Source organism: Dermacentor silvarum, chromosome 10 (genome assembly GCF_013339745.2).
Source record: "Dermacentor silvarum isolate Dsil-2018 chromosome 10, BIME_Dsil_1.4, whole genome shotgun sequence".
NCBI lineage: Eukaryota > Metazoa > Arthropoda > Arachnida > Ixodida > Ixodidae > Dermacentor > Dermacentor silvarum.
Window position 1 is genome coordinate 25,271,181 of NC_051163.1, and position 144,179 is coordinate 25,415,359.

The 144,179-nt window shown below is 46.2% G+C and overlaps 2 protein-coding genes and 1 long non-coding RNA gene across 3 annotated transcripts; 1 reads left to right on the plus strand and 2 right to left on the minus strand.

Annotated features, from left to right (window-relative positions):
* Nucleotides 1-5,444: 5,444 nt before the first annotated feature.
* On the plus strand, nt 5,445-69,175 carry LOC119431144 (uncharacterized). Its single transcript, XM_037698616.2, is given in 5 exon segments — nt 5,445-5,505; nt 53,426-53,534; nt 55,173-55,489; nt 60,131-60,206; nt 60,208-69,175. Coding segments are annotated over 4 exon segments (1,374 nt in total). The 5' UTR covers nt 5,445-5,505; nt 53,426-53,468; the 3' UTR covers nt 61,123-69,175.
* Nucleotides 69,176-71,391: 2,216 nt separating this feature from the next.
* On the minus strand, nt 71,392-92,662 carry LOC119431429 (uncharacterized). Its single transcript, XM_037698918.2, has 10 exons — nt 92,568-92,662; nt 92,429-92,473; nt 88,297-88,391; nt 84,371-84,538; nt 81,627-81,746; nt 80,260-80,462; nt 78,208-78,335; nt 75,806-75,890; nt 74,077-74,220; nt 71,392-71,532 (listed from the first exon to the last, which is right to left on the minus strand). Exons 3-10 carry the CDS (start codon nt 88,358-88,360, stop codon nt 71,392-71,394), a joined length of 1,053 nt encoding a protein of 350 aa, XP_037554846.2. The 5' UTR covers nt 88,361-88,391; nt 92,429-92,473; nt 92,568-92,662.
* Nucleotides 92,663-107,135: 14,473 nt separating this feature from the next.
* On the minus strand, nt 107,136-113,855 carry LOC125940776 (uncharacterized). The gene is made up of 3 exons (XR_007463986.1): nt 113,778-113,855; nt 107,391-107,534; nt 107,136-107,221 (listed from the first exon to the last, which is right to left on the minus strand). It is a non-coding gene; the product is annotated as an uncharacterized LOC125940776 (long non-coding RNA).
* Nucleotides 113,856-144,179: the final 30,324 nt, after the last annotated feature.

Below are 144,179 nucleotides of genomic sequence, written 5' to 3' on the forward strand. Positions count from 1 at the left end.
GTGGCCGCGGCTCGTTTGGAGTTCACACTTTTTTCACTTGACGCACCTTGATGAACGCTGACAAATTCTCTGTCGAGAGGAATGGCGTAGCCATTGCATGTGGTAGATGTATGCCAGCCCCCCTAAGCGGTCGTACTGCTTCGTAGAGAGTGCCAACGGGAATGGACGCTAGAATTTTTGAGCGCGTACTTGCAAAGGTCAGTGCAATAAGGCAACAGATGCAGACTCCGGTTACTAAAGGCTGACGCTGATGTCACAAAACGTTGTCGATGATTGTTTTCTTTCCTCTTCACCTGGATATACAGCTTTGAACAATACTGAAGGTCACGCTGGCTTGTAAGGTGCCATGGGTGATCTTACAGTGGTGGTCACCTGTGCGTGGCTTTTTGCTGCGAAATAACCACCACCTTGTGGCAGAGACGTACGAATCTCTGACCTTCACGGTGTTCTTTTGTAACAAGCAGCTGCAAGCTGATGCCACTTACAGTGCTTAGATGGTGTAAAGAGGCCACACCCTCCGGTTCAGCTTGGAAGCCAAAAGGCATATCTACAGGTGTTTGTAGTTTCATTTTGAACTGCTCACATGTCTGAGCTATGATGAAAAAATATGAATATTTTGTTACTGATGCAAGTGTTCTCTGTGACAACTTTCATCATTCCTTGATGTGTGTCCGTTGCCTTTTTTTTTTCGTAATTGGAAGTGGAAGGCTGGGGTGTGCTCGCAGAAAAGTTGAAGGGATCTTTGAACGTTTCTAATCATTTGTAAACCAACGTTTCCCGGCATCAGCGTGGTCGGAACCAGTGCTTTTGACGCGTCTTCCACTTGGAATGTTAACTCTGACGTGCACCATTGTAACCACTTCTACACTGGACCACACGTTGAGGGACGTCGGCGACGTAGACTGCTTGGACGATCGACGTCTTGGCCCAAGCGAGCAGCGCTGTGTTGTGTACAGTCGGAGTTCGGGAGCCCTGCAGTTGTCAAACCGTGAACTCGGAGTCTTCACATAGGGCTGTTGCTATTTGCCTGTTTCAACAGTATTGGTGGTATTGCTGTACGCGCTTTTACCGGTTTGTGCGAACTTACTAATATAGTGCCACACGTTTTTTGCATGTTCTGCTTTTGTGCTATGACATTACGTGCAGTGCGTGGTTTCGGAGTCTCAGAACTTGCTCGTGCTATGAGTATCGCTCTTTTATAATTATAGAATGCATGAAACAATGTTTCAGTGGCTCCAGGTCGCTACGTGTTAAACGCAGCCATTAGATATGTTCGTGTGGTAAGGCCTTCGCTTGCCTGTGTGGAAATAATGCAGTTTGTTCCTTAATCGGCGTGCTGTTTGTTTTATACGGCACTGAGGTGTACTTTTTACTGTAAACGACATATTATCTGGTGACAAAAAGTCGATCAAGTGTTGCCGAAATAAATGTTAAACTAAATGAACGGCATTGCGATTCTTTCTAAATGAACGGAACGAGCTGCTTTTTTGTTTCAGATACCAGCAATGATAACAGAAGTGAACAGTCTATATATTTTGCAAAAAAAATCGAGGCAGCATTGTAAACTTAAAAATGGTACATCGTATTTGTAGAAAACTTCTGGCGGAGACAATTATGTTTTTGTACTCGATTATATAACAACATTCCTTCAGCGACATTTTACTTATGCCACATGTGTGAAGTGATCCAAAAATTTTAAAAAAGACGTTAGCCTAAACAGGCGATATTCAGTTTGGTCAAAGATATAATGCACCCAGGAACGTTTCGCGTTCCTATATCTATGCGTCTTGCATTAGCCCTGGAACGAAAAGGCATAATACGAGGCAGGGAACGGCACGTGATTGATCACGAGTGATTTCTAGTTTCCGAAGCAGGCGCTGCACTTGACTTGAAATAAACCATGTTGTGTTACGCGTAACATCACACTGTTGTAAAAAAGTCACGTTATACAACACAAGGCGGCGTAAAACGTGTGTTTGTTGTCAGTTCGTTTCGTTGTATCGTTGTGTAAGCATGACAATGCTCGTCGCAGTTGGCGCATGCGGTAATATTACGTAAATCCAGGGTGTTTCTTTGTGTTTTGTGGAGATGTTACGTGTTGATGTTGACTCAGTGTTGATAGGAAAGAACATCTGTGTTCAAATGTTTGTTGAGCACTGTCTCGATGCAGCCGCATATGGCAGTTTAACTTACCCAAAAGAATATTGAAAGTGCAGTATTAAGTTCAAATTGGGGGCGTTAGAGATCAGACCTGGTTACAGCTTTTGTTTAAGTAAGTGTCTAAACAGCAATTAATTCAAATGTTAACTTGATTCTCATGCACCAATGGCGGTCATGAAGGTCGATGACAGCGTTGCGAGTGAAATGAAATAAAAGCGGATTCCGTTGTAAAAAGTGTTTAAAGGCAAAATTCACTCTGTAGTATCGGAAGTCAGAAACGGTGCAACTAGACATTAAGCTGATTACTACGTCTTTTCTTCACTTAATAACAAATAATAAGAATTTCGAGCTCTAAAAAGCAGCGATGAATACAGAAGATTTGTCACATTGTGTGAAACGATTATTGGAAGTTCACTTGTAGCTCTTATTAAACTAAGTCCTGAAGTAAATAAATGTCCTACATTATGTTAACTTTAATTTATAAGAACTTCAAGTATAGGCAGACACTTTCCTGGTGGCTATCTCAGTACCGGGGATGATATGAAATGAATGACAGTTTCTTCGTACAAGAAAACTACGCTTGTTGTACAAAATGACAACGTGAAAAAAATTGCCTTTGCTTGATTTCTTCTTCCAGCGATACAAGAGCCAAAATCTCAAAGCCCCCATTTCGCGCGCACGTTACGGTAGCCTTGTGTTTCTCAAAGTGCCGAACACCTGCGGGGTACACGTTCTGCGCGTTCTACTGTAGTCACTGGTGTTGACGGCGTGTGTAATACACAACGAAAAAAAAAACGGTTACTGGAACGCCGTAACGTATTACTAATAAATAAATATTGAAGGTGATGTCGTGGAATCTCGTGTTTCATTGATTGTGTCTGCTCTACTGGAAACCACCGGGAACATCCTGGAGTCTTTCTTGTTGCTGCAGTGTCCGCAATGGTATACCGTACGTGTTTCGTTAAGCCTATTTGACACTATCAAATACTGTGCATGGAAGCTGTAGTGTTTACATATTTAATGATATGTACGCTTTTTTTTTTGCGAGGGGCACTATTCAGGAATGGCATGAACCCGCTGAAATGACCGAGTAATGAAGAGATGATACAACCCGAAATGTCATGATTGGCTCTTATTTTCATTAATGACTCAATCTCTATCTTTGAGGCTGCAAATGATTGTTCGCTGGATTCGAGTTAGAGAACGTGGCACAAACCCGTCGGAAGCCGGCGCTCATAAGTTTTTTTTTTTCAAATGTTTTTACTGTGCTGTAAGGCAACCCTTATCTAAAAAAAAAAAAAAAAATCTGCACTCATCATACGGTGGCACTCTTGGAAAAAGCGTTGTCACTTATTCATATCTGCAACGCCATCGTCACATTTAAGACATCAGCCAATCACACTTTTATTTATATAAATCGCTGTTTTTACTTTCGAATTGCAACCCCTCCTTCTGTCTCTGTCAGTGGTTATTGTACAAATGACATCACCTTAAAGCTCATCAGAAAAATTAGCAGCATAAGTCCCAAACAATTGCCACTTTGGCGCTTGCATATTAGTATTTCTAGCAGACTGTTTTTGCTCCAACTTGACACTACCGCAGCCCTGGCCGTCTCCTTCAGAGGAAGCTTAAGTTGGGAGGTTCCTATCTTAATAGATGGGAATGGAGAAATCGTTTTTCTCGGCAACCACTGCACAAACTTTGCTAACATTCGTTGCATTTAAAAGAAAAAGTTTATATATAGGGACCATTAGAAGCGTACTTGCGGATAGGCCATCGTTTTTTTTTATTTGTTAAAAAAAAAACTCAAGTATTCAATTTAAAACTCAGTAACTCAGCAGTTAAAACAACATCGCTGTTCTGTAGTTTCACCTAATGATACAATTAAAGCGGACAAAATTCATGTATTTTACATTGCTCTTAAGTATAGAATTAGTTTGTGAACAAGATTTTTGCAAAATACTGGCAAACATTGTACATTCATATACAATATTTGTCCGCCTGAGATGCTCTAAGAGTTGGAGTTTACAGAACTACGTTATCTGTTTTTGGTGCATAGTTACGAGCTTGCAAACTTCGTGCACCATTTTTTTAAAGCTTACTAATTTTCACAATTTTTCTAAAAAAGTACGAAGCCCTAAATCAAAATTTTGCTTGCTAGAGACTCTAGAAGTTAACTATCTTCCTCAAATGCAACACATTTCTTTCGAATCAATCCGGCGGTCGTCTCATAAAAGCATTTGTGCGTTTTACGTGTAATTTAATGCGGAAAGCGGAGTTGGAGGAAGCTCTAGAACTAAGGGCTCTTATCTAAATACATATGAAAGAGAAATCGCTTTTCTCAGCAACCACAGCACCAAATTTGATGAGGTTTGTTGCATTTCAAAGAAAAAGTTAAAATCTAGTGGCTCTTGGTAGCGAACAGTTGATTTAGACAGTCAACGTTTTATAAAAATTGTTGAAAATCTCAAATTTTCAGAAATAAGAACTATCGAGTGTACAGCTCTGTAACACAGCAATGAAAAAAGGGTATGATGATTCTGTAAATTGCATCTAATAGTAGAGCTAAAGCGGACAAAATTTTTTTATTACACATGGTTCTTATATATACGACTAATATGTGAGTAGGACTTTTGCAACACCCTTGTAAACAATGTAACGAATTCATGCAAAATTTAAATTGCTATATCAAATTTGTCCACTTTTGATGTTGTAAGAGATGCAATTTACAAAACTGCGATATCTGTTCGCGGTGCAGAGCTACAGACTTGCGAAATTCGTGCTGTTAATTTTTTTCAAACTTACGAAGGTTTCAAAATTACTTGAAAAAAAGTGTGGCCCTAAATTAAAATTCCGCTACCAACAGTCAATAAAATTTAACGGTCTCTCTCAAACGCAACACATTTTATTGAAATCGGCCCAGTGGTTATCTCAGAAAAGCGTTTCTGCGTTTTACATGTATTTGAACAGGCGGCATCGGAGTCGGGTCTGAGCTCAAGCTTCCGCTTGAGGCACTTGACACTTTTATGCTGCCTGCGGAAATGCAATATTATTCTGCAGCGCAAATAAGTACACATACAATTTCACAACAGAGAGACAGCGCGCGCAACTGCGCAGTTTTAGGGTCTTGGAGGACGTTCCTTGTTTTTTTCTTTTGCCGAAGCGGCAGCAGGTAAGTAAACGAGTGCTTTGTCAGACCAATGAAGATGCATGGACAGCTGTCGTGCCCGAACAGCTGCACAGGTCACGTGACGTCTGTTGAACGGGCATTGTCTCCGTCCCGTCTGGTGTCTTCGCAAGCACAGCACGTCGATGGCATGCAGCTGGGCCGAAAGAAAAACACAGGTACGGTAATATTTCGTCATCGTTGCGTTGACAAACGCGCAGAACCGGTATCACGTCATGGTTGTTTTCTACAAGCTGGCCGCCGTGAGTGCTACTACGCAGTTTTAAACACGCGCCATCAACCGTTCAACAGTCGGCGAACAATTATAGTTAGAACGTAGTAGTTGTAGCAGTAGGAAATGATTGTTTTATTCGATAAGAATGGAATACTAAAAGGAGTGAACTCGCCGCACTCAAACTTCATATAGCAATTGAAAAGAGCAGGTGCTTGGTCAAGTTGGTTTATATGCTTGGTTAGGTGATATGACGAACACGGTGCTGAACTAGCAAATGAAAGATTATTGTGGAATATATATATATATATATATATATATATATATATATATATTTTTTTTTTTCAGAGAAATGGTACGACGTACGTTGTGTTTGCACAATACATATATGCCAGGTGCTTCACGGGACTTGTACAAAAGTTTGAAAATGGAATGGCACACCTGAATTAATTGCGTTCTGAGGTTTGGCACGCTAAAACCACAGTCTGTTTATTAGGCACGTTGTAGTAGGGAAACACAATACTGTCGTCGGCGGAGGTTGTCACCTTCACGACACCGCTACCTGGCGGTGGTATGCCAAGCACATGACGATCTCGGCATTGCTCGCTAAAATGGCTCAAGGCTAAGCATAAACAATACAGGTGATAGAGGGCACCCCTGGTGTAGACCACATGTGACGTGAAATGGGTGAGCTTTCATGTCCACCCATAAACAACGTGCGTCGGATATCTGTGTAGGCACTCCTAATAAGGTAAATAAAAGGTGAAAAGCTGTCAGTACGTCAAATATGTAAGCATGCTCAAGGTGATCAAATGCTTTTTCTTGGCCTAAAAAAAAGCAAACCAATAGACCTCGTGCCGATCTCGCCAGTGTATGCGTCGTAATCTCACGCGTAATGAACGAGAGACTATATTAATCTGCAAGGGCTCCCCAGCAGGCTCCTCAAGCGTTATACGTGACAATATTGTGAGGCTTATAGCGCGCGAAACGACAAGGACGAAGAAAGACGTGACACACACAGACGCCTGTGTGTGTCACGTCTTCCTTCGTCCTTGTCTTTTCACGCGATATAAGCGTCACGATGTCATAACAGCAAGCCCAAATCACTGCATTATGTGACAATAGCTGTAAAGCTTTTGTAGTCTACGTTGGGAAGCGTGATTGGCCTCCATTCTTCAGCACGGACTAATGATGGATCATGCTTGGGTAGTAGCACAATGCGACTATCGCGAAAGCTCGCCATGAACACAAAATCCCCAAAGCAGCGACAAATTAGAGCTGAATGCAGCAAAAATGTCATCACAGAAGGTTAACTAAAACTCAATGGTCAACCCGTCTGGCTCTGGAGCCGAACCTCGCTTCATGGGAAATAACACTGCCTTCAACTCATCGGCTGATGGACATGCACAAAAAAGGTTGGCCACTTCAGTAGGAACCTGAGGTATCCCACTAAGCATAGAATGTGATCCAGAAGCACCATGATATATTGTTGTAGTTGTACGGCACCATGGTCTCAAAATGCCCAAGAGAGACTGATTGATACCGCACCGGTGGCAACGTGACAGCAAGCGTGCTTGTGATTGCAGAACCACTCGCACTCGTCTTTCAAAGAAGAGAGTTTCTTGCGAACCGTAGTACTTCAGAGTGCGCTCACGGATTACGTCTACACCTTCAAACCGCGGCCGATAAAGACGACGTGGGCTTGAGGCGCTGGAAACGTTTTTGGAGCTCCCGCGGCCATGTCCGCATCAATGGTGCAATTACAATTCGAAGAGCAACACGGAGCTTCGCGGGAGTGTTCGCTACCTCCTCTGACATTAAGACACGTCCTTCAATGCAACAGTGTAGAGTCTGGACCAGATCGACTCAGAGAGCCGCGTACGGCTCTTTTTAAGCAGGAACGTGAGCGCATATCATGCAGAACGCGAATGTCTAGACGCCAAGGTTTAAGTGACGAGAAAGGAGGGGAAGAAACTTGAAGCATAACTGGCCGACGAATAGAAGTATAAACAGGGTTTAAGGTGGAAGCTTAAACGTCAGATCTTGATACACGAGGAGCTAAAGTACTCGGTACATAGACACGATGCAACCGGCTAGAAGACAAGCTACGTCGTCGCGCCCAATCAAACTGAGATGGATGTGATATTCTATAGGTATACAGCCAGGAAAAGAGCTGGATGAGACGACGTAACTCACGTGCATTCGAGGGAGGTCGACCCAAGCCTGGACTGTGTACATCGGCTCGCGTATCTAAGATGTACTTAAAATTCCCGGTAAGTACTACGTGGCGACCGTCAAGGAAATGCACGTCCAGGTCACGAAAAAGCTAATTCGGCATAGCAGCTTGCGTTGGCTCCTAAATGAACACAATACCTAACCCAAGGAAGATGGAGCCCAGTCAAAAGCCAATACTCTCCCTAATTACCTATTATGAGACAAATGACGGTCTCGAAGTTCTATTAAAAATAATAATAGCGACACCACTTAAATGAGATGTTGTGTGAGAAAAGGAATAGTCAATGTTAAAGGCGCGTTTGAAAGCAAGGATATGGGCAATAGTTTAAAAAATACGTTTCAAAAATACACAGAATATCGTATTTTACAGCGCGGGCCATACTGACAATTTCAGCTTGTTTTATTGGGCTTCGGACACCCTGTGTGCTTAAAGAAGTAATATTCAGCGTGAGAAGCAGTCAAGGATCTTTGGATGCTATCGCGTTCCACTCTTAAAGGTGAAGATTGAGCGTCCCCTAAATTTTTACAGCTGCTGGTAGAGGTGAAGGCAAGACATTCTGCTCTGTGCCCATGTCTCTCGCGAAGCCTCTACTGCAGCGGACGCCGACGGCAGAGGGGGAAAGGCCCTAGCAGCAGCATCCGGGCAGCAACACCGTACGCGCGGGGCACACAACGGTATTGTGGCCATCTCCGTAGCGCCGGTAGGCACGGTCACATCCGTCGCTTTTGAGGCCGTGAAGATCACAGTGGCCGCAGAACGGTGCTGTGCGCTGTGCACCATAGTGGCTGCTGGAGCCGCAGCGCCGGCACACACATGTTGGAAGCCGCAATAGTCAAACGTTAGCTCGTCACCTGATATTCTCAAGCAGTTCGGGGACAGGGTTATTCGTGATCATCACCATACGAACGAAGAGGGTGCCTTTCAGAACTCCTCGTCATCCGCTCATGAGACCAGCGTTGACAGATAGCACTGCCTTGCCGTAAGCAGACAAGGCCTGGACTTCGTTGGGGACGAAGCAAGGCAAGAAAGTGAAGACGACGTTCGTCACATGCAGCCCGACGGGGACGACAGGAACACGCTCGCCGTCGATGACAATGCAAGCAGCATCGATATTTAGAGTCACGGAAGTCATGCTCTTAAGATAACTTGAAAGTTTAGACCTCCCTTGTGCTGAGCGTAGTAGACCTCAGTGAGGCCAACTATTGAGGCCGTCGCGTCAACGATGGTCTCGGGACCATTCCCCGCAGGAACAGCGACATCCAAGACCAGCGCACGCGAAGGACGTCCGCTGGTGGTATCATGCACGTGGAGGTGTTATCCATATCCTTGCAATGGATGCCCAGCGGATATCCTCTGGATGCCGTTGCGGTCACCGTGTTCTGAACGTTTTTATTGGGTCTATTATTCGCTGTTAAATACAAAAGTTTGAAAGTAATTATGGTATACCCAGCGCATAAGGTTTTCACAATGCATGAAATTTCCTGCGGAACCCACAGACACATAATCTGCCTAAACGAATTTCTACTGCAAGGAATATCGCAGTAAAGAACGATATCACTGTTCTCTAGATGAATTTCGATGTGGTAATTTAAGCGTGAAACTAATGAGATATAGAGTGCTACTGCGCTTGCAGCGTGGATGTATATACTCTGAAAACATTTAGCTTATAGAAAAAACGGATGACCCGCTTCCAGCTGCTGCTGCGAAAAGTGTGCTGAGCTGTTTTGAGTTGAACTGCGCTGCCGCCAGCCGAGACGGTCGCTAAGGCAAGACGGTGCAGGACCCAAATGTACAAAGCATTCCTACGAAGGCGCATTAAAAGCTCGTCGCAGCGAAAGCGGAGAGAACCCGGTGATAGTTTCGTCATAACCATTATTTCGTCTACTAGTTCAAGGTTTCAAAGTACAACGGCCTTCACGGCGTCATATGGTACTTGTCCATTACACTGATTACAGTTTTCCTTAAAAGCGTTCTGCGCAACGTCAGCCTCTGGCACAGCGTTGGGATTGCGTGAACCATTGCCAACTCCCATCGGATCAGCCCGCGAAATTACAAAGGATGCGTCATCTACGCTTACCGTGGCGCCATCTCGCCGTGCAACCTCGAGGTACGAAAGTCGGGTTTCGGCATCCGAGACTCGCAACCGGCTCCAGCTGTTTCTCGGACACCAAGATGGCGGGTAGTGAGTGGAGGGAATACCTCAGGCTCCGCACAAAACGCAGGAGGTTGTTTTCCCATAAAACGGGGTCAATGCATCTTTCTTTCTTCTTGAGCATTACTTTATTTTTTCATTTGCAGATGCTGTAGGTCGTCTTGGCCGTAACAGGCTGGATGCACCAAATTTGCACATACCACTGAAAGTAAATGTAAACAGAACACGCAGAAAGGAAATATAAAAGATTGTTTCGGATAACATACATATTTGTCACACAGTGAAAAGGATAATGTCTGTAACATGACATAAAAAACACTGCTGGATACATTCTAGAATCATGGGAACGTCTTCATGATAGTTACAAAATGCATATTTTATAAAAGGATTTGAACACGTTATTCGAAAACTTCAACACTACTGGAACGTCGAACAGACTGTGGTGAACAGTTCCGTTGTCTCACCGTTCACGTAAAAGAAATGAATACGCGTACATATCAAGAAATGTGCTCGGAATTGCAAACTCTCAATGATTGCTTGATCTGACCTTCCTAGTTTACCTCGAGACTAGGTTGGGTGCGGTTTTAATACTGCAGTAACGTTTTCACAACAAGAAAATAAAATTTAGGTCATCTCAGTTTCTGGTGTTTGGCTAATGTAGGCAACTCAAGCAATCGTAAAATTTTGGAAACAGAGACAGTTCGAGGATACGGTGATAGAATTAGCATTGTGGCTTTACTTCGTATTTTCTCAATTTGGTTAATTATTCCTGATTGCAACGGATCCCATATGAAATTGGCATATTACATGTAACATTGGTCTAATGTAAGTTAAATGCGCGAGCAGCTTCGCGGTTTGGGCTGCTCGCTTTTGTTTGGGGCGAAGCAACCACAACTTTTTTTTTTTGCCTCAGCTATACAAATTCTGTTGACATTGGGTTTACAGCTTCAGTCTATTGAAATGGTTAATCCTGAGTATTTCAACGTGTAATGTTTTAGTTAGAACTGTTGAATTAATCTCGTAATTAAAGTCTAGTAACACGCTTTGTTCTGTTCGTAACTCTCAGCTTGACAGATTTCGCTTCGTTAATTTTCAATTTTCATTTGGCGACGCATTCTTCTACAGGTTTAAGGACTTGGCTAAGGGATGCTTTATCATTTTGATTATTGTTTTCAGGGCATATTAAGCAGTCGTCTGTGAATAACCGCACGGTTATGCCGTTATTTATGAGAGGAGCAATATCATTATGCAAACTAAAAATAAAACTGGTCCCAAAACAGATCCCTGTGGCTACTTGAGGTCACTTTTAGAAAATTATATTTATTACCCTTTATTCCAAAGTATTCTGTTCTACCTGTAATTCACATTACGACTTCATAATATTTGTTAAAATCCATAAGTTTACTAATTAATTCATTATGTAACACTCGATCGAAAGCTTTCGAGAAGTCTAAAAATAGAGTCTTCGACGTGTTTTTTATTGTTTAAGGAAGTTGAAAAATCGTTACTCGTTTCTACCAGCTGTGTGACAGTTGAAAGGTACTATTGGAATCCATGCTGGTTGGGAAAACGAAGCTTTCGTGTCTTCTTCGAGATAGGTGTAGATTGATCTCGAAATGATGTGTTCAAGCAGGTTGAAGGTCACGCCCGTCAGTGAAATGGGTCAATAGTTTCCAATATCTTTGTTTTGCCATATTTGTTGAGAGATTACATTTGCTACCAACCAGTCATCTGGCACCCGTTTCTGTCTTAGAGAGGCATTGAAAATTGTCTCAGTTAGTGGGCCACCCGTTCCGCATATCTCCCTAGAAAGGCATTTGGTATGCCGTTCGGAGCAATATATGTTTTTATCCCCAATGTTTGGCAAAAGAGCTACAATTCCTTCACGGCACACCTGCAAACCAGGCATTGGTAATGCGTACGGATACATTAGTGCGAAGGGTGGGCCGTCATCTGCAGAATCATCAGCAAAAACAGATTGAAAAATATTCTTAACAGGTTGCCATGCGCGAGCAGTACGTCCGATAAACGTTCATAATTCAAAACTATATGTCACTAGGACCTTCGTTATTGAGCGACAGGTGGCGCGACGCATCAAACTGTAGCAGCACCTTTTCCCCACATTATTTCTGCATAGCCTTTCAAGCGATCTGCATTTCCAACAGCAAAAGCCTCTGGTAGCATCTCTCTCTGTCTCTCACTTTTCCGAGCTTCCAAGAACGATTTTAAAGTATGATCTCTGCACGGTCTTTTAAGTTTCGGATGAAGAGGGTTTTGCGAATGCGTTACTTAAAACGTTGGTGCCTTAAATATTAGCAGAATATTAGTAGAAGTGGTAGTTTGATCTATTTTACGGGAAGGGAAAAAGGTATAGCCCCGAAGGGCTGGGGCTGGGTAGCTGACACAATTATCACTGGAAACATTGACTCCTGAACTGTGCTGTGGCCATAGAGAACATCGAAAGTAACAGTAGCTGTATGGTAAAGACAATAAGAGGAGATACTTTCTCTGAATGTTCAGCAAGAAGAAAAATGAGTTGACGCCCGGCACTGTAGCTGTAGATATGAATACGAAGCCGCTCAGTGCTTGATACGTTCTCGATTTATCAGCATGTTATTAGGCCACAAATTAAAACCCCCAAGTTTCAGAGCAGCCGACGGTGAAATCGTAACGACGATAACGACGACAACGACTACAATGACGCGACGAAGATGGGAAGCAACGCCTAAGACAACACCTCGGTTCACATGTCGTGGAAAGGGTTGGAATCCTGGGTCCGCAAAAGTAGTGCTGTCTGGTGACTACTTCTTGTGCCAAGGAATCATGATGATGGCGACGACAATCAAGATGATAACTGCAATTGGCCTCACGAAAATTGGCTAAGCTACGCTCAACAGATATCGATTCTTTAAAAAAAGGGGCTCTTTGCTCGGCATCGAAGACGCAAGCATTGAGGCTGTGTTTTCGATTTCCAGCGTATGGCACGCTGCGAGATGCTTTGACCTTTATTCCGAGCAATTCACAGCGCCCTTTGGCGTCGGACATACAGAATGGGCGTGGGCAAGTCAACACCTGCGCTCCGCCGCGCACGTGCTGAAGCAACAACTTGCAGTGCCTCCTCAGAATAGAAACTCTAAACCGTGCACGATACAAGGCCTTCTTGCCGGAGGCAATCACACGATGTTCGCTGTCCCCATGGGGCAATATACTCTCAACCGGTAATACGGTGCAGCATTGCAGAAAGTAGAGCCTGGTGCGAGGTAGTTAGCCGCTGCATACCCAAATACGTTGGCCTGGGTGAAAGACTCGTGACTGGTTGGACGAACGTATTGAAGAGCTCAGGATCACAATAATAGTAATAATAAAACATATCACATTTTGTTCTCTTTCGTTTAACAAAACTTACAACAGCGTACAATAAAATAACGATACCTCCTCCAACTGCTAACTCATGCAGGGCGACAACAAGAAGCTCTCAAAGCAGATACCACCATTTTTCAAAATCTTTATTGGGATGCACACAATGCGACAGTGCCTGAAATACGTGCACAGACACCACCCTTCTCTGAGTCTGCGTAACGCACAAAACCCCGCACAAACTCTCAAGCGGTAATATTTCGCAGTCGCTTGTTTTCACTACAGTTTGTCCAGGATAAGCCCGTCACCGTGATAGCAACCAGTTAGGTCGAAAGTCACATTCAACGTAAGTATGTTTTGATGGATCGTCATTCAAGTAGAACTAATTCTTAAGAAGTGGTCGGTTTTGCGTTGCGATCATGCATACGTGTTCCCCACAAGAAAATATATCAAACGGTACATCATCACGAGAGGTTGGCAACAAGTATCGCACATTGATGCAGAAGTCTTTTTTCTTTAAATTTTGCTCAAGGACATCCAAATACAGGATGGCATTTTTTGCAGCTGATAAAGCAATGTTCAATTGTCTTCGGTATGTCCCATAGGCAGTAATTACCAGAAGAAACGAAAATACATTTTCTTTGCAACTGCCTTTACTTTTAAAGAACTGCTTGGAAATGTGAACAGCGTGTTTCATGGAGGACCTTGAGTGTGTGCTATAGTGCCTGAAACAGTACTGTCACTAATTTGCATAGGGCGTGATTGTCGCATTGCGTCAAAGCATCCCTCATTGTGAGTGTCAATAGTTCGTTAATACGGTGATGCTGCTTGTTCACGTCACTTTGCGCACTGTAATAAATGCTATGCAAGAAAACAATTCGTGGTAACTCAGCAGTTGAGATGGCCGAATCCCAACGGCGTATTGCAGCAGAGACGTGAGTTGGTCCCCCATTGGCTGTGGTGAGCAAAGATGCTTTTTTTTTTCTTTCCGTATGAGGATTGAGGGTGAAGCTGAGAATAAGAAAGTGTCCTCACGATGAGTACATGACGGCGGCACAACTGCAAGAACGAATGGATGGGCATAGAAATGCCCATCTTTGAGCTCACAACTGCCGTGACAGTAAAATCGCAGCGCTGTCCACTTTTCAAGCGAGCACTCCAATGTGTGGCTCTAACTTGGCTACTTCATATGCAAGTCTAGTGGCCCGCAACCACTTTTTTTAATGAAAATACCATTGCATACGTAGATGAATTTGCATCTCTCGGTGTAATATTCACGCCTCCAATGTGCTGGGATGTCCACATAAGAAAACTTTTTTTGAATCTGTCTAGATTTGTGGGCATTTGGTTGCCGCAGTAGATATATACATTTAGCCTGTTAACGCAAAATTGAATGCGTATTACGCTTTCTTTCAATCGTGTATGAACTATTGCAGCCTAGTTTGGGCAACCGCAACAAATAGTAACGTTCAAAAATTTCAGTTATCCAAAAGAAAAATGCTTAGAGCCATCGCAAACGTTCCATACAATGCCCCAACCCGTCCCATACGCCTACAGTATAATATTGTGCCTGTGCATAATATCTTTGCATATAGGTTTGCCTGTCTGTATAAAGACACCACCGATCGAAATTACCTATTCTTGCATCGTATTCTGAAAGTTTTGCCCCGTTATACATCATACAAAATGCGCACACAAAACATTGTTACCATACCTTGATGTATGACAAACTACGGATTCCGAATGTTAATATATATATATCCGGACTGCTTGAACAAAGAGTTTTATCAACGCATACATTCTGTGGCATTTCATAGTATTAAAAAGTTTTATGTAGATTAAAGTCTGTTTCCTTGTTTGTTATTATTTTTTGTTCTTGTTGTTGTTTTGGATTGTAATGTCACTTTTCCAAAACGTATTCATATTGTTACGGGGAGAATATATATACAATGGATATATTTACAGGGTAAGGCGCACAACGCTGCAGCAATCGTTCAGGGGAGCGCGTGCACACCAGAAAAACCACCCGTCGTCGTCGTCATCGTCCAAGCACCGACCACAGGATCGCCGCTCGTGACATTACCCGCCGGCGGCAGAAGCACCGTCCCGGTGCAATTAGGGCCCGGGCCGAGAGTGGTACGGTTTAAGACGCGAGACATGGACTATGTCACTCGCGATTGTTGCAGAGGCCGACGTAGGATTTAGCGGAGCGATTTCATAGGTCATATTAGTGACTTTGCGTACGACGCGGTAAGGGCCAGCATAACGGGAGAGGAGTTTTTCGCATAGGCCAACGCGACGTGACGGGAACCACAGCAAGACGAGCGATCCTGGAGGGAAGTTCACCTCCGGTGTCGGCGGTCATAGAGACATTTTTGTTTGACCTGTGAAGCCGACAAGCGATCGCGGGCAACCTGACGGGCGATGTCAGCACGGGCAAGGGCATCACGAGCATAGGCAGAGGATGTGTCTGCGTGAGCATGAAGTATGGTGTCCATGGGTAATGGTGGGTCGTAGCCAAACAGTAGATAAAAAGGTGAATAGCCAGCGGTGTCGTGACGAGAAGAGTTGTAGGCGAAGGTCACAAAAGGCAAGTTAATGTCCCAGTCTCGGTGGTCCTCAGACACGTACATAGCAAGCATATCTGTGAGAGTACGGTTGAGGCGTTCAGTAAGGCCGTTTGTCGGTGGATGGTACGCAGTGGTGAACTTGTGATTGGTCTTGCAAGAACGAAGAATGTCGTCGACCACTTTAGACAGGAAGCAGTGGCCGCGGTCCGTGATTAACTGACGAGGAGCACCGTGGCGCAGGATGACGTCGTGAAGAAGGAAATCGGCTACATCAGTAGCACAGCTGGTGGGAAGTTCTCATGTAACAGCGTACCGCGTTGCGTAGTCAGTAGCGACTGCAACCCATCTATTGCCAGTGGTTGACATGGGAAAAGGCCCTAGAAGATCAAGTCCCACCCGGAAAAATGGTTCATCAGGGATGTCGAGGGGCTGAAGGCTGCCAGCAGGCAGTAGGGCAGGAGTCTTGCATCGCTGGCAGTGGTCACAAGCCGCAACGTACTGTCGCACAGAACGGTAGAGACCAGGCCAAAAGAAGCGCCTACGGATGCGATCATACGTGCGTGACACGCCTAGGTGTCCGGCCGTCGGTGCATCGTGAAGCTGGCGCAAAACAGTAGAGCGAAGATGCGCGGGGACAACAAGCAAGAGCTCAGCGCCGTCAGGCCGGGCGTTGTAGCGGTGTAAGGTGTGGTTGTGGAGCACAAACATTCGTAGAGAAGGGTCAGGGTGTGGTGAGTTGAGACCGTCTATAACAGGCCGCAAAGATGAGTCGCGGCGCTGTTCGTCAGCTATGTGGACGAAGTCTGTAATGGCCAGAACAAAGGTGTCAGATTCATCTTTCAGTGTATCAGGGGGATCGACCGGGTATCGTGACAAGCAGTCAGCGTCTTGGTGAAGCCGTCCAGATTTGTAGAAAACAGAAAATGAGTACTCTTGCAAGCGGAGTGCCCAACGGCCAAGGCGACCAGTGGGATCCTTGAGCGAAGAGAGCCAGCAAAGCGCATGGTGGTCTGTAATAACTGAAAAGTGCCTGCCATACAGGTACGGACGGAATTTTGAGATGGCCCAGACGAGTGCTAAGCACTCGCGTTCTGTGATAGAGTAATTTTGCTCCGATGGCGACAGAAGGCGGCTTGCATAGGCGACCACGCGGTGGAGGCCGTGCTGCTGTTGTGCAAGGACGGCGCCTATACCGTGGCCACTGGCGTCGGTACGAACGTCCGTGCTGGCTGACGGGTCGAAATGTGCTAGAACAGGTGGGTTCGTTAGGATGGCAACGAGCGATGAAAAGGCGTCCGCTTGGTCACGACCCCAAGTGAAAACGACGTCCTTCTTGAGTAGGCCAGTTAGAGGGCGGGCCACTTCCGCGAAGTTCTGGACAAAACGACGGAAGTATGAACACAGGCCAAGAAAACTGCGGGCATCCTTGGCCGATCGTGGAGTAGGGAACTGACTAACCGCGCGGACTTTGTCAGGGTCTGGCTGCACGCCTGCAGTGTCAACAAGGTGGCCGAGTACGCAGATTTGGCGGTGCCCAAAGCGACATTTCGACGAGTTAAGCTGAAGACGAGCGCGGCGAAAAACATCAAGGACGGTGGACAGGCGAGTGAGATGGTTTTCAAACGTAGTCGAAAAAACGATAACATCGTCCAGGTAGCAAAGGCATATGGACCACTTGATGCCTCGAAGAAGAGAGTCCATCATGCGCTCGAAAGTAGCAGGGGCGTTACATAGGCCAAAAGGCATCACTTTAAATTTATAGAGGCCATCAGGATAGGCACGAAGGCGGTATTCTCGCGGTCTTGGTCATCCACAGCGATTTTCCAGTATCCTGAGCGCAAGTCGATGGAAGAGAAATATCTGGCGCCGTGCAAGCAGTCCAGTGCGTCATCAATACGCGGGAGAGGATACACATCCTTCTTGGTAATCTGGTTAAGGTGGCGGTAGTCTACACAGAATCTCCAGCTATTGTCCTTCTTTTTCACGAGTACGACGGGAGAGGCCCAAGGACTGCATGAGGGTTCAATTATGCCTTTGCCCAGCATTTTCTCCACTTCCTGTTGGATGACAGCACGCTCCGGAGCTGACACACGGTAAGGCCGTCGGTGAATAGGACTCGCATCGCCGGTATGAATGCGATGGGTGACGACGGAAGTCTGGCCCAAAGGACGGTCGCCAAAGTCAAAGATATCCTGGTAGGAAACCAGCACGTGGCGAAGGGCAGCGGACTGTGCCGGAGCGAGGTCTCCTGATATCATGCGGGCGAAGTAGTCGCAGGACGAACCTGACTGCGATGACGGCGGTGAAAAATCCGGTGGAGGTTCTGTGGTCAGGGCAGAAACCGTGTGGCCGGCCAATGGGGTCAGATGAGCGAGTGATATGCCGCGAGGAAGAACTTGCGTCGAGTAGCCAAAACTGAGGATGGGAAAGGCGGTGCCGTTGTTTCTAACTGTCACCACCGTATAGGGTAGCGCGACGTTGCGTGTCATGGCGACCTCGGGAATAGGGCAGGCAACGTAGTCGCCGTCGGGTAGGGGCGGAAAGGCTGACAGCTGGACGTATATTGCGGCTTGCGGAGGCAGTCGAAGAAACTCGACGGAGCGTAGGTGGGGTGGGCCGGCATCAACGTTGTCGGGGCACGAAGGAAGTTCTAGCCGGAGAAGGCCCGCGGAGCAGTCGATAAGGGCAGCGTGTGTGGACAGAAAGTCGATTCCCAAGATGAGGTCATGGGGGCACTGTTCTAGAACAGCAAAAAGAACAGATGTGTGGCGACCAGAACTAGTGATGCGTGCAGTGCACATTCCAAGTACGGCAGGTGTACTCCCGTCGGCTACTCGGACGGTAGGTGAAGTCGCGGGCGTCAGGACTTTCTGGAGGCGGCGCCGGAGGCTCGAGCTCATTACAGAAATTTGTGCGCCGGTATCAACAAGAGCGGTAACTGCCACACCATCAACCAGAACTTCAAGAAGGTTGCATCGGGTATAAGGGACAATCAGAGGATTTTCAGGCCGGGTCGTAAATGCAGCGTCACCTCCGGGGGCTGCACTGGCTAGTTTTCCGAGAAGCGGCCAAAGGGAGACCGAGAGCGGCGAGGTTGGGGCGAGCGGGACTGACGGCGCTGGGGCGATGGTGAGCGGCTGATCCGGTTTTCCCTAGGAGGACGTTCAGCACTTGAGGCCTCAGGACTTAACGACGGGGCATATGGTGCATGGTTCGGGCGATTGTAAGTGTTTGGGCGATAGGACGTGGGCCAGCGGCTGCGGCAATGGCGGGCGATGTGTCCAATCCTAGAGCACGTGAAGCAGATGGGCCGGTCATCAGGTGTGCGCCAATCGGCTGGATTTCGATAACGTGGCCTGAAGGTCGTGTTCGGTCTTGCAGCAGCGACGACAGGGGCGACCGAGTTGGTAGCAGCATGACCATTGTCAAAGGTGGGTAAAATGCCCATATTCGCGACCTCTTGGCGAACCACGGCCTGAATTATCGAAATCGGAGCCAGGTTGTTGCTTTGCATACCGTCATGAGGTGTAACGGGTGTCATGGCCTCGAGTTCTCGACGGACGATCCTGGTGACGTTGTCTGGAGCTTGCGCTTGCCGAAGCGTGGCTAAACCTTCGCAGGAGGACGTGGCAGCCGTATTAGGAAGTCGGTCGAAGCGGTGAGTGATACGTTGACTTTTGGCCAGCTCAAAACGACGACATTCAGTGATGACCGATTCCACCGTTGAGCAGTTCTTACACAGTAGCAGATTGAATGCGTCATCGGCTATGCCTTTCAGTACGTGGCCCACTTTGTCCGCTTCAGGCATGTCCTTGTCGACCTTGTTGCACAGAGACAACACGTCCTGAATATACGAGATGTACGGCTCCGTGGACGTCTGAGCACGAATTGCGAGCTCCTGCTTGGCCACTAGTTGTCGTGCGATAGGTCTCCCAAATAGATCGCGTAATTTCTGCTTACAGACGTCCCAACTCGTCAGATCTGCCTCATGCGTCTCGAACAGAGTAGCGCAGTGCCCCGCAAATAGAAGATGAGATTCGCCAGCATTATGGTCGGGTCCCACTTGTTAGTGCGGCTGACGCGCTCATACATTGCCAGCCATGCATCGACGTCCACGCCGCTGGTGCCGTTGAATGTCCCGGGATCACGAGGGTGCAAGAGAATGACCGGTGGTGGGTCTTGCTCACACTGGGTCGCTTGGTCGGTCATTGTGGTGGCAGCAACGCGCCGTCCGCTGCGAAGATCCAGTTCCCGGTGTTGTAGCGAGCGTACCCCGCACGTCCACCAAAGATGTTAAGGGGAGAATATATATACAATGGATATATTTACAGGGTAAGGCGCACAACGCTGCAGCAATCGTTCAGGGGAGCGCGTCTTGTCTTGTCTTGTTTCCCAAACTCTGGCGCATACCCACTACGGGGGATTGGCCAAGAAGCAGGCGGTTTCAATTATGTTTATTTCTCGAATTTTACAAAAACTTAATCTTAATTTGAGGGGAGCGCGTGCACACCAGAAAAACCACCCGTCGTCGTCGTCATCGTCCAAGCACCGACCACAGGATCGCCGCTCGTGACAATATATTACACTACTTGCTTCTGTTTTTGTTGTAGTTATTGATCACCTTATATTATTGTCACCACTGCCAAGTTACTAGGTTGGCGAGGCCTGTCAAGCGGTCTTGAAGACTGCTTTTTTTTTTTTTTTTTTTCGTCAACCCCAGTTGTTGTACATGCCATGTACAAGAAGCTGAAATAAAGCATTAATTCATTTAAGTGCCCGTAGCAGTTATGTATTGCGCAGGTGTGTAGAAAGGTTGCAGCGCTACCAACCAGAAATAATCTGCTGCGAAGACGGGAGATTCCACAGTTTCAAAAAAAAAAAAAAACAACAACTCGCGAGTGCTGTATGCACTAACATGTTTGCGTTAACAGTGCACCGCAGCGTGCATCTAGATGAAAAGTCGAGAGACCACGGCATCAGCCCCCCAAAAAAATCAAAAAATGTCACAGTTTCGCCCTAAGGGCGAAGCAATGAATGCGATAGCAACACAGCAATGTCATACGAAGTAAGGTGAGCGGCTTTGGTAGCAACAACACGCAGAACTGTTGTCGACGCCATCGGCGTTTTGCCCGCGTTAGCTCAAAATGCGTGCGGCGTTGGTGACTGTTGCTGGAGCCTCTGATATAAATAGGCACTTGGTGCCGCAGCTAAACGTCGCCTCCCTTCCCTCCCCCTCCCCCACGGCCTCTCGCGCGTCCGAAGAAGGCGCGTTTGCTCTACATATATGGTGATTGTAAAGGAGAAAAGAGACGCCTACTTCTGCAGCCCTTAAGCGAGCACGGCGCAGAACGCGCGTTTGTTCTCCGCCGTGCGTTCACTCCCCGTGAAAGACGCGCCCCTCGCGCCCTTTCACTCGCACATACAGCGTTCGGCGCGCGGCGACGATTTCATCTCCAAATGACGTCATACGGAACCTCACGGCGACGGCGACGGCGACGCCGACGGCAGAAATCTGCTTTTGAGTGTCCATATAATTGCTATCGCAATAAAACAAAAACACCGCATATCCACGGGGTGAATGATGATGAGTGGGCGAAGCTCCGGAGAGAATCGTCGGTAAACCGTGAATCTTCCGTGTAATTCGCCCAGTCTCGCCACACTAAATCGAACGATTGACTTCCACCAATGACACGCGCCATATGTGACGTCATTCCTATTTTATAACAGCGCCCTTCATTATAATTGCACCATCTCCCGCTTAAGGGGACGCTAGTTAGGGTCTCGTGGTAAATGTGGTCCCCAGACTTGCGTTCGACTGTACATCATATAGGAGGACGCCGTACAGCACAATCGCTCATGGCAGAACTTTCTATGGGTGTCTGCGTGGATGCCAATACAGAGACACGGCAGTACTATACTAGCGGACAACTTTGAGTGGCAATGAAGGTAAAGCTACGGAGGCAGAGCCCGCAGAAGTGACAGCACTCCTGAAAATAGTTCCCAAGTCTCATTCGCGTTAGGTTAAGTGCAGGAACAGAAAACCTAAAATGTTCCTTGCTACAGCGCTTTATATTAAAGGTAAGACACAAAGCGCACCACTCAAGGCTCAATTTGACGTTTTTTTTCTTTTTTTTTTCTTGTCGCTTTTCACTACCGCTTTTGGTAAATACGAAACCGTCGCACGTGGAGCTACGCCGATTCAGCATCAGCCCCTCGAAACTGAAAGCTCCGTCAAACTCTAGCCGACTACTTTGTGCTGGAACACACTTGCAGAAGGTATACGCCCATGTATTTTTCTCTTCACTGCTACGGAAAACAGGCAAACAAAGCAGCCGCTAAAAGCTTCCGCGTATCTCTCGGAAGCCTCTTAGGAGAAACCTCTCCAGACCTCGGCTTGCTGCAATGCTGCTCGTTCGCTTGTGCTACCTTCGTAAACGAAGTCTTTTGTCGAGACTTCGCGCGGCCGGCGTTTTGTGAGATAGGATCTCAGCAAGCTTGTTTTGTTCACGTGTATTCACCGCGGGCCAACGGCGGCAGAGATGGGTTTTCGTCTTGTGAAAGGAACTGCTATCGGGTGTTCGTGTTGCTTATGGCTTGCCGAGACCCGGGGCCATGCGTGAACCTGCATCGGAGTCGCTGTGCTCATGCGCTGGTGCACACAAAAACGCGCCTCTTTATAAGAGGAAACTTTACCTTAGGGGGTTCTATTTAAGTACACAGGGACTCAGAAATGACTTTTTCGGTATTCCGTGCACACAATTCAGTGGGGTTAGTTGCATTCAAAAGAAAAAGTGAACGCATAGCGACTAATGTGGTAAATTTTATATTAAGACTGCCAATTTTAAAGCGAAGCTTTCTTTGTTAACCCTCCCAGAATTCCGTGAACTAATACACAACCCCTGAACTAAACGAGGCATTTTTCATTAGGAAGCACGAAGACGCATGCGTCAGCCAGGCATCACTAACCTTACGGGACACGGTATGTTACATTGGTAATTCCTTTTAGGCTGCTCATGTCGATCGAGAGTGAATCACGCCTGATGATTTTGTATCTTCTTAGGCTGCTGCGCAGTAATGTGGGTCTGCCTTTTTTTTTTTTTTTTCCTTTTTATTCCGGTCCCTTTCATCTCTTTTCTTTACTTCATTTTCCATGTGTAAATATTCAGTGTAGATCCCAATAAAAATTCAGTTGTGAGACAGCACTCGTGTCATACATGTCCTTCTTTTTCTCTTGTGCTTGCGCTGAATTTGCGGAACCACGACTCGATAGGTATATACGGGGTACTATGGGGGTATATATGAGAGTACCTTATGACTACGTATGAATACTGAGATTGGTGACTATATAGCTCAAAAGTATGTCAGTATCAACATATATATACCAGCAATTAATTGATCATTTCTTTAATTCAGTTAATCAATACAAGTAATTTCCACTATGTTGTTCTTGGCGTATATGTTTGCTGGCTTCCTATGATATATGCATACATATATATATATATATATATATATATATATATATATATATATATATATATCTGAGAAGTCCCACTAGGGAGCTTCTGCAGTAAATATTACAAAAACAAATTAACCAATATTCCAAATTTTACGAACAACATTTATTCACCATCAAATTTGAAACATTAGCGATGTCGTAACCTGGGTAGCCAATCGGATAGCTCACCCAACTGACGTCACGTGCGCCAGCTACGTAGATTGTAACGGGATGGCTGAACTCTCAGGGGAGCGGCGCCTCCGCTGCGACCAGTAGCAATACACATTTTTAAAACTTTAGAATAATTACAAGCTTTAAGCGGAGGACTGAAATGTGCCACCTAATGACCAGAAGGACCTACCTTAACGACTCAGCACGTTTTTTTTTTTTAATACAAAATCGTCAAAATCGTTTTTAGGGTCCTTTTGAAGGATACCTTCGCTCTGGACTTTTCTTCCTCCGCCACCCTCCCACCGGGAAGGCGCCGCGCGCGAACTTCGCGGCGGCGCCACTAGATGGCAAAGCGTGTCAACATGGAAGAGGGAAGTGCGAGAGAGAAGCCCGGTTGCATTGCACACCTCCTACATTACGATTTTCGGCACCCGCCGAGGTGGCTCAGTCAGCTAAGGCGTTGCGCTGCTGAGCACGAAGTCGCGGGATCGAATCCCGGCCGCGGCGGCCGCATTTCGATGGAGGCGAAATGCAAAAAACGCCCGTGTGCTTGCGTTGTAGTGCACGTTAAAGAACCCCAGGTGGTCAAAATTAATCCGGAGCCCTCCCCTACGGCGTGCCTCATAATCAGAACTGGTTTTGGCACGTAAAACCCCAGAAAGAAGAAGAAGAACGATTTTCGGCAGTGGCAATACTGTGTGTGACTACACTGCATGATTGCTAATCACATTAACGTCGACATTTATCGGGATATCGGTACTGCGGTAGTTTTATGACAGGGTCCTTTTACTCCTAACTGTTCTTCATCCACAAGAAAGGAATGGGAAGGGGGGGGGAGGTGCCAGGATGGGTATTGTGGGTGGAAGCAGACTGATGCAGGAGTTAGGATTCTCTGCTGTTGCCCTGATAGCGATGGGGCTATGTTCTCCGCTCGAAATCCCATCACAACACCCCCACGTGAATCGGGATTGTGGATACAACTTGGAATGGGCATGGTATGTCACCATGGGCTTTTGGGGATTCCCCGCCGGCGTAGTCATGCGTAGAAGCTTTTAAAAAGAGCGTTCAGTGCAAGCTAAGAAAGTAGAGGTTGTGGTGGGGTTCACGCAAACGCGATGCTTTGTGGCATGCCGGTTTTGAACGATACAGCAGCGAGGCCGTGACAGTAAAAACAAGTGCACGATGCAGAATGTACAAGCCTGTTTTTTTTTTTCTTTCTTTTCGCGCCATGCATGTCAAGCGCAGACGCCGAAATCACAACTGCCGAGCTATCCATTTGATCGATTAAAAGCAGTCATTCATTAGAATTGAAGTTATATATGACCTTCTCAGTGCTGCACTGACTGACCAATAGATAATAATATGCAGATGTACTGTTGTTCTTGTATCAATTGTTCCGCTCGCCGTTTATTTCGCATCCATTGTAAACAGCGCGATGACGTCTAAAGAAGACTGTTATCATCTTGTGCTCTTCTTTAGCTGCCCTATACTCCCCCTGTATGCTTAACGGGCAACACTTCGGAACCTACGTAAGTAGTGCGGTCGCAGAAGCTTCACTACGTGCCTTTATCATCGCAGTTGTATTTTATCCGCTGACACACTTTCCACGTAATAACTCCTTCACATATTGAAAATACACGTGGACGCAAGGCTGCGTCAAAACACCTATTATCTGTGTACCTTTATGCTTCTAGTATGCGACGCACTATGCATTGGCCGCCAGTGCCAGTGATGGGTTGTGGCTGCTGGTAGCAAAGTCGTGTCACCCCCCCTCATTTGGTGATCAAAAATTCCAATCTTCGGCGCTTGTCACGTAATAATTGAGCCATATTTGCGGCATAAAAAGTACGACATCTAAATTTGACGTCGAATCACGTGACGCGCATACGTATCTCTTTCTCTAATATTTAACGCACTACGTGTTACGGTCACGAATGAGAAGTGTCTATACTCCATCACCAGTCGTTTGCAGCAGTGTGCAAGTTGTAAGATTTCTTAGCCAAAAAGAAGGCCCCTCAAGATGTGTTCACCGTCTTCTAATCATCAGTTGGCGAATTAGCGGTATACTACGTGCATGCTAAAATGCCCTAGCATATCACGTATCGCTGTAACGCATCATGTGCCAAGCAAGAAAAAAATATCGAATCTCGTCATTAATTAGCCAGTTACACCTGGAACTGCATTCACCTACGCAGTGATATTGCATGTGTATTTCTCGTACCTTCGGCAGTGCTGTAAAGCAGGTGTGAAATGGAGTTTATACTTCGTAGCGTAGCCTGCTATCTACGATATTGCTATCTACGATAGTGTAGTCTGTTTTCTTCTTTATTTCTGTGGTTTTACGTGTAAAAACCAGTTCTGATTATGAGGCACGCCGTAGTGCAGGGTTCCGGATTAATTTTTGACCACCTGGGATTCTTTAAAGTGCACTACAACGCAAGCACACGGGCGTTTTCGCATTTCGCCTCCATTGAAAATGCGGCTATCGTGGCCGGGATTCGATCCCGCGACCTCGTACTCAGCAGTGCAATGGATATTGTAGTCTGTCTGGGCGCTGCCCACAATAGGTCACTACCAGCTCGGCCTTCCTTCTATAGTGTCACGTAGTAGTGACGATGAAGCAAACAGTCGTAAAACTGGGAATGACGAAACTGATTCTTTATTGGGCGAACCTGTGCCCACAAAAGCAAGTTACACTTGAAGCACAACGATAGCGGCGAACACAGTCGGCGATCGTCGAAATCTGATCAGCGGCGAAACGCGTCGGCTTTTATACCTGAGTCATCGAAGGTTCCAGATTAATCCCTCATGCCCGCGTGTCTTCCAGAAAGTTCTAGACAATTCGCGTCGCTCATACAATCAGATTACATGGGCGTCGGTGACCACAGACGACGGATAGAAGCATTGATAACGTCCGAGAAGCTTCCAATGCAGGCGCGTCCTGCGCCGAGCGATAACGTTTAACATTTGTCAGCCAATGTTGAAAGCGGCCACCGGTGAAAGATAAACATGTGTACGTGTCAATAGTGTATCTGGCCTTGGCGTGAGGTGAAATCCTGCGCACCGTCGCTCCGGGTTCCCAAAGCGCACACTCGTTGTAATTCCTTGTTTTGATGTTCCAGTACCACAGTGACTGTATATCTGCGTCACGTTCTTCGTAACAGGAAATGTGTGTGTACGACGGTCGCTGGCTTCCCTGATTGCTGTCCGTAATGAGAATCCATTGTACGCGTTTGCCGGAACACCGGGCTTTCTGTTGCTGTAACTTCGCGACAGAATAGCTAATTTCGTTAGGGCCCCGTAGGGAGGAGTCAGTACACACACCTACACTCTGCGTCACTAAAACCGAGCAGTGTCATGGAAGCTGAAGATGTGCTCAGCCAATCAGGAACCGAATCGGGGGCAACCTAATGTAAGGACTTACGTACTTTGAGCGCGCCTTTTTTTTTTCTGCTGCGTCATTCTCCGCAGGGGCGCATACCGCCAGAAGGAAAGATTGACACACATCACAAGGCTCTTCGAGCGGTTCGCGTGGAAGACGCGATGTCAAATCCTGATAAAAGGGCATATGAGTAGCGAAGTCGATCAGCCAATGAAAAGCGGTTCTTGAGATGGAAAAACGTTTTGAATTAAGTTCCTGCCGCCTGCGGCGCCCTGACAAAAGAAAACAAGACGGACAGATAATTTGTTCAAGGACGGGTTGTACCCTCCGTGGTTGCTCAGTGGCTATGGTGTTGGGCTGCTGCGCACGAGGTCGCGGGATCGAATCCCGGCCACGGCGGCCGCATTTTGATGGGGGCGAAATGCGAAAGCACCCGTGTGCTTAGATTTAGGAGCACGTTAAAGAACCCCCGGTGGTCCAAATTTCCGGAGTCCCCCACTACGGCGTGCCTCATAATCAGATCGTGGTTTTGGCGCGTAAAAACCCATAATTAATTAATTAGGATGGAATGTGGAGCTTGAAATCTTGAGTGAAACTGCAGAGGCAGTACAACGAACTGCACACAATGACTTTTAATTTGAGACCGCATGCCTGTAAGTTGGGCAAAACGTTCTAAGCAATTTCGTCATCTCTGAACTCATTCCCTTCAAATAGTAACAGGCTATGACTGCCCACGCCGCCATTTTATTGATGTTGGTTCCTTTTGTCGGGACACACATCCACAAGGGGGATTGGCCACACATGTGAGAGGTAAAACAAGTAGCTATAGATAACAAAATTTTCAGAAAGGCAAAGAAGACATATTTGATTTCGATATAATTATACCAATATTTAAATATATATGTAGTAATTAAAGACATGACAAAATTCGCAGCGAGACTTCCTTCACGTCTCGATTCCGCGATTCCTCGTTTTCATGCTCATCACGCATCCTTTCGCCTGTGTAATACTTGCATACTATGCTAAACTCGCTGTAATAAATACCGTGTATCAATAACAAAAGTTAAAGCTGTGGTTATTGCTTAGCGCTACCAACAGCCCGTTTCCGTAGGGTCGTGGGTTCGAATCCGAGTGGTACTAGTGGCCAACGTTTTCTTTTTCTCTCTACCGCATGACGAGAATGAAGCTGAACGTTAGAAGGCGGCCTGGCAACACGATAGCTACGACGACTTGGTGATCACGTCATCGAAATGACGGAGACCGCAAGCCCAGTATTCCTGATTTGAACTGCTATTAGCAGTAATGTAGAAGCCAAATGCACAAGTCATATCGCACGGTTAATGCTCCCCATCCACCGCTGTCGCATTGAGTGATGCTGATTAACACGCCCATGGCTATAGGTTTAACACGTTGTCGGGATCGGCTACGGCACGTCACCATGTCATGGGCTAGCTGCACGCTCCGACGACTCCCACCTCTCGATTGTGACGAAGCTATGATTGCGGCTGACCCTTCACTGGAGAGCCGGAACATCGTCACGCACGCGCAGGGAAGTACTCGTATTACAGCGGCGGCATCATTAAGCGGTAAGAATGCTGGTCTCTTCTATTGGGATGCGCCTTCTGCACTACTTCAGGGAGTGTAGCACTTTTGTATTCAATTTTATGGTGCAGCGCGGGCCGCCTGCAACGCGCTCTTCGATTGTGCAAGGAAAGTTCTGCACATCCTCGTGCTCTCACTACTTTTGAAGTGCAAGCTATCGGCAACAGATGACATGACGCAGTGCTTGTTGAGTAACGGCGCGCGGACGTAAACTTCTCCCGCTTTGGTTACAACAGTTACAACAGATGGCATAAGAACGTGAGGTACAATTTCGATGCCTGAACCGTTGTGAGGGCAGGTTAGCAAATTGATGTGACGCGTTAAATGACCTTTGGCCACATGTGTTTCTCTTGGAACACGTTCTCCGGCAACATGTTAAAAAAAAGAAAAGCGTTATTCACCCTCACATTTCTGTTCTCACGCCTTCAGCACTAGGACCATAGAGACTACTGCGATCCCGAAAAAGAGACTATCCCGCCTTTTGATCTGCGCACATTTGTCTAAAACGTTCAGGACAGGCCTGCACCAAGTTGATCGGTGGTACTGCCAGGTTGCAGAAGCACATGCCCACACAGGAGCCAGACGTAGTGCACATCATACTTGAAAGCAAAGCATTTCTAGTACCACGAGCAGCACCAACTCAGAAGAGCACCCGTACAACGATGTGGCGACAACAGCATGCACCGTGACACGTCCCGCAGGACGCCGTGGCGCGGCACATGAGTTCACGGCGCGTTTCGACGCGCACCATCTGTGCTGCCCCGTCTGTCGCGGGCTCGTGCGCGTCGGCAAGCGTATACGTGTGGTATGGCCTTTATAGGTCGATAATATCTTATGTCACTCGCGAAACTACCTCCACCTCGCAAAATTCCACTGGAATGAGCCGGTATAATGTAAGGACTCCTTTAGCTTTATTGCATTCTTTTCTTATCATCTTACATTCAAGGACTGCCGATTTCGGTGATAACGTGGTCGAAAACACCGCTCGGACCACCGACGTCGCACGAAAACGAATGGTATTTGAATATAGCCGTTGTTACCTTGGGCTCTCTTATTTGATGAGCCAAGTTGGGATGCACAAGAAACCTGCATGTCGCTGTCGTCGCAACAAACCCAGGTTTGTGCACTCAACTCTCGATACGCTGTTGTAAGGTCTATAAAGCATCCATGCCGCTGCACGGAACTTGTGATACGAAGTCTATGCTGTTTGGTACAGCCCGTCCCTTTCTATAGACCCGTAAATGTCGTTCACCGTATGTCTCCAGCGTGTACTGACGTGCCTTCACCACTTTTATTGGCAGCTTAGCTGACGGGGTGGGCGAGCGCGCCGCCGGCTTCGTTTCAGCAGAACATGGCTGAAGCATCGGGAAAGAAGCAAGTAAACATCGGGAAATAAGCGAGCGAGCGAGTAACCGAGTGTACAAACAAGCTAAAAAAAAAAGAAACGTCGTCGTTAACTCCCTTGGCCATGAGACGCCTGTGCAGAGAAGTTCTGGGTTATTCGTTGTTTTGCTTTGCTTTTTCACCACCCACGCGATGAATTTCTATTCATCGACTTCAGGGAGAAGTGCCGTCGTCTCTACTTACGATAAAGCGAAGAAATGCAGTTCCCATGGCTCACACTTAGCTATTCCTTTCCTTTTTTGTTTTTTTGTTTGCATTACGGATAAACTTCTCCTTCGGAATATTGGAGCGGATGGCAACGCGAACTCCCGCAGCGGATGACACTATATATTGTATTAGATATTGGTGTAGGCTAGTACAGCATATGTAAATAACAAAATACATAACTGTGCTGCGATTGCGCAGTGTAGTAGCGATCATGATACACTCTTTACTGCTAAGAAGCAAAAAAGCTCCCCATGTGCAGGGAATGTAGAAAAAGAAATGTTGCTATCAGAAGATAGCTTGGTCGCAATCAGCTTTTATTTTTGAGTAAGTCAACATGAACACGAATCACACGAATACGAAAGCAAACAAATAAACAGTACTTCAGGGTTTTTCTTTTGTTTGTTTGCTAGAAGGTCAGAGAGTCCAAAAAGCAAGGCTGCATTATTACAGACTGCGCATATCCTTTATTACTGGGGTGGCTTGGCAAGCAGAGAAAGTGACTATATAGCGGAATATACCGAGAAGGTCCCTTACGCAACTTCGTGGTGTCATCGGACTCATAAAACGAAGGATTTTCCTCACCCCTTCACCTGATACTTCAACCCACCCTCCCCTCTCTGCTTGAACTGTACCTTCATAGTTCGGCAGGAGCTGCTTTCCCGCAGAGCTCGGTATATAGGCGTTCTGTAGACGGGGTGATACGCACAGCCTAAAATATGTCTGGCTTATATCCGGGATGAGTGTTTTACGTAATCGGGTCCGAGTTAACGTTGAAAAGGACTAAAAGCAGCGGGCAATGTAATGTAAAGGGGATTCGAGGAAGAAATAGTATAGAATATGCGTCTGCTACAGTGTCGCAACAGCTTGACAAGCGCAGAAGGTGGCTATATAGAGGAAAATACCGAGAAGACCGCTTGCACAACATTTCGCTGCCGCAGAGCTAATAACACGAAGCCCTTTCTCACTGGCTTCACCCTACCAGTAGTACTCATTTCCCCCACCTTTCTTCTTTCCTGTTAGCATGGCAACGCTGTATAGCTGGGTAGGCACCGCTTTCCCGGCCGAGCTCGGTATATTGATGTTCTGTGGGAGGTGTCGTACACACAGTCCCGAATGCATATGACTTTATCCGGGATTAATAGTTTGTGTAACCATGGTCCCAAGTTAATTTTGAGAAGGGTTGAAGGTTATGAGAGACAGGAAGTTTCAAGAGAGAGAGAGAGAGAGAAAGCAAGAAGGGGAAAGGCAAGGAGGTCAACCAGGCGAGCGTCCGGTTTGCTACCCGATACACTGGAGGGGGGAGGGGGGGGGGGTAAGGGAAAGGGGAGAAAGTGCAACGACTCGACAAGCAGTGAAGGTGGCTAGACAGTGTTCCAAAACGGACAAGCAAAAAAAAAAAAAGAAAAGAAAGAGCGGAAAGACGAGAATACCGCTTACACAACTTCGCACTGCCACCGAGCTCATAAAACGAAGCTCTTTCGCACTGGCTTCCACCTACCGTCCCACCTCAAACCCTCTTTCCTGTCGTATACCTTGGCAGGCACTCTGTGTTTACTCGCAAAGCTGGGTGTATTGACGTGCTGCAGATGGCAAGGGGAGGGGGGGGGGGGGGGGGGCGCAGAACGAAACAAGCACACTCGCGCGTTCCGCCGGCGTCGAGTACACGCCACGGCCAGTTCAATTTGTGTCGCCATGGCGGTTGTTGATAGCCGTGGCACTCGGCGACGACCCTGTATCCTCCGTTCGCACTAGCGCACCCCGCCGCCCTCGCCAGGCAGTTGGGAGCAGCGAGGCAGACGCGATTTACGGGCTCACGCCCGCGGGCAAAGCACGGATAGCTCGGTCGCATGTTCGCCTTCGCCGTTTCGCAGCCGGGAAATTGGCGGTCTCAATAAGTGCGTTGTTTTTAGAAAATAGATCGATAGGCTCTAGGGGCCAGCTTTATCTCGAACTTTACTGTGATACCTGGCTTATATTCGCGCTGATGACCGATATTCGAGTTGCTTTAATGCGCAAGCATTATATGCCCCGTGAAGCGGAACGTCCGGCGTCCGTCCGGCGTTAACATCCGATGGTATACCAAAACCCCGTGACCAAGTGATGACGTCACGTTCCCGGCGCCCGCTGCTGCGGCTCGCACAGCGAAATCCAACGGTGAACCGCCATGGTGTCGGCCGGACACCGTGGCCTGCATCCACAAAAAAAAAAAAAAAAAGAAAGACATCGACCTGGTCAACTCCCAAAATTGGGTTAAGGTGAATAAAAGTGGATAAAGGTGGATTAAATCGCGATGAATTTGTCATGCGGCTTGGTTTAGCACAGTAGTAGCGATTAGACGAACGATCGAGGTGCGTTCATGCCTTCGGCACCGCCGCCGCCGTGAAATGTCGCGCCATCAAGGCCACATGCGCGGACACGCGCCGAGGGTAACAGGGTCTTCAGAGACGCGGAGTGCGTTTTCCCTTCAAGCACGACGACGCGAAGTGGACGCACCGCCACCGCCATTGCTCCGCTCAATCGTCTCGGTAGTGTAGCGATGAGAGCGCGCATTATGCCTTTCGCAGCTAACATGAATGCCCTGACTCCCGCGCACTATACGCAAGGCAACATCCGCATGCAGTCAACAACATCTTCCTCCTCCTGCTGCGGCCATGTCTTCAAACTACAGGCAGAGTAATGTACCTGCTGAGCCGCTGTGTGCATGTACTGATGTGAGCGTTAAATAATTGAAGCCAACGTCTTCGTAAGCGACTTTACCAACACTTTTCTGTATCGGGTATGTTTCAAACCTCTTTCCTGGGCTGATCCCAGAGGTCGTGCACAGCCGCGCCTATAAAATTACATAACTTTCATGTTTGAGCTCCGTTATAGCTGCGCATTTTTATTATTTAAGTCTCAGAAGATATAAGATGAAAGGCATGCACCATCAGTGTTTTGTTCCATGAGATTCGCTTGTGGGCTGTCATTATCAAAATTATAAGGAATTGTTTTGTCATCAGTGTAAGACCCGGTACGAGCAACTTCAGTGATAAAATGGTGTGGCAATGTAACCCCATATACCGCATGTCATAGAGCAAGGCGTGGCATATAGCATACATGTACCTAAATATATACGAAACCTCATGGCAACGACGACGGCAAAAATTCGCTTGGAGTGTCCTTATAATTGCTGTCGCAATAAAAAGTAGAGAGTAAACGTCAAGCTGACGTTATTCGATATTTCACTGGGCGCTGGCTAACGCGGACTGTTTCCCGTTGATATCATCTTGTCCACCATCGAGGCAGAGCTCCTAATCACGCCATCGTTGTTAGAAGCCTGGTAACTGCCAAGGCGCTTTCTTACCTCCCGTTTCTTTGCTCTGTTTCTGCTCAAGTCACGAAAAAACCAGCCCAAACCAGCCTGACGTTCACAGGTGAAGGTCATCCGCTATAAATGTGAATATTATTCTTTGCTGTATCAGATCAGATTTCTTGCTAGCAATCTAGTTGTCTAGCTAGTCCACCAAAAACGTGCGCTGATTACGAAGATAGTGAAGTCTAAAAGGTTGGGCCGATTCTCGAGGGCGTTGGGAAGCGGGGTGGCAGGCGGACCTCGAGCCCACGAGGTCCTCTGGAACGAGAGGGCTCAGCCAAACAGCCCCCCCCCCCCCCCCCCCTCCACTTTCCCAACTTTCGGCTAACGTTATCATTAAGCAGGACCGATGTAGGTAAGCATCATCAGGGCACGAAAAATTTGGCACCGCATTTCAAACCTGTCTCCAACAGGTATACAAATCCTATTATGTCCGTCGCTAAAGGCTGATTCACGCTAGGCCGACACGGCGTCCAATTTTTGTTTGCCGACTGTTGGCGACAGCGTTTCCCTTCCTTTAAACCATTGGCCATAGCGTTTTCCGTTCTGTAAACTGCTCGCGTCATCCGTCGGCGGACCAAGTCGTTTTTGTGTCAGCGAAGTGTGAATCAGCCTTAAGCAAACATAACCTAGCAGTCCCCGAGATGCACATGTGCAAAAATAGTAACGAAAAACGACCGCGTACATCAGCCTGTACTACATAGAAAGCTCGAGCAAATACGATACTCAACGCGTAATCGGCGGGTAACAACCCCAATGAAAGAGCAGCAGGCACTTTTCAACGTTCGCCTCGCATGCTGCAATGAACAGCCGATGTAATTTCTTAAAGTACATGAATTTTTCTCGGTGCTGGAGTCGCAGAGATGTCTGGGAAGCTCGTGCGCAGTACTCAACGAGCGGGGACTGCGGTGGTGTGGTTGAGTGCTGCTTCAGGAAACCGGCGCATGCGCAGATCGGTCGATGGGATCGGTCTATTTGCGCATATCCGTTTATTCATCACGTAAATCAGCGTCAGCACGTGCAGTAGCATGGGGAATGATTAATGCGCCGAACCTAGGGCTTTCCAGAGAAGTGAGTGAACCAGGCTGGCACGACATTTATTGGGTCGTTATGCCAGCTTTCATTTATTATTGTTATATTGTTTTGTAAGGCCGAATGGTGTACAATAGTTTAGTGGTCACGTAAATAGCACCGTAAGGGATGTAGGTCCTGAACCAGGCCATTTCCAGACAAGTCAGTAAATCAGTCTGCCCGACGTTTAATTGGACAATAGGCTTACCATTTTCCGGTTTAGCCGATTTGCACATAAACGCTTATTCGTCTAATCAATCACCGTCAGCAGCTGCCAAAACATGGGGAGTGATGTCTGTCCCGAACCAATGCTTTCAATAGAAAGGAGTGGACCCGGCTGGGCCGAAGTTGTACTGGGCTCTAGCCTTACCGTTCTTTTTTTTTTTTTTTGGGGGGGGGGGGGAGGGGGGGAGCCAATTTTCCCGTAACTGCTTTTTTTTTTCATTGTGTAAATCGGCCTCACGTGCACTGGCACGGTGAGTGATGCATGCCCTGAACCAATGGTTTCCATAGAACTGAGTGGACCAGGCTGGGCCGAAATTATACTGGGCTATATCCTTACCTTGTTTTCCGGGAAATGTAATTTACACATAACTGTTATTGTTTCATTGTGTAAATCGGCCTCACGTGCATTGGCATCGGAGTGATGCATGCCCCGAACCAGGGCGTTCCAGAGAAGTGAGTGGACTAGCCTGGGCGCAAATTATACTCGGCTACAGGCTTACCCTTTTCTTTCCCAGAAAGGCAACTTTCACATGAGTGTTTTTTTTTATTGCGTAAATCGGCGACAGAACGCACATTAGCATACGTAGTGATCTTCGCCCCGAACCAGGGCTTTCTAGATAAGTGAGTGAACTTGTCTGGGCAGTATATTGTACTGTAAAATTACCTTTTCTTTTCGGGAAAGCCAAATTTCACATAACTGTTACTGTTCCTTTGTATTCGTAAACCGGCGTGAGCACATACATTAGCATAAAAAGCGGTGTGTGCCGCGAACTATGGCTTTCCAGAGGAATGAATTGGCATGGTTTGGCCGAAATTATACTGGGCTTTAGTCTTACCGATTTTTTTTTTTACGGGAAGGCAATTTTCAGATGTGTTTTTTTTTTATTGCGTAAATCGGCATCAGTACATACATTAGCATAGAGAGGTATGTGTTCCCCGAACTATAGGGCTTTCCAGATAAGTAAGTGGACCATGCTTGGCGGAAATTATGCTGGGACGTTTTTCTGGGAAATTATGCTTACCGCTTCTTCTGGGAAAGCAAATTTTAACTTTAATGCTTTTCTATTACATAAATCGGCGTCTGCGCATACATTAGCATAAGGAGTTATGTGTGCCGCGAACCAGGGCTTTCCAGATACGTGAGTGGACTAGCATGGGCGGCAATTATGCTGGGTTGTAGCATTACTGCTCTTTTTTTGGGAAAGCCAATTTCCACATAACTGCTTTTTTATTTCGTAAATCGGCATCAGCACGTACATTAGCATGGGGAGTGTTGTGCGCCCCGCACTAGAGCTTCCCTGAGAAGTGAGTGTACCAGGCTGGGCCGAAATTATACTGGGCTATAGCCTCACCTTTTTGTTTTGGTAAAGCAAATTTGCGCATGTGTTTTTTTTAATTTCCTAAATCGGCGTCATCAGGTCCGTTACCATAGGGAGTGATGTGCTACCCCGAACTAGGGCTTCCTCGTTGAGTGAGTGGACCAGGCAGGGCCGAAATTATACTGGGCTACCGTTTTTTTCGGGAAAGCCGATTTGCGCATACGTTTCTTTTTCTTCTTTTTCCTTTTCGTAAATCGGCGTCACATGCATTAGCATGGGAGTGATGTGTGCCGCGAATCAGGGCTTTCCGGAGAAGTCAGTGGACCAGGCTGGGCCGAAATTATAATGGGTAATCGTTTTTTTTTTTTCGAGAAAGTCAGTTTTCACAGAACGTTTTTTTTTTATTTGTTGGGTAAACTGGGGTCGCGCACATTAGCATTGGGAGTGATGCCTACCCCGAACCAGGGTATTCGAGAGAATTCAGTGCACCAGGCCAGGCGGACATTGTACCCTTTTTTTTTTTTTTATTCAGGTAACACTGATTTGCGCATAACTGTTTCTTCGTAGCGTAAATCAACGCCAGCACATGCATTAGCATGAACCAACCAACGCTTTTGAAAGATATGAATGGACCTGGCGGCGAGGACATTCTAATCGCATATAGACTTAAATTTCTTGCTGCAAAAGTCAAATTGCGCATATCAGTTTATTCTTGACGTGAATCGGCGTCAGCACGTGCATTAGTATGGGCAGCGATACACGCGCCGACCCGGCGCTTTATAGACAAATGATTGGACCTGACTGCGCCCACATTGTAACGGGCAGTCAGCTTATAATTGTTTTCCCGTGACAACCGATCTGCGCATATTGGTTTATTCATCGTGTGATTCGGCGTAAGCACGTTTATAGTATGTTGAATGATGTATGCTCCGTACCAGCGCTTATATTTCCAAAGAAGTGACTGGACCAGGATGGGCTATAGGCTTACGTTTCCTCCTGCAAAAGTCAATCTGCGCATATCGGTGTATTGATCATGTGATTAGGCTTTGGCACCAGCATTAGCATTGGAAGTGGTGTTTATTGCCGAATCAACGCTTTATAGTGAAATGAGTGGAACTGGCTGCGCGGCAACTTTCATGTGCTGTGGACTTACCGTGTTTTTTTTTTTATTGTTTTTTTTACGCAAAACTCAATCTGTGCGTGTCGGTTTATTCACCGTGTGATTCGGTGTCAGAATGTGCATTAGTATGGGGCGGGGGGGGGGGGGGTTATGTATGCACCCAACAGATGCCTTATAGAGAAGTGAGTGGACCTGGCTGTGCCGACATTGTATGGGGATAAAGGCTGAGCCTTCTTCTCGCGAGAATCAATCTGCGCATATTTGTTTATTCATCGCATGGATGGGCGTCAGCAAGTGCATTAGTAAATGGATTGACGTACTCGCTAAACCAGTGCTTTCGAGGGAAGTCATATGACCTGGCTTGGCCTGTATGTTAATGGGCTATAGGCGTACTTGTTTTTTCCGGGAAGCAAACCTCGGTATATTCGTTTATTCAATACGCAAATCTTCGTCATGACGTGTAGTCTCAAGATGTATGAGTTATGTACGCTCAGCACCAGCGCTTCAGGGCTTTGGCAAGTGGTGTGGCAGGAGGGGCTTGAGCCCACCTAGTCCTCAGGAACGGGAGCAAGAAATAAAGCAACGGAATGCGGCACAGCATTAACATTATTCTCAATTTTTTGTCGTCTTATGACGCGTCGAGCAGATTGGCCAATCCCAATGATGACTTCGCCGATGCCGCGGTCAAGCCACGTCCGAGCCACTGATGGGACGACAAGAAGACATGAGGGAGCGCTGACTGTCAACTTATCTTTATTGTCGCATTCGGCGGAATATATATATTTTTTTCAGGCACGTCTCACCTGCGCTGTAAGGTCCGACGCGGATAAGAAAAATGTATCCCTTTACGTGACCTGCTTGCCTTCTTTGACAACTGCTTAGGGACGATTTTATATTCGATTCATCGGCACCGCCATATTGGGCTGTTACACAAACAATTTCAAAGATTTATGAGAAGTTAAGTCGCGTATCATGGTCATGAAATGCTGAACGCATTTATACAACTGTTTTGATGCTTTCGGATCGACTTGTAGTAACATGCACTTAGTTGTTAATGACAGAAAACAGCAGCGTTAACAGCCCAAGATGGCGCCACCTAAACGCTTCCGTAAAATAGCCTATATCTTCTGCAGAATCCAATGTTAAACACGCGTTAATAGTCGGTGCTGTGTCTCGTCTGGCTTTGCTTATCTTTTTATCTCGTTCTTGCACTGGAAACTAGCACTACGCCGAACCAAATAATCCAGCAGTAGTACATTAGTGGAAAATAAGACCGCCATAGTTAGAAAATACGGCTTCTGTCGTGATATAATATTGCGAAGGGGGATACAGAAAAAGCACGAATTGACGAGACAGAATGAGTTAGTGTGAATAAGTGGGTGACGTTGAGAGCCGAAATCGATACCATGCAAAAGGAGGACGTCGCCTATACCACGGTGACAATGGCACGCAAATAAGCGGGTCAAGGGCAGCATCACCTGTGGTGCCTTAAAAAAAATTACGACATTGAAACCCCCTCTCGCGATCTCATGATATCCCCTGACGATGCTGCTTGTAACAGTCATTACGAAGGACGACGGCGTGTTTTCTGAGTACTAGGTGGCGTGCTGCAAAGCATATCACGAGATTGCCGACACGAAAAATGGCGTGTCCCGACTACTTGTTTCTCAATGGTGACGGTGAAGCAGATGCTCAAATGTGCCCTGCGAATTTGCTCTACAATGGTTGGCGTGGTCATATGATGGACATGAACCGCTGCAAAAGTGATAACTTGGCGAGTTGATTGACTTTTATTGTGACAAAAATCAACACTAATCGCTATGCAACTCCTTTGTGCAATTTAAAGCGATGATTTCTTTTCCTGTTTTTCTGGCTGAGCATGGCAGCCTGGCTGCTGGGCGCCATTGAATCAGTCGCTATCTCAGCGGATAATATACATATATATATACCGGATTTAAAAAGAGTTTTGCAGCTGCACCAAATTTTTAAAAGTTGCCCGTAGCGGACAGCACAATACTAAGCTTTAGACTAGGTGAGTCGGTGAGGTGGCTACTTCTACAAGAAATCAATATGGTTAATTGAATAAATAACACAATTACACTAATTATCATTTTGTTTACTTACATTGCAGCACATATTTCAATTGACTAATTCCGGTTAGTAATCAAGTGTATCCACCTGGAAGGAAATGGGACTACGCCAGTCACGAGATCTTAATTTTCATGGTGTCCGACGAAATCCACTGGCGTTCTAGTTAATTTTGTGCTTCAATGCATGAAACAGCGTTTTTTTACAGAAGTAGGTGGAACAACAGTGCATTTTGCCGCCAGTTTCATGGCGCATATCTCGAAACCGGTGCCATCCCCAGAATTTGTTCCATGTCGATATGCCTTGCATACTCACTAGCTACAATTCATAGATCGTTAAAACCACAATCAATTTATCCTTTGCTTTCCTTGGCTTCATTGTCTCTTGGCTTCACATGGCCGTTAAATGCACTCATCGGATTAATAATATCAACGCAGCACCAACAATAAATAAACAAATCGAGAATTTCAGAGCAAGTTGAATGCACATATTACCTATATTATAAGGCCTGCCTGCAACCTGTCACACAGAAATAAACGAAAAGAAAAAAAAGGAACCACTATGAAGACTTGCTCCTCCTGGAATTCTTGATCCGCCGTCGCATTTGCTCGTATTTCCTGCAACACAAAGGGTCTCCCAGAAAAGTAACGCCACGACCATTCCTCTCCTCTCCGGTATTTCCTCTTTCATATCCCGTCCCTGACCGTTCCCCGGCCTCGGAACTGCGAAATCCTCCTTTTCGCTGAACATCATCCGCTCCCTGTTGGCATTTCCCCGTTCTCAGGAGCTCACGCAAGAGCTTCGACGCAGGCCTGGTCACGCCAGGACAAGCTAAAAACGTCGTTCCCGTTCTCCATTCGAAAAAGGTCTGTTCAGTTTCCTTCACAAAGCCGGGGCTTTCTCCCGAGCTTTGGTTTTGCTGCTGATGGAGGGTCGCCGCCTCCAGGTCGCGTATCTTTGAAGCCTATTTCTTCGATTTTCTTTATTTTTCTTTTTTTACCATGTATTGCTTTTTGTACGGGTATTGCCGATGTACGAGAAAAGAGGAAAGAGCAGTAGTTGCCTTTTCATATCCGTTCTTTACACGGCCTAGCCGCTCTTCTCGAAGAGGTGTTTCATCGACCAGACCGGCTGCTTTCCCTCATCAAGCGTCTGTGCGCAGTGAAGCACGCTTTACAGTGCGCAAGAGAATTAGTATTATTAATACATATAAAAGGCTCTTTTTTTTTCATTTTAATTTTCTTTGTGCTTGTGATGGCAAGTTATACTTAGCGCGTCGGCAATGGTCCGCGAATCGTTTTGTCTGAATCCTCTTGTGTGCCATATGTGCCTCCGAGATCAGTTACTACGGAAAGCAGCGGGATTGTGATGTTGAACTTCACGCTCGCGCTCGTTTGAAAGATTCTTAAAAAAAATATTGCCGCTGCCTTACTTGCTTTAAGTATTAACGACGTTGTCCACGTGACCGGTGAGCGAGCTCGCAGCAACTACGGCTTACACTTTGCTACATAGCTGAGAAAGTAAGCGATAGCTCTTGTTTCGTCGCGCTGTGGCTGCTACTTTGATTACTGAAGCCGACCTAATTTGGTCAGACGTTCAACGTCAGGAGGCACGAAGCCTCGGCGCACCCATTCAGCATTATAGGTCTCGTAGGAGCTACTGGGAGAATAAGCTGACTGCCCACTTCCGCTCAGAATACAGCCAAAATTGCTTACTTTCAGTGGCAGACGCCTACGCGTCGGGCGAAAACGCCTGGAGCGAGCAGTTCTGAGTGCGTGCAATCACAGACTGCAGGGTGGGGCTCACGGCCCACTGGCGGGGTCGTCGCTGTAACGTAAGCAACGCCCTTCTGCTACAACCAAGCAAATAGCAAGAAGAGAGGTTCTAGAGGGTGGGAGGGTATCAAGGAATCGCAAAAATACCAGAAGCCTTCAGCGATTCCTCTTTTATTTTTGATATCATTTACTGCGTCAACAGAAGGTTCTCACCGGGGGAAAGCGCAATAACGTACTGCCTGCTGCAGCCACCAACATGCTTGCGTAGGCGCGACCACTCTGGAAACCTGACCGGCGTACGAAATTCCCGCTGAAATCGCCAGAGTGCGAATGTTACACCGTAGTTCAGTGGATTGTACATCCGGGTTCAAACTGCAAATCGGAGCAGTAGCCAGGAGCTCAATACCCACTGGAGGTGAGAGGCAAGGTTTTATTACTATAATCACTATAATTACTATAAAGAAACGTATGCTACATATGCCCTGTATCTATTTTTTGTGAGCATGTATAATGATATTTGACCATGTATGAAACGTGTATGTTCCTATGTAAAACCGTATGACCATATAGTATTAGTGGACGGGTCTTATGAGTCTACTTCAACAGAAATGGAAAGGGTAAAACTAAGGATGAGGGAGCGGCCTGGCTATGACGTCGTAGACGAAAAAACAGAGGCGGACAGACACACCGTACCCTGTTTCGAGCTTTTAATCGCTGTCACAGTTTTAAAAAGAAATTATTCCTAAAAACGTTTAGCAAATGTGGTTGATTAGGAAACATAGTACGTAAAAATTGTGACCTTAAGAAATTGTATTTACAAATCTTCTACATATAGAGGGCTAACCTGTGAAGGCGGGGCGCTTTCGCGCACGCGTTTGTGAGAAATTAGAATTGGACAGAACAGAACAGACGTTATTTAGACAATGCCATAGCAGTAAAGAGGTCACATGTCAAGGAGGTTGCTGCAAAGGCGGGGGCCTGAATAAGCGTAAAGCAATTCGTCTTTACTCAAACTGACACTATACTAAGACAGTAACAAGAAAAAAAAAGCAACGGAAGAAGAAATGAATACATGAAGAAATGGATTTATCTAGAAATACATTTCATGCACTGATGTGGAACGATATTAAACAGCGTTGGAGCGTGGTACATTTAACATTAAAATATGTACATTACATGCATTCATGTATTACTTGCTGCATACGTATGTATTAGATAATATTATAAGACATTAGTATAAGGTACTGCGCACATGTACATCACATGTATCTGTACGCAAAGCGTTAAAATAATACGCAATAAATGCAATACATTTTAGACGTTTCATGAATACAGGCTCCGATAAAGTTTAGCCGATCTTCCATCACGCAGTACCTCAGGAAATTCAGTGCGACTAAATCAAAGGACCATTAAAAAGCAACGGTAAATTTGCTTATAGCGCTAAACATTATTTTAAAGCCACACACTTTCATCCGTTTCTAGAGAAAATGTTTATTATTAGCGGAGAAAATAAAGGTGAAGCTTTTGTTTTCCAAGCCTTGTGCCAAAACTTCAACGGCGTTACGTCCTTGTGACGTCACAAATTTTGAGGTTCTTTAGCTTGCTTTTTTTTCTTGTATTTGGGCTGTTTTCGCACAGAACAACTAGTCATACCTTCCTAGGTTGAGTCTTTTGTTCGTTTAAAATGATTCTACGCCTTCTTTACCAAAATTAAATTTTAATCGATACGAGCAAAGTCAAAATCAATGGCATCATGAAGAACTGTTGCGGGACTATCAGGACGGCGTCGCTCACGGTTGTTATGTTTTTGTGTATTTCCAGGCTTACCAGATTTTCTCTCACTTCAAAAGCGGCCGCTTTGCTATTTCAGAAACGTCAATTACCAATAAATCAACTTAACCTTCATATTCTTCTTTCACTGCTCTGGTTGCAGACCTAAAGTGACTATCTTCTAGGCCACTTCAACGAATAGATTTAGCTACACGTAAATAACTGCATGCGATATGGACAACGTGTGGGCGTACGCTTTGAAATTCTGGCATGGCTCATATTTGCGCCAGGTTTTCGTTTTCTTTTTTTCTTTTTTGACAAGCCAAATCGCGTCAACAATTGATTGCGGCACGACTCATATATTGGCTACCAAGCGAGCATCCCAAGTTCTCAGAATGGAAAGAAAGGAAATAATGGCATAATTACTGAAAAACGGGCTAACAAGATTGCGCTCCGAATCGACTAAATTGACCGCAGGTGAAAGCGATATCGGTACAGCGAGCGGCAAGATCACGTTAAAGCACGCCGCGAGGAAGAAATAGATTTCCGTTTAGTGCGGCCCCAAAACGCAAAAGGATGAATAAATTGGATTTTGCGGTGTTTAGTGAAAGGCTGCGGCCTGTGCAATCTCATTTTCTCCTATAGCTCCTAAACATTCCCTGCGGGTGAATCAATCGTGGCTTTCAGATACGAAGATATTTCTTTCCTTTCGTTTCCTTTTTATTTCATTTTATTTTTTTTTGAGCGCGCGTCTCGGAGTCATTTCTTTGCTGAACTGTGATGATGGAACCGCGCTACAGGTGCTCAGTGGGACGAATTTTTAACTAGACAGAAAGGGACCCATAGTATGGTATAAAGTAGTCTAATCTTCGCATACTTTGAGAATCATCACCAATGGTTCCACCAACTTTTTTTTTTTTTGCCAGACATATCGAACATATGTCGTCACATTGCCATACATCACATACGCAACCGCAAACGCGTTACTCTACACTTGACTCCCATTCTGTGATCGTTTTTTAAACACGGTGCGTCGGCGACATTTGATCGATATCCGGGTGCTCGTTTCCGAGTGTGAGAGTCATCAGTTGCTCATCAAACGCGACCGCCAACACCACCGATGCGTCGCAACCCGTTGCCTACACGGGGAAGCGGCGGTGGCGGCGTCGAGAACCAGACCTCAACCCCTCTGAAGGCAACGACCCTGGCCTCCTCACCTCCTATGGAAAGAAACAGGGCCGCGTGCCTGAGCTCCAGCCTTGAGCCCGCCGATATGCCGCGAGAACTCTCCACGTCTCGCAACAGCCAGACGCTGCGCCTTCGCGCAGCCGCGCTAGCAAATCGATCTGTCCGCGCATGCGCTCTTCCCTTCACATGCTTTCCACTTCCCCCGCCTCTCTTTCCCTAGAGCGCGGGCTATAACTCCGTCTTAACTAAAACTGCGCAGTGCTACTAAAGGTGCTACTAAAGGTACGATGCGCCCGGGGACGGGCTGGCGTTGCGCGTAGTAAAACTAGCGCCCTGGCTTTCTAGAGTCGCAACATGACCAAACGAGCGAGAAAGACATGTAGCGACCTATTTACTTCTGTATGCTCAGCTCAACCTAAGCCTCGTTCTCACAGTGCGAGTCTGGTGGTGTGACGCATAATTATGGCGGATGCAGACGGAGGGAGCGCCGTCCAATCGGAACGACTGCCAAACTTTGGCAGCGCTGCATCGTTTTTACGAAGCACAGGCGAAGCGCTGTCGAGAGGATTTCGCTCTTGACCCTTTCCCCCCTTTCTCCTCGTCGTGCACCTCCTCACCATCGGAAACAAACAGATGCACGCACAGCCCCTGTCCTTGCGCAATGGCCGGCGCAGGTGGAGGGGAAGCTATAACCGACGTGTGGCGCTGCCGCCCCAGCGCCGTCACGTAGCTCCTCGCCTCTCCTCAAAAACGGCTCAAACAGGTCGCGGTCGCAGCGACGGGCTGGTCAGCCGGTCTCTCTCTCTCTCTCCTCAAACACATACACTCTCTCGATTCATCCGCACCAGTCAGGGAGTCACGATGTTCCTTAGAACGAGCCAAAAAACACCCATCGTCGTAGGAGTCTCATTTAGTTGAAGATTGTATACCCCAAGTGTTCGTGCGCGTGCGCTCTGAACACCGTGCGCGTTTTGTGACCGCGAATGCCTGCGAGGCGGTGGGGAGGAGGGAAGACGAGGGAAACGTGACCACATGATGGAGAAGAGCAGAAGCGAAGAAGAAAGGGTATGCGCTCGCAGTAGCACGCCCGCGCGCCAACCAAGGTCCGGGAGCGACGCCAGGCACGGAGCCGAGCTCGAGACAGCGCCATGGCCGACGACGACGACGACAACAGGGCTCGGCGGCGTACAGCGGCGCCGCGACTCTCGGGGAGGTCGCCGCATCGGTGAATTTCAAGGTGGGCGAGCGGCGACGGAAATGACCTATTCGGTTAATTACTCGTAATGCGTCGGCGTAAACGGGCAGTCGCTGAAGACGGCGAACTGTTTGCAGAACGATCGTCCACCGTCAGTCACAGACAGACCTCGTAAAAGAGGGATCATTCTGCGGGGCATTCTTTTTTTTTTCGTTATCGTTATTTGCGTCGTCTGGTCCTGTTCGTTTGTTTCGTCTGCTATGCTAGCATAACATCAGAAAATAGGAGTCTGAAGATCATCGCGGAGAAAAAAAAATCACAGTATAGAATGCTGTTGGACGGTGGACATGTTTATTCGTTATTTTAAATGATTCCTCACTTTGTCCGAGTGTCTTAAGGCAAACAACAGCCTGCAAGAGGAACATCAACTGCGTCTTGTTTTAGCTTGATTTTTTTTTTTTTTTGAGGTCGAAAGCTTCGTTGACAGGTACACTAGAAACCGCTGAGCCTCGAATCCTAATGCACCTGTCGCGTGAAATGAGAACAGAATTGCGGAAACGAGACAGAAAGAGAAGGGGGGGGGGGGGGGGTGCTTTCCACCTGGGTCAAGGTGTTCGATCACGTGATTTCGTCATGAATTCCGTGTCCCTTCTCTCTCTATCGGCATTCAGGTGGCCGAGGTGGGAGGTACGCATTGATTCTTTTTCGTACCTGTTGAACGCGACAAGCGCGTCAGTTTGTGGTGACGGCTGGATGATGTCTTCACGCGAAAGGTGTTCCCGAATAAGAGCGCGGATCGTTCAGCGTCGGTTACGGCTCCGTCGGTTTATCGAGTCCAGAGGTATCGTCGTTCAGGAGCGAAACCTTAGTTACGTATAAATAAGTATATCTCATCGCCCTCAATTTCTGCCATTCTCCCAAGTTATTACTTTCCTGTGCTTTCTTCATTTCCGCAGTGAGTCGCCTATCAAGTTGAAAACGTTGTGTGTGGTATGCCAGTAGAGTGGCTGTGCGCGAATTTGAATAGGTTTCTATAGGTTATGATTATCCGTTTCCAACTAGCATAAACCCACAGAACCCAAACGCTATTCCGCACCAACGAAAACTAAAACAAGTTCGTTCATCCTTATTTCTGGCCTTAGAGTGTACATCGATCCAAAATGATGAAATATTATTTGAATAAAGCGTAACTAGTATAGTAATACTTCAGTAATTGGTTTGCTGAGCTATTCGCATAACAAACATTTATTCATCGTGTCCAAATAGCAACAATGATATTTGGCTTCCGTTGAAATTCATGTGATTAGGCAGCATTATGGGGTATCAATCTTAGCGTATCAAGAATGATGCGTTGGGGTTTGTGGAGGTAATAATTATTCCAAGAAAATTCGACGCAATGAAAGAATGAATCAACCAAATGGTAGCACCTGTCGTACGTACCTGTTGAGAGCCAGTTCCCCAACACGTGTTCCTTCAATACTTAAAAAAAACACAACAATAAAACTAGAACACGGTGGTGCTTATGGAAAGGCTCATCTACCGCGCGCACGGAATAGTAAACAGGGATCAGGGGCGTTTCTTGCTTGGATTGGATTTCTTTGTGACTATTTGGAAGGGGAAATCACAACATTACAAGCTCTGCAGAATGTTGTTATTCGATTTCGCAAGTTTAGGAGTATTGCATGGCACTTTAGGCGACATTGCTACTCTACTTTCACCGGGTTTTTGTTAAAGACAAACGTTTTCTTTGTGTGTGTGTGCTTATTTCGCACACCAGTGTAAGCTGATAGTGTCTGAAATACAAAGGTACTCCAGTTCGCTAGACACGCAAATTTATTTGCTGGTCAAATCGCATCTGTTTGCCGTTACGTCATCCTTCAGTTTCTGTTACCATGAATGCCGCTGCTAATGACGGCATATAAGTCAGTCTGCTTACGACATAGCACAGGAAGAGGAAACACTGCGCCGACAGTTGCTAATTTTTACTTCGTGCTCTCCCGGAATCGTATCGAGCGCACCTCGTGATCTCGAAAGCGGCGACGACGTACTCTTTATGCCGCAATACCGATGTCCCCGTGGACCGATGGAGCAATGACAGCATGAGTGACAGCTCGCGCTAGGAGGATGCGTTGACGCCATAATCTGTCAGCGACGCTACGCAGCAGTTGCGTTGGAGGTACTGGCTCTCATGTTGAGTGAGCGGCCGCCAATACGAGCTGCGATTGCTTGAAAGAAAGAAAGGAAAAACAAAGAAGGAAAGAAAGGAAAGAAGGAAAGGAAAGGAAGAATGAAAAAACAAAGAAGGAAAGAAAGGAAAGGAAGAAAGGAAAAACAAAGAAGGAAAAAAAGAAAGAAAGGAAGGAAAGAAAGAAGAAATGGAAGGCAGGAAATGAAAGAAAGAAAGCAAAGAAGGAAAGAAAGGAAGGAAAGAAAGAAAGGAAAGAAGGAATGGAAGGAAGAAAATGAAAGAAAGAAAGCAAAGAAGGAAAGAAAGAAAGAAAGAAAGAAAGGAAGGAAGGAAGGAAGGAAGGAAAGAAAGGAAAGAAGGAATGGAAGGAAGGAAATGAAAGAAAGAAAGCAAAGAAGGAATGGAAGGAAGGAAATGAAAGAAAGAAGGAATGGAAGGAAGGAAATGAAAGAAAGAAGGAATGGAAGGAAGGAAATGAAAGAAAGGAAGAAAGCAAAGAAAGGAAAGAAACAAAGGAAATAAAGATAGATAGATAGATAGATAGATAGATAGATAGATAGATAGATAGATAGATAGATAGATAGATAGATAGATAGATAGATAGATAGATAGATAGATAGATAGATAGATAGATAGATAGATAGATAGATAGATAGATAGATAGATAGATAGATAGATAGAAAATCATCGCATTTTTCGTCTTTACGCGCAAGTTGGACGAGCCAAAATTTCTCGGACACAGCCCAGTGAACATAGCAACGTTTGTTTTGTAGGAACATTCACAACATCTCTGCTTGGTGCAAAATGGGGTAAGGGAGGCTGAATGATCACAAATGCAGAGTAATGCGAATAATCCGGCAGGCTAATCACTTCCCACAACGTTACTACTTCCTAAGTGGATCACAATTGATCTCGGTTAACTCATATACACAACTCTGAGGAGTGAACATTACTAATAATCATCCCTGGAACATGCATGTTGATCATTTAACTAAACAGAGCCAACCACACACTCGGCTTCCTTCGTCGTCACTTCTTTCTTGCCCCCAGGCCGACAAACACTGTTAACTCTAGTACGTAGTTAATGATGATAACTGGGCTAGTTGGCACATTGTCGAACGCTAAGACGAACTAAAGCGCAATAAAATATATCGTGCCATAATAAACTAATAGGACTCGAGTACGTTCCAAGCTGGAATATGAGTCTTCTGTTTGGGATCCTCTTACTAACGCCCTAATTGGCCGCCATTCAGGCACTTGCCAGTCATGATAACGAACAGCATGACAACGATCGGCATGATAACGTGAGCATCGCCGGGCTGGTGGTCAATTACGGACGGCACAAAGAAGCACGGAGGAGGGAAAACAACGGTGGAACAATGCACAACACTACTGAAGCCAAACGTATCGGCCAAACACGTGATCACCACGGCAGGACACGCGGTATGTTTGAAGGCTCAATCACACCGACGACTTGAGGTGGTCGCGCGACCGTTTTGCGATTGGCCACCAAAAAGCGACTGAAGGTGACCGATGCTCACACCGGCAAACTCGGCAAAGCGCCACCTGCGAGTCGCAATCCAGGAGATAACCGTTCTTAGAACTCTAGGAATCTACACAGTTCGCTCGCGCTTCGCTGGTACTATGTTCGCTGGTTCCGCGTTCCGGCAACAGCCATGAATTTTGATTCGAGCGAAGAGGAAGGCGTCGTCCCTGTGCTGATGTGTTCTGCCGTGGTGTGAGCTGTGGCAGCGCGGAAGCCTCCGAAGAAAACGCGACGCTGGTGGATGCGCCCGTGCCTCTGCTCGCAAGAAATGGCCGGCCATGCAAGCAGCCTCCTGCCCGAACTTCGCGCGCATGACGAGCAGTACTATCGAGAGTAAGTTGTAATTTCTAGATCGCGTTGTGGTGGGAATCGGTGCATAATATTAAAACGAAGCTGTTTACCCGCTGCTCGGGTTTGGCTGGCGTGCTCATCCAAAGATCGGCAGCTGGAAAAAGAGGTTTGTCTTTATTGCGCTTTCTTTCCCCGCTGTTTAGTTTCCAGCGAATACAACCGCGTATAATCGACGCGTTGCTGGAACTCCTGCGTCCCAGTATCACAAGGGAAGCCACCAATTACAGGTCTGTAGTCTGCCGTGGCGGCCGGCGTGGCCGGCGCGCGCTCGGTGTAGTCGGCCCATTTAGGCGTTGCCAGCTTGAAAATGTATAGTTGCATTCGGGAATACTATCCCTTTTGCGAGATTTCGCGGAAATCGTCCACGGAGCAATCTGCATAGCAAACCGCAGCTTTGAGTTCTTGTTCGCTGCTGTCAGTAATGGCTTCCATGCTGCCATGCAGCTGCGAAGCCCTGCATCCTTCAGTCGATGGCGAACTGTAGAACCTGAATCATCGAGGTCTAAGGCTTCACGAATTGCTCTAGCGGGAAGGAAAGCATCCTGGACCACGGCTGCGATGATTAACGCATTTTCATCGTCCGTCGGAGATCTTGGTGGTGGTGCCCGGGGGGTATCTCGGATGCGTCCTTGATGCGTGAATTATTTGCCTCCTTGATGCTTGAATTTGTTCCTTGAATTCCTGAATTATTCTGTTTACGGTCTTCAATGGCCTGTCAACCAATAATCCGACTTTACGTTGGATGTACACCTTACCACAAGAAAAGTAGAAAGTTACCTATCAAGAAAGGGGTCAGGCATGCTCAGAAGTATTCAAGCTGTTAGACTGGGAAGGCTTAGGAGTGATGATCAACGGTGAATATCTCAGAAACCTTCGGTTTGCAGATGACATTGTCCAATTCAGCAGCAATGGATACAAATTACAGCAAATGATTCAGGACCTCAACCTAGAAAGTGTAAGAGTGGGGTTAAAGATTAATATGCAGAAGACAAAGATAATGTTCAATAGCCTGGCAAGGGAACAAGAATTCAGGATCCCCAGTCAGCCCCTGGAGTCTGTAAAGGAGTACGTTTATCTATGTCAATTACTCACAGGGGACCCTGATCATGAGAAGAAAATTTACAGAAGAATAAAATTGCGTTGGAGTCTATACGGCAGCCATTGCCAAATCCTGACTGGGAGCTCACCACTGTCGTTGAAAACAAAAGTGTAAAATCATTGCAGTCTAGCGGTGCTAACATATAGGGCAGAAACTTAGAGGTTAACAAAGAAGCTCGAGAACAAGCAAAGGACCACACAAAGAGCGATGGAACGAAAAATGTTACGCCTAACATTGAGAGACAGAGAGTGGTGTGGGTCAGAAAGTAAACGGGTATATCAGATCTGCTAATTGACATTAAGACAAAAAAATTATTCCGTCTCCCGCTAAAGGGAACCATGTGTAGATGCGAAGCAGCGGGGAGATGGTTAGCTTGAGCGGGAGATGGTTTCGCGGCAGCGGCCCGAGCGTTCATCGCGGCGCTGCACAGGAGAGAATGAGGCTCGCGCGCTCCGTCATTTTCATACCGCGGAACTACCGTGGCGCCCCCAGCGGAGTATGCAGCTGTCGCACCACTTGTCGTGCGCGCCGCTCCGGATTCATAGAGGAGAGAAAGGGGGGAGCGTAGGAGAGGGGAGAGCGGGGGAGGGGACGCGCATGCGCTGTGGGGGTGTGGCACGCGGGCGCCGCTCCGTACAGTAAAGGATTCCTAGAGGAGAGAAAGGGGGAGCGTATGAGAGGAGAGAGAGGGGGAGGGGACGCGCATTGCGCCGTGGGGGTGTGGGACGCCGCGGGACGCAGGACGGACAAAGCCCCCGCCATGAGCTGCTGCGCATCTAAAATGGAGCTGGGCAGGCCATGCAATGCGTAGTATGACTAACCGGTGGATCATTAGAGTTACAGAATGGATACCAAGAGAAGGGAAGCGCAGTCGAGGACGGCAGAAAACTACGTGGGGGGATGAAGTTGGGAAATTTGCAGGCGCAAGTTGAAATCAGCTAGCGCAATACAGGGGTAATTGGAGATCGCAGGGAGAGGCCTTCGTCCGGTAGTGGACATAAGTATAGGCTGATGATGATGACGATGATGATTATGATTATGATACTCCTTATATGCAAGATGCACAATTTCAAGCCTTTGCTCCTCGGGAACTCTAGCCATGGCAGTATGCCGTCACATGTGGGACGAGCGGAAACAGCGTCTCTATTTATATATTTGCTCATAGTATGCTGGATGGTGGCGTGATCTTTATCATAAAACATGCGGAATGTAGCAGACGACGAAGGCGCTCTCTGATGACGCGATGCGCGCGATTTTAAAATAATCAACCCGCGAACGCAATGCGCGTGTGCAGTGCTTCGCGATGGTATAGGTAAGTGTCGCCGATAGCATCGTGAGACACGTGCTCCCGTATTTACGCTAAGCGTGCTCACGACTGTATGTGTGGCCATTACTGAACCCCTCAGTGCATTCTCTTAACAACGACCTATAGTTAGAACACATCGGTTTCGAGCTGCCACCCAAGCATACGACGGAGAGACGTAGCGAACACGCGCCAGTTGCGACGCCTTCGCTAACTGCAGAAAAAGGAGATATCGCCGCATATACATGAGAGATGTGAAAATGGATGCCACCAGAAAAATATGAGCAGAAAAGGCACCGCAGTGTGTGGGAATGACCGTCGACAACTTCGCGGAATACGATGTAGATAGCATGCACGCATGATCGAGAGCACGGCCGGGCAGAAGCCTTCATGGGACACACATACACACACACACAAAAAAATATTCAAATGGTTCGCCGCCACTCGTATGGCACCGCCTCTCAAGGCGGAACGGTTCGTGAGAACCTTACACAATATGTAATGCAATCCGAAGGTGACCTAGCCAGTTGGCTGAGCTAGGTAAAAGTTCTAAGTGCCCGCGCTTCAATCCGTCAAGTCCCCCACAAACATTGCGGTGAGCGCTCATCTCCTCTTTTGCCGTCTGGTAGCCATTCTTCTTCTTCTTTCTGTGGTTTTACGCGATAAAACCAGTTCTGATTATGAGGCATGCCGTAGTGGAGGGCTCCGGATTAATTTTGACCACCAGGGGTTCTTTAACGGGCACTACAACGCAAGCACACGGGCGTTTTTGCATTTCGCCTCCATCGAAATGCGGCCGCCGCGGCTGGGATTCGATCCCGCGACCTCGTGCTCAGCACCGCAACGCCTTAGCTAACTGAGCCACCACGGCGGGTCGTCTGCTAGCCAGAGAACTTCCAGAGAGCAGACAGACCACAATCGTCTTGGCTGGTTCAGGCAGCCCGCGGGTAGCCAGCCAGAAGTGGAAAGTAGAAGAAACGTTCTGTACCGCAAAAAGAAAGAAAAGGAAAAAAAAGATAAAAAATGGCCGAATGGGACACTGTTTTTATTCCATCGTTCTTCTCCCCAAAGAAGAGCTGTTTCTGCGCACTGTGGAAACTGACTTCTTTTTTGCTGTATCGAATACGTATGAGTGCGCCCTCTGTTGGAAGACCAGTTTGAAGTCAGCGCTGTGCAAGTCTCTTCTACGTTCGCCCACTTTTTTTTTTTCCGCTCTGTTATTTGACGATCATGATTAACTAACGAGTCCAAATTTCAGCGGTACACTCGCTTCGAAGATCGGATCGAACAGAACAGTATTCGATTCGTTATTCGAAAGTTGCCAATATTCGCGCACCCCAACCAAGCGGGTTTGTTACGCTACAAACCCTTTACCACAGTTGCTCGTACAGCCCGCTACGGCTCCTACAATATACAACTACTACCGCAGTCGTGGCCTCGTGCCTTAATTGTCTACCTCGGCCGCGGAAGGGACGTGGCTTCAAAACCACGCTGACGCCGGTTACTCACCGGTTACATCCAAACGGTCACATGCTTACCCCGGCCCGAAGCTGACCTTTCTTCAGAGAAGAACTGTCCTGTGGAAGAGTGCCGCACCATGCACATTTCCCTCCAACCCATAAACTTTGAAAAACATTATTCGCAATCTATTGATGATGTTTGTTCGGCAACAAGGCGTCTCCTCTCTTGTCTCCATCGCAGGACTCAGACTTGACGATGTTGGCGTGACACAGCCGGTCTCGGCATGAGTGGCCTCCGACAGCAGCAGCCGGCCTCTCTGTGGGCAGGAGATGCGGCTGGCCGGGGAAAGGTGAGGTGGTTGCACAAATGTCTACCCGCTTACCTGTATCAAATGAATAAAAAGAAAATGCAGCAGTAGACATGGTACGCAAAGAAAAAGGACACGATGAGACATAGCTCGATTAACGTAGAGCTCAAGCTGTTGGTATACGCCTAATCGAAAAGGGGGAAAAAAAACGAAACAGCGGTGAACACGGTGCACAATAGGAAAGTTTGCCGTTTTTAATGTACTTTATTTTGTCAATCAAAAATGCACCAACTCAATTTCCATGGCAATTTCGTCGAGTTGGTCCAAGTGAATGGCGTGAATGCAGCGCACGTCACAGATGTGCGGGAAGATTGGTGTCTGGTTAGCGGGAAGGCCTTGCAGGTGTTCGTACCTCTTGCTGATAACCGCGCACCTATATTTCCGTACTTCGGTGCTTTGCCCTGCCTTCGATCACGCCGTGCAATAGCGGGCCTAGCTCTATGTACGATGTTATCAAAAGCGCTCGAGCGGTGGTGCTGAAAAGCAAATTAAGGGGGATACCAAAGCATCTAACTAGGTTTAGCATACCACGCTCAAGACTGACCCATGTGTCGACGCAACTAGCATTGCTCACAATCATGGTCTTTTAAATGGACACTAAAGGCAAATATTAGTCAAGAAAATTGATAGATTAGTGTTCGAGAATCTCTACGGCATCAATATTATCGCGAACAGAGCATTAGTAATCGAGAAATTGTGGTCAATTCAGGATACGACTAGAGACTCCCCCGGGCCATTCGTGTACGTGCCAGATGATGAAGGCACTGTTCACTTAATGTTTGTCACTAGTACTAAGCCACTCGTTTTAAAAACACCATTGTATTGCATAATAAGGCGAAAGAAAATGCTACTTGTCCAGTTCAGTTTTATTTTTTAGAAAGAAAAGAATTGATTGTTCGGTCGAAACGTTTCGTTTTTTCTCAAGTCTGCGCCGCACGCGCTTTCGCGTTTCAGTAATTTCGTTATCGCGTAGTGCTGCGCTGGCATTTCTGGCTCGCGAAACACGCACAACTGCAAGTAGAAAGGAATTCAATGTCCATGTGATGTCGCGGGATGCCCAAACGGTTCACGCACTTGACAAAAAAATAGCTGCAGTGGCGCATCCACCGCTCTGTCTTGGCTCGGTTTGCCCATGTGCATGTGCAGCTGGCTGTGCAGCATGTGCAGCTGGCTGGCAGTGCGTCGGCCACTCACGGTCGTAGCCATATTTGATAACCGTGATTCCACTCGATGAAAGGGGAGTCTCGATAGACGCTATTCTGCGACTTTTTTTTTTTTTCAGAGGTGTACTACCTTATATATTAAGGAAGCTAAATACAAAAATTAGCAAGTTTGAGAACTTTTACTGCATCAAAACGTGGTCAAAACTTCCCGAATAAAAGAAAATGCCTGGAAAAACCGTGAGGTCGCACTGACCTATGGACGCTGGCGCTTCGGCGCGAAATTTTGAAAAATGGTAGTTGGAACTTCATTTTGTCTTCTAGCAATCAACTTCTCAGCGTGAAATCAACAAACGTATGGGTTTCGAAGGATGCGTTATCAGTCTAAACGGATTATGTGTTCCTCTTTTGAGTGATTTTGATGCTGCTCAGAACTTTCAATGGCTGATCGCGGGCGCAGGTGAGCGACCAGTGCCTTTGGGCGGCGTGCAAGGCAATGACCACGGGCCTGGTGCTCATCGTGATCGGCGCCTCGATGGCCACCGTGGGCTTCTACTCGGACCACCTGTCCACCGTCGAGGAGCGGCGAGGAAACAGCACGGTGCGCGTGAAGAACGAGCACCGCGACCGGCACCTGGACAGCCTCACCTACCTGGGGCCCCTGGTCATGGGCCTGGGCGGCTTCATCATCGTCGCCACCTGCGTGATGACCTTCGAGGCGCGGGACACCTCGTCGTCGTCCGCGAAGCTCGTCTCGGCCTGGTTCAAGAGGAGCAGGTGAGAGCACTTTGGCCGGCTCCTCTGCTATCTAGCGTGTGTCCCAGCTAACGTTAGCCAAGCTGTTCAACGACGAAATAAATAATTTTAAAAAATTCGGCGGAGACACTTAAGACGGCATACGTGTGTGAATATGAATGCGAAAGCGATGTAGTCCCTTTCATGAAACCTTTAGTCAGTCAGACGGCTGCGACGTGACGTGCGCAGTCTCGCACGCACTAGGTACACCTTTAGTCAGCCGGAACCGTGGAGCCGCCGTGGCGTCGGAGAAGCACGCTCGCCTCTCAAATCGGAGGCCCGGGTTCGATTCCCACACAGTCCGAAATGTACCAAACTTTCTTTTCAAAGCCGCTAATATGCTGTTTTTCCAGGCACCTCCCTGAGAAATTTGATGTGAATCCGAGCATTTTTCATGTCTTTTTCGCTCTTTGCGCCGTCGTACAGTTTTGGTACCATTGCTCGACGACAACGGCAGACTTTCGCGTAATCGGGCACATAAATTTTTGCCCTAAAGAAAGCACGGTGCAAGATAAAATTATAAAACCTACGGTGTTCGGTTGCCGGAAGTGCGACGACTGAATACTGAAGGTCTTGAGATCGAATCTAGCACCGTGTCTTTAATTTTCTTTTCGTTGAACAGCTTGGCTAACGTTAGCTGGGACACCCTGCAGTGTGTTTTTTTTTTAGCTGCACCAAATCTTTAAAATTAGAAAAATATATATCTTGTTCACGTTATCTTTACCATTCGAGTCCACCGATTGGCGGCCTCTAGATACAGAGTAATGTAAGCACTTAGGTGCGTAATTAGCAAAGTTACGCTAATTAACTTTCTAATTATCAACAATAGGTAACTACAGCAAATGAGTACTTTGGGGCCCGTCCTCGACACTACCTATCCCAACGATCAAATTTTCAATAGCGGAGTTCATGTGAGAGCTAAGCGACTAATTAGTTCCCCCTGGCAGGCTCCTTGAAACCGAAACCGGCCGCAAAAAGAGCGTCGTTGTCGTCGATGTCGCCGCCCCCCTGCCTTTCGTCACGTCGCCGACGTCACCGCTGGTCGGGCCCGCGAGAAGCTTGCGTTATCTCCTTGCTATCTGTGGCGTTCGCCGTCCACGCTACAGACTGATATGACGTCACGCCTGTAGTATCTGAAAGCCCAAGGAGCGGGGTTCGCGCTACAGCGCAACTTGGCGCCCGACGGAATGACGAAGTAGATTTGGCGGCCCGCCGGCATTGAAGCGTTAGGCCAACGCCGCAAACAGCAAGGAGATAACGCAAGCTGCTCGTTGGGCCGGACCAGCGGTGACGTCGGCGACGTGACGAAAGGCTGGGGGTCGGCGACATCGACGACACAGACGCTCTTTTTGCGGCCAGTTTCGGTTTCAAGCAGCCTGCCAAGGGGAACTAATTGTTCGCGTAGCTCCCACATGAACTCCGCTATTCAAAATTTGATCTTTGGGCTAGGTAGTGTCGAGGACGGGCCCCAGAGTACTCATTTGCTATAGCCACCTATTGTTGATCATTAGAAAGTTAATTAGTGTAACTTCGCTAATTACGAACGTAAGTGCGGAAATTGCTCTGTATCTATAGGCCGCCAATACGTACGCTCGAATGGTAAACATAACGTGACCAAGATTTACATCTCTCTAATTTAAAAAATTTGGTGCAGCTAAAAAAAAAAAACACCCTGTATATACTCGGCAACCAACCTGAGAAATCAGCAGTTGGTGCGCCTACAGAACCGTACTTCCACTGCCCTTTGCGTGTCCACGCTCCAAAACAAAGTTTCACAAGGACATCGAATATTAAGGGAAGTTCACATCCGTTGTGACGTGGCCGGGAATGAGCGAGGGTAATCGGCTTGCACATTTGTAGAAATATTTTTAGAAGAACAGCGAGAAATTTTCCACTGCATTTTGAAGTTGTTTGTTTTGTGTGGGTATGCAGTGTGCGGGACATGATGCCTTGTGGCAGCAGCCTCACGCGTTGTGGAGTGTGGTGAGGATGAGAGTGTTATAGTTTCTTGTTTGCGCAAGTCAGGTTACGCTACTTGCGCTAGTTGTGCGTGGAAGTGGGCTTGTCCCCTGGAGAGCACTACCCGGAATGTATGCGCGGAATAGAGCAAGTGCTTTTCCTTTCCTCAGATGTTGGATTGGTTTGTTGCCCATTGGGAAGGTCGTCACGTGGTGTTATACGCCATCAACGTCGCACCAACCAATCCCCGCACCCCGGTTCAATCTCTTCAGATTACTCCAGAACTAAGTTGCGTCCTAGTTCACAGCACAGTTAAAAGAGAGTAAAATGTTAGTCGCGTAGAGACAGAGGGATCGGGCTAACCTAAATGTTCTCTAGCCTCTGCTTATAGGGTAGTGGAGAGAAAGTTGCCTATGAGGGTTGATATGAGAACAGGCATTAGGACGTGAATATATGCAAATTTGTGTCCGCAGAGTGCTTTCACAGGCGGGATTCGAAACCCGCTTTGCTAGGAAATTCAATGAGCGCATGGCTTCGTTGACAGAAAGTCCGGCCAAAATGTCTTCAGTCAACGGCTTGTTGTTAATTACAGCTAATAAAAAAACTACACAAGACCACAGAACAGCGTAGAGGTCTCTCAATGATTAGTAAAATCATCAGCGCATGACATGCCCTATTTCAGGTTTCAGTCTGAGACCACGTTTAACGACGTGGGAGCAGCACAGGGGCGAAGTTTCTTTCGCTGGTTAACAACCCCGTTGCCACGCTTTCTCACTGCGTAAATGTCCCTTTTGACAAGCTTCCTCGATGTGGATGCTGACTTTTTTCACATTCCAAAAGAACCACACTAATGTGTGAACTGAACATGCTCCAGGGATTATATTATTGCGGTTCTTGTAGCTCATGGTGTGACACTGGAAGGTGGTGGACGTCATGTCACCCTTTTCTCGGTCATCTCCTTGCTTATGTTTTGCTTATGACAGTTTACGCAACGTCTTAGTGGGTGACATCTAAAAGCCCGTCGTATTTGACTAGCCTAGCCACTGCAACTCTTCATAGCATCCATACAACACTAAACAGAGATATCATAGTTTTATGTGGGGTTAGTCTGTTCTTATTGTTAGCGAGTCAAGAGGATTCGTTTACTCTGGCATCTTTTTCTTTCATCAAAAACACAAAACACGCTCCTGCGCCGCCTCGGTCCTGTGTCTGAGTGGGTTCCTGCCGACAGCATCCATAGTTCGGCTCTTGTGGGATAGTTTGACGACGACCTTTGCATCTTCCTGAGTGTAGGTCTTGTTTTATGCTAAAAATAAAGCAACACTAAAACTCATACAATACATAGTTCATTTAGGTACTCGGAGTACAGTATACTATAGCTTATTATAGCAGTGCGTCTTGTTTCCCCTGAATTTCATAAATTGCTGCAGTGCGATTGGAGATCGAAATTGGTTTGAAATGTACGTACGCTTTTTCCTTATTTGTTACGACGCATTGCAGTCCGTACTCAGCCGTACATTTTTCCGAAGCGAATGAGACCTCTCGTTAAAGTAGTCCTGGTTCATTGCACAACCAGTATACTTTCACGAAGCGATTGGGACCCATCATTAAAGCATTCTTGCTTCACTCGATTTATATGGATGTACGCAGGCAGAACAACGAGCTTCTCTGTTAGGGACGCGCAGACTGAACATCGCAAGTTTAACCATATTACTGCGGTAGAAGCTCGGCTCTTTCAAAACCCCCCGATGGCTCACGTCTAGAACTGTGCGCCAGTCATCCCATCTACCACGTAAACATGAAAGTGCATAGTTCTGCCTATATCATAAGCTGCATTATATACTCATCGCTGCATACGTCACTCGTTACTGTCATAGTTACCTCTTGCATTAAGAATTCTAAATTATTGGTTCAACGCGCAATGGATACCATCGGCTCGTATTACCAACACATATGTGCGGCTAATAAATTCAGAAAGTTAACAATGCTTCGTTATGTTCATTACTGAACATAACCATTATATGCATTTACTTGGGCATATTTTGTAAGGTTTCTGGGTCAGATTTTACGAAACCTTTCGTTCGTTAGTGCTATTGGCATTGGCTGGCTGTCGTAATTAATTAAATTTTGGGGGTTTACGTGCCAAAACCATTAGGCACGCTTATTATTAGGCGCGCCGCAGTGAGGGACTCCGTAATAATTTTGACCACCTGGGGACCTTTAACGTGCACCCAATGCATGGTAGATGGGCGTTCTTACATTCCGCTCCCATCGCAATGCGTCCGCCGCGGTCTGGATTCGATCCCGCGACCTCGGGCTTAGCAGCGGAACGCCATAGCCACTACGTCACCACGGCGGGTCGGCCGGCTGTTTTCGCTAATCATATGTCCAGCATCAGGATAAGTTGGCGTTTCCGCTTACGCCCAATTCTACAGTAAGAACTTTTTTGTGAACACGGGCCCTGGTCTTCAGAAATAATTTTCGTCCTCAAAGTAGCTTATTTTTCTGCCTATTAGTCTTCGAAACACTTCAAAGCGTGTTCGAAAAAAGGACTTTGAATATCCTGAAAGCGACCACCCATTCAAATCAAGGGAAGGGGCTGGCAACAGTGTCTGATTAAACACATCTACATAACTGGCTCACATTTGCCTTCACAAACCGCAGGTCGTACGTCGCCCCCAGGCCCGAGATCAGCTGCCAAGGCACGAGCGCGAGCGACGCCTCCTGGGAACGGTTCCTGCCCTAGCACACGTCACGACTCGACCGTGACCGAGGCGGATCGGTCGGCCGTCACCAGCGCGCTCATCAGCTTCAGCAGGAACCTTCAGAGCAGCTTCGAGTCCGGACGACTGCCAAGTGGCGCTGCGATCGGGGGCGCGTCGTGCGGAGGAGGCGCCGCCGAAGGTTCCGCCGCGGGAAGCCCCCGCGAAAAGTTGCACCGGTGCCAGTCCGACCCGAACGTCGTCGGGCTCGGACTGGCCTGCAGCGGTGCCGGTTCGCCGACCTTCCGCGAGCCCACGTCACCGCTCAAGAAGCGCGAAGAGGCCGAGCGCGAGTGTTTCCTCAAGCCTCCTGCCAACCCTCAGCTCTTGAGACCGAGGCCGTTCAACCTGTCACCACACGACTACCGCAAGGTCGTGTCCGTGGACTGCGCCTCGCCTCCCGTCCTCGAGGCTCCCACTGGTCTCGGCGAAAGCCACCCAGCTCAGTCGACGTCCTCGCACGGCTCCATGGCCATGGACGTCTACTTGCCGGAAGGTGCGGTCACGCTCAAGGTGAAGGACAGGACAAAGAAGCACCACCACCACCACAACGCCGTCTCACCGCCGGGTACGGGGAGTAGGAAAGGAAGCAGGTCCTCCGCTGCTTCGAGCAGGAAACTGTCGAAAAGCGAAGTGGGATCCGGCGACAGCTACTGCTCGACCGAGTCGGACACGTCGCCCAGAAAGTCGCGGACGTCGACGCCCCGTAAGTCGGAGGCCTCGATGCGTCGCAAGTCGACGACGGCGGCGTCGACGAGCCCGCGTCACAGCCACAGTGAGGCGAGCACCAGCAGAGGTTCCGTCCTGACGGCGACCAAGTCGGCGACCATGAAACGGCACCCGTTCACGAGGCAACAAGCACTTGACGCGCCCTCCGGCTCGAGTGACGCGTAGATGCCGATAGTTACCGGCTCGCCACGGTTCTACGTGACACGCACAAAATGGACGGATGTGATTACGAAGCCTGCGGCTCGCCACGGTACCACGTGACACGGACAAAAACGGCAGATGTTATGCCGAAACCTGCTCGGCTGTGGGCTCTGGATTCAAGCATGGAGACCCAATTGTACATTTAATTGGTATAGATTACGAAATTTGACGTATACTTTGCCAGATGTCTATGACTGAATATGTACAGATGTCTGAAGCGAGCAAACGCTCTGCCAATGGATTGTTACGAAAGCTAGGTTGACTGGCAGAAGAAATACGACGAGCTCAGAAAAAAGCGGATATAGGGCGATGTTCTGCCCATGAGTTTGTTGATTCTTTACACTGCACTTGACAGCGTCCATGGTCAGTAAAGATTTCTTTGACCAGCATACCGTAAAACATTGACAACCGAAAAGAAACGCGAACAGCGCCGACAGATGTCAATGTCATGGCTGTCTATGACGAATAAGTACGACGGAAAGCTATCGCGAGGAACAAAGCATTCTGCATTTCTAGCCAACGTTAGAATATGTAGATATACAAGTACGTTTGGTAACCGTTCTGCTACCTTCTGATAACCTCAAATGGCCACCTTGAAAGTAATTCTACTTAAACCCCCAACTCCCGCAGCTAGCATGTGCATATCAAGTTCGCCACAAGTGAGCGAGTCTCTGAGCTGGATTCCTGAGCCCACAACCGGCCATCTTCTTGTGAGTGACGTGACGTGCGCGACTATCGACGTCGGACTTCGCCCACGTGGCAACTTGTTTCAAGCACATCCGCCGAGAGCCAGTTCACGCTTCACATCCGCCAAAAACACAGCAGCAACAAGTTTGCGTGATGGTGCTGCCCTGCGATGCATCCCATGATCCTTGTGCACGGCTTCAGAACCTCTGCGACGAAGGTTGTTCACAGTCACGAGCAGTGGTCAAACTGCTTAATAGTGCATTTTACTTTGTGCAGAATTACGTTTAGAGCTCCGTGTCTGTTTTACCGCCACGTTATAGTGTCATGCTTACATGTCTGTCAATAGCACGACTGTCTCAATATGTATATCGTTTCCATTATGCGTCAGATCTCAGACTCGGAATGCTCTTGTCCTCAGTCCAAAGAAAAGTGTTGTAATTTCTTATCATACGTATACTGGCGTGATCAATCTTATTATCCTGTGAAGTTTATGCACACTTTGCCAGAATCATTCTCGCACAAATGTGATACATACCTCCCGCTGGGCACCTTGCGCTCCCAGGCGCTTTGAGTTCTGCTTTCGTGAGTCTGAGATGGACATGTGGTAGGTTGGTGCTCAATATTTTAATGTGGTCAGGTGAGCTGCGTTCAAGAATGACGCTTTTGGATCTGGCAATTCAATGGTCACCGAGTGCTTTCCAATGTTGCAGCGAAAAGAATGATAGATTTAACAAGAAAACCTATTGACTGGTACTCGGATGAAGAGCTATAAATGGCAAAAAAAAAACAAGATGTGTTGCAATATCACTCACTTAAGCGTCACAGCTATTAGCGCAAAACGAAATGCTGCAGACCTCTGAATAACTTCACCTTTAAGTGTTCCCGTAAAGTGCTCAGAATGTGCAAGCTCATCGTACATAACCCAAACAAGGTAATGTAATGTTGAAGCTAGAGTCACTAAAGAAAAGTAAACTTTTGTTGTGTAGTGTTCACAGAAGTGTTGCGAAGCATTATTGAAACGAGATCTTTTGATCAGGTTTGTCACTTCAGACAAAAATGTGAGGTGAGGATGGAATCAGGATGCAGAAAGAAGTCTCGACTAGGTCGAGTAGAAATGATAATCAAACCCTGTACTTTTCATGTGACTATCATATCGCCAACAAAACAAACTCAGTTCGCAGTATTCCGGTAACTTGCACCCGCCTTAGATGTAGCTTTCTCCCGTTGCTATTGTTGTCTATTATGGAAGAATACGAACTTCAAAATGGGTGGGAAATGATGAGGCAAAAGTTGAAGTCCGTATCCCCCAACTGCATAATTTTTCAACATCTTTAAGCATCGCATTATTTAATACTTCAATTATTCTTTTGCCGTGCATCCAAGATTGCTTTGTAGACAAACAGATGTGGACAGGGTTTAGAGATAGCAGCAAGTAGGAGAGGGTAATGATGTCTTTCAAACAAAGAATGTACAAAGAACCGAGAGTTCACGACTAGTTTCTTTTTTTTGTTGTTGTTGTTCTTATTTTATAAACGCTAAAGTGTCGCATTAGATTTTTTTCTTATCCCAGTGACCTTCTAGCGCTTACGAATTACATAGCTGACGTTAGCATTGAGTATCCTAGAAACACAGCTGCTCACATTAGGTAACATATCCAAGTCAGTGTACATGTATGTCAGTGTCTTCTTGTCAATTCGTGAAGCCTCAGGGTACGTGGTGCCTCATGGTGCCTCAGGTACAGGGTACCTCAGAGGTGTGAGGATTGAAAGAGTAGAAACTTGAGTGATTTGATAATTCATAACAAAACTAAGCACAGCGCGCAGGAAAAGTACGCAGAGAGGACGAGGACGCACACCATCCTGACCAACAGTGCGCGTTCGGTTGCTAAGCAACGGCGGTTTCTTCGGAGTGACGGCGCGTATGCGTAGATAATCTATCTTTAAAAAGGCGCCTAAAAAAGTCCAGTTTGCTACTACTACTACCAACTTCATAGGTAGATGACCGGGTACTGCCGGACGAATTCAGCTGCTCCATCTACTAGTACAGACAATTCACGTCATTTCCATATTCCGTAGCTTCTTTGTCACTAATGCCACTTTCCGCGGTCGTTGATTGGTGATGGCGTTTCTGACATAAAACCAGCTGGCCGAGACACGTGTGAGGGGAGTCGGGAATTGCGTGAGTGAGTGTGTTTTAACCCGATATAACCATCTATATTACCTCTGCAGGTGTGCCAGTGACCAGTTTTGTTCTCTGTGGAGCTAAGTAATGAAACAACAACAACAAAAAAAAACGATGCATAAATATTCACATTCCAGGAAATATCTACTTTGAAGCGCACAATTTCTTAATTAAAGTCAACATTTCTTTGCCATCCTCTCCCGGGTTCTGCACGTTCGCTCGGTCGGTTGCTCGTCGAGTAATGCGGGCCGATCCAAGAGGCAGCGTAGTCCACGGTTCCGCGGGTCATGGGCTACGGTCACACGGTGGAGTCACTGCATATCAGGCTACTCTCTTCCCGGATGTGTGGCACATTTGTCCTTGCTTTGCCCTTTAGGTGCTTTATTCAGAATGTCGCTCATCGAAATTCCAAAGCACTTCAAAGATGCGGACGCTGCTTTTTTTTTTTCACCTTGGACTGGCGTGTGGCCCCCGAACCAGCGTTCCCGTGTGCTGGGTTTGCCCGCTGTATATTACAAGGCGTAAGGATCTGCAAAATTGTGCCCTTCAAATGGCTCCCCCAGGCCCGATTCCAGGGCAATGCTTTGTAACTGCTTTCTCACCTAGCTGGGAGCCGGTCCATGGTAAAGAAAAAAATTGACGTGAATTATCTGTGTTCTTTGACAGAACAGATGAATTCGTCGGTCAACGCACGGTCGTATGCCTACGTGCCATTACTTCGCGTAGATGCCACCGCTGCTTAGCAACGAAATACACACTAGTTGGTCGATGCCGCATGTGTCATTCTTCCCGTGTCCTAGTTTTCCACACTGTAGTTAGGTTTGATGTGTAGACTATGCTTGAACGTATTGCAGTGTTTTAATTTGCCTTCGTGCTCGGTTCATGCCAGGCGTCTTCGCATTACGAATTGCCTAAGAAACATTTAGTCGTCACCTGTACACCAGCAATACCCGAAATGCCAGATACTTCGACATTTCCAGTGCCTGTAGACGAGTGTCGGCATGTTTTGAAAAGGAGGACTCGTATCTCTCTAGCTCAAAGCTGTACATTAGGTGCACGTTTCGTTCTGTAATCATTGCCTAGCACAAGTGAACACTTTTGTATCCGGAGAATGTCTTGCTTACTTCATTCACAACTTTCTTCAGACTCAGATGGCAGACATCTTGAAGCACGGGAGAAGCCTTTAGTTGGTGAGGAAGGAGTACATAGCTCTTGCTTTCAGGTTAAATCAGTTTATTATTCTTCGAAGAAACGTTTAACGAGGAGGTAAAACAAAAGGCGTCAATGCCTGACATAGCCCCTCCCCCTTTTATAATGTATCAGCAGCATACAGAAAAAAAAACTCATCACAGCTTTGACAATTAGGTTGAAAAACAATTCTATTTAGAAGCACAGTACCGTGTGAAACATGCTGTTAATATAAAGTAACGATAATCGTTCACCAACTTGCCCAATCAGCCACCCTGGTAAGTTAATGTGAAGTATGCCACAGTTTTTGTTACAGATAAGCTATCAATTTTCATTCTACAGGGCATGATTCTACGAGTTTGACTGCCTATCTTGTTTCAAAGCAGTACCACAGTACGCTACAAAACGTGTTAATGTTGGTAGTAAGATGGTGTAATATGTTTTCACAAGACACACGTGGCAAAGAAGAAGACACTCAGACCCGGCGCTACATTTTAGGTTTGTAATCGTTCAACGCAGGAAATTCTTTACATACCGGCAAAGCCGCCTGCAGTCCGATCAGTTTTGGTAGATAGAAATCGGAGCACAAGGACAGGTACAAAAATGAATTTACATAAAAACGCTTTTCAAAATTAGAAAAAAAAATGGTGTCAAAGGAGTCTTGGGACACTCTTTCATGAATGATTCATACCGAAGGCTCCGTAAATATTCTTACATAGTTGCTTTGTAAGATTGTGAAAATTGAGAAACTTACAAAGTAGACTGGCGAGAAGTTACGTTTACGTTTAAACACGAGTGCGCTATGGTTTCACTGCCTGCAAAAAAATGCTATTTGACAACAGCTCAGTAAAATGTTTGCATGATTTGGAAATGTGAATTACAGCATATCATATTTTTCTTGATGGTCATTCAGAGGATACGCACGAAGCACGTGCCCGAATTCCCAGCTTCTACCGGGCAACCTGTCTGTGTCTTTTTCCATGCTCTGTTACCATGTGCCCAAGACACTGCTCTCCGCTGTGAATCTTTTGCTAACTTTACTCAACAACTTCGGCTATTTTAGTTCTTACGCAGAGATTGCTTTTGGAACTTCTTTGTCGCAGGAAATTCGCAAAGGACGTAACACTCTTTAGAAAGAACGTTTCAGTCTTGCGTGGAGATTTTCACGAATCCTCAAAGAGTTTACTGGATGTCTGCGGAATAATGTCAGCTGGAAACTGCGCGTCGAACGAGTCGAAATATGCTAGGCAACACTGAATATGAGATAACAGTTTTCCCTGTAATTTGTACTGTTTGTAATTTCACAATGTGCGTTCGCGTGCTTGATTCAGCTTGCCTGCCCTAAATGGAGTCGAGAAAGGAAGTGGCATCCGATCAACACAATCTCTACTCTCCCGAAGAACTCCATAGTTTTCACCTCACAGCACATAAGTTGGTTGTATAATCCACTTATCCACGTAATCCAGATGACATCTCACATGTACGCATATGTCTATTGCGCCTTCCTTTTTTGTTCGGTGGGCATCTTACACATGTTTTCAAAGCACAGAATCCTCAACGGACGACTTTTAGCAATATAAAGACGCACTGCGCCTTGCCCTCAGCACATGAAAAATGTGATTTTTGCCCTTGCCCCAAGTGTTCCTTCACCCTCTGCCTTTCAAACGTACTGTGATCCAAGTGTGACCGATGTTGATCTCGTTGATAGTACCATCCACGCGCGAAGTGTTACGTAGACGTTTGACAGTACAAGAGACGAAGCGGGTCCGGCTTAAGCACCATACTGTGAATAGAAGATTACACACTGATGCCATCCCCTCACAATGCCCAAATGACATAGGTATGTTTATCTCTGCCTAAAGGGCAACAAAATCTTATTGCGAAAAACACACCACGATAGGCTCACATCCGAAACATAATAATCACTAATATCGCGTTACGGCATCACCATTTTCCATAGCACATTTTAGTTTGCTGAATACACGAGTGACAGTGACAGGTGGTGTCATAATCCACGCACCAGCGATGGTCGCCTTAAGAAACAGATCTCGAAGGCTATGCTCTTGCGGGCTGCACGCACCGGAAGTGATTTCGGTGCCAACAAACACGTCATAGTCACCACGTTTTAGACACCCCTTATCGCGAAAGTGAAGGACGATGCCAAAACACTGGGATTAAGGCTACTTTTGTAGCAGGCGACCAAGTCCATTTCTACGATGAGCTTAACAATGTATTCGAGCTGCCATAAATGACGTCATTCTCTTCAGAAGAACGTCAGCCTACATAAAGTAGGCACATGGGTTGTACATTTGTAACCCCATGCCTCAATTATTATTGGAACGTGCAAAACGCATTGCACAGTGTTCATGAAATCTACATGTGTCTTTGAATATACTCTTACGATTGATTCCACCGGTTTTTGTTGCTGCTAATTTTCTCAAAAAGCACTTAGACATAAATCCTTGGCATCATATTACTTCATACATTAGTACCAATTAGATAAGTACTTTACCCCTAATAGGGGCCCCCTAATTTTGAATGTCTTACCTGTATTTCGTAGATGCGAAACGATGCGGCAATAGAAGAGAAAAATAACTTAATGAAATATGGCACTAAAACACGGTCTTTGACTAGCAATGTGCCTTTTTTCCTAGTATCGAAGTCCATTGGGATTTATTTTAGAAGCAGGGCATGTATTCACAAGTCAGCTGGTAAGCTAGATCAATTGGTAAGAACAGTCATCCGTTAAAAAGCATAATGAAGAAACTATCAGCGAAGGTTGAAGGTGGATGGGGGATTTTACGAAACGAAAGTTCTTTACGAATTCAAACCCAGGCCTTTTTTTTACATAATGGTCAGCAACATGTTCCTAGAGTGAAATACATACGTGAAGTGGTAAATGGCTCAAGTCCTTTTCCCCTACCGCGTACAGTATAGTTTACTATGTGCAAATATAAACACCTGTTTACAATAAATGTGTAACACAGCTGTTTGGACGTAAGGAGCATGGGTGTCAAAACAAGTCACCCCCTTGAAAGCTGTGTAGCAGGTTTTACAATGGCTACTGTCACATCTCCAGCCTGAGTATATACACATTACGTTGGCGAATGCGTCGAAGTGATCAAACGTTGCGAGTGGTCTCTGTACGTCTTTGTCCGAGACTTTGTTGCCATGTACGTGTTGTAGTCATGTATCCAGGAAAAAAGAACCTTTTTTGCACATCATCAACCGAATCCGTCGCACAGTGTACGATTGAGAGAAGAAAAATACATTGTCAATGGTTGCGTTACTCCTGGTGTCTTTTTTTTTCTATCAGTCCTGTGTTTCTCTCCCGATCATTAACGAATAGGGGAATGACGAATCAAATATTGCCCTATTCGATTTGGTTTTCGAATCGAACAGTCCCTATTTGTAAACACGGGTATTTTTTCTGATAGTTTTCGAATATTCTAAAGCGTCAACTGTGCTCGATCAAGCATAATATCGGACAAAAAAAAAAGCGATAGATTTCGTACCCATGGCCATAGTAGACATAAAACAGGAGAAGTTATGTAGTGAGGCACGCTACATTGCTCAGGGAGCCAGTGTGTTCCAGCTAAATCGCTGCCATTCTTACTCACCAATCAGTCCCGAGTATGGAATAAACTGATAATTTGCTCCTAAAGCAATATTAGTGCCTCTAAAAAACCGCTCTTCTCGATGTGTTCTGTAATGAGCGAAACTTGCTAACGTTGTGAATATACTAGGATGCGAAATTGTTTTATAAGAATGGTGATAACGGCAGTTCGCTATTCGGAAATTTTTGAAAAAGTATGAGGCGAAAAAAGAAAGCGTGGCTTGGTTGAATAACAACTGTCACAAATAAATGATTTTTATACATTTCTAGAGGCAAAGCGCAAACGTGAAAGCCACGTATGCATATAAATAAACTGAATTAAAAAAAAAACCTTCCATGCGAATTGGACGTCACAAATATTACATTTGTAAAGTAAAACAATATAGCTATCGGCATTACTACTGAATGACAGCTCGACGGAAATGGGAAATGGTGAACAAAATTTTGGGTACGAACAAATGTGCGGATACAGAACCTTTATAACGGCACTTAAATACAGACCGATACCACAGGCACACATAAACAATGCCACTATATATATATATATATATATATATATATATATATATATATATATATATATATATATATATATATATATATATATATAAACAAGTGATACTACGCAGAAAAACTCAATCTGTGCCAAAACAATCTTTGTGACTACAATACAAAGGTGGATAACGGTCATAAATATGCGTGCGCGCGTTAATAATTTTGTCACGTATTCACATTAACTGTTACTATTAGATAATGTCAGGCAGCCCCAAATGATCATGTACGGACACAGTAACTGCGCACGTGTCGAAGCTGCTCGCATATGCCTTATAGGTATGGGTCGATACGGATGAAATGTGACGACGCCCTTCTGCAAATATTTTAGTAGCCTTTCAGGTAATTACCCTTCCGCCTTTCTGTCTGCACGCCTAACACCCAACTATGTTGAATAAACATCGATCAGATACGAAAAAACATTGTGCGCGCATGCGCACAGAAAGAAAATGGAAGGCTCTTGAATAAACCAAGGAGGCAGGCACAGCAGTCCATGGAAAGAAGACAGCCTAGCGTTCGCACCGAACAAAGACAGCGTACGCGCAGTAATCCAGTTGCTTGCTTACAGTTCTATGCGTCCAGCTGATATGTGATGACGGCGAGTGAATAGGAAAACACAACACAATGATCGATCCACGTACTGGAACATAGAAAGCTATAAGAGGTTATTTAGCCGTTTCTATAGGGTGGCGTCTGAATGGACTTAAATCACTTTCGGCTCAGCAAAACGCTCTGTGTTCACGCCCTGCTACCGCGTCTGCATACGGCTGAAAACAGTCAGGAGCTGGAACCGTTGTGCAACCTACAGAACTCCGAGTGGTCGGACCGTTCATTGATGCGTTTTATAAAGATTAAGTGTAGGTTTGGTACATAAAAATTTACATAATTGACCATGCGACTGTAATGGGTTAGCCCTGGCGCCTCCTTATCATTGGGTACCTGCATAAAACTCATGCTATGTACGACTTCCAGTGAACATTCTCTCGCCTGTTTCCTTCCTTCTATATATTCGCCGCCGTAATCAATTCACCTTCTCTTCCACCGATATATTACGCCAACCCTCTTTGAAACTGACTCCAACCCTCACGTCACACCTGACGTCACTGCTGTACTCTTCCAACACCGTGAGCTCGCCTCCTCGCCTGTTGGGCAAAACCTTACGGCGTGCTAACTTTGCACCCTTTGAGTTATCCGATAAATGCTAGCGCATGAAAAAATTGCCCGCCAATCCACCCTGTGAAGGTGGTTGGAAAGCGAAGCTTTTTACGCCACCCTCACGGTGACTGCGGCGCACTTGATATTTCACACACTACAACGTAACTTACACCACGGCCTTTATTATTAGTTACTTCACAACAATGTTCACTACTGCTTTATGATCGGTGTGATATACACTACTAGACTACCCCATAGTGGGGTAGTCTAGACAAAGAACCGTAGCAGTTACTAGGCTGGAAGGGTTTCGAATGACGTCAACCCTCTTTCAAGCAGCTGCATAAGCTTTGCAACAGCGGCAATCTAATCTTACGGACCGCGCCGAGCCTGTTTACGTTGTTTGCCCGCAGCCCTTATCATCCATCATGTTGGCTCATCACTTTGAAGCTTGTTTCTGTGGTTTTTCTTGCGAAAACGAGTGCTTAGTTGTACGCTGAATGCCTGAATTCAAGTAAGCTATACTGCTATACCTGCAATTGTTAGCGGTTCGTCGGGATCGTTTTTTGCTTACAACGACGGACACGACAGAACCCTTGGCTGGTAGAGGTACAAAGCTTCGCTTTAAAAAGTAGCGCCAACCAACCAGACAAATCGTGTGGTTTTGAAAAACGTAAATACCGTCGTGAAGCAATTCAATGTCGCTGATCTGGGCGCTTCTTCCACTTTAGAGGGGAAAACAGTCCTGAATATGGCTGATACCGCTCAACTCAGTTCCACGAAGGTATCGCGATGTTTAATTACGCTGCTGTCGTAGGCACAATCCTGGAGGACAGTGAGCGCGACTCAGGCGGCCGTCACTGTTGGTCTGGTCTGGGCAGCTTGAAGGCGCTCAGGTTGAGTGGCGGGCACTCTGGGTACTGGTCCAGGTAGTAATAATCCAGGTTGAACACGGCCACCCCATACTTCGTCCGGTGCTTCACCGACTTGTCAGGCAGCTGTGGTTGCGTTGTTGATCGTTTGCCACAAACGCAAACACCAGAACCATACTTTTCTTTTACGAACAGCGCGCAGCCGAAAAACAACACAAAAGAAAGAAAAAAGAAGACGAGGACAGACGCTGTCTGTTGTCTGTTGTCTTACACGTTGTTCGTGAAAATATGCACAACCAACTGGCCCGAATTCATGCCTTATTCGATGCGAGAACGTTATCATAACGACAGTGCATTAACGCGTGAAAACTGCGCATCTTGTGTGTTAAAAAATCTGAACTATCATCAAACCTCAAAGCAATACAATAACATATGCGACGATGACAATACCAAAGTGAGTACTGATTTGTGTGGTGCACTGAATAACAAATAGTTCATAAACGCATACGTTTTACAGTGTCTAATGTATCTCAGTAAGCGAAGTTCGCCGAGTAATTTGATATGATGGTCAGCGCTGTGTCTTAGCAGATGCAGAATTAATGCAGCTTGGAGACTGCGTTTGGGGACATCGAAATGCTGAACATGAGACATCAGCACACAAAAGAATTTTTCATCTAGTGCACATGAGAAGAACTGAGTCTGGTTAGTTCAGAGAAATTTCTTTAGTTCTTACTGAAATTTGTTCAGTTGCACAAATGTCGGCGTTTAACTAGCTGTCTCTTATTGCTGAAAGGAATTCTACAAAACAAAATTATTAGGAAGTAGTGTAACCTTATTGAATCAGGCCCTTCAGATCATGCTTCGCTATCATTAACGCGAAAAAAAAAACGAAAATGAGGGATCAACAAACGCCCAATACATTTTCTCAGAAGATGAAGCTTTAATTGATCTCATTCTGCTTTCTGTATCAGAAAAAAAAATAATAAAATCGCAACGCGCTTAACACGATTCAGCCTTACAAACATGGACTTTTGGGTAGGTCATCTTAAATCTTAAAGGAAGTGAACGAAAAAATCCTGCGCTTGTGTAGTTCAAACCACGGCGGTTCAAACTCTGCTCAATTCCTTCGCTTAATGTAGCTCCAATCCTGCTCAAATTCTGCGCTTGTGTGGTTCAAATCCAGTGCTAATGCAGCTCCACTAACGTGAAACCTGGGGAAGTGCGAAGCAGTGAAGCGCCGGTGTTTCCCTCGTGTTGTTCTTGTGCTATTCTTGCACAAGTGAGGAGGAATCGAGCGCTTGTGGGGTGTTTGCGCCCTCCCTTGCGCTGCGGTGGTACCAGAATGGCGTTTCGGAAGCGATATTCACGAGTTTTTGCTAATTCCCGCATATCCTTCGCTCATATACCGGCATATCCAATGCGGGTATGCGCCACATGTGATTTTATTATTGTTAATCGTGACGTAACTGACGAACATGTGATTTTATTGACGTCAATGACTTATCAGTCATGTTCGTCATACATTCATACCCTTCCATGCCGATTTTGGTATATACCAAGTGAACGAGACGCAAGATTTCGGCAGATCTTGTTTTTGCGCGTGATCACGACGACATGGCAGCACAATAGACACCGACAGCCCGGGCTTCTAAAGTGCTTCGCACTTTAAAAAAAAGATCGCGCCTTATTTTGGGTGTTGTGTTCTACGTAAGCGAATGTAATGTTGGTCCTTGCTACGAAGCTTTGTTTTCACTAGTTTGACTGTGTACCCCGTTTCAATACAACGTCTCACACAATGTACATACGAAGCTACGCAATGAAGTTCACAATATTGAGTAGTCATCATCGTAATCAGCCTATTTCATATCAACTGCATGAATACACCATCTCTTACGTCAGACATCTGCACCGGTCCCTGCAAATATACTAACCTTGTGTCATCAACTAATCTTAACCATCCTCGACTGAATTTTCTTTCCATTTTCAGCAATAAAATTTTTATTACGCCCAAGCAGATGTCCATCAAAATCCATGACGTCATGGCGATCTAGTGCGTGAACTACAAGACGGCGTCGCTACCAGTTTTGTTTTTTGCATCTTTTCTGGAGTACCAATCATCCTCTCCCTGTTAAAGTGGTCTATTAATATTGCAGGAGGCTAATACACTAACAGAGCTCGAATAATTTTTGCGCTTAGTTGACCTTTTAATGCAGAATATTCCCGTGTGCACTTTTTTATCTGTGCCTAGGTGCGTCTTTCATATGTATTTCCTGTGCCTCAAATAGATATTTCAGTTGCTAGACAGCCATTTCTCGCGTTGCCTATTAGTCATGTTTGTATATTGAGGTTGTACACAATGCAATCATCTTGAACCAACTAGCTCAGACGAAACCGTAATGGAAGTCAAGCCTACCAGTGACCTTGCGGAGGCTGTAGTGAGATATTCTATGACAACCGTGTTGGAGAATGCTGAAGGTACGCTGTGTCCATCTCGAGCTGCACCTCCTATGAGCGAGCATCGCTGAAGTCAAAAGAAGACACACAAAGAAACAGGTTTTTAAAAAAATTTAAGTTTACCATCCCTAACGCTTATATGTACGTCTGAAATCGATTAATCATATCTGTACAATGATTAGAAAGACGTACAATATGTGCCTTCTGGATACTTACAGTGGAACGGGGAACAAGGTTCGCGCCCACGCAGCGGCTTCCACGTTGCGTCTGTTGACCGTCGGTAGTGATTAGAACCAAAGCTGCGGTCGAAGATATAGCGACGGGCAGGGGAATGTCTTCCATTAATTTGATCATGTTTTTCTGGAATCGATTCAATAAATTAGGTTCTGTAGTGAAAACGAAACTATAAAAAGTCGTAGTTTCGCCCGAAAGGCGAAGCATCGATTGCGCTATCAAATTAGTGGACAGCTGTACAAAGTAAGGATAGTAGTTTTATCGGCCGTATAAGCTTGTAAACATTGACACACTAACTAAATTAGCAAGCATGGTGTCACGCGCGCATAAGAAACCATGAACGCATCTCACTCGATGACCGCGGAAACTCGCAGCGAGGGAATTGAGCTTCGTGCCGGCACTCGCATGAACGTGATGTCAGCCGCAGAAATACAGGGGGGGGACTGTGCCCCGCCTCAGATGGCTTTCAAGATACAGCCGCGCGGGCGGGCGCTCGCGGCGCAGAACGCGTCACCCCCACCCCTAAGCCTGCCATACTGGCGGGAGCGCTGCCTCAGTAAAGCGCGGCCCTTTCCACTTCCGCACCCTCCCTCCGGAGCTTTGTGCGCGACTGGAAGACTGCGCGCTTTCTTCCCGCTTCCCGCACTTGCGAGCGCGAGCCGCGATTGCCGGCTCACCGTCGCACGCTTTCACTCGCACATACGGTGCATATACGACGCGCGGCGACGATCTTATCGCCCTTGGACTTTATACGGAACCTCACGGCGACGGCGATGGCAGAATATCCGCTTGGAGTGTCCATATAGTTGCTATCGCAATAAAAATGCAGTAACGCAAAAACCTGGGTCGGTTAGCGTAGCATAGTTAAGATTATGGAGGAGCGGCGCTTATACGACAAAGGGACACGAAAAAAATGACCACGTTCCGCTGACTAGCAACCGCGTACGAGTTCATTATTTTTTTTTCTTGCCTTGCAAGTTATAAGAGACACAACAAACAACAAAGGAAGGAAAGGACAAACCGTGTTCCAGCCCCACCCCTTTTTTCCCCTTACATTGTTGTTTTCTGCGGCTCTTAAACTTGCATGACAAGAAACAAACGCATACGGTTGCTAGTCGACGCAATTCATGTGCCTTTTACCGTTTGCTTCGTATAATGGCCGTTCCAACAAAATATGGGGGAAAAAAGTTAAAAGTCACCTACGCACAGACAAGGAACTCATAACACTCCGGAACGTGTTGGTTACAAGCGGTAACCGTTCTACAAGGTGTCCCAGCTATCACGCAGCACGATTTAAAAGAGGAACGGCGTCACGCGAAGCAAACCTATAGTGCGTATTGTTTCCAGTACAGTGGAGTAGCCGCCAGTAATTTTTTCGTTACTGAGATTTAATTGGGTAATCGTAATTAATTATCTAACTCGATAAGTATTGTCCTAATTATCAATGTGTCACTGAGAAAGTTGTAGAGCAACATGAAAAACTTCCGATACAGCTTTCTGTTGCTCAATACGTGCTAAATAAATGAGTTTTTCCGGGCGTGAAAGAAGCCCGCGAATACACGCAAAGTGCCTCGAGCGGCCACTCGCGTGGCAATTCTGCGTGTATTCGCTATATATATATATATATATATATATATATATATATATATATATATATATATTACGCAGATTACCAGGGTACGCTCTTCTAATGTAGCAGAAACCTTCTCACCTTGCTTATCATGACATCGCTTATCGCAATGGTGCAAGGGGAGACGTCTCTTTCCGGGTGTGACTGGAATATCACCAGGGACACGCTGTAACGAATACAGAAACGTGGTGGACAGGAAATACAGTGCACATAAACAAGAAGAGCAATATTTATGTGTGCTTTCAGCGAATCATCAAATCTACTGCTCCATAAAGAGGCCACATTTCATTTCACTGTCTCTTACGGACAAGGTGTGACCTAAAGAAAAATCGTCAATTCTCCTTCTTGATAAGAAGGTTACATATCATGTCGACTTCCGATAATCAAATGATGCCTCGTTTGTTGATTTGTTTGGATTCAGCTGACAAGAAGCACACGTGGGCCCGAATTCACAAAAACTTCTTAAGCTAGAATGTTCCTTAAGAAAGAATTTTAGCCAACCAGGATGTCAGACATATTCATTAGCGAGGGCGGCCAGCGAATGGCAAAGCAAACTAACGAATGAAAATCTTGGTGAATTTGGCCCGTGATTTCTCAGCACGCAAGCTAGCTGTTCTTCCTAAAGAAAAGTCAGTAGCGACTCAGCGCTTCGTAACGTCTTCTTTCAATTATTGCTCGTAATTTTCTCAGGTTAGTTTTCTCCAAGAGTACGAACTTGGCTTCTCAGAGGATAGAAGTGACCTTACGTGACCTCAAGTTTCCGGGTGACTCCACGCCACGAAGACGAAGTGCAGAGTCAAAGAACGAATAGACCCAACTCGACCAAGAGCATTACGCAAAACAACTTATCCCCCGCAGGACACAGAGAAATAAAGACTTCTCCGTATCGACTACATAGATCTAGGGCGCTATAACGTAAAACTATTTCAATCTGTTTTTATTTTAATCTCCTGAGGCCATATTTGGCTAACCGCCGACGCAAGCATCGGGCGGTGACCCGCAGCGTTGTCTGAACAGCCCAATCAAACGCTTTCCCTCTTTTATAGGTGGTCACCTTTGTTCTCTTTCAAAACGAATGACATTGCCTCTACTGAGCGGCTTTTCTTATCTAATTGGCTGACAAGAGGCAAGGGGCACGCTCAAGTGGAGAGGGTTCCGATGGGGCCGAGCCAGCGCAGCGAAAATAGATAACCGGTTGAAGAGGGTAGTGCCGGCGTCTCCGATTGGTCCGCTTCCCCTTACTTAGCCTGAGGTGGCTTGTCCAAAATTGCGGTGGCGTGCAACGGAAGGTTAAGAATGCCGCTAAAACGAATCCTCAGCTAGGAGGAGTTGGCAGAGCGATGTCGTATACGTGCCGAAAGGGCTCGATAACGTTTTACTGCCACGCAAAAAGGTTCATCATGCGCAAATAAATTCATGCTCACCGCCAGGTGCGAGTAGCGAGTGCCTGAGTGTTCAGCGGGTAGCCATCTTCTATTCCTTTGGGAACGGGTCCCTCGCTATTCAGAAATAAATTCTGTTTTGTTTGGCATAATAATGCATCTTTAACACGTGCACATCACTTTGACAGGTGAGTTCTCGTGGTTTTGTGACGTCGGGTGACAGACAGGCGAAGTGGGCGCAGCCCGAAAACTTTTGACTAATAGCATAGAGCTAATGGCGAAAAGGCGTCGAATCAGGCATACATAGGTTCCCTTTTGTTCAGTTTAATCATGCATAATCGGCGTGTACGCGTCATATCAGATGGGGAGCTAACGCGATTTTCGTGACGTCGCGTGACAGACAGGCGAAGTTAGGGATGGTCCGAAAATTTTTTGACCAATCGTGGAGGGCTGACCGGCCTAACTGGAATACAAATGTTTGGAATAGCTTTGCGTTATAGCGCCCCTAGCTCACCGCAAGCATTACTCACAAAATGTGCTATACAACAGCCCTGCGTCCACGCGGTTTCATTTGCACATTTCGTGCTTTCTTTCGTCGACCACCAGAACAAAAAATTGGACGGTACAATGTTACGCGAGGCGTAGACATACCGCGAAGTAGGCCTCCGAGAGAGAGTGGTACTCAATACGTTTCCATAATACGGTAGGCCCCTTGCGCAAGTGCAGCGTCAAATGATACAGCGCATCTAAATCATAATGATAATACATCGCCAAAACTGTTCTTAATAAAATGAACTAAACATTTCACCATTATTGCTTCCACGACAGAGAGCAAGCCTCAAGGGCGCATTCACACCGAAGCGGGCGTTCAAGGCTGCTCGGGGCGCTGTCATGTTACGCAATCAGGGTAACCAGAATGGTAATGAGCAGTACATGCGTAGTGGGCCTGACGTTTGACGTAACATGATAACGCGCGACGCAAATCTAAAAATCTCGAATGTCTCGACAGGTGTAGCGAAAGCGCTTGCTAATTAACGTAACATTTCACGCGCCTTCACACGCTGACGTAAGAGTTCACCGAAAGAAAAGAAAACGTTTTACCCGCTGAGAAGGTCGCGGAGATTTTCTGCGTTTTCCTTCGTAACGTCGGCGTCCGCTGGGTTAATCTTGATTCCGATAATCTTCGGCATGTCCACGTCACTGGTTCCCTTGATGGCGTCAAAGGCGAACTTCAGGGCACAAAATAAGATAATACGCGGTCATGGAAGCACCCACACAACAAGCGCGCGTGCGCGAGATGTCATCATAGTCATCGTCATCGCGATTATTTATTTTTTTGTAAGTGCTCCTAGCAGGGATTTACATAAGGGGGAGGGGCAATCACGTGTAATAAAGAATGGTAAGCTATACAAAAAGAAAAGAAATATCGTCAGGACAAAAGAAACTATGGGAGCGTGCATGTAAGAGCAAAAAAAAAAAAAAGTAACACATCCGTAGTTCCAAGAACACAATCAGGGCAAGCACATAGAAGGCTTACGCAAAATTAAGTACGACGAGCACATCAGTTGGCAATATGTGTGTTTGACAGCATATATTTTGACACTGCTTATCGGAACCTTGAAGAGCTATGTTCATTTATTATAAAATTAGTCAATGCATTCTATTCGTAAATGGCTACTGTGAGAAATTATTAATTAAGAGCGTTAGTAGAACCGTAGAAGTAGAAGCGTTAGTTGCACGCTAAGATGGATAAACATACGAAGCGATGCTCGATGTCGTGGAAGAAGTACTGCTGCGTGCAGGCCCGACGAATTGCTTATTTTAGTCGCGAACAATGCATGCGACAAAATATCGGCACAGCGCGATGGTGAAGTTGCATGTAAATACCACCCGAGGGAGCTCCTTCCACAGCCGCACAGGGCAAACTCAAGCAGAGGGTGATATAAGCCTAACCCTCAGCGTTTGTTACAGGATTATCTAGAGCGTCATGTAACGTGCAGGTTAAGTACCCGGTGATCTGTTGAAGTTACGGAATGGATGTCAAGACAGGGTAGGCGCAGTTGGGGACGGCAGAGAATTAGGTGCTATGATGCAATTAGGAAATTTGCTGAACAAAAGATGGGTTGAGCTGGGGCAAGACAAGGGTAATTGGAGATCGCTGGAGAGGCCTTTGCTATGAACTGGATATAAGTAGGCTGATGATGAAGATGCTGATGATTATGGTGACGACGATACCCAGAAGGAAATCTTGTGCCAGAGTAGCCATATATCAGGAACGTAAGAAAATCAAAGGAGGCATTGAGTATCACGCCCTCTCTCATTGAGAGAATTGTGCACTTTAGAGATTTATATGAGAGCTGGCATAATTTTTAAGGTTTTGTGTCGCTGCTTCATGGCAATATGTAAATAAAGTTCCACTTTACAACGGTAGTTTATACGTCGCTTTAGTACAGACTAGACTATCGTGGCACACAGAATGCTGTGTACCAAACGCGGCCAGATGCATCTTAAAGGTGTGCCGGTCCGCCGAGAAAGATATCAGTACGAAACCATCACTTCCCTGCATACCCATGCATACAACAGCACACCAACGCCAGTTTTTTTTTTTTTTTTTTCAGGCGATCATATGACCTCGCCGATGTCGTCCAAGATATGGCGGCGGGCATGGGCTTAAAACTGCGAGCGTCGTCCTGTCTCAGAGGCGATGTCCATCCCTACGATTGTTGGCTAAGCGACATGACCCTGAGTCGCGCTGGCCTACTGCCCAGGGGTTCGGTTTAGCACACATACATAAATACCAAAGAAAGTGGATCGGAGCCCAGCGGCTCAAGTGGTAGAGTATCGCCTGCGTCAAGCGGAGGTTGTGGGCTCGTCTCCCGCCGGCGACAAGGTGTCCTTTTTTTGTTTTCCTCTCTCTCTATAAATAAATATTTTCGGTTAAGAACATAATAACTTACTGTATGTTTTTTTTTTTTAGCTTCATGGTATGTGAATTCCCCACTGCAACAATCGCAACAAATAGAAAGCTAAAGCTGAAGCAGTCTCTACGTTCTTACGCAATGTTTCCGAGAGTGTCTGATCTAAACGCTCTTGTCTAAAGTGTACAGACCATTGCACTTTCGACGCCCTATGGCCACGTGGGAAAGTGCTTACCTTTACTTTCGCCGCCACATCAGCAACGTCCGAGAAGTCGTCTGCCATTTCGACGCTGAGCGCCGCGTAGCCGTTATTATCCCAACCGTCGATGCGACCCAGACTGGCGTAGCACGTGACATCCTGCGAACCATCGTAGTCAAAGCCGACGTACTTGGCCTTGTCCTCATCCAGTGCAGCGATTGCCTGGAGGCCAGCCTTGGCTGCAGGCGACGAATGAAACGCAAGCGTCAAGTGAGCTACGGAAAACCTTGGTCAGGTAGGCATGAGCTTTCGATCAAAGCAGAAACGTTAAAATAGAATTCAGTTTATATCCCACGATGTAGAGCAAATACAGATGATCGGACTTCACACAAAAGCTACACCCTATGCAGCTATACGATATACGATACGATATATTCGTAAGATATATACGATATACGATATATTCTGGCAGCAGCAAAAAACAGCACACGAAATCACTAGTGAACGAAAACGCTAGTCAAAATATAAAATTCCGGCTTAAAATCCACAGGGTAAAAAAGACACTCGCGTATAGACGATACGACGTCATCATACTGATATTAGAAACACTGAAATGTACGTATAGTCCCTAAGCACAATGAGATCGTCTACATATTGCCGCTTCTTCATTGCGGTAAGGATGATGACGAGAAGGGCAATTCTACATTTAAGAAAAGACGTAGAAGAAGAAGATTTTAGCGCCTGCCTTAGAAAACCATCCTGGTTATTACTGTTGCTGATCGGTGCTCTTGGTTCCAGAGTTTCTGACGTCGCGACATATTATTACATACATAAATGTTTTTATCCAATTATTTGGTTCATCTTGGTGCTGGAACATTTGTCTGAAGATCATAACTAAAAACAAATCGCTTAAGATTGGAGCCAGGCAGTACCCTATAGGCACACTTTTCCAATGGAAAAACAAAAAGTTAGTGACCTGTTACTTCGCGAACGCGGGTTACGTGCCAGTGTATGGACGAACGAACATCCACAGCGAGGATCGCGGCGTCGAAGCGCAAGCGGCAATTGCGCCAACGCGGTCGCGGACGCTTCATTGATCTCTACGGTGCAACGCCTGGTGTGCCACAGGGAAAGCTCACTGCAAAGAAGAGGCGCCGCGAAGCGCTACCGCTCGAATGCAATGTTGGCATGACGGCTCGGATTTATATCCTCCTCATTTCTTTTAATTGAAGTACTCTGCGATTAGCTACTCGCAAAAAAAAGACGTCTCTTCGCGCGGGTTGTTGATGTCCCAAGTTCTTGCACTTGCCGAGGTAGTGTCATGGCAGACTATGAAGGAGTGACCGTGCGCATCAATTAACGGCGATATAGCCTTCCATCGCAGACAATTGAACAAAACTCACGTCCTACGTTCCCACATATTGATCCCATGCTGTAGATGACGTTGTCGCACGGCTGGTACAGCTGGACATAATCGACGGCATCGGTGGCAGCTCTCTCAGAAGTCACGCACGTCAGACCGGCTGCAAAGGTTGTGCCACGCGTCAGCACGGTACCATTTTGCATCGGTGAGCCACAGAACATCGTCATCTACGCAAGTGTTTGCGACTTTAAGACGTTAGGGTTCGCGTGACTTGAACAAGGTCAGTTCAGTTCAACGCGTGGGAAGACAAACTCAATGAAACCCTAACCGGACGGGGTTTCATCTGCTGCCTTTTGTCAAAGCTGTCCAAGCTCATGCAATCTTTTAGCGCACAACGAGCCGTTGCTGTGGTCATGCGTGTCGTAAGGCCTGACAGAATCACCAGGTCATGTCAGATATTACGTGGTCTAGCCGCTCATGTCTTACAATTAAGCGCCCCGTATTCACAAAACGGTCGCTTGCGCTAGAAATTTTGTTGAGAGGAAGCTTTAGCTCGGGCCCAACTCCAGTGCGGCCTATTCAAGTACACGTAAAACACAGACACGCTTTTCTGAGATTACCCCTGGACCGATTTTAATGCAATTTGTTGCATTTGAGCGAGAAACTTAAATTATAGTGCCTATTTGAAGCGGCATTTCGATTTAGAGTTTGAATTCTTTTAAAATAATTTACAAAAATTCGAAAGTTAAAAAAAATAGAAGCACGAAGTTTACAACTTTTTAGCTCTGCATGAAGAACAGCTATCGCGGTTCTGTAAGCGGCATCCATTAGATCATTTAAAGCGGACAAATTCGATATGGCAATTTATATCTTACGTGAATTAATTACGTTGTGTAGAAGGGTTCTGCAGAAGCTTTATTTCCATATTACAATTTTTTTAGTTTCATGTGTAATATATCAATTTTGTCTACTTTAGATGTACTATTAGACGCGATGCACAGAATTGCGATATCATTTTTCTTTGCTAAGTTACAGAGTTGTAAACTTGATAGTTTTGTTTTCTAAAAATTTGCGATTTTTGCCAATTTTTAATAAAACCTAAATAAATATTAGACCTAAATAAGTATTAGAGACCAACAGTGACCAGCTTTTAAGTTTTTCTTTTAAATGCAACAAACCTCGTCAAATCTGGTCAAGTGGTTGCCGAGAAAAACGAATTCTCTTTTTACATGTACTTAGATAGGAGCATCCGAGCTTAAAGCTTCCTCTTAACAGCAGATGCTAGCCAGACAATCGAGATGGCGGACATATTACTAATGAAGACGGCCAGCCAATTGGAAACTGCACTGACAGACGAAAAGAAATTGTGGATTTGTGGAAGCGAAAGCAATCCGCCATGTCTTGCAGATGAAGTACAACCACACGACAATTTGCACCGAGGTGTGAGCAAAAATAAACGCAATTCACTTCCCCTCAGCTTGCCTGAATCTCAAGGAAAATGGGGCTAGACCACAAATCTTCTGAGATAGGTCCGAGATTCTGGCGAGAATCGGTGGCACAGAAACACCACTTTGATTGCCAATGGATTGACTTGGCTTGGACGGGTTTGACATTTGGCTCACATATATCGCCACGACAACTGAATCCTACTACTGAAACGAATATCTGTTTATCTCAGAAGCGTGGACACAAAATGAATAAGAGGTAAATAATTTTGTCATCCTAGTAAAAGGTAATTGGAAGTGTACACACACAACCAGGAGCCATCAAAAAGGAAGTGATAGAAACAGAGTAAATTGGATGCAAAGTATGGAAAAGAAAGACCATGGAGATGTGCAAGAATTGCAAGAGAGAAATTAGACCAGAAAATATGTATAATAACACCAAGGGAAGCGCCCTACTTTTCAGGATTAAGTGAGATTCTCTAAGGAGCCAAACATACGGGAGCAAATGTTCGGAACAGGATGATGTATAAGTCTGTAGCAGCAAAAATCGTTGGACAACTCAGGTATTCACCCAGAGAGAAGCGTACGAAAAAAATGCCGGGATGAGATTGTTAATACCGGATCCGTTACAAGCATTGGTAACTGTACAAGGTAGACTTGGAAGTAATAAGGAAGAGAGAAATGATTAAGGAGATGTAGGCAACATGCTAGACTGATAAGCATGTACCTGATTAGCTCAAGCCGGCTAGGTGACTACTTGTCACCGTTAGGTTTCAAAGGGAAGCCAATAAATCATCACCATCTTCTTCCTTACATTTGCGTTCCCATACAAACGCGAACCACTTAGGCCTAACTACATGACGAGCTCTTCGGTTTGCTTATCCAGCATAACTTGTGACGCCAGCATGATATCGAGGTGTACATTTGTATTGCAGTTTGCGCCATAATTGACGACGAAATTAACGTTGATAGGAAATTGTATTCTCGAGTGAATATTTTTAAGATGCCTTCTACTTCATGCTTTGAAGATCGCGTTTCAATTTTTCATGATAACACTCAAGGGCCGTGTGTACGACGTTCTAAAAGTCTAATAATTTCATTTTCTTTCTTATTTATTTCTTTATTTAAGCCAATCTTACAATATTGCCCATAAAGGGCCATGGCTAAATGCGAACAGATGCCTGGCTAGGTCGTGACATCCTTATAGCTGCAGTAAAGGCAGAAGCAGTCTACAAAAGCACATAGCCCTTGCGTGTACGTATAACGTTCCTGTACCTAAATGCAGCAACAGGTGGCTTGTCTTCCTACGCCATCTAGAGTGTTTCTACAGTGCGCTTACCATACAAGCTAGCGTCGTGGTTTCCGCCGTCGTTGTTGTCGCCGTCGTTGCTGTCGCCGTCGTTGCTGTCGCCGTCGTTGTGTGCAACCTTTGGTGGGTCACTCCCCGGAACATCCGGAGCAGGCAAATTCATCGGTGCTATCGTGTCTTCTGCTCCGCTTTCGGTGGCTGTAACGTGACGAAAACGGTGTCAGACAGTCACAAATGTGACATTTGGTCCCGATGTACCTCAACGCCGACTCATCGTACTTTCTACAGCAGGCATTGTGCCCTATTCGCCATCGGTTTAACGCGATAGCGCTAAGGACCCCGTGTCGGAGAAAATCCGGTGTCGGCGCCGGCGTCCTGTGAGGGAAAATTCGCGTATATATTTCGGTATATGTAAATGTCACGCCTTGCTATATGACACGCGGTGTATGCGGGTGATGTTGCCACACCATTCTATTCCTAAAGTTGTTCATACCTTGTCTTCCGTTCTTCACAAGGTTATTCCTCGGAATCTTGAGAATGACAGCCCACAAACAAACCTCATGAATCAGTATACCAACAGCGCATGCCTTTTATATTAAATATTCTCTGACTGAATTATTAAAAGTGAAAAGCAATAGCAGAAACCTGAGAATGATGCAATTTAATTGGCGCGGCTGTGCACAACCTCCGGGATCGGCCCACGCAAGAAGCCGCGTTTCTACCAGAATGCTCGCCTTCGTGGGTATAGCCTTTGCCGCCAGCCTTTCCCGGTGAATATTACGGTAACATAAGATGCAGTTGCAGAGAAGTGTGAGAAGCAGTCAGGGATATTTTAATGCTATCGCATTGCACATTTAAAGGCGAAGCTTAAGCGTCCTCGAAAGCTTTTGTGACCACTTTTCGTGGCTGCCGTACGATCCAGCTGGAAAACGGGCATAGCGTCGTCTGTGGTGTCTTGGCGCCGGTGTCGCGGTATGCGCCTCCGTCGTCACGCTTGTCCCGTTCCTAATACTCATTCTCAGAACCTTCAGTTGTGACCGAAACGTGACACCCGTGTCGCACAATCATAAAGAAGCAGAATTACCCTAACCATTAAACTGGAAATATCACTGTTACGCTGTCAAACTGCCAAGAGAGGAAATATAGTGACCATGAACGATTGCGGTCACCATTCCCTGAGTTACAAGTACTCACGTAGCATACACATGCATGCTCGGGAACGTATGTCTTTACCATCAGCATAAATTTAAACGCGAACAGGAAATAACTGATCAGAATGTGAATTACATAAATGTGTGACATGTAATTGATCTGCAGCCGATTTATATCCATGAAGGAGTCCCAAGTGTACGCTTCGAAATCTGAATTAAGCAATTGTTAGCGAATGCACGTGAAGCTGGGAACGGAAAAACGCAATGAGGTAGTTTCGGAATTGATCGCGTTTGAATTTATGATTCCAGTATATGGCAACATGATGTATGTATTTGACTCATGTTAGCACTAAAATAAATATTCTAAAATGTAGCCTATAACATTCCCACCTATTTGAAATTCTTCTTTTTTTATTCTGCTGCATGTTTTCTGCATCGTCATTGTAATGCCGCTGTATTGTTTCCCGTGTTTTCATTCACTGTTCTAGGGAGGGATACCATACGGGCCTCGCCCGAACGATTCATTCCGTTCTCTAGTCACATTCCCTTCCGAGAACTTTCCCCAGAAAAAAAAAGCGAAATATATTGAATTTGATCCAGCAAGTTAAAGGATGTGTTTACACACAAGAACGGGTCTCACTGATTAGCCACTGCACAGAAATCCACCAACCAGAGTAGCCATAGCTCAGGCTAAACCGATTAGCTGACAAGTCTTTGATTAGCATACGTGGATGCTGCTTTGCCTTGACAACACCGTCAAAAGGAATAAAAGAAATCGGGACAGCACATTTCTTGTATTAAGCATTCGCACCAACACGTTTCTTCAAGCTTCAGCATGAGCTCTCACACACATGCTGATGTGGCCGTTTCAAGAAGAGAATAACGTAGGTCGAACAAGGAATGTCCCTGGAGCCAACTGCTTCGACAACAGGACTTGCCCTCATCGAGGGCCCTTACGAAGACATGGGCACTTGTCGAAACGTCGGCTCCGGCGACCTTCCTTGTCGGACCAACGTTATTGGCAATGTCTGACAAAGCATTTACACACAGTCTTCTGAATGTACCTTATCATGTTCTAGAAAACACTGGCCTAGATTCAAGAAAGGCCCACTATAGAATTAAGGCTGCCACCTTGTTTTTAATTTCTGCCGACGATAGCTTTACCAAACTACATCGATTAACAATAAATTGATTTTATTCATAAATATCCTAGCTACGTGTTTAAAACTCCGAACGTTGTCACGAATACGGTGGTAAGAACACATTCTTAAAGATATGTGCACGTGCGATGCGCTTGCGGCTGTGGACAAATGGTTGAGCATTGTTCTGCTGCGCTAAGGCATACCCAAGTTCGATTATTTTTTCTGGTTCCCGTTCTACACCGTCACCGTAATGTGACAATGCTAAGAGTTCGCCATGAAATGCTACTACCCCACGCATGCTAAAAAGGTCATGAAATATTACCACGTGACCATTTAGGGAGTCGCCAAAGAAACATGGACTTGCGGTCGGATGCACTTCGAAAAAAAGCTGCTGCCGCTTCCTATCACTTGCATCAAGCTACCAAGCAAGTTGCGCGGTGCGATTGACCTCATTCGCACGGCGGCGAACACTGCGATAGCGTAAGACAAATCCCATTGCCGTCAAAGGCTCGGCGAGTGCGCGTCTTCATGCAGCTTCTCAGCTATGTTCTCCGTGATAGTCCGCATACACAATGAAAATTTTACGCTAGATCTACTCGAAGGACCAAGCGCCGCCAATCGTCACACTGAACATATTAGCGATGACGAAAGGTCAGTGGCAAACAGCACTTGGGAACGACAAGCTTTGTCAGATTACATCTGCGGAGAGCGTCGGCGTCCTACCTCGTAACCGAGCGAACGAGCGCAGCGAAAGATGAAAGCGAACGCGGAGCGCAGAGGGGGATGGAAGACGCGAGGAGGAAAGCGAAGGAGGAGGGTATGGCGAAAGGGTGAGAAGAAAAGCGTAGTGCAGCAACGAAATGGCTACGAGATGGCGTCCAGAGTAGCGCGCGTCATCTGGAGGTAGGTCTCTCGGCGGAGGCAGCGGTTGCTGCTGTGAGTCGCATGCGCACGTAACCCACCGCGCTGGCTCTCGCGATCTCCAGATTATCGAGGCAGTCGCGCCACACTTCGCTCCGTTTGCAACGTGCCGCACCAGAGATATTGTTCGCGCCAGCCAATATATCGCGAAATTAAAACACGTGTAGAGCTGCGCTAAAATTTCGTATTAGGGAGTATCGTAATCGTCGGTGAAATTTTTTCCATAGGTCGTTAAACAATAAGCGCTGCGTTCATATTCAGTGCTCTCTTATCTTTTCTATTTGTTTCTCGCGTGTTTGCACTGGAAAGAAGCATTAAGCATTGAGAAGCATGGCATTAAGTTGGCAGCACGGCACTATGAAGAAACAGTGAGCAATAAAAAATGAAGCGTACAGCAGAAGAACGCAACACATATCAAGATTATGCTTTTTCTACTTGCACGCGACGCGTTTCCTAGCTGTATACAGTAAAATTTATTCTTGGCCAACATTAACGGGCCTCATGAAGCGGTTGACTCCTGCAATAGTTTAAAACTTCACTTGAAATGCAAAATGTAGCAGTTTTTCATCGCAGAGGAGATGGTCTGAGTGATCAGTTGAGCTCAATACTTTGTCAAACCTGATACTGAATGAAAACGTATTGCACTGCATTCAGTTGCTCAAAATGAACTTTTCAATGCGGAAGACAAGCTTGGGAGCATTGCAAAAAAAGCATTCTTATCGCCCTAGGCAGGCAAACTCACTGAAGACGATGGCGAGGACGAGGAACGTTAGGAGCAGCACCACCACAGAAATGACGACTGCCATCTTCACGGTCGATGACCCGAGGTCGCTGTTCCTGCACAAAGTTCACACAGCGCAAATCTTACAATAACTTGGAGCGAAATGGTGAACTGCATTCATGTTGCATGCACGGGAATTCAGCGAAGATTGCCAGATAGAAAGCAAGAGCACCTGGAAGCCGTTTCTGGCACTAGGCTTTGCGTTTGTTGCAATCGTTTAACCAGGTACTGGTAGAGGAAGTAAAATGTTGTTATTGCTATGGTTGGGAATTTCAAAACAAGTGGCGTGCGAGTATTTGAAATATCGTAGCCAAAGGAAAAAAAAATTGGCGCTGACCATAAACACATATAAGAATGAGACGTTCCGGCGCCCAATTTTCGTTTGACTATGATTGATCGACTAGACGAGGTTTCGTCACACCCGTGACTTCATTCGAAATTTTGAATGTGAACCGCGGAGTAATTGCTATTCAATTCGTTTATCCAATCCGAAAATTCACTATTCGAAAATTTTCAACAATCGTTTCTGTTCCAATTTAAGGGACGATAGAAATTATGGCAGTGTCGACGCAGCAAGATTGATTCAAACTAGGAATGTTTTAACGATTTTGCAGCAAGAGCCACGCTTGCTGAGCAGAGCGAACGCACGGTGCAGATACCGAATTCACTCGAATATAGGTCGACCCTTGCGTATATAACTCGTCGAGAAACAACAACGAAAAAATATAGGTCATATATACGCCGTATGTCAACCAAACATACTTTAAGGAAAACAAAAAAAAACTTTGAATGTGACGTACATTTATTTACCATAAGCTCGGCTACTATATCTCACCTGTCGATGGCATAAGCTGCATTCTCTGTCGGAACTGCCAGAGGAGCCATGCTTGGCACTGCATCCGAAACAACGTCGTCATCGGTGCCGTCGAGTGCGTTAGATATGCAGCATTTCTTAAAGCAAGTGTGGATAATCTTCAGACTGACTTTATGCCGTGCACGACGAACAGGCTCCGTTAGCTCGATGCATTAGCTAGCTTTGTTAACGAATGTAGGCTCGAGACTTTTTGACACGAATATAGGCCGATAGCTCATTTTGGGTAGCAGTTACAAAAATAAGAAAGAAAAAAGGTGGCCTGTATTCGAATAAAAACGGTACCTTCTCGTCAATTATTTCTGGTCATTCATAACAATGCCTCCCACCAAATGTTGTTGCGATTAGGGCAGAGCGATTTATTACATGGGCAGTCTCACCATACTTGCACCCTATAAAAGAACGTCCAGTGCTGTAGTCTTACAATTGCCTCTTTCAACAAACACAACATACTACTTGCATATGGTGACGTACTGTTTCCATGCTACATCACTGTGATTGTCAAAGTCCAGCGGGTAACCGACAGCAGTTTGTCATTTGCATGCTCCTCGGCAGATGGGACGTCTACTTATAAGCGGCATTAAATGTACGCGTAATCAATATTGTGAATGAGCCTTTATTTAGCAAGCGAACTTGCCCTTAACATTATATTTCAGTTTACTCAGAAATGAGAACATATTCGGCAATTGAATCGATATTCGAAAGCCGTTTCTATCGACTTAGCGTATTCGATTGAATTCAGAAATGTCTCTATTCGAGCCTCCGTAACAAAATTTAATCAATTAGAATATAACCGTCTTTTCCAGGGTCTCACACAGCGGTACAAAAACTGAACACCTGGGTGGCGCTAAATTTGCGGGAACGACGGAAAGATGTGGCTCCTATCAGGAGCCCGATTCAATCGTAAGTTCATTCTTTCTTCGGTTACTTGTTATACCGTACTTTCCCGGTGAGCAAGGCGCGCATTTCTTTCTAAAATTTTCGGCGGGGTGTCTTAAACCTGCCGTAATATAAATAAAAATGTTCCTATACTCATGATAGGGCATGCCACATGACTACATTAATGAGAAAGGCGAAAGTCGAAAGCACCTCGGTTTTGGCAGTTACTATAACGGGATCACTTGGTAGCAATACAGTAAATAGGTTTTCGTAGGGTGCCTCGATTCCAGCGCCGCCGTTGGCGGAGGCGGGCGTCGAGACACCCTAGGCTTTGGCAGAGACGCGCGCCGTTTTGATCAATGCGTCGTAAATTATAACTAATCTACTTAGCGAAAATGGCAGCAGAGGTTGGCACCAACAGACACGCTATCTGCGCTATCGGGAAATGCGTTTGCCCTTTTCGTCTCAGTGTTAAACGTCGTAGCGTTGTCCGTGCGTGTTTTTTGTGTTCTGGAGACGGTCATCGCGCCACTGTGACATTCCGCTTGTGAAGACACGCAACAGCTACACGACAAAGTTCAAGCTGACTGCTGTGGACTATGCACCTCAAAACTACAGCCGTGCGGCAGGCCGACATTTCAACGTCACTGAGAAGACGATTGGCGATTGACGGAAATCTTCAAGCAAGCTACAGAAAGTGAAGCTGTATCTAGTTTCGAAGTGTGTACCTTTGTATAAGACGCGCGTCTTATAAATAAACGTTTTCCTAAAAATGGGGGAGGTACGTCTTATACAAGGGTGAGAGTTGTACACGGGAGAATACGGTATAATGCGCCGGAGTAAACAAAGCTGCAAGTTCTAATAAGGCGCAACGAAATCTTCACTTGAGGTCGCAATTCACTGAGTAGCAGCCTGGAAGGAGCAGAACACTTACTCAGTCTTTTCTGAAAAAAAAAAAAAGAAAAAAAAAGAAAGCGCTGAATACAGGATGAAACGCAACGACACACTTCATTCAAAACCGCGGCGACTATATATATATACCTCCAAGAAAGAATTTTCAGGCATACACACACTAATATACGGTCAAAGTTCATCTCGCGGCAATAATTTCTCCCAACCACGGAGTACTGATTATGAAAATTAAGAGGTAAACTGGGGCCTGTATTTCGCGTACTGTTTAATATTATTTATTATACGCACCTCAGACTCAACGTCTATGTAGAACGGACATACAAGAAAGAACCCCCAACATAAACCTAGGAGCAGCAAGAGTTATATATTAAAAGAGTAAGAGTTATATATAAAGAAAAGAACACAATCGTCACTGAGCGACGTGACACACATCAACTGGCATACAATAAATCAAACGTGCTTATGAGCCAAAAGCCACCTCACAACAGTCTAATGCATTTTACACTCTTTGGAACTTAGCTCATAAATATAACTTAATAATGAAAATGCATTATTTGCCCCAATACGCGAAAATCCGGCGGTGGCGGTGGCGGCGGGATCGATCGATGGTACCAAAAAGGTCCGACAGCACAAGCAGTAAAAACACGTCAAAAATGCCCGGACTGGCGTCAAATTCCTCAGGGATGTTCCGGTAAATAAAGTAAATAATGGGTTTCAAAAGAAAATCTCGTAGATTTCTCTCTGCTTGAGAATCGAACCCGGGCCACCGGGTTGCGAGACAAGTACGCTTCTCCGCCGCCACAGCGGCTTTTTTTTTTTTTCCCCTACGATTCTGGCTGACTAAAGGTGTGCCTTGTCCGTGCGTGACTGCACACGTCACGTCGCAACTATCTGGCTGAATAAAGGTTTCACCAAAGAGACCTTAATGCTTTCGCATTCCCACACTTCAACAGTGTTAAGGGCCTCTGCCGATTTTTTTTAAATATTTTTTTTTTCATGCACACGAATCGACTGTAGCGCCATGCGTTTGATTGTTGCAGAGAGAAAGCGGCAGCGTGAACAGCCCAAGATGGCTGCACTAAAACGCTTCCCTAAAATAGTCAATTTTCGGCGAACTAAATTTAATTCTGGGGTTATACGTGCCAGAGCCACGATATAATTAAGAGGCACGCCGTAGTGGAAGGGGGGTGGGGGGACGTCGGATTAATTCAGACCACCTCGGCGTTCTTTAACGTGCACCCGATACCCGGTACACGCGGCCGCGGCCGGGATCTGATCCTGCTCCCGCGGGCTTATAAGCAGCGCAACACTGGAGCCTCTAAACTACCACGGCGGGTGTCTATTATAAAGTACGACTACGTTGCACTGACAGTTCAGGCTTGGAAACCAATAGAGCGACAGGGACAGTCGGTAGAATTGAGGTGAACATACCGGCGCCAGTGCTCGATCCACCAGCTGTAGGTTGCTGTTGCATTACTGAAAAAGAAAGTCAGCGAGCTGTCATATCGGTAACCGTCAAGTCAACCGCGCTGCGCATATCATTTGTCGAAGCAAGGGTCAATTAACTCACGTGTGCCGCTGTGAAACATTTCTGCAAAACAAGGATTCGTGGCAGTCAATGCGAGATTGCGTTGGCACGTGACTGCGACGACAAAGAGGAGCGCGCAGCTAACAAATAACGATCACGGCAAACTTTCATTGCAAAACTTGCGCACCCTGAATGGATCCCTGGACGGTGGTGATAACGACGAATCTCGATAACGCTAACATTCTTCGTAACACGGTATACTGGCAACTCGCGCCTTCAGTCGAACGCGCAGGGAGATAGGCACCGCACGTACCGACTAGTTGTGCTAAAGTCCCTATATAAGAAAAGTACCGCCATCTACTCTTTCCTCCGCCGCCTCCTCTCCTTGCTTTTTTCTTTACTTTTTGCTTGCGAAAGCCAAGTCGACGGTGGCGCACCTAGAAAGTCTACGTTGAAGCTTTCAGGCCGGGCGCGCGCCGCCGTCGCCGGCGGCGACTGCGGCTGCGCAGAGGACTTTCAACGTGGCTCTGAGGCGAAAAAAAAATATATATATAAAGAAGTGAAAAGCGCGCGCTATCATCGTCCAATCGGAGATACAGGATAGAGAGAAGCGGCGTCGATAAAAGGATGGCGGTACTTTTCTTATATAGGGACTTTAAGTTGTGGAACCCCGCAGCGCCCTCTGCGGTAGGAGCAAATTAGGTTTAGTTAATTAATAAATAATTACGACTGTGGGAGCCGAGAAGATTTGATCGACGCCGTCTGTAATCTATAGCGAAATTGCGCAACCCGCCTGGGCTTTGCCATTGATTTTGAAAATGAGTCACAGAGTTTAACTCTTAGATTTGTCCTTGAATAATACTCGTACTCGTGTAATATTCGGTACAAAGTAGCAGACGGTGCACTTCCCAGTTATTGCTTCAGTTCAAGGTATAAGCACATGACAACATCCCGGGCACGATAGAACACTAGAACGCATAGTACGGTAAAGCACAGTGCTTCTCATCACGGCGCGACATATCTGACATTAATCACTCCACTAGTCCGACAGAATGAATAAAAGATAAACGTAAAAGAATGCCACAGATAATGAGATGAACTGATTACACTAGTAAATGTACGACTGGCTCTGAACAGCGCCAAGATATCGTCGGGACAGGCTCTCGCACCGTTTTCTAACTAATGGTTCAACGATTTATACGGCGATGATGATTGCACAGACAGCTTGCACTTATTAAACAGCGCTCGCCCCATTGGATCACGCGGACAAATCTACACCTTAAAAAAATTAATTAGATTCCGGCGTTTTATGTGCCAAAACCACGATCTGATTATGAGGCACGCCATAGTAGGGGGTATCCGGATTGATTTCTGCATCTTGAGTATCTTTAACGGGCGTTTTTGCACTGCGCCCCCATCGAAATGCGGTCGCCGCGGCTGGGATTCGATCCCGCCAGCTCGTACTTATAGCAGCGCGGCACTCTTGCAGCCCGAATGGCCGTTCGAGGCACTTTACGAGTATTCGCGGGCTTCTTTCACGCTCGTAAAAGAACTGTTATGTAGCACGTATTGAGCAACAGGAAGTTGTATCGGGAGTTTTTCATGGTGCTCTACAATTTTCTCATTGACACTTTTCATGTAGTTATCATATTTGATAAGTTGACTAATTAATTAAGAATAATTATGTAAGTCGGCGGAATGCTAAAAAATAGTCTCAGTATCTCCAAGCGACGGCAAACAACATTACCTTGGTTCTGTCCAGCTACGTGGCATGGGCATATTTTGAAATCTTGGTGCATGATAGTTGGGACACCATGTATAGGGTGTCCCAACTTTCTTTTTTTTTTCTGGTTGAACGCTATGGCTAACGTTAGCTGGGACACGCGGTATTAAGCAGTTGAGACGCTGGCCCACCTGGTGTTTTTTTTTTCTTCTCCCGTGGGCTCTAAAATTACCACAGCCTTGCGGCATGATGGTCACGCAGCTAATTGGGCCACCGGACCTGCTTCCCGTGGCGAATGCGAAGACATGATCGCGCTTATGATAAAAGCAACAAGAGCGCACGGGAGACCATGTTGAATGAAATCTGAAAAGGCTATCCAATAGGAACATGACGTACCCCTCGAGATCGTCACTAGCGCCTTCGTAGAGCGCGCCCTCAAAAAATTATTATAAAAGAACTGTTGTGTTTCTATTGGCTCTTAAGTCACCGTCAGTGAAATGTCTGTTAATTGCAATTCAATAACATGCAGCATCTCTGTATGAGCGGCACGTTGGCGCCACGAGACTGAAATGGGTGAATCGGCGTAAATGAGCGATGCAGACTGATCAATGACCATACTGACATGGCCCGAGTCTTCGTTTATATTGGGCGTGCTTCATAGCGGTGTGCTGAACCAAGTGCGCAAACAGAGATCTTGGTAGTTTTTCTGAACCGAAATCACCCTTCAGGTGTCGCCATTTCCCGCAGCGCAGTTTGTGGGTGCAAGTGAAAAAAAAAAAAATCGAAGCGAAAATTGGCAACTCACCTTCCAACCTTGCTTGCTTGCTTGCTTATTGCTTAATTGCTTGCCTTCGATAGTTGCTGATACCCACTATGGGTGATTGGCCAATAATCGGGTGATTTAAGAAAAAGATTATCAGAGTCTAGAAAGAATCACTATTGAGAAATTTTGAATGCCTAAAGGAATGAAGTCAGATAAAATTTAAGAATTTAGCAAGCCAAATCGTCGTGATTCAATTATTTACCCCACAACAGATGCACCAGCATCCCTATGACAATGTCCCAGAAAGAGGCTCCCAAAGGTAGAATATCGGGAGTCGTAATATTCAATCCGGCACTATGAAATTTTCCTTCTAAAGTGTGTTTTCTTAATGAAGAAAAACGCCAGCATGACAGGAAGAAGTGTTCTATTGTTTCGTCTCCACTACAGTATGAGCACGAGGAGAAGGGCGCCAGACCAGATCGATGCAGTTAATAGTTTAATGCAGGAATTCGACATCAGAATTTGGTAAAGAGGACTTCAACTTTTCTATGACGGCAGAAGTGTCGATTACCAGGATATAGGAGGTGTCGGTAATCAGTTAAATTTGCTAATGGTAGGTTCCAAGAGTCTTGCATGACTGCCCGTCTCCTGAACCTAGCAGCAGTTACGAAATCTGATACAGGAAGCATCGGGAGAATTGGACCGCTAAGGGCAGCTCTCGGCAAGCTGTCAGCTAATCCGTCGATAACTAATCCTTTGTGACCAGGCACCCATATATACTAATCTAATTATCCTTGGTTTGGGCTTGTTTTCTTTCACTGATGGCGCCCACCCACAGTGCGTGATTGACCAAGAGTCACAAGAGACATTAGAGAAGGCGTTTGATAGTTACTAATAACGGCAGAAATTTTTAAAAGAATTTTAGATTTTCTTGAAAGAAGTAGAAATTATTTCATGTGAATGTCCCACCCCCTCCCTCCGCAAAAAGAGAAGTGACTGGGATGAATGCTAATCGTAAATTAAAAAAAATTAGATATGAGAAACGGCGGGAAATAAAAAAAAAATTATTAATCGTCTCAGCCGTCTTCGCAGACTGGACTCAAAGGGAAGGGCGGCAGTTCATCCTGGTGATGACAATGTCTAAGGCATGCATCCGACAGCATGGTCGAGTGAAAAGAACTTGGCTTTTTTGAGAGTGAAGTTAATGTTTGGATGGCTTTGGTTTTCCTTTTATCGCGGCGCATACCCACGACGGGGTATTGGTCATGATTTGGATGATATTAGGAAAGTGCAGTGGCTACTAAAACTAGTAAAATAGCTCAGAACGAAGTAAATTAAAAACGTCATGCAAGTGCTTCCCCCCTCCCCCCCCCCCCCCCTCCCAATGACGCTTCTCCTCGGAAGTATGGTGTGGATCCCCTTTAGTTATAAAATAAACCTAATTATAAACACCAATTATCTGTGCACACACACCAAAAAGCGAGGGAACAGAAAGCAGACAGGACAGCGCTCCTCTGACAAATAAAATTCAATTATGCGATGAATACTAACAACTATCCCAACATTGTCATCTTTATGTAGGTGACCTTCGTATTCATCCAGCACAGATATGAAGAGACTTCGTAGGAGTGGACAGACGTGCGTATGCGCAGTCAGACTGTACACGGGGATAGATCAAAATCACTATGTATGGAAAGCGACGAACCATGTGAAGTTGCACTAGGGTCTGACCGACTTTTCTACAGCTGACTTGCATTGGTTTCGTTTGGTTTGGTTTACTTTATTAGTGGCTCATACCCGCTAGGGGTAGTTGCCGCGCGACTGGCTGCTCGTGGCAATTTGCGTGTATTCGCGAACTTCTTTGACGCTCGGAAAACACTTCTATGTAGGGCACATTGAGCAACAGAAAGCGATATCGGGAGTTTTCACGTTGCTCTACAATTTTCTCAGTGGCACTTTTCATCTAATTATAATATTTCAGAAGTTGTTCAAATTATTAATACTAATTATGTAATTACGCGGAACGCAAAAAATTATCGGAGTATCTCCAAGCAAGGGCAAACAGCATTACCGTGGTTCTGTCCAGCGACCTGGCATTTGCGTATTTTTAAATCTTGGTGCATGATAGTTGAGACACCCTGTATATCCCGCCCTTTGTGTACCGACTGTGCCGTGATAGATGCTGTGGAAGAGTTTCAAATGAAGTCTTTTTTTTCGTCGACTTTCTAGCGTCTCTCAAGTTAATTCTATCTTAACATTTGTCGCACTAAAAATGTACACCGTACTTTCTTGAAACATACAGAGCGGCCAAGTTCTGCATATTCTCCTGCTGCTGCCATGCCGAATAGCTTACACACAGGACCCACTCGTCAACGAACCCGCCGTAGTGGCGTATAGTGACATAGGCGTTGCGCAGCTAAGCCCGCGGTCGCGAGATCAAATCCCGGCCGCGGAAGCTGAATTTCGATTCTGTTCCATGCAGGCATCGTGATGTTTTTATTTCTCTGCTCCCGCACGCACAGGCCTGGACAGTCTTCGCGGATTGGGCGGCCGTCACTGCTGGTCCGGTCTGGGCAGCTTGAAGGCGCTCAAGTTGAGCGGCGGGCACTTTGGGAACTGGTCCAGGAAGTAGTATTCCAGGTTGAACACGGCCACCCCGTACTTTGCCCGGTGCTTCACCGACATGTCAGGCAGCTGTGGTTGTCGCATTTTTCATCATTTACCAGAAACGTAAACACCTGAACCGTACTTTTTTTTTACGAACAGCGCGCAGCCGAAGACAATACACCAGAAATAAAAATGAAGGCGAGGATAGACGCTGTAGAATTCAAACCTTATTCGATGCGAGAACGTTATCGTAACGACAGTGCATTAACACGTGAAAAATTGCGCCTCTTGCGTGCTAAAGAAATCTTAACTGTCTTCAAAACTCGAGGCAATAGAATAATGTACGCGACGACGACAACACCAAAGCGAGTACTGATTTGTTTGGTGCACTGCAGGGCAAATAGTTCATAAACAGATACGTTTTGGAATGTCTAATGTATCTCAGTACCAGTAAGCGAAGTTCGCCGAGCAATTTGATATGATGGTCAGCGCTGTGTCTTAGCGGATTCAGAATTCATGCAGTTTAGCGACTACGTTTGTGAATATTGAAATGCTGAACATGAGACATCAGCACACAAAATACTTCTTAATCTAGAGAATATGGGAAGTATTGAGTCTGTTTAGTTTAGAGGAATATCTTTAGTATTTGCTCAAATTTATTAATTTGCATAAAGGTCGGCGTTTAACTGGCTGCTGCTCAATATTGAAATGAATTTTATAATACAAAATGTTTAGGAAGTAGTGTAGAGTTTTAAAGCGAAGCTTCATATGTCTAGGTGAAATCGGATATGGCTGGGCGAAATCGCCTGTGTACAGAAAACTATCATCATCAGCATTGGCTCGAGCGTCGTCGTCTTCTTCTGCAGCTGGCTCGTTGGCTCGTGCCACAGCTACCACGTTCGTCGTCGTCGTCTTCTTCCACAGCGGCCTACGTTGCCGCTCATCTTTCCAGCGTAGAATTTCACTTGTCTTCTGTCGTCGTAAAGGGGAGGCCGCGTTTACGGGGGTATGATCCATTGCTTAAGGGGGTATGATCCATTGCTTAAGGGGGTATGTGCCATTTATTGTCTTACGTAACGGAGAGATTTATTTTGAAGCGATTTAATTTCGAAGAATCGCAAGCGGCAATGGCGAGCGAATGCTGCTAACTACGCTGCCGAGCAAACTCGAGACATCGAACGCAAGCGACAACGGCGGACTGCAGGCATACCGTCAGTGACGTCGTTCTCTCCGTCGCAGCCGAACGTTCGTGTAACCTCATAATTGAGAAATACTTTAATGAACCTCGGATTAACCCAGTGATAAACAGCGGGGCCAAACGTTCCAGCTTCGCTGGTTAACCATCTTCATGGGCTGGCATGGCCGACGAATTTTTTGAATCAGGTCTTTGCGATCAAGCTAATTTTGTATAACCGTGGCGAAAAAATTCCAAAATGGCGGAGCAAGAAACGCCGGATACCGTTTCTCAGAAGATAAAGCTGTAATTATCCTCATTCCGCGTTGTGCATGAGTAAAAGGAATAAAAAAAACTGTCAGCCCATCCACTACGGTGGAGACGGAAGACAAGCGAAGCTGTACATTGGTGGGAATTATGTATTTCCATTTATGACTATTAGGATGTGATGGTGTAATTGGTTATTTGAACTATTAAAGAATGAGAAATATATATGATCCGGTGGTTTTCATTTATTTAGTGACCACAGGGACCATCGCCTTATGTTCGCTACGGTACACCGCCATAGGGTGTACGGCAAAGGTTGGCACGTTCTTCATAAACACGTCACCAACGCCGTGCACGTTCTGTGCGAAAGAAGCCAAAACGCCACCGCCGTCGACAACAGTTGTGCGCGTTGTTTGTCTGACTGCACACAATCACTGTCAAAACGCTGGCTACGTGACGAACGGCTAAACGCCGTTATCGACACTGAGGCGGGCGAGAGCCCAGAAAGAGTCGGCGGCAGAGGCCGGCAGGGATGCGCGCATGCGCCGCAGTGGGAGAGCGGACACGCACACGCACAGTCTAGAGTGCCTCGATGCCCTCCTCGCCCACTACTTCTCTCTCTATTTGCTCTCCGCCGTGCGTTCGCTCCTTGTGAAAGCGCGCGTCCCTCGCCCTCACGCGCTTTCACTCGCACATACAGCATACGGGCAATGAGAGTTTTTTTCTATTGCCGGACGCGACAATAGACAGGTGATTCCTTAACAGCTTCTCTGTAAAAAGAAGATCTCGCCTTATTTTGGGTGTTCTCTTCTACGCAAGCGAATACAACATTTGTCTTCCTACGAAGCTTCGTTTTCAATAATTTTACTTTTGTACCCTGTTTCAATACAACGTCTCAAAAAATGTTTATACGAAGGTACGCAAGAAAGTTCACGATACTGACTAGTCAACATCATCATCAGCCTATTTCATATCCACTGCAGAAATTACACCCTCCCTTACGTCAGACATCTCCATCAATCCCTGCAAATTTCCTGACATTATCACTTCAACTATCTTTTAACAAACCTCGGCTGAATTTTCCACTAACCTGTACATGGCCGAGGCGGACAAGGTTGCGCACGTCCTAACAGGTATTGCCGACAATGCCTTCAACTTGCTTGTATTTTCGAACATTACTACTGCTGACGCCGTCACTAAAGAATGCCGCCGCCGGGAACAAGTGAAAGCCGACGCATCCCACATCAGTTACAGCGCCTGCCGAACACCACAGCGACATCATCGTGCGATGATCCCTTTAGACCAGTCGGCACCTGCCATAATCAGTGGAATTTTCTTTCCATTGGCAGCCGTTCCGTTGCTCGGATAGACCACCGCTAATCTGCTCTGCTCGAACAGAGCGGTCCAATAAACTGTATCGCTGCGGAGGTATGATAATGACTTCCTGTTGAATTGCCTTGAAAGTGAAGTCACTTGTGTGCAATAGAATTTGTTCCATAGTCCACGTTGTCGCTCTTCCACGAACGCGCGTAGAAAAGTTGTGTTTGAATTAGCGCTGAGACAGATGAGTGTACAAGCCAGTGGACACAAACGAGTGCTAATTCAAGCTCGCGCGGAAGCAGAGAGGCCACGTACAGGATATCCCGTGTGATGTGCATGCGTGTAGTAGATCAATACGTGCACCTGTCTCGAATAAAGGCATTTCCTGATGTTAGCGATTGCATCCCCGTCTGTCACTGCGCTTAAACAAACTCGTGTCTTACCAACAAGGCTTAGTCTCGAAATCGATATAGACAACACGGCGTAGGTTTGATTGCTTCTTTTACCCACGTTGCTGCATAGCTGTTTGTTCATTGTTTGCTCTGGAGGACTTTGCTTGTCTGTAACCATGCGTGCTGCTAAGGCGTAAGCGTTGTCTCGCTTCTAATGCAGGCGGGCAGTTAATTTTAAAACACAAAAGATGAACACAAGAATAGCTTTGATTGAGACAGATACATTTTTACAAACTATAGTTTCGTTATGTTGAGCGATAAATAGATGTATTAACTACAAGATAAAAGTAAAGCCCGAGTTCCATTTTTTTAGAATTTCGCGGCTAAACACCACGGTCGGTACGTCAAAGTGACGTCATCAATTTAAAGTAACTTTTAGCATTCAGGCAGTTGTAGGTAAGTGCAAGTTCTTCAAACTTGCCAAGTTCAGTCTTTGGCTCTTTTAAATACATTGAAATCCATTTTCTCCTATAAAAGTTTTAATTACGCCAGCACAAATGTCAAAGTTGATTACGTCACGGTGATCTTGTGCGTGAAGTTCAAGACGGCGTCGCTACCAGTTTTGTTATTGCGTTTCTTCTGGCGTACCAAGCATCCTCTCCCGGTTAATGTGGCTTATTGATATTGCAGGAGGCTAATACAATGAAAAAGCTCGAATAATTTTTCTAATTGTTGTCTGTGATGCAGATTATTCCCGTGCGCACTTTTTGATCTGTTTCCCCATGTGTCTTTCAAATATATTGCTACGGAACAGTTATTTCAATGACCAAGAGCAAGCCTGTCATGACTGAAGGGACGAAGAGGACGACGTTGAACGAATGAATGAATAAACTTTATTGTACGAAGAGTGGTGTGGTTAATCTCGGGTGGAGCCCTCTTGTAGAGCCCCACTGGCCGCGGCGGCTCGCCGGGCCTGGTCCAGGGTCCTTAAAGATATTGCCGACGATGCCTTCGACTTGCTTGTTTTTTCGAACATTACTACTGCTGACGCCATCATTAAAGAATGCCGCCGCCGGGAACAAGCCAAAAGGAGACGCATCACACATCAGTTCCACCGCCTGCCAAACATCGCAGCGACATCATCGTGTGATGATCTCTTTAGACCAGTCGGCACCTGCCATAATGTTACTAGTATCGTTCGGCGTGAACTCAAGGCGGCCGCTCCAACGACCCTGGAACATCAGTCCTTCGGCCCGCCTTCGGTTCTTATACCACTTATCCAAGCCGTCGTCCAACAGGAGATCGCCAATTTGGGTATCCTTTCTGTTTCCTCGGCTCCTCGCCCGATGTCCAGCCACATTTTGCAACTCCGCCTCGACTCACATCAGATTTTCCTTCATGGTTCCGGAATCCGTCCGCATGGCGAACTCCTGACGACAAACCTATTTGTTTCCATTGTCACCGCGTCGGCCACGTCTACCGCCGCTGCTGAAGACACTGGAGTGCCACAGCACAGACAACTTTCCCGGTTACTTTAATGCCCCTGGTTGCTATCGCTCGTATATGCCCAGCTCTGACCAAGTTGCCCCTCAAGAACCTGTGGCCGAGCCTCGCTACTCCTTGCTCGCCTTCACCCCAAGGCCAGCGGTCTCGCAACCCCCAACCCCACCGCCCATCCTCCCCGACCTTTCTAAGACGCTCCCAGACGGAAAACGAAGTAATACAGCTCCTAGAGGTGGCGTTTCATTGTTTCAACCGACCGAAAATCCTCTTTTGACGGTCCCTATCAAACAGAACCTCCTGGATATACAGATCGACGGAGTGCAAGTCACTGCCTTCATCGACACTGGGGCACACCTATTTGTTACGAGTGCTCATTTTCGCCGAAAGCTCAAGAAAATTCTGACGCCTGTGACGAGTCAAATCATCCGTGTCGCCGACGGTGGAACCGCTGCCATTCTTGGAATGTGCACCTCTCGTGTGTGCATCGCTGATCGCCAGATAGTTGTTCTATTCGTCGTCCTTGCCTAATGTCCGCATGACGTGATCCTGGGCCTCGACTTCCTTGCTGCGCACTCCGCCCTTATCGACTGTTCAGCCAGCACCCTCCGTCTAGATCTTACCTTTCTGGACCCCGCTGACCACCTCCGTGCCGCCTCTGTTCCACCGAGTACGCCCTCTTGCCACCGCAGACGTTGACTTACGTCGACTTCGTGTCGTCGCCGCCACTTCACCACGGTGGCTATGTGTTGACGCCCATAACTGACATCTCCCTCAGCCACGGTATCACAGTACCCCAAACCGTTGTGTCTATAGTGGCGAATGGCATCTGCCTTCCTGTTGTGAATTTCAGTTTAACACCGCAAGTGCTGCTACAAGGCATCTCACACGCCCTGCTCAGCGTCTTGGATGAAGACGAAATGGAAGCTGTCACGATTACCGCTTCTCCTGGTTTCTTAGCTCATTAGCAGTCACATTATCGCCCTCAGAGCATCATTCATTCGATGATTGCTTCTGACTAAACACCTCAGCAGACTGAAGAACTCCACCACGTTCTGCTTTCCCACCTTGACATTTTCGACATTAGCGGCCGTCCCTTGGGCTAAGCCAAGGGCGGGACTCATCGTATAAATACCAACGATGCGCTTCCTATTCATCGGCGCGCTTATCAGGTGTCCGCCCCTGAGCATCAAATTATTCAAAGTGAAGATGACAAGATGCTCGCCAAGAACATCATCGAGCCACTTTGCAGCCCCTGGGCATCACCTGTCGTGTTAGTCAAAAAGAAAGACAGCACATGTCGATTCTGTGTGGATTATCGGCACCTTAACAGAATTAAGAAAAAGGACGTGTACCCTCTGCCACGCATTGATGATGCTCTTCACTGTCTGCACGGAGCCCGGTATTTCTCCTCCATCGACTTACGCTCCGGGTACTGGCAGATTGCTGTGGACAATATGGACAGTGAAAATATGGCATTTGTAACTCCTGATAACCTTTAACAATTCAAGGTCATGCCGTTCGGACTTTGTAACGCTCCGGCCACCTTTGAGCGCGTGATGTCTGCTCAAAGGCTTCATTTGGTCCCTAAGTTTATGCTACTTGGATGACGTCATCGTTTTTTCAACAACTTTTGAGATTCATATACAGCGCCTCTCAACCGTTCTTGACGTTATTCGTCATGCCGGACTGCAGCTGAATTCGCCCAAATGTCACTTTGGCCGCCGCCAAATCATAGTGCTTGGTCATCTCGTAGACGCTAATGGCGTACAACCGGACGCCGGAAAAATCTGCCAAGTGAAGAACTTCCCTGTTCCCCGATCAGCAAAGGATGTCCGCAGCTTTCTCGGGCTATGCTCATACTTCCGCCGCTTCGTGAAGAATTTTGCGGGCATAGCGAGCCCACTTAGTGAGCTTTTGAGGCAAGAAGTGCCTTTTTCATGGGGACCGGAAGAGGCTTCTGCGTTCTCGCGCCTCATCAACCTGCTCACGACTCCTCTGATACTTGCCCACTTTGACCCGGCTGCGCCTACCGAGGTCCGCACCGATGCAAACAGCCATGGAATCGGTGCAGTACTAGCCCAATGCCAACGTCGCAATGACGGCGTCATCGCCTACGCAAGCCGCCTCCTACCAGTCGCTGAGGGCAATTATTCTATTACAGAACGCCAGTGTTTGGCCCTCGTTTTGGGGGGTTGGGAAATTCAGACCCTACTTATACGGACGGACCTTCTCTGTATTTACTGACTACCACGCGCTGTGCTGGCTGTCCTCTCTCAAAGATCCTTCCGGGCGGCTTCGTCGCTGGGCCCTGCGCCTACAAGAATTTTCATATTCGGTTGTCTACAAATCCGGCTGTCTGCACGTGGATGCAGATTGCTTGTCCAGGTATCCGGTCGACAACCCTGAGAACGCTGATGAGGACACCAACAACTCAATTTTTCCATGTCGGACCTGATTCAAACCGGTGAAGAATAAGACAGTGGCCCTTCATTGCGAGAAATTATCAATCGCCTACAATCATCGCCCAATGACGCCTCCGTGTGGAAATTTGTGATTAAGGAAAGTGTCATATGCCGTCGCAGTTTTCAACCTGATGGACCTGACCTCCTTGTGGTCATGCCTAGACACTTACGACGGAGCGTCCTCACAGAACTTCACGATGCGCCCACTGTCGGGCACCTTGGCGTATGTCACCCCTATGAGCGTGTACGGCGCCGTTTCGTGGCCACTTGTGCATCGTGCCAAAACGTCGCAAAGCACACCCGCTACAACATGCTGGTCACCTTCAGCCAATCGACATACCCACGGAACCATTCTATCACGTTGGACTAGATCTTCTGGGCCCTTTTCCAACATCCACCTTTGGAAACAAAATGGATAGCAGTGGCTACTGATTATGCTACGCGCTACGCAATAACCCGAGCTCTGCCGACATGTTGTGCAACTGATGTCGCGGACTTCTTGTTACGTGACCTCATATTGCTTCACGGCACCCCGTGACTACTAATTGCTCACTGACCGTCGCCGTTACTTTCTCTCTCAAGTCAGTTCCGACATATTGCGCTCCTGTTCGGCTCAACACAAACTGACCACTTCTTACCATCCGCAGACCAACGGCCTCAAGGAACGCTTGAACCGCACTGTCACAGATATGCTCGCTGTGTATGTCTTGCTGGACCACCGTGTTTGAGACCTTGCTCTTTCCTACGTAACTTTTGCGTATAATTCCTCTCTTCATGAAACAGCTGGAGTTTCAACTTTCAACCTAGTGTACGGACGAGAGCCAATTTTACCTCTCGACACTATGCTCCCACCATTTACCGCCTTCACTAGCCAGTAGGCACGTGATCCCATCGCGCGGGCTGACCACGCCCGTCAGCTTGCCCGCACTAAGCTTACGGCGTCACAAGCCAATCAGAGGCGTCGCTATGATGCTTCGCACCGCGAAGCGACTTATTTAGCGCGAGCTACATTGGCCGTATTCTCGCCGTTTCGCTGTGGCCGGTTGCCGCACCGCGAGCTGAGCCGTTGCCTGGCAACCGCCACAGCTGGCAGCGCCGCTCGCCGCGCCATCTGGCATTACGTCAGAGGAGGAGCCGGTGAAACCGCGTTGCAACAACAGAGGAGGAGTCGGCGTTGCATCGTATATGTAGAAGGGGCGGCTCGGTGGGATTCGTCAGCAGATATGGAAAGTGAGTCGGAGAGACTGAAAGAAGCCAGGCTTCGTCGTCGGAACGAAACCAAGAGGAGGCAGCGAGCCGAGGAGACGGAGGAAAGAACGAGCCGCACGCCTCGAGAAGCGTCGTAAGTAAGAAGCGGCCAGGCGAGGGGATTCAGATGAGGATAGCACCCGAATCGTGTTCAAGTCACTGGACGACAACCCCTTATACTCCCGCCTCACCGACCATCGGGCCGTCTTTGCGGCAATTGAGAAACAACAAGATGAAGACTTTCAAAATAAATGCGTTACACTTTAAAAATGTCTAGTCTTTAATGTAACCATAACTTAACGACAGGTAACAACCAAACCTAAACACTCAGACGTACGAAGCTAAACGATAAAGATGTAACTGTAGACAGAACCAAGCTAAACAATAAGATTAACCGTACCGCTCGCTACGCACACCCAGGCATAACTGAGTTTAGCCAGAGCCATTTTTTTTTCTTCTGGTGCACTTGTGCTTCTCTGGTTTTAGGCGAAGCTTTATAGGCTCGCAAGTTTCGGCGGCGGTGGTGGTGGTGGCGGTGGCACGCTTAAAGTGGGCCGATCCTCGAGATAGTGCAGAGAGGATCCAAGCTCACTGGCACATACCAGGGACGAAAAAGAGAGAAATAGAGGAAGAAAGAGCGAGACAGAGAGAGAAAGAAAGATATAAAATCACCACGACGGTCAGAGAAAGAAAGAAACAGAGAAAGAGAGAGAGAGAAATAAAGAACATCACCACGCAGGTCAGAGAAACAAAGAAAAAGAGAAAGAAATAAAGAGAGAGAAAGAAATAAAATCACTACGCAGGTCAGAGAAATAAAGAGAGAAATAGAAAGAGAGAAAGAAAGAGAGAGAGAAAGAAAGAAAGAAAATCACCACGAAGTTCAGATACACACACGACAAGCTTCGCTTACGCCCATTTTCTCGACAGGGGAAAGGATGGTGAATTTTTTTCTCTGGTCTGTGGATCTTTACACGTAACAGTGTTTCCTGTTCCTCAAACAGATATGTCAGTAGCTAGTCAGCCATTTGCCACTTTGCTTCTTAGTCCTGTCTGTATGTTGACGCTGTATATGATGTAATCATCTTGAACCAACTAGCTCAGTCGAAGCCGTAATACAAGTCAAGCTTACCAGTGAACTTGCGGAGGCTGTAGAGATATATTCGATGACAACCGTGTTGGAGAACGAGGGAGGGACGCTGTGTCCGTCTTGATCTGCACCTTTCATGAGCGCGCATACCTGAAGTCAAAAGAAGAAACAAATAAAAAGCGAATAAAATAATATATATGAACCTTATCTGACGTGTATGGTTACGTCTGCATTCATTAGTCATATATATATATATATATATATATATATATATATATAGATTACAACGACGTGCAATATGTGCCTTCTTGATACTTACAGTGGAACGCTTAACAAGGGTCATGCCCGCGCAGCGGCTTCCACGTTCCGTGTGTTGACCGTCAGTAGTGATTAAAGCCAACGCTGCGGTCGTGGATATAGCAACGGGCACGGAAATGTCTTCCATTAATTTGATCACGTTTTTCTGGAATGTATTTGATGAAATAAGGTTCGGTAGTGAAATCGAAACTATATAAATTCAATAAGATAAGAACTTGTGCCGGTCTGTGTAGCATAGTTAAGTTTCCGGAGGACCGGCACCTAAATGAAAGGTACAAAAAATGCACACGTTACGCTGACTAGCAAACGTGTACGACTTTGTTTTTGTTTCTTGCCTTTCATGTTATAGCAGCCGCAGCAAGCAACAAAGGAAGCAAAGGAAGCCTCATGTTGAGGCCCCACCCATTTTTCCCCTTGCATTCTTGTTTGTTTTTTTGCGTCGTTTAAACTTACATGACAGGAAACAATAAACGCATAAACGCATACGGTTTATTCAATGCAATGCGTGTATCTTGTTCCGTTTGCGTCGTATAAGCGCCGTTCCTAAAATTCTGGGGGAAAAAAAGTAAAAAGTCACCTGCGCACAGACAACGAACTCATAACCTTTCGGAACGTGGTGGTTATAACCGGTAACCGCTCTATGTGTACTGTACAATTCTGGACATTTGCGTTCTGGACGTCTTCTGATAGACTTAGTGGGATGTTTACGAACATCGCTGTGCTTAAAGCAAAGCCTACGTTAAACGTCAACTCATTAGTAATTACCGGCGTTCTAGTCGGCTCTCTGCACGGATATTATGACCTTTCACGCAAGCTAGGAACAAAAAAAATTCGATGCATTTCATATAGTCCCCCATAACTTCAACCATCACTCCAGCTTCATTGACTGTCCTTCCAACATGAACACATGAACAATGGCCTACAGACCAATTCCATCTTTCTTGATTTTGCCACAGTTTTCGATCGTGTCGCCCATAGCCGCCTTATTTCTAAATTATCTGCCCTTCGATTAGATTATCTCACTTTATCATGGCTTGGGAATTTCCTTTCACTTCGCAAGCAATTAATGACGGTTCATAATTCTTCCTCTAGCTTTTCCTACATCTGTTCCGGCGTTCCACAGGGCAGCGTTCCAAGCCCGCTTCTTTTCTTGATCTATATAAATGACCTGCCAAATAACATACCATCAAGTATTGGAATATTTGCTGATGACTGCATGTTATACAGAGCAATACACAGTCCCGACGGCAACCTGGTCCTTCAAGACGATTTTAACATTATCTATAACTGGTGCAGCACCTGGCTCATGACCCTAAGTACTAACAAATGTATAATTATTAAGCATTAAATGCTTTGAAGCTCCCGTTGTCAGAGATTTTCAAGTGACCTTGAGCCAATAGCCAGCGCCGTTATCTGGGCACTCAAAACGAGAATACGCCGGCAAGTTGCGCGAACAAACCGAAATCATCCGGGCAACCAGTCAATACTTAACAAAATGCTGTCTCTGGCCCCCAACCCTTTGTACAGGGCCGCAGTACATACGCTAGTTACTCTCCAAACAAGTTACAACAAATATTGCTCCCGAGATCTTCCTAATGTGTCTTCACAATCACTGAAGCTGTAACTTCTAGTACGCTGAAGTTTTACTTGTCATTTCCAAATATAGACGTTCAAAAGGCGGATACAGGGAACCTAAGGCCGCACATTGGCAGCCGGCCACTTCGACGCGACAAGAAGAAAAAGTGGCGGCAAGCGCTGAGCGCATTTGACTGCTGCTAGAAGAAACGCGATTGCAGGCGGCGGCACCACAGGCAGCAGAAGAGACCATATGGTAGCAATTCCATGCTTACCTCGACTTTCGATTACGGGAGAGCCAGCAATGTGTTTGTTTTGGAAGTAAGCATGCGTTTCCAATTTTTACCTACCATATACAGGGAGACAAGCTGTCCCGGGCATCATCTTATAAATATCTTTGTGTTTACCTTACGCCAGGCCCTCTTCTGATTAGATCGCATCACTGCTGCCTCCGCGAAAGCCTCAAAAGTATTAGGCTATTTACGTGGTATTGACGCCGCAACCTGCGTCAATGTCCCTCTAATGTTCGCAAATTTCCTATCTAACTTTTGGCCTCCCACAACTTGAATATGCCTCATCTGTTTCGTCCCGTTCCTCTCATTATCAAATTAACATGCTTGAAGCAGTTAAGAACAGAGACGCCAATTACATTTCAAGGAACTATGACATCCTTCAAGTGTGACTCGGCTTAAACTCGATCATTTCCTTCAACCATTGGCCATTCGCCGTCAAATGTCTCTCCTATGTCTGTTTCGCACGTACGTCTACAGCGATAAAGTAGCCTCGTTACACCTTGAACGCACCATTTTCACCTGACGCAGGCAGCATAATCACCTCAGCTTCACGCACATCTTTGGCAACACGAGCGCTTTTAACACATCCGCACCTCCACATGTCATCCACATGTGGAATGATCTTCCTGATGATATCGCCTCTGATAAGAACCTGAGTATATTTCGGCACAAGCTTGAGGTACATTGTTTTTTTTTTTTGCAATAGTAACATGGTCTCGTCGTTTAAGTTCTTGCTTTGTTTATTTTGCGATGTGTTACGTTTTTTTCTTCACTTGCACTCAAAGGCTCTTTTAGTGCTTATTTCGCAAACGTATTCTGTTGTGCTGCGCCTTCCTTTCTTTTTTTGGTTCATTTTCGTTCGGACCTTGTTTTGTATTTTGTAATTTACTCTGGTGCGTTGAGTTTTTATGTTCACTTGCTTTGTAACCCTGTTCCTTACTACTTGAAGAAAAAACAGCGCAAAAGAGACGAGGACGAAAAGAAGACAGGTACAACAGACAGGCGCTAACTTCCAACTAAAATTTTATTTGAAGAAACAAGGGTTATATACATGAACATGAATTGCACCACCGTGACGTCATGAACTCTTTATCGCATCAGAAAGGCAATCTCTTTGTCGGCAAGTGCCACTGACGGGCAGCTAATGCACGTGCCCTATAGGCCCTCGAAATGTAAAAAGCTTCTAATATCTCCCTTTCGAGTCTATCTTCGGAACGTGCCAGAAACTTGGTGTCATAAAGATTCGGACTGCATTTGTGACGTTTACAATGTTCAGCATCGTCCCGTTTGCCCAATATATACCTGTTTGCAGCTTAGGGGGATTTCATAGACAACATTTCTAGTGCAAGGCGTGTATTGCGCAGCATGTTTCTTAGGGCAGGGGTCAGATTTTGCTTTGGTCACCATCGGGCATATTTTTGCCAGTTTACATGGCGCACTAAAGACAAGATTAACATTGTGCCTCTGCGCAACTTTCTTGAGGTTGTGGGACACCCTGTGCCAGTATGGGATTACTTGTACCCTCCACTTGTCAGCTGGTTTTTCTTTGTTGAATCCCTCTCATACATGTTTTCTTTTTAAGAAGTTTATCGCAGACGCTATTAACCAAATAAGACGGGAAACCGGCTTGGCTCAGCCTTGTAACCTGGTTGTTAAAGCTGCTTTCTACTTTGTGAATGCAAGATTTATTTAACGCTTCCTTTAGACACGTCATTGCAACTCCTCTTTTTATTAATTTGGAGTGGGCACTGTCATACGATATCAACTGCTTTTTCAACCTTGGCTGGTTTTCCCAACAAACATGCGTGTTCATTAACGTGAGCTTCAAATCCAAGAAACGAATGAAATTGTCAGTTGGCCGCTCACACGTGAAGTTTAGAGCCTCCTACGCGTTTCTAAAGGTGTTAATTATCTTTCTACTCTGTCATCTAGCCTTAACTGTGGCACCTTGTAATTGACCACCAGGTAGTCGTCGACGTACCTTAGTACGGTAGGCGCATCCGACTGAACCAGAATGCTATCTACACATTTGTCAAAGGTGCTAAGAAAAATACCCGACAGAATGGAAGCGAGCGACGATCCAATGCAAATACGTCCTCGTCTCTTTTGCGCTATTTTTTCTTCAATTATGTTACACCAACTCGCCCACATCAAGCTCCTTCTGTTCCTTACTAGTTTGCTTGTGCTTTAATTGTAATAGGTAAACCACCCTTACTCAATACCATTCGGGCCTGTAAGGTATCTTTAAACAAATAAAGAAATAAATTAATTGATTAATTATTTATACTTTATGCGTGTGACCATTATAGGACCATCTGTATATGTTTTGCGCTTCCACTTGCAGTTTAATTGCAAACATATGGTGCTTGTGCGCGCCTAATAATCTCAAGACGACGACCAAATGCTGCACTGCAAAGAATACATCCATGAAAGGCCACGCAAACGCTTTTTGTGATGTCAGGGTGCACGTTACGTGAAGAATTTGTCTGATGTACGGGATGTTGTGCCAATGCAACTAACATGCTGGAGTCGATATGAAGCTAAGGTTTAGTAAAGCGGTTTAACAAATGATGTACTAGTAAAGCAGGTGCTACAATTGTCTTTACTTTCGTGCAATGAAACGTAATTTCATGCGATGGCCATGTTTATGCACAGCAAAAGTCTCACAACTTCAATGTCATTCATGACACATTGGCACACACCCATTCGGGAATGACACACACCAATTCTGGAGCCATTGCCCGAATGGGTAGACACCCCGTGACGCATACCGAATGGCTTTATCATGTCAAATTAAGTAAATCAAACAAGCCAGTGATTTTAAAATTATGTAATGCACTATTCTATTAAGAGTTCGGTATGCCTCAGAGATCCCCATGAGCCGACATTGTATGTTCCGGATTTATGTAGGTTTTTCACTTTCACGTTCATCGCGCTGAACAAGACATACCAACCATTGTATGTCCCCCGGCCGCGAACTAATTACGAACTGCAACTATTAGAGTACTGTCTCCCGAACGCAATAAGTTTGAACAAACAGATGAAAGTTTACGCATGCTATCAAAAAATGCTATTTTATCTATGATATCATGAATGTTTTCGTACCTTGAAATGTGAACATTGTGTGAATTATACATTTAGAGATCAGCCAATTGCTTTGGATTGTTCTGTGTGAGCTTGTGTCCATTGCTGGCTTTGTAAGCAGGGGATTGCGGGGCTAGCCAAGCTGCTAAAGTGCCGATGTTTTCCGCTATTCTCACCATTTAGGTACATTTTTGTTACATACTGATGTGCCAATATGGTGAAAATAAAGCAATAGCTCAATCTCACAAGCTGATTGGCCCGTTAGCTGGTACTTGTATTTGGACCATATTCGTATAACATTGGTATATATATATCAGGTAAGACAAAGGCGAACGCCAAGCCCAGGTGAATAGGCAAGGCAAGCTTCGCTTTAACAATCGAAGCAGACGTACCGCTATTTGATCTTTGGAGCAATAACTACGTTTGCGAAGACCATCCATTTGTCCCCGACGTACACTTTTTATGTCGGCGCATCTAGCCAGGGGTAAAGGCTAGGGAAGCTGAATCGCCAAACAGTCTCGAAAATTGGTAGGCCTGTGCCGCTCATACCTTGCGACATAGGTTGGTTGAGACGAAACAGAAGCTTATATTCAACATTTATTGGCGATCAAAGATAGCGAGAGCTTAGGTATCAAGACACGTCGCAACGAAGCGAGAGTAGCGTGTGACGCAATGTTTGCCGACGATACGTCGCGGCGTACCTGACTCACGGAACATGCGCAGTAACGAGAGCACTGTTTTTTTAGGAGCGAAACTCCTTATAGCGGCACCCGTTCCATCCCCGTCTTAGTAGTAGTAGTGTGTAACCAGTCAGAGAAAAATGAAAAAAAAAATTCCGAAGTTGTGTCCGTAGCGCGGAATCGAACCAGGGACCCCTCGCTTCCGAGCGCGCGGCGTTAGCCCACTACGCCACGAAGCGCACATAGACACAGGCACCACGATGGCAATAAATACCCAACATTAACGAAAGGCCGCGTTTCTAGCGCGTTTCTAACGCGTTTGTGCTAGCGCGTTACGGCCCGTGTAAGAAGCTGGTGTAAGACGCTGTGGCCTCTCCGCCTTACCTTCAACGCGTTTCGAACGCGCTGCCCAAGGCGGTGGCAAGTCAAGTTCAAGTCGAGGAGCGTTTATGAATACGGGGGGTATACTCTCTCAGCAGTCATGTGATGGCGTCGGCAAACGCGGTGCACGTTCCGGCATGTGTAAATGGCTGCGTAAGACGCTGTGGCCGCTCCCCCTTACTAGAGAGTACTACACGTTTCTAACGCGTTTGTGCTAGCGTCCCCTTAAGCGGGAGATCCGATGATTCCCTCCGGAGCTTCGCCCACTCATCATCATTCACCCCGTGGATATGCTGTGATTTTTTTTTCAATACTCAAAGAATTTATTTTTTCTACCGTAGGCAGTTCTAATGTAGAAAAAAGAATCTGTCTCACCTTGCTTATCAAGACATCGCTGATTGCAATAGTGCACGGGACGATGTGCCTTTGTAGGTGGGACTGGAATATCACCAGGGACACGCTGTAAAGAAAGAATCAATCAATCAATCAATCAAATATTATTATTATACATTAATACAGTTACAAAGTAATAGTAATACAGAAGGAGGTCCCAAAGTAAAAACTGTCAGGGGGACCTCCTGTTAGTACATGCATAAAAATGTCGAACATACGATTAGCAACTAAGGGAAAAATAGCGGGAAAATACAAATCAATATAACCAAACTAAATGAATAACAAAAATCATATCATCTAAGGCTTGCGATTACAGAAAGGTGGCGGACCGGATATTCTGAGCCCATGAACAAGAAGAGCAATATTCACGTCTGCTTTAAGCGAATCATCAAATCTCCTGCTTCATAAAGAGGCATCATTTCATTTCACAGTCTCTTACAGAGAATGTGTGACCTACAAAAAAAAGATCAATTCTCCTGCTTGATAAGCAGGTTACGTAGAATTTCGACTTCCGATAACGAAGCGATGCTTAGTTTCTTGTTTTCCTTGGATTCAGCTGACAAGATGCACACGTGATCTCTGAGCACGCAAGCTAGCCGTTCTTCCTAAACAAAAGTCAGTAGCGAGTCAGCGCTTGGTAGCATCTTCTTTCAATTATTGCTCGTAATTTTCTCTGGTTAGTTTCGTCCAGGAGTACGAACGTGGCGTCTCTGGGGATAGAAGTGACCTTACGTGACCATGATGTTCGGGGTGACTCCACGCCACGAAGGCGGAGTGCAGAGTCACCCCGAGCTCGACCAAGAGCATTACATGAAACAAGTTATCCACCGTAGGGCACAGAGAATTAAGGACTTATCTGTAACAAATTACCAGATTTAGTGCCGGGAAAGCATTACTGACAAAGTGTACTACAATAGTCCTGCGTTCACATGGTTTCTTATTGCTCATTTCTAGCGTTGTTCCTTGAATCACGAGAAAAAAGATTTGTGCAGTACTACGTAATGCGCACAAAAATATTCCGCCCTAACCTAACTATATCACTATTATTCTGTTCGCATTAGAAATGCTGTTCACTTTGAAGATAACTTCATTTCGTGCCCTGGCTTGAAATTTGTTGATAGCTAGTTGTCTAAGCTGTCTTGCGTAAATCATGCGAAAAGTATTGCGTACGCGAACGACAATACGCCCGACGCATCCTGAGCAATGGTATGGCGAGAAGTGGCAAGAAACGGCGTGTATGAAACGTCTGATTTTAAATAAGCTTTGCCTCTGGCTAACAATCTTCCGGTAGGCATGAATAAAAAGAACTTAGTGCCGTTTCACTCTGTGAAGGAGGATGACTAGCGCAGCTGTTATGCGTTCTTCTAAAATGACGAAATCGCATATATGTATGACTATATATATGCAATTACAGCATCAATACAGACACCCTAATCTTCCTTAATCTATCTTGATCGACCTTAATCAACCCTAATCCTCCGTAATACCCTTATTCGACCTTATTTCACCCTAATTCAATTTAATCCACCTTAATCGACGTTAATTCGCATTAATCTACCCTACCTAGCCCTCCTCAATCCACCTTAATGCTTCTTTATTCACCTTAATCCACCTTAGTCGACCTTAATCCACCTTATTGCACAATAATCCACCTTTATCCACCCTAGTCCTAAATCCTCCTTAATCCACCTTAGTCCACCTTAATCAATCCTAATACTCTTTATTGCACCTTAATCCACCTTAATAGATCTTGGTCCGCCATAATCCACCTTAATTAGCTTTCATCTACCTTAACTGGTGGATTACCACTTCCGCGACGGAAGTGGTAGACTGCTTCCGCCGCGGGTCGGCCCGGTATTGCACTATCTTAGAGATCGACCCACTGTTTTCTCTGTCGACCCGACGTTTTTTTCTACACACCCTATAGAAGCCCACACTTTTGGTTAGAACGTCGCCATATACAGCTTCGTTGCAAAAATATGACCCGTGGCGCGTTTTACAGCGTAAGCTGTTATGGGCTCATTCCAATAGCCGTTTCGGTTCGCGTTGTTGTCCGCCGGCGCAGCCGCGTAACCGCTATCGCCCGAAACGCGAAAAAAAGTACCCCGTCTCCGCCGGGATCAAACCCAGGCCCGCTCCGTGGGAGTCGGATACTTTACCACTGAGCCACGCAAGCGCTTGCTATCAGCGTCAGAAAAGGCCGTATGAACGCGCCCTAGGCAGCCGCGCAGGCACAGACGACCCCAGCTTCCGCCTGTATGGTGGCGCCACCTGGTTAAGGCGCCAGCAAAAGTCGCACGCACGTGATGTGGTTCCGACAAAATTTGAAACTGAACGTTATTCTTTTTTTTAGTTGTGGAAAAGTTTGCAGCCATTGTTTTGACGTTGGGGTAAAAAGAGACGTTTAGCTTTGCGTGGTACTCATTACGTTGCCATTATACATTAGACCTTGTGCGCATGCGCAGCTTCTCCTCGGAGCCGTAGTCCGCCTGTGGCGTGCTATATGATACAATCAAATTATAGGTAAAGTGAATGATTGGACTCTTGGAGCGTTCCGCGTCAAAAATGCATCACGGGCGATAATGCTGTGCCGCCATCTGCTGGCTGGACACAGGAACACTTTCCCGCTCGGTGCCCTCTATCCAGGCCTAGCGGCGTCAAAAGATACAGTGGATCTAAATAATAACGACAAAACATTCCCAATACGTACTTTGTTCTTAACGAAATGAAGTAAACGATGACTGATTTTACCATTCTCGCTTCCACGACGAGGAGCAAATCGCAAGGGCGAATTCGAATCGAAGCGGGCGTTCAGGGTTGCTCTGGGCGCTGTCACGTTACGCAATCACGGCAACCAGAACGATAGCCAACGATACATACGCAGTGGGCCTGATGTATGACGTAGCCCGGTAACGTGTCACGCAAAGCTAAATATCTTTAATCTCTCGACAGGTGTAGCGACCGCACTCGCTAACGTAAGAGTTCACGCGCCATTACAGGTGATGACATAAGAGTTCACCGAAAGGAAAGCAAGGAGTTTTACCCGTTGAGAAGATCGCGGAGCTTTTTTGCGTTTTCCTTCGTAACGTCGGCGTCCACTGGGTTAATCTCGATTCCGACAATCTTCGGCTTGTCCATGTCACTCGTCCCCTTAATGGCGTCAAAGGCGATCTTTCGGGAGCAAAATAAGATAATAGTCAGTTATGGAAACACCCACACAGCAAGCGCCCGCGCGCCCTAGGTCATCATCACCATCATCATCGAGATCACTTATTTTCTTATAAGGGCTTCTGCTGGGGATTTGCGTAAGGGGATTGTGTAGGGGATTTGCCTAAGTGCCTCGAGGAGCCAGTCGCGCGGCAATTTTGCGTGCATTCGCGGACTGCTTTCACGCGCGGAAAAACGCTTTTATGTAGCCCGTATTGAGCAACAGAAAGCTGTATCTGGAGTTTCTCATGTTGCTCTACAATTTTCTCAGTGACGCTTTTCCTATAACTATAATAATTGAGAACCTGATTAATTAATTAAGACTGATTATGTAAGTAGGCGGAATGAAAAGAAATAATCTGATTATCTCCAAGCGACGGCAAACAACAATGCCTTGGTTCTGTCCAGCTACGTGGCATTTGCATATTTTTAAAGGTTGGCCAAAGTTAAGTGAAACACCCTGTATATTGCTTTCGTATACGGACTTGATCCTTGTGGCAGACGGAATGCTGTTCGCCAAACGCGGACAGACGCGTCTTCAAGGTGTGCCGTCCAACCGAGAAGGATGTCAATCCGAAGCCATCTCTTCCTGGCATTCCCATGCATACAACTGCACAGAAATGCCATTTTTTCTCTTCTGGTGATCTTAACAAACCGTATGACCTCGCCGATTTCCTCCGAGATCTGGTGGCGCACACGGGCTTAAAATTGCGAGCATCGTCCCATCTCGGAAGGTATCTTTACGATTGTTGGCTAAGCGCCACGGAAAGTGGATACCGAAAGTGGATGGGAGCCCAGCATCTGGACTGGTAGTGTGTCGCATGGGTCAAACTGAGTTTGTGGGCTCGCTTCCCACCAGCGACATGTCCTTTCTTTTGTTTTGATCTTTCTCTATAATTTTATATTATTGCCATAGCAACGATATGGACACTCAAAGCGCATTTATGCCGTCAGCGTCGCCGTCGTCATCGCCGTCGCCGTGAGGTTCCGTATAAAGTCCAACGGCGATGCGCACTGTACGCTGCGTGTGGGAGTGAAAGCGTACGAGGGTGAGCTGGCAACCGCGGCTCACTGTAGCGCATGCGAGGGAGGAAGGCAGGCCGGAAGCGCGCGGTCTTCTTTCGGGCGCAAGGCACGGAGGCGAGGCGACGGAGAGGGAGGGAGGTACAGGGGGGGGGGGGGGGTTGCACCGTCGGCTGCGGCTCACAGCGCGGCCGCGCCGGCGCCGTATCTTGAAAGCGATCTGCGACGTGGCGAAGTGCGCGCCCGCGCGGGCCTTATCTTCCAAGCGATGTGCGAAGAGGATAAGTGCACGCGCCGAGAGCCGGTAGCTTCGTACGCGCTGTGCTTTCGACGTTTCGTTCGCATTGAAGCGAAACGAGAGACAGCGCGAAGTTCAATTTGCCGGCTGCTGCTGGCGCGCTTTCTTACTCCGGTGTTTTCACAGCGAGTTTCCGAGGTCATCGAGCGAGATGTGTTCATGTTTACCTGTGTGCCCGTGACACCGTGCTTGTCTATTTTGTTAGTAAGCGAATGTTTAAAAATTTATACGGCCTATTAAACAACTGTCCTTGCTTCGTATAGCTCCCCACTAATTTGCTATCGCAATCGATGCTTGGCCTTTCGGGCGAAACTGCGACTTATTTTAGGTTAACAACATAATTATTTACTGCATAGTTTCCTTAGCCTCATTGTCTATCAGCTCCACACTGTAACGTTCGCAACAAATTGAAGGCTGAAGCTGAAGGAGTTAATTCGTGCTTACGCAATGTTTCCGAGAGTGTCAGATCTAATAATTACAGGGTTTTACATGCCAAAAGCACCATCTCATTATGAGGCACGCCGTAGTAGAGCACTGCACGGGCCGATTTTTCCTGCCCGGGCCCGGCCCGGGCCGGTTTTTACATTGGGCGGCCCGCCCGAGCCCGATCACAACTTTTATGGCGAGACCCGGGCCCGGCCCGGGCCCGGAAATAATCTACGTTACCCGTCCGGCCCGGTCCGCCACCCCTTTACCTTAAGCCCGAGCCCGGCCCGAGCCCGACTCGAAACCGGCCCGAACCCGGCCCGAGACCGAAAAATACATGTTTTTCAGAGTTGAGAAGCCCGAAAATAACTCGCAGAAAGCCCGAGCCCGGCCCGGGCCCGCGTCAAAAAACCCGAGCCCGGCCCGGGTCAAAAAGCACACGCCGTGCCCGAGCCCGGCCCGAGCCCGGCCCGAGCCTGTGAAAAAACACCTCTACCCGGCCCGGCCCGGCCCACGGGCCGGGCCGGGCCCGGGCTTTCGGGTAAGCCCGAGCCCGTGCAGTGCTCTACGCCGTAGTGGGGGACTACGAATTAATTTGAACCTCCTGGGGTTCTTTAACGTGCACCTAAATCAGCACACGGGTGCTTTCTGCATTTCGCCCCCATCGAAATGCGGCCGCCGTGTTCGGGATTCGATCCCGCAACCTCGTGCTCAGCAGCCCCACACCGTAACCACTGAGCAACCACGGTGGATTCAGTGTGGGATCTAAACGCTTTTGCTTCAAGTGTACGGATCGTCCATTGTACTTTCGACGCTCTATAGCCACGTGCGAACCTGATTACCTTAACTTTCCCTGAAACATCAGCAACGTCAGAGAAGTCGTCTGCCAGAACAACGCTGAGGACCGCGTAGCCGTTGTTCTGCCAACCATCGATGCGACCCAGATCGGCGTAGCACGTGATGTCCTGGGAGCCGTCGTAGTCGAAGCCGACGTACTTGGTCTTGTCATCACCCAGTGCAGCGATCGCCTTTAGGCCCGGCTTGGCTGCCGGTGCCGAATGAAACGCAAGTTTCAAATGAGCTATGCGAATCTTTAGATACGCTTTATCAACGCAGGAATGTTGAAATGAGCACATTTACCACAATGTAGAGCAAATACAAATGATAGGACTGCGCACAAAAGATGCCCCCGGTGCAGCTTGACGAACCCACAACCTATCGGATACATTTTGGCAGCAGCAAAATAGAGCACATGCAATGACTTGCCAGCAAGAGCACTAGGCAATATATATAATTCAGGCTTAAAATCTACAGGAATCTTAACAGTCATTTACAAGGGGATAAAGACATTCCCGTATAAACGGTACGACGTCATCATATATATATCGGAAACACTCAGATGTACAGTCCCTAAACACAAGAACCTTATCTACATATTACCGCGCCTTTAATGCGGTACGCATGAAGACGATAGGGACAATTCGGCAGTTAAAGAAAAGACAAGAAGAAGATTTTAGCACGCGGTCTTAAAAATCATCCTCGATACTACTACTGCTGATCGGGGCTTTTGCTCCCCAAGTTTCTAACGTTGCAACAGTATTTACACATTTTATGCACCATTTTAGTTAATATAGGCATTGGGACAATCGCCTGTTAATCATAGCTAAAAACAAATCAGTTACAATCGGAGCCAGGCAGGGCCCTATGCGCACACCTTCCTGTTGCAAAAAAAAAAGGACATACATGCTGTTCCTCTGAATAAACTCGAATGCATTTGTCCTTTGTTACGTGTCAACCTGGACAAGCGCATACCTGTGACGTTTCCCACGAGGCGGTCCATTCATCAGCGCACTCACCAACAGCGACCGGAAGTGTCATAGACTGTGACGCGTTAACAAAGGAGCTAACAAAGGAGGCAACAATAACCGCCGCCATCTATGGATACGTCAATCACCGCGAAGATCACTACCTAACCCTGAGCCTGACAAGAGGGCCGATACACAGAGCCCAGTAATTGATGATATAGGGGCCCGTCGTCGCCCAAAACCATGGGAACAGCTTCGAGCTCAGTTTCCCAGGTGGCCAAGCATATTCAAGAATGTGGGGGCGGGGGCTGCGACATTGGAGGCGTGCCCGGCGACAACGGTGCGTCCACATGGGAGGGATGTTGCGACCGATTCAATGATTGTGATTGGCCGAGCTACCGTCGTCAGATTTCCGAGTCCAGTCTTCTAGGAAAGACGACGTTATTAAAAGTGGAGACCTCTGGTGCAGCGAAGTGAAGTGATTCTGACGTGTCTTGATGTGAACTCAGGCGTTTAATATGCTCCTGAAGTAGTGGCCTTCCGTATCAGGAGCCAGCGTAAATAACGTACATAAAACCCTTTTTCCTTCATTCCTACTACCGGACGTACTTATCAATGAGCTTGGTGGATTCTTGGCCCAAACGTCACCTCAAGCCGCAACACTCCCTGTAATGACTGGCCATATGCCCGTCGATGGAATCATAGGAAACTGGAGTTTAAATGTGTGTTCACGGTTCATTTCGCGGTTGGTAGCGCATGTATGTAGGTACACCGTGCCTTGTTTTCTCCACGTGTTTCTTTGCGCCTGACACTTTTTCTCAAGATGTACGTACCATCTAGCCCACATCACTATCCTTCCCGTGGTAACTTCGCTCATCTTATCAGGCGGTTTGATCTATGTTCGTCAATACCGACCGCCAACAGCTTCATCTACCTCGCTTATATCCAGAATTTTCTGATTTTATGTCCGTGTTATGATGACCACAATTCTAGATCAACATTTTCATTGGTTAAAAAACAAAATACTAGTGCAACGAAGTGAATGTGAAGTCCTTTAACTTCAAAAAAAAAAAAAATCCAAGAACATTTCAATTGAAAGCACAGTTTCGTATCTAATCACTTTTCTCTTGAATGCCTCCAAATCATTGATAAATTGCATGCATAGGACCCGTTCTTCAAAGTTCGCACGCTAGTGAAGCTAGTTTTTGGTCGCAAGAAATGGTTTACGCTCGCGTAGCCACGTGGGCATGACGCGTAGAATTTATTTCCCCCTGATATCTTTTTATTGAAGACCTCTGCAATTAGCCACTCGCAAAAAAATTCACCGGCGATAAAAAATTTCTGGGGTTTTACGCGCCCAAAACCACGATCTGATTATGAGGCACGCCACAGTCGGGAACTCCTGAATAATTTTGACCACCTGACATTCTTTAACGCGCGCCTAAATCTAAGACGATAAGGACAATGAGTTTTCGCACTTCGCCCCCATCTAAATACGGCCGCCGTGGCCGAGATTCGATCCAGCGACCAGGTGCTTAGCAGCTTAACATCATAAACACTAGGCCACCACGGCGGGTTGGCGGACGATTACGATACTCCCTAATGCGAAATTTGAGCGCAATCCCTAAACGTGTTTTCATTTCGCGTTTCAATATTTCGTATTATGATTATATAGGTACACGCTTTTCATTAGGAAAAGAACACTGTGAGTAGCATGGCTGGCGCAGGACAATCTGTCTCGTGCGGAACATTGCAAACGGAGCGAAGTGTCGCGCGACCGCCTCGCTAGTCGGGAGAGGCAGCGCGTGGGTGCCGCGTAGGCGCGATTCACAGCAGCCGCTTTGCAAGCTCAGCCGCCATACAGACGACGTGTGCTCGTAGCCATTGCAACCGCAAAGTTCGTTTTGCGCGGCACTACGCTTTTCATCACACGCTTTCGTTCCGCCAGCAACGACAGCGGCCCTTCGTCGCGGAGAAATGGCGCCACCGGTGTCAGCGGCGACAACACCCAAGTGAGCGTCACATCGACCCTTACTCGTAGCCGCTTGCCTTAGCCCCCATGCGGGAGCAGTGATTCCCGTCACACACGCCAGTGGCGTGGACTGACCTCAGCAGCTGACGCCGCGGACGAGCGTAGTCCTCCCCACTTCCCGCCACCCTGCTCCCCCTCGGAAGCGCAGATGAGATCGCCCACGCGTCTAAAGACGGGGTGCGACTGTTTTCACAACAAATCCGTGCAGGGGCGGAGCCTCGCCTCGATGACGTATCACCATTTTCTTTTTTGTTTTCGACGAAGACGACGACGCTCGAACGCAATCATGTGGTTCGCATGAATGCATGCTCCGGAAGCGTGGCTGTATGGCCTAGCTTCTGGAGCATGCATTCAGCAATAAAGAAAGAAAAAAAGGCTGTATGGCCTAGTGGTTACGACGATCGCCTTGGGGACCGGGGGTACGTGGGTTCGAACCCCGACTCGGCAAGAAGTTTCTTTTCTTTATTGGTATCACCATTTTCCTCTTTTTTCATAACTGTTTGGCGGTGCGGTCGGTTGTGCTCCGGTGCCACGGCGGAAGCCGCGGTGCCGGGCGCCGACGCGAAGCGGCGGTCGTTGGGGTGGTGCGGAGCGCAGCGTAGCAACACCCCAAATAAAAAAATGCTGCTCCAGTCGGGTAGACTGCTCCCTCCCTGATAGCGAGATTATATTTGTATCACCAAAACAGTGATGCATTTATTTAGGAATACCATCGAGCCCTTAACATCAGCAGCACTTGTGCCCAGTCACCAACAGCCCAGCGTGTTCTTCGTTCAAAGGCCACCAAACAGAGAGGAAGAAAAAAAAAGAAAATGGTGATACGTCATCGAGGCGAGGCCCCGCCCCTGCACGGCTTTGTTGTGAAAACAGTCGCACCCCTAAAGACGCCGTGGCCACCGTCGACTCGGCGCATGCACACGCCGTGTCTCCCTTCCACTCCTCCGCTCCCACCTCATGCTCTCACTGTAGCCTCCTCCTCCACTTTCCTCCTCGCACGCACTTTCACTTGCCGCTGCGCTCCGCGGGGGCTTTTATCTTTCGCTGTGCTCGTTCGCTTGGTTACGAGGTATTGCAACGCCGTCGCTCAACACAGCAACGGGCGCCTAAGAGCTGCGCCGTGAAACTCTTTGAGCCGTTTGATGACACCCGAAATTCCTCCCCTTGCACTAGCAGAGGTGGTATCTTGACAGACTGTGACGGAGTGATCATGCGAATCAATTAACGTGAATATAACCTTCCATCACAGAAAAATAAACAAAACTCACGTCCTGCGTTCTGACATGCTGATCCGATGCGGTAGATGACATTGTCGCACGGCTGGTACAGCTGGACATAGTCGACGGTATCCGCGGCAGCTCGCTCCGAAGTCACGCACGTCAGACCGGCTGCAAAGATTGTGCCTCGCGTCAGCATGGTACCATTTTGCGTCGGTGAGCCAGAAAACATCGTCATTATGCAAGCGCTTGCGACTTCAATACGTCAAGGTTCGCGTTACTCTAACGATTTCAGTTCATCGCGTGGGAACGCCAACTCAACGAAAACCTAACCGGACAGGCTTTTATCTGCTGCCTTTTGTCAAAGCTGTTCAAACTCATGCGATGTTTTAGCGCACAAGGAGCCGTTGCTGTGGTCATGCGTACCGTAAGGCCTGACAGAATCACCCAGTCATATCAGATATTACGCGGTCTATAGCCGCTCATATCTTACAACTAGGGGCCTGTATTTACAGAAAGATAACTTACGCTAGAAATTTTCGTAAGAGGGAGCTTTAGCTAAGGGATCCCTATAAATATACATGGGAAAGGAGAAATGCTTTTTTCGGCAACCACAGCACCAAACCTGATGAAGTTTCTTGCATTAGGAAGAAAAATTTATGATGTTGTGACTATTGGAAGCAAATTTTCCATTTATTTTGTTTAATAAAAATTGTCGAGCATCGCAGCTTTTCAGAAAATGAAGCTATCAAGTTTGCAACTTCGCAACTAAGCAACTCTGTCATTTGCATCTAATAGCACATCTAAAGCGGAAAGAATTAATGTATAATTCACTGTTCTGCAGTCTACTGTTAGTATATGTATGTGACATTTGCAATACATTTGTAAACAATTAAACCATTTCACGTAAGATATCAATTTATCTATAAAATTTGTGCGCTTCGGATGCTCTAACGAATGCAGTTTACAGAACTGCGATATCGTTTTTTCGTGCAGAACTACGAATTCGTAAACGTCATGCTTCTATTTCATTCCAACATTTAAAACTCGTTTTACCTTTTGAAAGCTTGTTTCAAAACATTCAGGCTTTAAATCAATATACCGCTTCCACCAGCCACTAGCATTTAACTTTCTTTCTCGTATGCAACCAATTTCATATAAAATTGGCCCAGTGGTTATCACAGAAAATCGCTTCTGCGTTTTAGAAGTATTTGAATAGGCGGCATCGGAGTTGGGCACGAGCTAAAGCTTCCTCTTAAGAGCAGATGCTACGTACCCAACCGGGATGACGGACGCATTATTAGTGAAGGCGACCACCCAATTGAAAACCACACTGACAAACGAAAAAAACATTTTTTATTCCACTACAGGTGAGCCAAGAGGAAGCGAATCCAATCCGCAATGTCTTGGCAATCAAAAACAACCACACAACAGTTTTCACTGAAGTGGGAGCTATGCCTGCCAACATATTACCCAACGCTATTTCTTAGCGCGTGTAAAGCCTACGCAAAGGCTCCCGCTTCAGCGAGAATTGCACCGATAATCACCAATAAATCCTGAATAAACGCAATTCGCTTCCTCTCAGCTTGCCTGAACCTCAAGGCAAATGAGACTAGCCCACTATTTTCTGAGATCGTTCCGAGATTCTGGCGAGAATCGGCTTGCTACAAACGGCATATTGGGTGCCGACAGATTGTGTTTACTTGGACAAATGTGACACTTGGCGCACAGATATCGCCAAGACAGTCGAATCCGCCTACTGAAAGGAATATCTGTTCCTCAAGAGCATGGGCACAGAATTGGGAAAGAGGTCAACAAATTTTGCACCCAAGGGCAGGGTAATTAAAAGTGTAAGTAGACAACCAGGACTCATCAGAAATAAAATGAGAGAAACAGAAACAGTAAATTGGGTGCAAAGGATGGAAAAAAGAAAGAACATGGTGATGTACAAGAATTGCAGGGCAGAAATTAGAAAGGGAAATCTGTACAATACTACCAAGGACAGTGCCTTGGTTTTGAGGTCCGAGTTGGTTGCCGAAGGATAACAACATACCGGAGCAAATATTTGGAACAGGATGAGGTATGAGTCTGTGGCAGCAAAAATCTCAGGACGACTCAGCATATCCTAAATGGAATGTGAAAGTATTCACTCAGCGAGACATGTAGGTAACGTCCACCCTTCAGAAGCGCTGGTAATTAAAGCAGACGGAACCATCAACCGGTTAACAGTCGAGATAAGCAAGAGACGTTTAGAGTATTGGTGGAAAATGAGCAGGCAAGAGGTTGTTAAGACCGGATCCGTTAGAAGCGTTGGTCAGTACATCAAATCCAGTGATATGAATATTTTATATCCCTGTAAAAATTTATTATTTTGTCAAGATATTGATCGTGACCGCCTCTTCCACAACGTGTGACGCCAGCATGATTTCGGGTTCTACATTTGTATTGGACTTCGCATATATTTGAATATATTTTCGAGGTTATATTTTTAAGATGCCTCCTGCTTTATGCTTTGACGATGGCGTTTCAATTTTCCGAGGTAGCATTCAAGGGCCGTGTGCGAAATTCTAAAGTCTAATAATTTGTTTCTCTACTTCTTACTTCTTTCTTTATTTAAGAAAATCTTACAAAACTGCCAAGAGGGTCATGGCTAAATGCGAACAGTTGCCTGAATAAAGGCCGTGACAACTTTAGAGTTGCAGTAAAGGCAGAACAAGTCTACAAAAGCACATAGAAGTTGCATGTGTAACGTCCCTTTAACTATGTGCAGCAGCGGGTGGCGTGCCTTCTTACGTCATCCATAGTGTTTCTACAGTCCGCTTACCATACAAGCTAGCGTCGTCGTTTCCGCCATCATTGCCGTTGGTGTCGACGTGAGTGACGTCGTGAGCGTCGTCTTGGGCAACCCTTGGGGGTTTATTCTCCGGAAAATTGAGAGGAGGCAAACTCATCGATATTATCGTGCCTTCCGTGACTTCTGCTCCGCTTTCGGTGGCTGAAACGTGACAAAACAGTGTCAATCATAGAATGTGTACATTTGGGCCCGATATCGTAAACGGCGGCTCATCGTTCTTTCTAACAGAAGGCGTTGTATATCCTATCCGCCATCGTTCCTGTCGCCGCCTTCGTGGCTGCCGTACGATCCAGCTCGGAAGCTGGTACAACGTCATCTGGGGTTTCTTGGCGCCGGCAGTCTGCGCCTCCGTCGTTACGCCTTGTCCCGTTCTTAATACTCATTCTCAGAACCTTCAGTCGTGACTGAAACGTGACACCCTTTCCGCACAGTCATAAAGAAGCGGAATTGCGTTAACCATTTACCTGGAAATATCACTGTTGCGATGTCACACTGCCTACAGAGCAAATATAGTGACCATGAACAACTGCGCTCACCATTCCCTGAGTTACAAGTACTCGCGTAGCTTATATAAGCTGAAACCATTCACAGCGCGAAACGACAAGAACACACAGAAAAGTTACACGGACTGCGTGTTCTTATCGTTTCGCGCTGTAAATGGTTTCAGTATGGAATACCAACATTCCCAATGTACCGTCCTTTTGGAGTTATATATGCTTGCTCGGGAACGTATGTCTATACCATCAGCATAAATTTAAATGCGAACAGGAAATAACTGGCCAGAATAAGCAATTGCATCAATGTGTGACATGTAATTGCTCTGCAGCGGATAAATAACCATGAAGTAATCCCCAGTGTACGCTTCGAAGTCAGAATGAAGCAATTGTTACAAATGCACGTTAAGCTGTGAACGGAAGAACACAATCGGGTAGTTTCGCAATTAATCACATGTGAAGTTATGCTTCCTGTACATGACGACATGATGTACATATTCCACTTATGTTATCACTAAATAAATTTGATGAAATAAATAATATAACATTTCTAGCTATTAGATGCACTTATTTTTTAACCTGCTGCATGTTTCCTGTGTCGCCATTCCAATGCCGCTGTATGGTTTCGCTTGTTTTAATTCACTGTTCTAGGGAGGGATAATGGGCGTCGCCCGAACAATCCATTCCGTTTTTAAGCCATATTCCCTTCCAAGAACTTTTACAGATAAAGGGAACATTATTGAATTTGATATAACAAGTTCAAGGATGTGCTCGCACACAAGAACGGGTCTCACTGATTGGCCAGAGCACGGACACCCACCAATCAAAGTAACCAATGCACAGGCTAAACATATTAGCTGTCCATTCTTTGGTTAGCTTGCGTTGGTGCTACTTTACCCTGACAACACACCCAAAAGGGTTAAGAAAATCAACCCCGCACCATTCTCTTATTAAACATTGAAATGTACACGCTTCTTCAAGCTTCACTGCGAGCTCGCACACACACGCTGATGTGCCATTTCAAGAAGAGAATAACGTTGGTCGAACAAGGAATGTCGCTGCAGGCAATGTTGACGAGAGGACATGCCTTCATCAGGGCCCTGGCGAAGACACGTGCACTTATCTAAACGTCGGCTCCAGCGACATTCCTTGTCCGACCAATGTTATTGACAACGTCTGAAAAAGCATTTAGCCACGGTCTTCTGAATGTACCTCATCACGTTCTAGAAAACACTGGCCTAGCTTCAAGAAAGGCCCACTATAGAACTAAGGGTGCCATCTGGTTTTTACTTTCTGCCGACGACCGCTTTCCCGAACTCTCACTGTTAACAGTAATATGATCATGCTTTTGCGCATGATCATATTTTTGTATTCAAAAACTTGGACTGATACTTAAGCTTCGCCCTTAAGAGTGGAACGCCATAACGGCAGGGCGGGGCAGAGCAACAGCTTATAGCCCCGTAAGTCAGAGGCTACAAGCAGTGACTCATCAGTCGATCATACACCCGAAAACAAGGAAATATGGGTTTGTGTTTTAGTTTCCGTGTAACAGAATTATGTTTTCTCGTATATTTCAAATTATTTTCTTGTTTATTCAAAATACAGTCCGAAGCTATAATGTCTGTAAGGCTATGTTAGGTCGGACATTACGAATTTTCTGATGCATTTTACTTTGAGAGTTCCAATTATTTCAGCAAGGCCTATGCGTCACGAGGAGGGCCTGCGTGGTCGTGGTTCGGGATCATTTTTTTTTTTTTCTGAAGCACAAAGCCGCCGGCGGCAGACGCCGACCGCGGATTTTCTACGACAGTGAGAATGCGTTCTTATCAGATTTGCTTGTACGATGCGTTTGCAGCGGGGGCAACAAGTCGAGCTGCTGCGCCAAGATTATTATTACGTTAGATTATTTTACGGCGACAGCGTTAAGGGCCCCGTGTCGTAGAAAATCCGGCGTCGGCGTGGATGTCGGCGTCCGTGGAGGAAAAATCATCCCCAATCACCCCGACCGTGCAGGTCCGCACATTATCTCGTGCTACACTGATTGGTTTGGCATAATCCTCTTTCCTAGCACACAGATGGTACAACGGAGTGATAAACGAACTTTTTATTATTTCTTACGCAGCTGCCAAGTATGCTGCAAGACTCGATGCAAGCACTATGTTTTTCCATAGGTCAATAAACAATAAATTCATGCTCATATTCAGCGCTCTCTTATCTTGTCTGTTTGTTTCTAACGAATAAGGCTATTGGCTAGAAGGCAGCACAGCATTATGAAGAAACAGCGAAAAAATGATAACACGTACAACAGAGGAAGGCAACACATATCAAGATTATGCTTTTTCTGCTTGCACGTGACTTCTTTTCTAGCTGCATACAGTGAAATTTAACCTGGGCCAACATTAATGGGCCCAATGAGGCGGTTCTCTCCTGTAATAGTTTCAAAGTTAACTTGAAACGCAAATTTAGCAGTTTTTTTTATCGCAGCTTAGATGTTCTGATTGATCATTGAGAGCTGAATGCTTCGTCAGACCTGACCCGATACTCAGTGAAACGGCATTTCACTGCATTCCGTTGCCCAAACTGAACTTGCCAATGCGGGAGACATGCTTGGGAGCGTTGCAAAAAGCGTTCTGATCACGCTCAGCAGGCAAACTCACTGAATACGATGGCGAGGAACACCGTTAGGCACATGGTTAGCACAAGAACGAATACTGTTATCAGAATGGTCGACGACCCGAGGATGGCGTCCCTGCACAAAGTTCACACAGCATAAATTTCACCATAAATTGGAGAGCGAAATGGCGAACAACACTGCTGTTGCATGCATCAGAAATTAGAGAAGACGGGGGGGGGGGGGGGGATAGGGGAAAGGGGAGGGGGGGGGGCTTCGTACTGCCACCGAGAAAGCAAGAACTCCTGGAAGCCGCTCCTGACAATAGGGCTTTGCGTCTGCTGCAATGGTTTAACCGCTGCCGCAGAGCAAGTAAAATGTTCTCGCCATCTCGGTAATTTCAAAACAACAGGCGAGCGAAGATTTCAAATATCACAGTCACGGGAAGAAAACATTGACGCTGACCACAAACTAATAATGACAAGACGTTACGGCGTCCAATTTTCCTTTGACTATGATTGACCAACCAGACGAGATCCATCACACCCGTGAGTTAATTCGAAATATCGAGCGCAGACGGCAGAGTCTTTGCTATTCAGTTCGTATATCAAAGCCGACCCAATTCACTATTTAAAAATTTCCAATATTCGTTTTTGTTCGAATATAAAGGATAATAGCAATCTCGAGGCAGGGAGTGTGATGCAAACTAGCACTGTTTCGGATGATTTTGCCGCAAGAGCCACGCTTGCTGCGCAAAGCGAACGCACGGTGCAGATGCTGAATTCACTCGAATATAGCTGCACCCTTCATATCTAACTCACCGCGAAAAAAAAAAAGTAAATAAATAAACACGAATATACGTCGACCGAAAAAATGTTTAGGAAAAACTTTGAACATGACGCAGCTCTATTGACCATAAGCTCGGCTGCTATATCTCACCAGTCGATGGCACAAGCTGCATCCTCGTCGGAACTGCCAGAGGAGTCGTGCTTGGCATGCACCGGAAACAACGTCGTCATCGGCGCCGTCGAGTGCGTTAGATATGCAGCATTTCTTAAAGCAAGCGTGGATAATCTTCAGACTAACTTTACGGCATGCACGACGAATAGACTCCGCTAGCTCGATGCATCAGCTAGCTTTGTTAAGGAATGTAGGTCGATATTCTTCGGTCACGAATACAGGTCGAAAGCTCATTTTGGGTAACAGCTTTCACAAAAGAAAGAAAAAGGTCGGCCTGTATTGGAATAAATACGGTACCTCTTGCTCGATAATTTATGGTCATTCATGACAATGCCTCCCAGAAAATGTTGCTGCGAGTATAGGGCTGAGCAATTTATGATATGGGCAGTCTCACCATGCTTGCACCCTATTAAAAGAACGTATACGCACTGTCTCCTTGCTACATTATTGTCGTTGTCATAGTCCAGCAGGTTACTGACAGCAGCTGTTTGTCATTTGCAAGCTCTTCAGCAGATGGGACGTCTACTAATGAGCTGCATTATATGTATGCGTAATAAATGCTGTAAATGGGACTTTATTTAGCAAGTGAACTCCGCCATTAACATTATATTTCACTTTACTCAGAAATGAGAAAATATTCGGCAATTGAATCATGTTAGAAAGCCGTTTCTATCGAATTAGAGTATTCGATTGAATTCGGAAATATCACTATTCGAACATATTGCCAAAATTTTATCAATTAAAATGTAAGCGTCCTCCCCTAGGGTATCAGACAGCTGTACAAAACCTGAACACCACCTGGGTTTCGCTAAACTCGCGAAGACGACAAAAAGCTCTGTTGCCTCTCAGGAGCCGGATTCAATCGTGTGTTTCCACTTTCTTAGTTTACTTGCCATACCCCATCTTCCGGTGTGTAATACGCATTTATTTCTACAATTTTCGGCGAATCGCCTAAACAACCGTGCGTCTTATATATAAAATGTACCCTAAATAAAATAGGACATGCCACATGACTGCAATACCGACAAAGCGAAAGTCTAAAGCACCTCGGTTTTGATAGAGTCACTATAACGGGATCACGTGGTAGCAATACCGTAAATAGGTTTTGGTAGGCTGCCTCGATGCCAGCGCCGCCGGTGGTGGAGGCGGACATCGAGGCACCCTAGATTTTGGCAGAGACACGGGCCACGTTGCGCAATGCACCGTAAAGTACCACAATCATTATTTGCGAAAATGGCAGCAGAGGATGATACCAGCTGCCACGCTATCTGCGGTATCGGGTAATGCGTTTGCCCTGTTCGTCCTAGTGTTACGTCGTAGCGTTGTCCGTGTCTGTTGTTTGTGTTCTGGCGATGGTCATCGCACCACTGTGACATGCCGCTTGTGAAGACACACAACAGCTAAAAGGCAAAGTTCAAGCTCACTGCTGTGGAATATGCGCTTCAAAACGGCAACCGGGTGGCAGGCCGACATTTCAACGTCACTGAGAAGACGATTCGCGACTGGCGGAAATCTTCAAGCGAGATACAGAAAATGTAGCAGTATCTCGTTGCAAATTGTTTATCTTTGTATAAGACGCGGGCATTAGGGCAAGGTGCGTCTTATATAAGAACCTTTTCGTAAAAATGGCTGTTCATTTTCGGAGGTACGTCTTATACAATGGCGCGACTTGTGCACCGAAGAATGCGGTATAATACACTCGAGTAAACAAAGCTGCAAGTTCTAATAAAGCGTCACCAAATCTCCTCATGAGGTCGTAATTTACTGAGCAAGAACTTACAAGGAGCAGGACACTTACCCAGCGTTCTCTGCAAAAAAAAAAAAAAAAAAAAAAGAAACACGCAATGAATACAGGTTGCAACGCGGCAAACTTCATTTAAAACCACGAAGTCTAAACCTAGTGTTTCACTTAACTTGGGCCAAACATTAAAAATATGCAAATGCTACGTAGCTGGACAGAGCCAAGGTATTGTCTGCCATCGCTTGGAGATACTCAGATTATTATTTGCATTCGGCCTAATTAAATAATTAGCAATAATTACTGAATCATCATCTCAATTATTGCACTTAGAATAAAAGTATAAATTAGAAAATTGTAGAGCAACATGAGAAACTTCCAATACAGTTTTGTGTTGGTCAATACCTACAACATAAAAGTGTTTTTCCGAACGTGAAAACGCCCGCGAATACACGCAAAGTGCTTCGAGTTAGCAGTCGCGCGGCAATCTTGCCTTATGTAAAAAAATACTTTGAGTATCTCCAAGTGACCGCAGACAACATTACCTTGATTCGGTCGAGCTACGTGGCATTTGGATATATTTACTGTTTGGCCCAAGTTACCTTAAACGCCCTGTGTATAGTTAAGGAGGAACGTTATGGCATATAAACATCGACATACGGTCAAGTCTCCCCTAGCAGGCATAAATGCCTCAAATTCGGAGTACCGGTTATGAACATTAAGAGCAAAATTGGGGCCTGTATTTCGCGTACCGTTTAACCATATTTTTATTATACGCGCAGCATGCTTAACGTCTATGCAGAAAATGCATATACATAAAAGAACCAGGAACATAAACCTACGAGCAGGAAGAGTGACAAAAAAAGAAAAAGAACAAACACAATCGTCACTGAGCGACATGACACCCATCAACTGGTATGCAATACATTAAACGTGCTTTTCAACAAAAAGCACCCTCCCTACTTTCTCATAGCATTTTACATCCCTTGTAACTTATCTAAAACACAACTTATTTTCACGCATAGGCTTTAGCACCATGTGTTTCGTTGTTGGAGAGGGAAGGCGGCAGCTCAAGATTGCGGCACTAAAACGCTTCCCTAAAATAATTTATCGTAGGTGAAATAAATTTAATTCTGTGGTTATACGGGCCAAAACCACGATATAATTAATTATAAGGCACGCCATAGTGGGGGGACGCCGGATTAATTTACACAACCTCGGGGTTCTTTAACGTGCACCCAATACACGGTACAAAGGCGTTTTTGCACTTTGCCCCCATCTAAATGCGGCCGCAGTGGCTTGGATCTCATCCCGCGCCTTCAGGCTTCGGGTGTCTATTATAAAGTAGGACTATGTAGAATTGACAAGGCTTGGAAACTAACAGGGCAATTTTATTTTATTTATTTATTTGTACATACTCCAGCCAAACTTTGGCTGTAGCAGGAGTAGGAAAAGAACAATCAATTTTACATATACATTACAACTGTGAAATAGCAGTGAGAAATTCATCTTAAGGGCACTCGCGTACATTTCCGGGCAAAGCATTCCAGCACTGAATCGTGTGAGGGAAAAAAAAAAACTGCACAAAAACAAATGTGAACGAGAAGTATACGGAATAATGTTTAGAGCATGATATTGTGGAGTATTAGAGGGGGCTGAAAATGAAATGTACTCCTGAGAAGACCAACGTGGTGAATTTACGTAATTGTGGACAAACTTCAAACAATCAAAGTGGCGACGTTTCTGGAGTGTGATTTAGATTCATGTCAGAAAGGTTAGAAGAGGGTGAAAAATATCCATCATAACGACGACAGATGAACCTAACAGCTTTCTTTCTGTACTGACTTTATCTAAAGCCTTGACGTCTCTCCTATGATGGGGATTCCATGTGATAGAGGCGTACTCCAATATCGAACGTATTAGGGTTATATAGGTTATCAGTCTAGTGTGTTTTGGTGCGATACGGAGCGCGCGCTGCAAATAATCAATTTGCTTGGAAACCAACATACCGACGCCCATGCCCGAGTCATCAAAGGAAGGTTGCTGTGGAGGTACTGCAAAAGAAAATCAGCGAGCTGTCATAACGGTAACCGCCAAGCCAACCGGGCTGCGCATATCATATGTGACAGCAAGGGTCAACTCACGGGCGTCGGCGGGAACGTCGGGAAACATTTCTGCAAAGCAAGCATTCAGGGCAGTCAACGCGAGATTGTGTTGACACGTGACTAACAATCTGACCACCAAGCCAACAGGGCTACGCATATCATATGTGGCAGCAAGAGTCAACTCACGGGCACCGGCGGGAACGTCGGGATACATTTCTGCAAAACAATCATTCACGGCCAGTCAACGCGAGATTGTCTTGACACGTGACTAACAATCTGACCACCAAGCCAACAGGGCTACGCATATCATATGTGGCAGCAAGAGTCAACTCACGGGCACCGGCGGGAACGTCGGGATACATTTCTGAAAAACAAGCATTTACGGCCAGTCAATGCGAGATTGTGTTGGCACGTGACTGTGACGACACAGAGGTGCGCAGCTAAGGAATAACGAACACAGCAATCTTTCATCGCAAGACTTGAGCACCCTGAATGGATGCCTAGACGGTGGGTATAACGTCGAAATCTTGATAACAGTAATGAGCTTCGTAGCAGGGCCCACGGCATATCGTGCCTTCGGCAAACACGCACTGCGATAGGCAACACAAGCGCAGATAGTTTTGCTACACCGCAGAGCTCTCTTCGGTTTGGACAACTTAGGTGTAGTTAATAGACAGTTTTAGTTACACGTACGTGGAGACTTCACGTACGCAAACGTGAGCAGTCTACGTACCTTACGTGCACGCCATCTGAAACACTTTTAGCTACACGTACGTGACGCACCACGTAGCTACATCTATCGGGAAATATGAACACTGCGGTAGCCAATTCAATTCAAGATGAGTATTTCAGCCAAGCCAGTGATGTGCATTGATGCGTGCCGGTCCTCGTCTCCGCAGTGCCCGGAAGTGTGTTGTGCAAGCGTTATCTGCTGTCATCGTTGACATGGAATGAAATAGATGACCAGTCATCCTGTCGCCGTGTTTCCAAGCAAGCCATCTGCGCGTGCTCAGCACGCTATCGCTTGTTCGTGGTCTCGCGAAACTCCCGCGCGAATCTGTCTACGTGCGCAAGAAACGCACGCAAAAAATCGAATCTCACGTACGTCCGTGAGACCAGCGCGCGGCCGCTACGTTCTGCGCATGCGCACTGCTTACACGTAGAAGCTCTACGTACGCAAAGCCTCTACGTGCGTGTAACTAAAACTGTCTAATAAATATTTGCTATTGTGGGAGCCGAGAAGACTTGATCGACGCCGCATGTAATCTAGCGAAATTGCACAACCCGTCCGGCCTTTGCAGATGATTTTGAAAATGAAGCACGGAGTTTAACTCTTAGATATCATTGAATAATACACGTACCCGTATATTATTCGGCACAAAGTAGCAGAAGATGCCCTTCCCACTTAAGGCCAACCTCCGTGCAGCGAACGTTCGCGACGAATTTCACGTGACGAGAAATCCAGCGCGAAGCGCCGTCGCGAATTCGTCACACCACACTCCATGCAAGCAAGAACCGGCGAACGGCGCCAACCATGCGGTCGATGCAGCCCGCGAGGAATCATTGCGGCCAGACGAGATATTGTCACGTAGTAGTGACGCTTAAGAAAACAGTCGTAAAACTGTGTATGACGAAACTGATTCTTTATTGGGCAAACCTGTGCCCACAAAAGCAAGCTATACTCAAAGCACAACGAAAGCGGCGAACACAGTCGGCGGTCGTCGAAAATCTGAGCAGCGGCGAAACGCGTCGGCTTTTATACCTGAGTCATCGAAGGTTCCAGATTAATCCCTGATTCCCGCGGGTCTTCCAGAAAGTTCTAGACAATTCGCGTCGGTCATACAATCAGATAACATAAGCGTCGGTGAAAAGAGGCAATGGAAAGAAGCATCGGTAACGTTCTAGAAACTTCTGATACAGGCGCGTCCTGCGCCGAGCGATAACGATAACATTTGTTAGCCGGTGAAGAGCTGTCACCGGTGAAAGATAAACAAGTACACGTGGCAATATAGACTACGAAAGCGGTTAGCGAATGAAAGCAGAAGGCAAAACAGCGCCCAAATCAATGTTTCTACAAGTAAAATAAGGCACCTGACCTGAACAAGTGCGTACAGTAAGTGTTCGCTGTTAGCCGGAATCTATTTAGACTAACTTTTTTTTTGTGCATGTGAATACGCGGCACGTCGGTATTTCGCCAATACTTATCCCTCGTCTGTCACCCTGCGTTTGTTTACAGCTCTCTCCGCTCGCGCTTTCTCCCGCCAGCTTCCGCCTTGGAGCCTGCCCTGCTGTCGAGGAAACACGGAAAGTTATTAGACAGTTTTAGTATAGCGTACGCAACTAATAGCGTACGCTATACGCTATAGTACAGGGTACGCTAAGCAGCGCATGTTTATTACAGTTTTAGTTGGCCTGCGAGATCTTCCGATCTCAAAGGTTATCTGCCATCGTCACGCGTATCTCTCGATTTCACCGATGTGACGCTGACATATCGAATGTTTCCCTCGTTAGGCTTCATTTCGTTTGAAACGAGAAGCGATCTCGAAAACTCCACAAGGTTATCCGTAATATACTGTCGTCGAAGCGGCCTGAGACTAAGCGAAAGCCGTTTACGCAGTCATTTGCTACGAACGAAGCGAATTCTACAATAGCCACGCCAAATTCAATTCGAAGCGGGCAGTGGGGCCCGCCGCCATGTTACAGTAGCCATGTTTTACGTACGTAGCTTGCGAGAAGGCTCTTTTGTCGCTTAAGTAGCGAGCCGCCCATATGCCGCACCTACGCGATGCTTCAGCTCGCGTTTTTCTCGGATGTGCCAGTGAACTACGCCCTGCAAACTTCAATCAAACGTCTTTTCAAAACACGGCGGTACGCAAGGCATCATGTTGCGGGTATGCATGGGCCCGAGCATCATCGGGAAGCGAAGCCTCTAACTACATAGACTACACAAAATAAGCAGTGACCACATATTATTAACTAGAACATTGAGGCAGAACAACCAACAAGGAGGTGAAACAGCGCTGGAAAACAAGCGTTTGAAACGAAGGTAGGAAATAGCCGAACAGTAAACCAAGCGTCAACAACCGAAACTCCCGTCGACGGGCGACCGACGGAAGTCAACCTCTGCGCTGTGGTCCGATTGGTCCACGCTCTCCGCCGCGCGCGACGACTTCCGGCGGCGGCGGTTCGCTGGGCGGCGAATATCTGGAGAGAGTGGATCGGCGGCGAACAGTCATTTTTCTGACGTCGGGCAGCGAGCGGCCGTCGCCGAGCGGCCGCCGCCGAAAGTTCGTCGCCTTTTCGCTCCATGAAGGTTGGCCTTATAGCTTCGTTCAAGGTATAAGCGCATGACAACAGTCCGGGTATGATGGAGCCTTCGAGCTCACAGTATGGTAAAGCATAGTGCTTCTCATCACGCCACGCAATAACTGACATTAATCACTCTACTAGATCAACAGAATGAATTGAACATAAAAGCAAAAGAATGCCACAAAGAATGAAATTAACTGACTACACTAGTAAATGTACGACTGACTCTGAACAGCGGCAATATATCGTCGGAGCAGGCTCTCGCACTGTTTTCGACCTAATGGCTCAACGATTTACGAGGAAGCTCTAGCTCGGACCCAACTCCGACGCGGCCTATTCAAATACATGTATAACGAAGAAACGCTTTTCTGAGATTTTCCTGGACCAATTTTAATGAAATTTGGTGCATTTGAGAGAGAAAGTTCTAGTGACTGTTGAAAGCGGGATTTTGATTTAGGGCTTGAATGTCGTTAAAAGAATTTTCAAGAATTAGAAAGCAGAACTAGAAATTAGAAAAATATAGAACCACGAAGTTTACAAGTTAATAGCTCTGCATCAAGAAATCGCTGTTCTGTAAATGGCATCCATTAGATCATTTAAAGCGGACAAATTCGATATGTCAATTTATATCTTACGTCAAATTGTTAGGTTGTTTACAAGACAAGGGTTCTGAAAAAGCTGTATTTCCATATCACAATTGTTTTTAAAATTCATGTGTAATATATATGTTTTGTCCGCTTTAGACGTACTATTAATGCAATTCACCTAATTGTGATAACGTTTTTCATTGCTGAGTTACAGAGTTGTAAACCTGATAGTTTCGTTTCTTAAAAATTTGCCAAATTTCGCCAAAATTCGCCAAAGTGCCTCGAACGGCCAGTCGGGCGGCAAATGTGCGATTATTCGTGGGCTTCTTTCACACTCGGAAAAACACTTTTATGTAGCACGTATTGAGCAACAGTAAGCTGTATCGGGAGTTTTTCATGTTGCTCTACAATTTTCTCATTGAGACTCATCATCTAAATGTAACGTTTGAAAAGTTCATTCATTAACACTAATTATGTAATTAGCCGGAATGCAAAAAATAATCTCGGTATCTCCAAGCGACGGCAAACAACAATGCCTTGGTTGTGTGCGGCTACGTGGCATTTGCATATTTTTAAATATTGGTGCATGATAGTTGGGACACCCTTTATTGGGTGTCCCAACCTGCTGGCTAACCTGCTATTTTCTTTTCTCCCATGCGCTCTAACATCACCATATAGCCTTGCGGCATGAAACTTATGCTGCTAACTGGGCAACCTGACCTACTGCCAGTGGTGACGGCGAAAACGTGGCCTCGCCTATGATAACATATGAAGAGATCACGGGAGACTATGTTTAATCAAACCTGGAAATACTATCCAATAGGAACATGATGTCACCCTCGAGATCGTCACTAGCGCCTTTGTAGCGCACGCCCTCAAAAAAAAAAACTATTATAAAAACACTGTTGTGTTTCTATTGACTCTATGTCGCCTTCAATAAAATGTCTGTTGATATACAATTGAATATCATGCAGCAACTCTAAGTGCGGCGCGCAGGTGCCACGCGACTCAAATGAGTGAATCAGCGTCAATGAGCTATGCAAATTAGTGAACGAGCACACTGGCATGGTCCGAGTCATCGTTGAAATAGGGCGTATGGCATAGCGCTGTACTGAAACAAGTGTGCAAAGAGAGAATGGACCTGGGTAGTTTTTCTGAAGCGAAATCACCCTTCAAGTCTCGCCATTTCTCACATCGTATTTTGTGGGCGCAATTAAAAATATCGAAGCAAAAATTGCCAGCTCACCTGCCAGCCTTGCTTGCTTCTTTGCTTGCTTACTTGCTTTCTTGCTTGCCTCCTCGAGTGGCTCACACCCACTATGGGGGATTGGCGAAGAATCGGGTGATTTGAGAAAATGGTTATCCGAGATTAAAAAGAATCACTATTGAGAAATTTTGAATGACGAAAGGAATGAAGTCAGATAAAATTTAAGAATTTAGCAAGCCAAATCGCCGTGAATCAATTATATACCCCAGAACAGCTGCACCAACACCCCTATGACAATGTCCCAGAGAAGCGGCTCCCAAAAGTAGAATATCGAGAATCGTAATATTAAATTAGCCTTGGCTTTTCTTGGCTGTTTTCTTTTACTGATGGCTCCGACCCACAGTGCTGTATTGACCAAGGCTCACAATTGACATTAGAGGAGGCGTTTAATACTTACTAATAACGACATAAATATTTAGAAGAAACCAAACGATCGAACAATATTAGTACGGCATTTATTAATGCCTAAGAGAGAGAGAGAGGTTTATTTGAGGAAAGGCAGAGAGGTCGGCCTGAGCTATTGAGTCTGAAAATTTTCTTGAAACAAGTAGGAATTTGTCCACGCCAGAGCAAGCATCTCTACGGCAAGCGTTCCCCCCCTCTCCACCCCCCCCCCCCCCGTGAAAAAAAAATGCCCGGATTAATGTTAATAGTAATTTGTCTTATACTGAAATAAGAAAAAAATCGCGAGAAATCAGAAAAAAAGATCAATCATTTCAGCGTCTCCACAGAATGGATAAAAAGGGAAGGGTGTCAGATCATCCCGCTGAGGACAAAGCTTAAGACATGCAACCGACAGCGTACTCGGGTATTAGAGTAGCTGGCTAGAGGGGGAGGGGAGGGGGGGGGGGGATATAACTTAGGCCGACCTCTGTGCTTTTCGAATCATTAAACTTATCTCTCTCTTTGGTTTGAATTTCCTTTTATCATGGCACATACCCACTGCCGGGTATTGGCCATGATTTGGATAGTATTAGGCAATTGCGTTGCTACTAAAATTAGGACAATTGTTTGGAATTAATAATTTATAAAACGTCATGCAAATGTTTTTTTCTTTTTTTTTTCTTCCTCAAATGACGCTTCTCCTCGCAGGTATGGTGTGGACCCCCTTTAGTTATAAAATAAACCTAATTTTAAACACCATTTATTTGACCTTACTTAAAGGAACAAGAGCACACACACACACAAAAAAAAAAAACGAGGGAACAGAAAGGAGACAGGACAGCGCTTCTCTGACAAATAAAATTCAATTATGCGATGAATACTAATCAACTATCCCAACATTGTGATCTTGATGTAGGTGACCTTCGTATTCATCCAGTACAGATATGAAGCGACTTCGTAAGGAGCGGCCAGACGTGTGAATGCGCAGTCAGACTGTGCACTGGGATAGATCAAAATTACTATGTATGGAAAGCGCCGAACCACGGTGAAGTTGCACTAGGGTTTGACCGACTTGTCGACAGCTGACCTTCATTGGTTTCCTTTGGTTTGGTTTACATTATTAGTGGCTCATACCCGCTTTCAGTGATTGCCACGAGACCGACCACTCGGGGCACTTTGCGTGTATTTGCGGGCTTCTTTGACGCCCGGAAAAACACGTTTATATAGCACGTATTGAGCAACAGAAAGCTGTATCGGGAGTTTTTGATGTCGATCTACAATTTTCTCACTGAAACTTTTCATCTAATTATAATTGTTGAGAAGTTGTTTAATTAGGATTAATAATGCAATTAGGCGGAATGCAAAAAATTATGTATCTCCAAGCGACGGCCAACAACATTACCTTGGTTCTGTCCAGCTACCTGGCACTTGCATATTTTTTTATGTCTTCGTGCATGATAGTTGGGACACCCTGCATACCCCTCCCTTTGTGTACCGACTGTTCCGTGATAGAGGTTGTGGAAAAGTTTCAAATGAAGTCTTTTTTCGTCGACCATCTAGCATCTCCCACTTTAATTTTAAATGCGAAGCATTTCTTGGCGAACATTTGCCACTTAGAGAGTATCTATCTAGCCACCTACGTCTTGGTGCTCTCATGGCCGTTTCGTTAACTTGGTATGTACCAAAATTGGCATAGTATGACAAGAATGTATAACGAACATAAATTATAGGTCATCAGATGAATTTCATGACATCCGTGTCATGTAGGTCATGAAACAACCGCCTACGTCTTCGTGCTCTCATGGTCGTTTCGTTAACTCGGTAGCTGCCTAAATTGGCATAGTATGACAGGAGTGTATGACGAACATAAGTGATAGGTCATGACGCAAATGTAATGACATGCGTGTCATGTAGGTCATGACATCGACATGATAACATAGATTCCCACAGGGCGTGGAATATGCCGGCTTTTTTCTTAACATTTGTCGCTCTTAAAATTTACACCACATTTTCTTAAAACTCGTTCCGGCCCGGTCGTCACCCCAAGTAACCACCATTTCTGAATTTTTTTCCTCTTGAAGTGCTCGAACACCGCATATCGACTTTCAAACAGCGCGCCTTTTGAAGCGTTTGTCATTCTGACGGAGATTGCATCACTTCCTTCAAGGCGCTATACACGATGAACCCGAGAGATTTTCCTTACCGAGTTGATAGCATGGGTTAACATGTTCTACAATTAGCTAATACTAAGCAAGCTAGAAATTAAGTGCTGCGCTCAATTACTACAGAGAGCCGTGTCGCTGAAGTTTGTGGTCACCAAAAGGGACCACCGCGCATGAAGGGTCTTAGATGGCTGGTAATATATCATTTTTTTCTTGGTGTTCCAGCGGAGGAGCTTGTCGAAATACCATCGGTATCTGACAGCTTCGCAGGGAGTGACGACCCCAGTGACAGTGATTCTAACTATGAAGCAAATGATGTAGCTGCAAAGAACGAGCAAACAAAGGCATGGCGCGAGAAAAGTAATTCCCGCTTTGTGTGAGTCGTCTGATATAGACGGCGACGAAGATGATGTTTCTCTCATGGCAAATTATCTTTTTCTTGTGAGGAAAGCATTGTCTCATGAAAAGTTCACTATTTCTTTCAATAAAAAACTGTTTCCCTCCCAAAATGAACTTCTGTGCATGACACAGTTCAAACATGCTGGGCGGCTAAATTGTAGTATTCTCTGCTGCTGCCATGCCGAATGGCTTACACACAGGATAAACACTCGTCAACGAACCCGCCGTGGTGGCGAATTGAAATTGGTATTGCACAGCTAAGCCCACGGTCGCGGAATTAAGTGCCGGCTGCGGAGGCCGCAATTCAATTCCGTTCCATGCAGGCATCGTGATGTTTTATTTTTTAGCTCCCGCACGCACAATCCTGGACAGTCTTCGCGACTTGGGCAGCCGTCACTGTTGGTCTGGTCTGGGCAGCTTGAAGGCGCTCAGGTTGAGTGGCGGGCACTGTGGGTACTGGTCCAGGTAGTAATAATCCAGGTTGAACACGGCCACCCCATACTTCGTCCGGTGCTTCACCGACTTGTCAGGCAGCTGTGGTTGCGTTGTTCATCATTTACCACAAACGTAAACTCCAGAACCATACTTTTTTTACGAACAGCGCGCAGCCGAAAAACAACACAAAAGAAAGGAAAAAAAGAAGACGAGGACAGACGCTGTCTGCTGTCTTTTTTCGTGTGTTGTCTCCGGTTACACGCTGTTCGTGAAAATATGCACAGCCAACTGGCCTGAATTCAAGCCTTATTCGATGCGAGAAGGTTATCATAATGACAGTGCATTAACACGTGAAAACTGCGCCTCTTGTGTGTTAAAAAAAATCTGAACTATCATCAAAACTCAAGGCAAAAGACTAATGTGTACGACGAGGACAATACCAAAGCGAGTACTGATTTGTGCGGTGTACTGCATAAGAAATAGTTAATAAACAGTAACGTTTTACAATGTCTAATGTATCTCGGTACGAGTAAGCCAAGTTCGTCCAGTAAATTGATGTGATGGTCACTGCTGTGTCTTAGCAGATGAAGAAATCGTGGAACTTGCCGACTGCGTTTGTGGACATCGAAATGCTGAACATGAAACATCAGCACACAAAATAATTCTTAATCTAGAGCAAATGAGAAAAATTGAGTCTGTTTACTTTAGAGAAATTTCTTTAGTTTTTGGGGAGATTTATTTATTTGCATATACGTCGGCGTTTCACTGGCTGCCGCTCAATCCTGAAATGAATTTTACAATCCAAAGCTTTAACGCCATAGAGTTAAGGGCCCCGTGCCACAGAAAATCTGGCGTCCGCGTGCGATGTCGGCGGGTGGAGGAGGAAATCATCCCCAACCACACAGACCACGCAGGCCCTCAACGTGGTGCAAGGTTTTGGTGAACAAAAATTGATTTTCTCGCAGTGAAATCCGTCAGAAAAATGGTAAAGTAAGACTTTACCATTCGGTGTCGGATTCGCCGTCGGATTGTTTACCAATCGGCGTCGAATTGCAGTTTTAATGTACGAGAAAA

Excerpts from the sequence above, each read along its gene's own strand:
- LOC119431429 (XM_037698918.2), bottom strand. The coding sequence starts at position 88,360 with ATGGCAGTCGTCATTTCTGTGGTGGTGCTGCTCCTAACGTTCCTCGTC. Across the intron at positions 75,891-78,207 it reads CTCCGCGACCTTCTCAGCGG|CGTGTCCCTGGTGATATTCC; the intron begins GTAAAACGTTTT and ends TATTCGTTACAG. Across the intron at positions 71,533-74,076 it reads ACCTTGTTCCCCGTTCCACT|CTGCCTGACAAGTCGGTGAA; the intron begins GTAAGTATCCAG and ends ACGCAACCACAG.